We start from the raw sequence: 144,179 nt of genomic DNA on the forward strand, positions 1-144,179 counted from the left end.
ATCGGAACACCGCGGCAACCTCCACCAGTTGGTTCATGTGTGACGTGACTTCCTCCCAAAGTCACGGCATCTTGAATCTCATGCAACGTCACCTTGCCAGATCTGCCATTGTAAGCTCGAGTGACGTCAGCTGGCCAGATCATGTCGACTATCTTGTCACTCATACACACACATACACACGCTTTTTCTTACATGTTTTAACCATACAGAGCTGCTGTTTTATGTGTGTTGTTTGATTAGTAGTATAGTGGTAGTTGGTAGTATAGTGTTTGTTAATTGGTTAATAAATACTGTTATAACTTTAAAGAGAAGCCTTTTTGTCATTATTTTTCATATTTATTGTGATAAGTGGCTGATTATAGTCAGAGCTTGGATTTGAAACGTCACTGTTGGTGGTGCTGATATCCCAGATTAGCTCTCCTAAGTAAATTAATTGTTTATGAGACTACCTTATTGTTTGGTTATTGGTCCCGGTTTCCAGGTGGTGCCCCATATTATTAATTAATATTAATAATTTCTTGATTTTATAATTCATAATTATCTCTGATAATTATTCATTATTACTAATAACCAAACACACTCTTGACAGATCCAACACTGTGTCTGGAGTGGAGAATTGGCAGTAGAACTCTTCACCTATCCACAAAAATCTGTGGAAGATTCAAGATTCAAGATTTAGTTTATTGTCATTTTCTTGTGTATTTGCGAACACAAAAAAACGAAATGCTGTTCCTCCAGCCCACAGTAATGCACCAACAACAGAAAGGATTTACTGTATATCTAAAAATTCCCTTTAAAAAATGATAAAAACATGTAAATCTCAAGAGAAAAACAATAAAAGAACAAGCAGTTAGCAGCACAGTGCATTTAGAGAGAAAAGTACGTCTCAGTTCAATGTAAGCAGCTCTTGCATGTAAAAGAGTGACCAGCACTGATGGGGGAGCTATATAATTCATTTTGCTGTCCACAGAACATTAGGCAACTTGTTGGCACTGCTGGTTTGTTTGAATTAACAGCCCCACTATCACGTCCTGTCACACTGCTTTTGATGTTTGCTCTCCGGCATAGCTCCAGGCAAGGCCATGGTCTCCTTTAAGTCCACTAGATGTAGCAGATCAGGCACACTCAGCTGATTTAGCCCCCAGCCCAGCTATTTCTCATAGCAAAAGTCTGTGTTATGAATGTCCAAAAGGAAATGACAATCATAGACATATTTCCCTTGCATTCCACATGATGACACAGACATAGATGTAGACGTTGACAAAGACACTGCATAGTCGCAACTAGGAGAGGCCTCTGCACCGCCATCACACCAGTTCACGGAGAGAGAGAGAGAATACCACCAACAAGGACCCCTTAATTTCTCCTCTTGTATTCACAAAATAACTCTTGTGTTTCTCCTTTGGAATGCTGGTAACAGTGGCAGTTAGCAGTTGACAGCTAGTAGTCGTTGTGATTTAAAAAATATATCCAAAGGTGGTATTTCCTCTTTTGTTCTTGCTGATTAATGCTGTTACCTCTTCTTTAGTTTTTTCTGAAGATTTTGCAAAATGTCCCACTTTTTAGGTCCAACTTTGAGATGTATTCAGGAGCCCATCTCTGGTGCAGCCACTCTCTCTCATAGAACTGCTCGCTAATCCCGAAGGGTTTCCCTTTTAATCATGGAGCAAGATGCCTTATCATCTCCCATTATTTGACAAAGTCAAACTTGATGATGATGGGTCTGAGTTGAGATTTTGCGTTAGATGAAGTTGCTTCAGTGAAGGTTTTCTTTTTTCTAAGCCTGTGGATCTGGGCAAGGGATATGTCTTCAACATTATCCTTGGGTAGGTCCATCTCTTTATGGAGGAAGTTCTTAAGTTTCTGTTCTGTATATTCATTAGGTGTCTCTGCTATTCAGGTATAGATTAAGTTGTCCCCCATGATCTTATTTGCAGATCTAACAATGAGGCTTTGAGTTTGTTGTAAGTGTTTGTGAGCTCCATTATTTTAACTTCCTTTGTGCTGACAGTTTTCCTCAAACAGCTGATTTCCTCTCTCATCATTTCCAGCATGTCTAATTTGTTGTGTTTATCCAGGCAACTCAGCTTACCTTCAGAAAGTAATATTAGACTGTATTCTGTATCAGAAAGTTCAGGTCTCTGTAGAACCTCTTGGCTAAAGAGTCTTTTCCTTTTTAGTGGCCAAACCTGTTTTGGCATTGAGGTGTTTTCCACAGCCGTGGCCTGAGCAGGTGTGTTGTTTAGTGATTCCATGGTGGTAATAACAGCAATTCCAAAGAAGAGCCAACATATAAATATCTCAGTATGAGTTGATGTGTCTGCCAAGGGCTCCAGATTTTTTTAAGTTAGTTTCATCCAGCCAGATATTGCTTTTTCTTCATAAGAACTCCTCACTTGGCCCTATAGAGAAGATTGTATACTCCCAATGAGGTCTTTTGTGTAAAGTAGTATAGCTTCATTCAAAGTAAAAACATTGTCTGAAAGACCATTAAAGATCTGTTAGTACCTGCTATAGTGCATTTCAAAGAAAAATGGATATGTGTAAAAATGGCAAAAAACTAAATATCTTAGTATCTATATATACAAGGTTAATCTAAATATTCCATGTTTCCACCAAACTATCTGCTCTAAAATGAAAAAGTGAGGGGACAACTAAAATAGATTCAGACACTACCACATACCAGGGCACTTGTTCAACAGGCCATGGCCTGTTCAAGCCACTCCGTTATTGTGTCTGTGTCCATGGTACTACTGGGTATGTCCACAATTTATATCCACTTCCTCAGGTCGTATCCTTGTCTTGTGCAATCTTGTACAGTCTTGGTCCAGAGTCCCAGTTAATCCCTTTCTCCTTGAATATTTTCTTGATCCTGATGTAGAATTGCATTTCTGAACCACTTCTGTTGCATAGTTATGGTCAAGTCAGTTGCTGTCATTCCAAGACAATTTTCTTTCGGCAAGTTTTTTCCTTGACCTTGGTGGTGAGTTGCAGTCCGGTGATCTCCTTGACCTTGGTGGTGAGTTGCAGTCCGGTGTCTGGGCTAGTGCTCCATGGGATTTGTAAACGTGAGACGTGTGACGTCTGGTGGTAGTGAGAGCTTGGTTGTGAGGAGTTTTTAGAGTTTGTTTGTATAAGGACTCAAGACGTTATATGGCTGTTTCTCCAGCCTGCCCCCAACATGTAGCTTTGTATTTTGTATGTGTCCTGTGTGTTTTTTGCTTTGTACTATTTGTTGGTATACTATTATATGTTTTATTTGTAAGGGACTGCAGATGAAAATTAGCTTTAAAGGTGCCGTGTGTAGGATTAAGTGGCATCTATTGGTGAGGTTACAGATTGCAACCAACTGAATACACCTCCCCTTCACCCTCCCCTTCCATGTATGAAGGAGAACCTATGGTGAAGAATGCGAAAAGCCCTCTCTAGAGCCAGTGTTTGGTTTGTCTGTTCTGGGTTACTGTAGAAATATGGCAGTGCAATATGGCGGGCTTCGTGGAAGAGGACCTGCTCCCTATGTAGGTATATTGGGCTCAATTAGAAGTAACAAAAAGCACAATGATTCTTTTTTTTAGGTGATATATGGGAACGAATCATAGCATGCATAAAGATCTTGGCTGCGTCCAAAGAGAGACAGTTTCTAATATGTCTAAAATTTGCTAAGTTGTACTTAATGGTTTTAACTGTTTTTTAAACATGTTTCTGTTAGATTATTTATGAATTGTGGGGAGTTAGCTTTAACTGGCTGTCTGGAGATCAAGTTTATGCAGCCATATTCCTATTTTCAACTTCTACAATGTCAGCACAACCATTTTTACAGACAGAAACATAACTCAAAACTCAAACACAAACAAAAACAAAAACGATAGGGTTCCTCACCTTCTGTGCTTGAAGACATACAATGAAAAGTAAACCAATGATGAAGCAGTAATCAGGTTTCCTGCTGTCTCTGAATATCTTACAAGGATGAATTTCACCCTGCGGCACCTGGATGTTTCCTGCAAGGCTTATGACCATTTCAGCCATTGTCTGGCCCAACTCCGGGACGTGGTGGATGGACAGTGCAGCTTCAAAGTAGAGCAGCTCCCTTCTAACTTCCCACAGTTTCTTCCATATGAACGCATAGAGCAACTGGTAAGGGAAACATTCATCATTATATTCTAATGGAGACAATATTTATTGGTTAACTTTATGTTAACCTTAACTTGTATTCTAATTTTGAAGCCTAACCTCATTTAATTCTAAAACCTGAATCCAGCTCTCTTGCTCTCTCACTCTCTCTTTCTCTCTCTCTCTCTCTCTCTCTCCCCCCATTTTCACAATCTTGTTTGTTCCCTATCTATGCTGAGGGTGAGTTTTGCATTACAGTGCATGGATCATAACATGGTTTATTTCAGCACCACAACATGCAGCCTTACAATCATGTTTCTAAAACTATTAAAAACCATGGAAACTTTATTTAACATTATTCTTTTTTCAGGGGGAAACTTCACATGTTAAGACACCATTATGTATGCTTTCAAAATACCATGTAGTACAGATACCACCCTACGATCATGGTTTAGCATGGTTATATGCTTCTGCATTCCAAAGCTATGAAAAATACACAGGGCTATATATTGTATGTATGTATGTATGTACTGTACGGCATGCTAAGGGGAAGGAGAGGGAGAGATAGGCAGACCTCACTTCTGCTCTGGAATAGTCATCAGTATTGAGGAACTAAAAACCACATGCTTTTAAAATATCACTTGTACTCACTTTATTAACAATGTTTTGGTCCACAGACCTTCATCAGGAACTGTTCATACAGATAAAAGGGCACTGGTGCCATATATAAATTTAAAACATAGCCTGGGAAAAATTACCAATCAGAAGCTGTCAATAGCCCCTCCCAGCATCCATTGAAATTAAGGTGTAAGCAAACCTAGTACCATTTGGAAAAAATACATAGTCTGTTTACAGTTAATAAAAAGGTGCATAAATATATATTTTTCAAAAAGAATGTTCCCATACCCATATTTTGATGGGATGGATAAATATCCTGTAATAAAAAACATGTTTATTATTACTCTATAGTCCTTTCACAGTCACAATTTATGATCCAAAGCACCTGCCCACAAGATTTTTTGGAGTGCAAGAACTTTGTGTGTTACCTGCTTTGGTTACATGAGAAAAGCAAAACTTATTTATCCTGACAGCCTGTCGCTGAGATTTAGTGTGTTACTGTAATTGAGTGTATTACTATTGATTAATATTGTGTTCACTCTACTGCATGGCAGCGGTAGAGGTTGTGAGTGAGTGAGCTCTTGCCAAAGCCTGTCCCACACAAGAGTTTCTTTGTGGCCTTCTTTGAATAAAGTATAGTATTCCATGGTTTGTCTGCAACAAAATGTCGAGTGGACATAATATTCACAGTGAACGTGGGTTGGAAATATGTGAAAATATTTCCAAACTCCTCTAGTTCTAGCTCTAGGGAACTTAAGGAACACCAATATTAAAAGATGTACACACAAAGAGTCAAGACAACTTCTCTCAGTTATATGATAATTTATTTACAATATTTACACATAATGAACACAGAGATAAAATAAATGGTGATGAATAGTCAAATAGAAATATTAACAAAGTGAGCATCATATTTATGTTGGTTTGTTTAGTCAAGACACTCAAAGACTGTTTATTAATAATCAAAGGTTGGAGAGCAAGAGAGTGATCAGTGAATGAACCAACTTAGATTATGAGAGTATATGCGATACTTTAAACTAACCAAATATGTAATGATTAAAATATGGTAAATGGTAAATGGACTGTACTTGTATAGCGCCTTTCTAGTCTTCCAACCACTCAAAGCGCTTTTTACACCTCGAATCACATTCACCCATTCACACACATTCATACGCTGAATGGGTACAGGGGCTACCATGCAAGGTCCCAACCTGCCCATCAGAGGAAGCTAAGCATTCACACACATTCATACACTGATGGCACAGCCATCAGGAGCAATTTTGGGGTTAAGTATCTTGCCCAAGGACACATCGGCATGTGGACTGGAGGAGCCGGGAATCGAACCGCCGATCTTCCGATTAGTGGACGACCTGCTCTACCTCCTGAGCCACAGCCGCCCATATCTATGGCAGTTTAGGGTTGCTACTAGCTGAAGAGGTGAAAATTAATTCTGGTACAAGAACTTGGATAGTTCCTAAGGCACTGTGCAGCTCAGGGTGACAGCAGGATGACTGTGTGGTCTGTAGGCAGCCTCCTGAAGCTGAGGCAGGGGTCGGTCATGCTGGCGGCATGAGGCTTGGTGGTCCATTGGAGCTCTTGGTAGGCTGCAAATAGAATGTTCAGCATTAAGGCAGGCTTTTAATGCGGGTGTCACAAGTTGTTGAAATAGCATTGGCAATCACCGCACATGGAGGGATGAGCTGAAGTTGGACTCACACAGGAGGGAGAGAGAGACTTACGGTCTGCTGGTGTTTATGGTTGTGTCTTGCTACTCTGGATTGCAACGTGTTTCAAGCATGGCACACTTCCACAGGCAGCATCAAGATGACTGATGATCTTGAGTAGAGAGCAGAGTAGCGGCTGATCCAAGCCTTCTCTGTGTTCTTCATGCCATTTAGTGCCTATATTTACATTTATGAGATTATTATACCTCCAGACAACAGTTACATTCCTTTTAGAATTATTAGAGGGTGGACGAGTGGTTATTAGTGGCTATTTTCCCTTTACACAAACATGAGCTTATTTCCTAACATTTTATGTATTAATCATCCCAGATCCCTATCCCATACAGTAGCTTAGCTTAATACTTGCTGAATAGCGTCTTGCCATCGCACTGTATGGGCCTGTTATGTACACAGAATGATGCCACTGACAGTAGCATTTTTAAATCTAGCCATCGTTATAGCACAGCAGATTAATAATTAATCTGTTACAGATGAACAGTTAACTAGCTACGATTTTTGGTTGGAAAAGTCATGCACACATCTTTTTAAATTTTCAATGATGTATACAACAAATACATAAAAGTTCAACTCACTTAAAAGAGTCTCAAACCAGACTACAGCAGCAGCAGCTTTGGCTCCTGGCAGCAATTTCAAAGCATCATTCCCTACCCACGTTGTATTGATTAATGTCCACTGTGACCAAGGTAAAAGCGTTTAGATGGATCACTATTAGCTGATTGGTATACATTCTACTAGAGGCCATGTGATTGGTTGACAATCTTTGTGTTCCCCAACTATCCCAGAATGCATGTTGAAAGAACAGATCTGAATCTCTGAAAAAAGTGAGTGGAATTTCTGTTGAATGTCTGCAAAGCAAGTGTCTAAAATGTTGCCAAAATTGTTACCAAACTAAATGACAGTGATCAAAATAGAAACATTAAAAGTGGCACAAATCCACTTGAATACTGTGTGACAAAGTGTTTCTTGCTTTAAAGGAAAATTACAGTTTATTTCAACCTGATGTAAATCCCACAGATGTGGCCATTGTTGCTCATGTGTCATGCTAATATTGCTCTCTCCAGATCCGTTATAGAGATTCAGGGATGCCCACAAAAAAGACGTCTATCATACAAATAATGAACATAGGGGCGAGCTGCTGAGTAACTTAGTAAATGAAATAAAATAGTTCATTTTCAAAGTTTTCCTCTTCACTCGGCAGGGGAGGAGAGCAGTGACTGCAGGAACACCAGCAGTTTCTCTAAAGTAACATTACTGTATGTTGTCTTTTCTGACAGTCCTGTTGCCTTTCTGCCTCCATTCTTTGCTTTTTTCTATTTCAGTTGATTATCCTTTCCGTGTACACTGGTTCAGCTAAATATGTTTGGCCAAAGTGAAATGACTCACGATTGTCCTCGTAATAATCCACAGGATAATCGGTTATTGCACTTAGTTTTTTTTAATTACCTTACAGTCCAACATGGTGAAAGTCAGTCATGTAATAAACCTTCGTGCACAAATGAATATGTGGGTGGTTCAGTTAGCCAGCGAACTGCCCTGGATATAGATCCCTATGCATTTAGCCACAATGGCTGCTAAGGGCGGCTAGTTTCTGTGTTTAGTTTCATTCAGACTCAGAAACAAACTATTAATTTGTAATAAACGTAAAAATCATGTTTATTTGGAAATAAGCTTGCCCCGATGTTTGTCGTTTTGTGCAATAGACGTCTTTTTGTAATCCCCCAAATCTCTATAACAGAGCTGGCAAGAGCAAAATTAGCATGACACATAGAGCTATAATTGGCCACATTTATGGGAAATACATCAGATTGAAATTTTCCTTTAAGTTGTCTGGGTGGTGACTGACTGACATGTTCTCCCTTCTGGGCTTACCAAAGCTGTATGTATGCAACACTTCCCGTACATACTGAACTGCTGCCCGTATGTTGAAGAGTACAGAGGAGACAGCTTCAAAGCTTCGGGGCTCACCAGATTCATCCATATTCATTCCTGGTTGCCAGTAGAGTTTAATGAGACTCACTGCCACAGTTTGGTTGATAGTTAGACTATGTTTAGTGCCTGTTAATAATAAGTGTTAATAATTGTTTTGTATATTGATTTAAATGTCTACGCATTCTGGTAAGTGAGCAATGCAATCTTGTGGCCTGAAAGGTGCACCTAATCCTCAAAAAACTCAGAAGTTTAATATATTTAGAGGTCCCGAGTATACAAAGGAAACATAAAAACCTGCCGCCAGTAGTTGGGATGTTACTTGGTGCTGTTGGTGATGTTTAACATTTTCTCAATATTATGAGTTCAATATTATTCTGACTGCACTTGTCTATGTTAATTATTAGGAACTGTCAGAGGATTAATTTGCCCACTAGGGTATCAGTAAGGTTTTTTATTAATATACTGTACGTCATTTCTCAAGGAGCTGTGGAAGGTGTCTACTACTCTACTCTCATCTGACCAAGCCCAGTCTGAGTTCTGAGATGTTTTCATCTTGGCCTGGACTCCCATCTTCATCTAGTATCCACCATCTTGGACAGTTATCCTCCCCAAAGAAACAAATCAGTCCTGGAACAGAAGACACATCCAGGCACACTGCTCTTCCAAGTATAAAACTCATTGCCTGATTGTAAGTGTTAATAATGCAGAAGCAATTACTTTCCTTGCCTCTAGATGGTTTACACCGATATGTCTGCATCTGCTGGGGGTGTATATCTATCCCTACTAAGGCCAATTCATAGCGACTGCCTGGGTCGGTAAAATAAATTTCATCATTTGCCCATGTCCGCCAGCACTGTCCACGCAACAAGTTTGTCAATTGTGCATATGCTAAGAAGCAAACTGGAACTTAGCATATACATACAAAACTGTGTTTTATGTGTGTTGCAGTACAATGTAATGCTTGTCGGCAATGCAGTTTCACAACAAATACCACTCATTTTAACCATCCTATTAATGGAGAACAATTAAGATTAATGGCAAGACCACTTGTTCTGCAAAAATGTAGTTATATGCTGAAGTGCCCCTGCGGATTGGCTTATGTGGGAAAGACGAACAGAGCCTTAAAAACTTGTATTTGTAAACACAGCAGTGCAATACGCAACGGTGATATGAAAAGACCTATGGCTAGACATCTTGTGGAAATAAAGCATTTAAACCAACATTGTACTCTTTCTGAATGTAATAAAGCATAATATTTTTAAGGGGAATACAGTATACTGGTGTTGCCTCCATATTAACACTGTAAAGTGTAAATGTTATATGTAGTTGTCTCAAAATCATATCTAATACAATAAACAATGAACATACACTAAACTATGCTAAAAGAAAGAAAATGGTTCTTTGCTCTACAACCCTTTAAAAAAACAAAAAAAACAAACACCATATTCCCATTATATGGTTTGGTTTGGATATCTGGTTAGGATGCCTTCTAGACGCCTCCCTTTGGAGGTGTTCCAGTCACGTCCAACTGGTAGGAGACCCTAGGGCAGACCCAGAACACGCTAGAGGGACTACATATCTCTTTATGGCCTGGGAATGCCTCAGAATCCCCTAGCAGGAGCTGGGGGACTTTGATGGGGAGAAGAATGTCTGGGTTTCCCTACTCAGTCTGCTGCCACTATGACCCGGTCCTGCATAAGTGGGGGAAATTGGGTGGATGGATGGATGGATGTGCCACATTAATATTTACAAAACATGTTGCAATATTTGTCATGGCACACAGATATTCAAATTCTATATTTATGTTAAGTATAGTACATTTTCAAGTATGTGCAGTACAAGTTGACATGTTTCATATTAACATAAAAATCATGTAGCCAATCTGTTAACTTCAAATGTTAACATTTATAATTGCCTATAAATGTTAAATTTATAGGCAATTAGAATTAATACAATGTGAAAATAGTCTACATGAGCAAATATCACATCTTTCTCACAACAAATTACCACAGGAGTTGCGAGGGGGAAACAAAACACTTATGCCTATACTGTAGTTTTGAAGAAACCTAGAATAATGAACACAGAAAAAGTCTGTGTGGTTTTCATGCCACTGATGCTGTGCTGTTAAAATACCAAATCTAGAGTTCAAAATACTTAGTTTTACATGACACTGAAATCAAAAATTGACTGTTTAGCTAACAGATACAGCAGGTAATGATGTGAAATCACACCATGCAACATACAGTAAAGATGAATATCTGCATCATAATATATTAATACTCAAAAAATGCCTTTTTTACTTACAAAACTAAGGCAAAACAAAATGGACATCCAAAGAGAAGCGTGTCTGTCTGGCTGTGCTGCTTTGTTCCATGGTGAGTGGTGGAGATTACCAATTAACACTCCTGGTGTCACCATCAGGGGTTAAAATGAGCCGGCATTCCCGGCACTTTCGATTAATAAATAAATAAATCTGGCATTTTCATACATAATAATGCCAAGTGAAATCATATTTCGTGTGCGGCAGCCTGAAGTTCCTTCCAGCTGATGCCAACGAGATACTCTCAACAAATCAGAAAGTGATGTCACCCCATGGCCCCGCCCCCACATTAAAGACTCATCCTTTTTCTGTTCTCATCACTTCCTTGTAGTAGGTGCAGGTATGCAGATGTCCATAAACTCACATTTGTGGTGAGCGAGCCCAAACAAAGTTGCTTTTTTCTGAAGTGGTAGGTAATTTTAAATACAACGTTTCAAATAGAGCTCAACAAATATCATAAATCACACAAACTCTTTTATGTGCAACTTGGCTGTTCGTCTTGCTAGCTACCGGTACGGTATGGTAGCTGAAACCCCCTGCTAAGGGGTTGCTTGACATCTCAAGCAGCACTGGCCAGGGAGATAGCCGGGGCACACCTATCGCCCTAACTGGCAGTGTTGGCGATGACTGTCAGGAATCCCCTGCAAGGGCCCTCCTCCCCTGCCCTGTCTGCGCTTACTGTCAGTGCAGGTGGGGGGATGAATTAAGCTCTGCCACACTGGTCCTCCTGCTAGTATGAGGAGCAGAAAGTGCCCTCAAACTGGGATGAGAATTTCCCAACTGGAAAGTACATTATTAACATTCATGTGTGATAATGATAAAATTTAAAGCTTGCATAAGTCATTCATTTTTCTTTAATCAAACAGTGGATATGTACATGATGTGTTGTTGAAGTTATCTGGTTAAATCCAATGCGGCACAATCCAGAGTAGCAGCAGCAGCACAGCCCAGAGCCACAGCAAGAAAGGGGGGTGCTTAGAAGGTGGTCAGCTGATCACACAGCCTGTCCACAAAGAAAACAAGTCATTCAGAACTTACAGTACTAATCAATTTGGGAGTTATTTTGAGGCAAGTCATTTTTCTCAGCTGCACTGCTACACTGGATCTTAGGGTTCCCCCACGTGCCAAATCCCACTTTAACCCCTGGTCACTGCCAGGTTATAGGAGTTGGTAATTAAATTTCAGAGTTAAAAATCATCATGTTAACACTGTCGGAGTTTATTTACAAAATTAACACCAGAAATGTAACTTTTCAATTTTCTGTGTAAATAGGGCACAAATAACCTCATTCATTTAGCTAACAGCTACACAGATTTGAAGGCACTGATGCAATATGTGCTTTGAACTTACATCTTTACTGTATAACCATTTTACTAAGTCCACTGTCTGAAAGCAACATTTATCAAATCATATGGTGGCACAGGGCTGTTTCCATCTTCTGACCATTTTAATTCAAAATTTCCTTCATTATACAACTTACAGTGTACAATTTAAAATGAGTGCATTAAAATGAGTAAATCAATTAATATTTATATATTAATGTTTTTCAGTGGAATACTTCTGCATTAAAAATCTATGACGTGCTTGTTTCCTATAATATTCTGTTCAGTGTTGTGTCTGTAAAGTGTAATATTTCCTAGAAAATCCATAGAGGGTGGCATTGTGAATCTGTTGAAGCAGTATGGTCTGCACAGGATTTAGACAGACACTCATTAACCTCAGCATCAACAAAATACTGATTTTTTTTTAACCATCAGCAGCACTTCAGAGGTGTGGTTCACCTGCAAAATGTTAGACATCCACAGCTGTACTAATCAGCTAAGCTTACCCCACAACAATTGAAATGACCAGACTCACCTGCAAAATGTCCCTGAAATAGAGAAAGGGGTCTGGCTGCAGGCCTCCTCTGTGGGGACGCTTGTGGTGCAGGCTTGAGAGCAGGCTCAGGGCACTTCCACTGTCACCACAGGGTTTTTTTGGCCCACATTTTAAACCGTAGAAGACACACAACATGCATGCGATTGTTTTTAGGAGCCATATGTAGCAGTAACAAAGGTGACTGTTGTGACTTGTTTGGTTTAAAGTAATTAAATAAGACATTTCATGTTTATTTTAGTTGTTTAAATAGCAGCTATGTCAAAGAAATGTTAAAAAAAACGTAGTGTTTACAGTTACATTATTAAAGAAAATGGAATTTTTGGGAAACCTGGTAATGGTATTTATTCAGTATTACAATGGACAAGATAGATACTGAAAATACATTGTTTCAAGTTACATACAGAGATGCTTTTATTTTGAAATTTCAAGGAAGTAACCTGCCCTGTGCCCTGATATTTGTGCACAAGGGGTCAGCAATGTCCGTTGTTCACTTTCTTTTCTGTAAAACTGCAGCATATTGGCAAATAAAATGTTCAGTTTGAACAAGACCCGTTCTGGTCAATATTTGAAGCTTTCTCTACAAAACAGTGAAGGGCAAATTTGCATTACCCAAAACATCAAAGAGTCTGAAAGTTTTGCTCCGTACTAATTGTGCTGTTCATACCGAATTATCTAAACAGACTTTCTATCACACCAGCAGTGGCTAACGTTAGCTCATTACAGGCTACTGCATTAATACTGCATTTATACAGTATATTTCAACTAATTTTCTTATTATTTATACTATTCTGCTTTTTAACATATATAGGTCCCATTTATCAGCCTTATTGTTTACACTGTTATATATTGTAGTATGATGCACATACTTTTTTTCTCATAATTTCTTTATGTTTATATATATTTCTCTTCTACAATGTGAGCAACTGTAACATGACCCAATTTCCACTCAGGGATCAATAAAGTATTTCTGATTCTGATACTGAATCAGTCAATTTCACATACACAAAGAAATTTTTCCATATGATATATTAATATAAAGCTCTTTTTGGTAGATTTCTATATATATATTCTATATATAGGCTAAAGTATTTAAAGATTGTAAATACAACCAAAAACAATGTGATAAAATATCAATTGTCAGCTTTTCATATTAAATTCACCTGATCACAGTTAATTAGTGAAAGGAAGGATGTGTGATGATATCGTTCAAAGGAAGAGCTGGCGAAGTTCTTATTTTGAAGATGTTTATTAGACGATGGCCATTGGGTCCATTCCATGTACGTACCACTGTCAATGCATAGCTTATATGGGGTTACACATCTGTATCTTATCATATGAATAACATGTTTTCCATGGGCACTACTTCAGTTGGGAGCCATCCATCAAGTGATTGACAGCTACCTCACAACATATTATGTGTCACAACATACCACATCTGGAACAGTTCCAAACTTGACCAGGGACCCATTGTTTGTATCTCTAAGGCCCCCCCCGAAAGGCTATGCCATATTACCTATGGTGACATGCAAACTCTGGAATGTTTATGTCACATGTCCAACACCCAAAATCAGTAAAGTATATAGGGTCAGATAAAAATCATACTAACAATTAGTCTGTCTCAGACATTGTGAATAAATGGACATCAGTGCATATGTTGTATGTTGGTGTCTGTGAGAGCTGAAGAGAGTAGGCTTCAAGCAATAAGCATTGTTTGTTGAGTCAATGAGCTATAGGCTTTATTTGTTTATGAATTAATAAATAAATATTGCTATATTGACAGAGTTAATCACTATGTGCTACATTGATAGAATAAACAAATACATTCAATATTTAAATAATACTGCTAGGTTGATTTAATTATTGAATCAATATGTATCATTATATTGGCAGTCACTTTACATATGTTGACAGATCGCTATTGCTATAGCGCTACAATTCAAAATTCATTATTGACAAAATCACATTAAACAGTCACATGTATTAGCCATAACAATGGATAGTTCTGTGGACTGGTTCTTTGGGTTTTCATGACAGTGGTGTTGGGCCATAGCTACAAGTTTGGCTATCAGCAATAATGGATGGCAAGATGGCTGCAGTCACCTGTTGACTGAGCACATGACATGCCGACAATTTGGCTTACAAAGGGAACAACCAAAATAAAAGGCCAGACCATGTGGTGTCTTGAACCACATGTGCTGCTTGAACCAAAGTTTGCAAAACTAGGTTTTGAACCTCTTAACGGTCTGGTTCTCTATTCAAGACCAATTGATGTAGGATCAAGGTGCCAGGTTAGGAAGAGGTTAGTTGCATGCAAGGCCTATTTACTGGGTGTAATATGTGTTAAGCATGCTATCATTAACCTAATGCTATCATTAGGTTAATGATAGCATGCTAGGTGTGGCTATGCAATAACCTGACTATGAGCAAAAAGGACATCACAACGATAGTTCAATGAATAACCTTAATCAAATCCACACATGTACAGTACATTTATTAAGTTAAACATTCTTGCTTAGCCGTGCTATGCTTCACTATGTTGCTAGGCTATGCCCAGTTGTTACCAGTCCATGAAGAAAGAGATGCTTTGTGGTGCGCTGCTTCTTAGCTGGTGAATCCGTAGAAAAGACAGGCTGAGAATTGTTTGGCTCCAAAGCTGAAAGGATGCAAGATTTGCTGTGTAGGTCTGGTGCTCCAGTCGTGCGGGTCAGAGGGCCCAGGTCCAGTCCTTTGTGTAGAGTTAGTGGCAAGTTAACTCTGTTTTGTGGCTCCTGTACTTGTTAAACCAGCCAGCAGACTTGTGTGGTAGCTGCTGGCACTAGAAAACTTAGTTTCTGAGTCTTAGGCAGCCTCTCGCATCTTCTGCTGTAAAGAAAGAGTTTTGTGTGTGTCTGCTGTGAGCAGGCCACAGGAGGAGAAAAGCAAGGAGCTGCTCCAGCCACAGCTGGGGGAGAAAAGAGAAAGATAAGAGGGGAATCTCTAGTTTTGATAAACTGAATCCACGGGTGGAGCCTCACACTTTGGGTGCGAACCCCCAGGGCTCAGGTTTCTTGGAGTCTTGAAACATGTGGTAAACTGTGGTCCACATGTAGTCCCAACAGTGGAGATATCATCTTGTGCATTTTGTTTTATCTGGTGTTTTCCTTTCGTGACAATGGAGCTACCCTGAGAGCGGAACATCTGCCGGAAGTGTCCCCACAGAGGTGGCCTGTAGGCAGACTGTCTTAGAAATAGACACAAAACAATGCTCTGCTTGCATCATTCACTGCTGCTTGCTGTCATATCATGAACTAAAACTACTTGTGATCTGAGGGACTGGCAAGTAAGGTACCAAAGGTACCAAACAATGTCCTTAACCTGGGCTTCCCTAAAAGCTGCCCTGTTTCATCACCTCTAATAATGAGCATTTCAACTTCTCGGATAAGTTTGTAAGAGATGACAGAAACAAAGATTCAAGCTTAAATATGTATGATTTATTAAGAAATTTGCAAATATATCAAAAAGCTAAATAATGTAAGACCAGATCTGAAATGTGAAAATATATCTACACCTTAATTTGTTTGAAATCACATAAAAATGATAACAGTGAGTCTAAATGTAGTATCCTGAGACTTCTGGTGTTATCTAGAGGGAGCTCTAGGCTCCAGGTGTGGGTTACCTGACAGGAAGTCCTGGCAGGAAGTCTATATATAGGAAGTGATGCCATGTGATTTTCATTATGTCTGTGATCCATACAATGTGTTAGTAAAAAGCCAAGCAATCTACTTTTTGGTGTCCTGTGTCCTCCTTGACTTTTCCGGGGTCGCAATGTTATATTGGCAACGAGGATAATCTGGAGAAGTGTTTTTGTGTTTTTTGCTCTGCTCTCTGGCCACTGTAGAAGGGATTGATTGCTTGATTGGATGATTGGACTCCAGGTGAACAAAGGCCTTGGGCAAAGGGAGGAAGACACATGCAGGTGAGATGGCAACAATAGGATCCCTGCCACCATTTGATTCAAAAGTGCAAGCTTGGGAGGAATACTGTGAAATAACAGAGCACTTCTTTACTGCAAATGTTATCACTGAAGAAGATATAAAGAAGTCCATTTTGCTCAGTGTGGTGGGAGCACAAACTTACAGTTTGATTAGAAACCTCCTAAGTCCTGCAAAACCTGGAGAGAAGACTTTTGCACAATTGGTAACTTTATTAAAGAACCACTTTAACCCCAAACCAAGTGAAATTGTCCAGAGATTTAAATTTAATTCACGCATGAGAAGACCCACTGAATCTGTGGCTGAATATGTGGCTGAGTTGAGGAAACTGGCACAAGATTGTAATTATGGAGCATCACTTTCAAATGTTACGGGACAGACTGGTATCCAGAGAAGATTATTGTCAGAGACCAACCTCACATTTGAAAGTGCCCTGTCTCTAGCACAAGCAATGGAGTCTGCCAATAAAAATGTGCAGGATTTGCAGGCAAAAGCAGGAGCCATGTCCTTTAATGCAGTGAAGGCTGGTGGATCAGAGAGCATGGGGCAGAAGAGAGAGAGCCAGAGGAGAGCAGAAAAAGACAAAGATTGTTATCACTGTAAGGGTAAACATGCATCTGAGGGCTGTCGGTTCAAAAAGGAAAAATGTCATGCATGTGGAATGACTGGACACATAGCTTGAGTGTGTCGCAATAAGAAAAAGTTAAATGCTGAAAGGAGAACTGACAGAAGACAGTGGAAGATGCTTCACACAGGAGAGAAAAGTGCATTATTGTTCTCCCAGAGTGACAGAAGGGAGTGATGAAGAGGAACAGCCATTCCCATTATACAGTGTCTTGGGCAAAGATGAAGATGAAGACGAAGCGGTACCACCCTACAAGGTATGCATGACTCTAAATGGTGAACCAATGACATTTGAAGTGGGTACAGGACGTGGACTCACCATAATGAATATGAAAACATTCGAAGAAAAAGTGAAAAATGCCCCTCCATTGAAGAAAACTTGCCTGAAGTTGAAAACATATACAAAGCAAAAGATAAAGGTGCTGGGGAAAACGTATGTGAAAGTGAACTACAAACATCAAGAAAAGATAATGCTCATCATAGTAGTTAAAGGCACAGGTCCAAACTTATTGGGAAGATGGTGGCTGAAACATGTTAAACTGGACTGGGCTGAAATGAAGCACCTGGCACACCACCCACAGTCCCTGAACCTGGAGCAAGTGCACACTGCAAACCACTCACAGCCCCTGACCCTGAAGCAAGTGCTACAAAATCATGAAGGAGTATTTAAAGAGGAGCTGGGAACTTTAAAATGTTTTAAAGCTACTATTCATGTACCTGATGCTGCTGCTCCTCGCTCTTATAGACCCAGATCTGTTCCCTGTGCTATGAAGCCTAAAGTTGATGCTGAGATTGACAGATTGTTAAAAGAGAACATCATTACTCCAGTCAAGTATTCTGAACGGGCAGCTCCTGTGGTTCCTTTGCTCCAACCGGATGGTAACTGTAGATTGTGTGGAGATTATAAATTGACTGTAAATAGAGTCTCAGAGTCTACTAATCTATGAATTTGGGACTTTGATAAATAATTAATTTAATAACTGTAAACAAAATCACCATATCAGTAGTTAGTTATGGTTGAAGGATTTGGAGTTCTTTACAGGGCAGGGGTTGGCAAATCTCTTGTGCAACATTAAAACAGACAACAGGTATATCCAAAAGCATTTATTTAACAAAGGGTATAAGCAACACACAATACTAATCTAACTGTGGAAGCCAAGGTAAAAGCTGTTGTTGATGCTCCCACCCCAACTTCAGTGATAGAGCTCAAGGCCTACCTGGCCTTGTTGAATTATTATAACCACTTCCTTCCCAATCTCTCCACATTGCTGGCCCCTTTACATCATCTGCTGAGAAAAGATGTGGTTTAGAGCTGGGGGGAACGTCAAGAGGAATCATTCAGGAGGTCCAAAGACTTATTGAAGTCAGCTGATGTTTTGGTGCATTATTCTTGAGAGAGGGCTTTGCTATTAGCCTGCGATGCCTCACCATACGCTGTGGGGATAGTGTTGTCCCACAGAATGGAAGATGGAACAGAAAAACCCATTGGTTTTGTATCTTGCACCTTGGCACCAGCGGAGAAGAAATACTCACAGCTGGATAAAGAAGATTTGGCTGTGATCTTTGGAATTAAAAGGTTCCACAAATTTCTCTATGGTTGAAACCTTACAATTGTAACTGACCACAAGCCCCTGATCTCCCTGTTCAATGAAACTAAACCTGTTCCTCAGATGGTGTCTCCACGTGTTCAGCGTTGGTCTGTATGGCTCAGAGCTTATGAGTATCAGATTGTATACAGGCCTGGAAGGCAGCATATAAATGCAGATGCCCTCAGTAGGCTTCCCCTGCCAGAAACATTTCCTGCTGAGGAAGAGGAAGCTCTGGTGCTGATGCTGGATGAAATGGATGACGCACCAGTGACCACAGAACAAGTAAGACATTGGACAGCTAAAGAGGTGATATTGTCACATGTGCATGAGTATGTGCTAAAAGGATGGCCTTCTACAGTGAAGCCTGAAATCATGCCTTACTTCACCCGACACTTGGATCTCAGTGTGAGAGATGGATGTGTTCTGTGGGGAGCTCGTGTCATTGTTCCTCAGAAAGGACAGAGAATGCTGTTAAAGTTGCTGCATCAGTCCCACCCAGGGATGTCTAGGATGAAAGGACTGGTCCGGTCATATGTCTGGTGGCCACAGATGGATCAAGATGTAGAGAGGGAAGTAAACCAGTGTGATGCATGTCAACAGAATAGCATGTCTCCCTCTACAGCACCACTACATCCCTGGGAATGGCCAGAGAAGCCCTGGACTCAACTCCATGTAGATTATGCAGATCCATTTTTGGGCAAGCTGTTTCTAGTGATTGTTGATTCTCATTCTAAATGGATGGATGTATATCCGGTGACTACAGCAACCTCTCATGGAACCATTGAAAAGCTCAGACAAAGTGTCAGTGTCCATGGATTGCCACAGATGTTGGTGAGTGATAATGCTACCTGTTTTACAAGTGCTGAGTTTGCTGATTTCATGTAAATAAAGCATGTCACTTCAGCCCCCTTCCATCCTTCATCAAACGGATTGGCTGAAAGAGCAGTTCGGACCTTTAAGGATGGGATGAAGAGGATGCAAGGAGGAAATGAGAACCAGTGTCCAGATTCCTTTTTAGTTACAGAATCACTCCACACTCTACTACAGGCTTGTCCCCGGCTGAAATGCTGATGTCACGGAGAACCAGGTCTGCCTTTGATCTGTTACTCCCAGACGTGAAGTCTAAGGTGGAAAAGAAACGGTGGAAACAAAAAGTTAATCATGACACACACACCAAGCTCAGAAGTTTTTCACCTGGAAATCCAGTATTTACAAAAAACTATGGATATGGTTCCAAATGGATTCCTGGAACAATTGAGAGCTGCACAGGGACCCTATCATGTACAGTCCTCATCAGAAATGGACAGGTTGTGAGGAGACATATTGACCAAATCAGGATGCGAGAGCTAAGTGGTGTTCCTGATATAGATCCGAGTACACCTCAGGCTGTGAACATTCCATCTCCTGTGATGCCAGAACAAGTGCAGTCCCCTGAGGTCCGGGCCCCTGACTCTCCAACCCATGTGGAAGACTCTGAGTGACCCACCTATGTTGGGGGGTGAGTCCCCACATGTATTGCAGGAACAGTTAACACCACCCTTAAGGCACTCTAGTAGAAAGAGGCGCCCTCCTGATTATTATAGGCCTTAATAAAACAGTGAAAAGAAAAAGAATATTTATCAGCTCTGCAGAGAATACCACTGTTAATTCAATTTAGTTGCTAAAAATTATTCTAATTATTCTATAAGTAGTTAGATACAAATTTAGGTGTCTTGCATTTTAAGTCCTTAAAGTTTAAAACAAACCCAAAATGTAAGTTACAATTTAAGAGTTAAATTGAAGTGAGTTCAACTTATAAAGTTAAGTAAAATGTATCTTATGTACAATGTTGATTAAGTTGTCTTATTTTTTCTTGCCGTGAGTGTTGTCTGCAGACCTGAGAAGGGAGGGATGTAGTATCCTGAGACTTCTGGTGTTATCTAGAGGGAGCTCTAGGCTCCAGGTGTGGGTTACCTGACAGGAAGTCCTGGCAGGAAGTCTATATATAGGAGGTGATGGCATGTGATTCTCATTATGTCTGTGATCCATACAATGTGCTAGTAAAAAGCCAAGCAATCTACTTTTTGGTGTCCTGCGTCCTCCTTGACTTTTCCAGGGTCGCAATGTTATACTAAATAGGTTAAAAAACAAACAAACAACAGTAATACATAAAACCTGCCACTACTTCTGGGCTAAAGATAAGGAACAAAAACAGTGCTAAGGAAAAGGCAACTATAGAAAGCATGCATCGCTATGGGAATCCACCAGTGTAAATTCACCTCTTCCCACTACAATGGCCCATGCTCAGGTTCAATGCAATGCTTCACTGCAATGCATGCTTCTTAGGTGTCATGGTATACTCCAAGTTACGGAATTTTCCATCTTTAGTGGTTACAAATTGGATTACATTGGGTCAAGCCTGGGCCTTGAGGTCACACTGTAAAGCTTATGCAGGAAGAAGACATCCTCTCTTCTCCTTGAGACTCCAGCTGTCTGTGATGTTTTTGAGAAAGCAGACGCCTCTTTGATAAAGGGTAAATCAGCATTGCCATGGTCACCAAGGTCGGAGTAGGCTTTCCTAGACAACACAGATAGGTGAATGTGTAGATTCTATTGACACAATCAGACATTCAAACCAGAATGTGCTGACAGTGACCTGAACGACATGGGTAAAATGCAGTTCCTTGTTTAGAAACTAGTGAACCAATTAGACTAATTTTTCATATTGTAGGCTGAACTGCTTAGGTTAAGACTAAGGGTCAAACCCTCAGGGGGCAGAACAGAAAGAGACAGCATCCGAGTTGCAGATGACTTTGGTGTTCACTGTTTCAGTTCTCCTTGATCAAGTGCTTCTATAAACATTTTCAGCTTTAAGACATCAAAGGCTCATGTTCGCTTTCCTCCACTGAGGTGCTGACCATCGCTCAAAATATCCACAACACTCCAGACTCACTCCCCAAACAGCTTTCCAGTAACACTTTACAAAAAGGTACACAACATTTTGAATAGTTACCAGGGAACAAATGAAGAATGAATGAGGAACTAATGCCAGTAAACTATTAGTTAACAGGCAGCTCTTGAGTGACTCCTAATCACATTTCATAGAGTAGCTAATCATTAGTTAATGATTGAGAAATGAGTGAGGAATGAATCAGAAATTACCTGATAATTAATGAATCATTAACAAGCACTTCCCTAATCCTCCTATGTATTAGATACTGATGAGTCACTAGAGTCACATTACCACAGGTAATGATTAGTTCATGAATATCTGTGAATCGATCATACAGACCACTTTCTTCATGAGTCATTCCTGATCAACTCTTAAACAGCTGCTGAGTGAACAAAACTAGAAACGAATCATAATTACTTAACCCTTTCATGCACAGTGGTCACTAAAGCGGACAGCCATTCAAAAGCCGTTTTCTTAGATATGCAAGGGTTTTGATGGTATAGTTGCACATCAGCCACCACAGTGGACTCTAGTGTGTCATCCCATACACTGCCATCCATTGGCCAGCCTTTGTAAGTGCAACACAAATTTCTCAAAACCAAGATGGCCGCTGGCTGGCTGGAAACGCTCAGCAGCTCAGGAATATCTTGCCAATCCTTCTATGGTAGTAGACCTTTGCAGGTAAATAAAATTTTGTAACATCAAGTAACAACTAAGGAGTAATACAATTGTTAAAATTTCCAAGTATTGATTTTATGTTGGGAGAAAATGACGATTAATCATCTGTCCACTAAGTTGGACATAATGCATCGCTGGCTATATTTCAACTACAATTATACTATTACTGTGACTTTGTTGTTCTTGAAAATACTTCATCTGCAGTAACTTTTTTGGCTGTAAATCAATTGATTTATGTTATTAGAATGTTACTTGCAGTTTTAGGGGGCTAGGGATACTGAGGGAGCTGAGGATGCTGAGGGGGCTGAGGATGCTGAGGGGGCTGAGGGGGTTGAGGATCCTGAGGATGCTGAGGGGGATAAGGATGCTGAGGGAGCTGAGGATGCTGAGGGAATGCCCGGCACCTCAAAAGAATGTCTGGATTTAGAGAAATAAATTCAGTAAGACAGAGGGAAAAGGCTGAGGAGTCAGGAACAATGTTCAATGGTTTTGCATTGCTTTGAACATGCAAGAATATGTTAAAATATGTTAAAACATTAGTTTAACGGCTTTGAAAATATATATTATTTTATTGTTTTCAAATAATATACAATTTTATTCATTGGTTTGTTAAATACATATTCCTAAAGTTGAAAACTCAAACGCATGCTGTCCACCTGAGTAGGCATGTGAAAAACTCCTTGAAAAACGCATATTTAAAAAAGTTCATGGTAGGCAGAGGTCGAAAAGTACACCACCTGTAACTTCCTGTTGCCAGTAGGTGGTGCTATGACTATGAGTCAATATTGACACGTAGATGGGTTCAGGTCAGGGCCCTTATGAGGCATAAGAAATTTGGGACAGATTGGATGATCTTTCGAGTGACAACAACTTCCTTCCTTCCGTTTCATGGTGAAACATTGAAATTTGCTGCATCGCCACGTCAAGGGCATTTGATTAAAACTCAAGATTCTGATAACTTTTCATCACAAACATCTTTAGATGACACTGACCAAATTTGAAGTCGGTCAGGTTAAATCTCTAGTAGGAGTTTGTTAAAATACAATGACTGCAACTGGCAAAAGTGTGCAAAAATCGCAAAGTAAATTTAAAATGGCTGACTTCCTGTTGGACTTCGGGTATGGCTCCAAGAGGCTTTTTTGTGCGTCTGGACATCACACATCTGCCTACCAAATTTCTTTCATCTACTGCAAATTTAAAAGTGGGGGTTTTAAATTTGAAATTGTCTAGGGGGCGCCCTTGAGCCATTTTGCCACACGGATGCCGAAGACCCATAAAATGTAAAATTTTTCACCACTTCTGATGCATGTGCAAAATTTCATAAATTTTTAAGCACGTTTAGGCCCTCAAAAATGTGATTCTTTCGGACAAAAAAATTCCTTCAAATACAATAGGGCCTTCGCACCATTCGGTGCCCTAATAAAGCTTTGAAGAAAAAAAATTAAGTGTGAACACTTGTCGGCATTCACACTAATAAATACAGCTTTCAGGAATAAAAATTTGAATGTTTGTCAGCATTCACATTGATAAAGATTTATGTGTGTTTTTTTAAGTGAGCGAGAAAGCCCCTCCTCCTGTAGAGAGGACAGAGCATAGGAGCCAGCCAGCCACGGTCTCTTCGTCGAGGTGTCGGTCTGCGGTTAGTGGATATACACACAGATTCTCACGCCATCGCTTGATCATCGGTAAGTGTTCTCGAGACTTAATCTCATACAATACATGTCTCATGAACAACCGGGTCTGCACCGAGAGTTGTGCCTAGACTAGACCGCGGTGTTGTCGCATCGACAGTGAGTCAGTCTTGTCGGAGAGTGTTTGTGCTTTTGAGCCGTCCAAGTACTGGGATGCTGTCATGTCCACAGCGTCCCCGTCGGGATAACAGTTGACGAAGCATCTACCTAATACATCCTGTTAGTAATAATAATGGATTGGTTCTCATAATTACCAACCTATACTGATTCATAATATCTCGTGTGAGAGCCAGCCAGATCCAGTCGGAACCAGATTTTTTTTCAGAAGACAAGTAGCTAAAAGCCAAACAACACCCGTATAAACAAATTGAAAAATACCTTAATCAATCTTAATCTCAATGAATGCACACACTCTCTCTAATGCCTGAAATGTGTGAGCTAGACGGCGGTTCTCTTCCTTATCTTTCTTGCAAGACCAGAGGAGCAGAGGTCACGTGTAGTCCGTGCCATTGGTCTATACAGATCCAAATATTTTTTACTTTTTTTATTTTTTAGATTACATTCTGCATTGCAGTTACAACTCAACCTTCAGCATGGGGTGAGCAATAACACAGTGATTTAAAAATAGCTGTTTATACTTAAATGGTAAATGACATGGATATTTTATTTTATTTTGTTGTTTTGGTGTCACGGGGTAATTGCATAGAAATTTTCATTACATGTATCATTTACGTAGGCGCAAACATGTCACCTTGTGAAATTCAAAGTTTTGAATTAAAATTTTTGAATGAAAATATGTCACTGATGTGATTAGTGCAGAATGTTGATGCATGTTGACTCCAGAAATTCTTATTACATTTGCTTTCCAGATTGACACATATTGGCTATACCGCTATACTGCTATACTGTAACATGACTACCATATCTGTCTGTGTTCTGCGTTCGGTGTGTTCAGGCTGCATTATTTATTGTTGATTAATGTGTCATTATTTAAAAAAAAATACTATATAACTTTAATAATGACTTAAAGATCAGACAATTGTGAAAAGCAATTTCCTAGAGCCCAAGATAATGTCTCAAAATGACTTGTTTTGTCTGTCTGTCAGAGCGCCCACATTACTCAGACTCTCAGAACAGCTAGATCACAAAACAATCTTCACCTCTATATGGCCCTGTTTACATCTGGCATTAACATGCGTCTTGGGTGATCCAATCACAAGTGGACAGCTCTAAGTACCTCTCTTAACACCTGGCATTATTATTATCATTATTATTATTAGTCTTTATTAAACAAGGACCATGCTTAAAAAACATTAATCTCAAAATGAGAAGAGATGATTTATGCCAGATAAATCATCTTAGGAAATTATTAGCTAATTTCCATCAGCAGTCCCTGGGCAGGTACACAGAACAACTACCAGATTGCACCATGGGGAAAAAACGAAAGTCTGTGCAAGTTTTAAGCTCAGCTGGAAGCATATTCCAATGTTTGATGGCCATAAATGACAAAGCAGATTGTGCAAAACTAGTCTGCCACAGTGGGATGTGTGAGTCTGAGTTTAGAGCAGATCAAGAGGTTCTGCTCATTTGCTCAGAGCTGAGCTGAAAAAAGCTCTTCAGTGGTGGAGGAGCAGCACTGTGAATTATTTTGAATACCAATCGAACTGAAAACAGAATGAGATTTCCAAAACTTGAGAGACTGTATTTGGACAATATGTTACAATGATGGTGATTTAGGGTAAACGTCCCTATTAAGCCCACCAAATCCGCTTTTCAGACATTTTTAATACATAATGCTCCAATTTAAGTGAGAACATTTTCATTAAAATGAAAGTCTAATCTCTCATGTTAAGTGTCAATAATTCATTTATACCAGTTTCTAATGTTTTTATTGTTTAATTTGTCAAAATATGTCAAGAATCTGGCATGGGCTTAATGGGTACCTAATGTACCCTTTAAGCCCATGGGTGTTCCAAATAAGCCCACTTCATGATTTGTTGATAAATAAATATATATATTAAAAAATCTTAAGAATACAAACTTGTTCTGTTCAAATCTGTAATCTCTTAGCTCTCAATAGCTATTTTCATTTTGTCTCCACTTCAATCCTATGGCCTGTAAATGGCATTTGAAATGGGCGTGACCAGCCATTTTGCTGTGTTGTCAACGCAGAAAAAGCTAAACTTACAACATGTCTTCAGTGGAATGTAGCCAAAAAACTATTTACGAACAAAATCAAAACTATAGTTGAAATTATTTTCAAATACTTGTATCTCTATCCTATGGTGTGCTGTTTGAAATTGGCCAAAATTTCTGGTCCAGCCAGCTGGTTGAAAGTGCAAAGATGTTTTTATGAAGATTTCTGAGGACCAACTAACAGTTTGTAGGTTCAATACTAATGTTCTAAGGATGGTAAATGAGTCAATTTCAGGATTTACAATTAAACAATAAATTTAACTGATTTTCAAATGTTAATCACATTTAGGCTAGTAGTTTGAAAACATTGTAAGAAGGCATTTAAAAACCATTCAGTTCATTGTGGAGTAACATTAAAACACGCAGTTCATTGTGAGGAGACATCAGTCATAACATCTTGAAGCTCATTATTTCATCTTAAACTAAAACTTATCTGAAAAGTAAAGATTAGAAAAATATTGCTTATGTTAGGATAGAATATGGGCCTGTCCAAAATGAATTGACCTATTTAATATCAGTGATATTTAAATATGGGTATTAATTACCTGATTTATTGAGCTGATTCATGAGGTGAGGTTAAAATTAGGGAGGAAAATGGTTCAAAAGTCAAAAGGGACAAAATCCCCATTGAAATACAGTCAAGTGGGCCCAATGGGAGCAAGTGGACTTCAAGGGAACGTCAGTAAATTTATGGTTAAAAGACAGACCCTAACTCTAACCCTAACCCTAACGTTAAAAAAAAAAACTATATGAAATAAATCTTTACATGGTGTGCTAAGGTAACATGAAGAGTATTAATTGATCATGCAGAGAAATAATTAGTTATACTCATTTATATCCACCCCAAACAGTGGGATTTAAGGTAATGTCCCCTTTAAGCCCACCAGATAAAAATGTTAATTAAAAAATAAATAAAGATAAACATACACATTTATTATCTATTTAACAGTATAATAATTTAAACTGCATACAAAAATGTAAACTATACAGACTTATCATGCTTTATGTCATTGCAGTGAACCATACTATGCATTGATGCAACATGTGGTCTGTTTGCTAACATGCTAAAACTCATATTTTGATTTCAAAAGAAACAATATTTCTGATTCAAGTAATATTCTAACATATGTCTTATTCAAATCACTAATCTCTTAAATTTTGATAACAGTTGAGTATTTACCAAAAATAGGAGTAGAAATATGCAAAAAACTTTATTTTCTGAGGGTATCAAAATCACCAAAGTTTTTTTGCAACGTCTTTTGGGATCAGCAGGCACATGTCACACATATGCTTCGATAACTCAATATTGACAAATCTGATTGACTTACAATAAAAAATGTCATTCATGTAACAAGCAGATTCATTAGAAGAAACAAACAGCAAAAAATTATGATTGTTTTTTTAAAAATTTGACTCAGACGTTGCAAGTGGGCTTATATGGTATGTGGGCTTAATAGGGACGTTTACCTATGATTTCCTGTCAAAAACTTTTAAGACTTGTTTAAAAAGAATTTCAGTTGGTTTCAGCACAGTCTTACTCGCCTGGGACCAGCAAGATACACAACAATGAAGATGTGAAAAATGATAGCATGCAAAAATGTTTCTGATGCTTCTATTGTTAATGAGTTCCTAATGTGTCTAAATGTAAGCATGTTATATTTCAATTTTTTACTCATCTTTTTAATATGGCTTTCAAAAGTCAAGTTGGAATCCAAAGTCATACCTAAATATTTAACTTCATCAACATTTTTGATTATTTGTCTATTAACACTAAGCTGTGGATAGACAGTTTGTTTTTGTTTATGAGCAAAACAAATCATCACTGTTTTCTGTAATCGAGGTAAGACACAGGTCACTCAGCAATTTAGCAACTTTATGAAGTGTTAATGAGAGCTTAGTGGCCACTTGTTCAGCATCTTTCCTGTGAGTGTAGATGACTGTGTTATCGGCATACATCTGAATATCCACCTCCTCACAAACAGATGGGAGATTATTGATGTATAAAATGAACAACAGTGGCCCAAGAATAGAGCCTTGTGGTACTCCCATTATGCAAAATTTTATTGGTGACAATTCATTATTGATACGAACACATTGTGAATGACCAGACACATAAGACCTTCATTCATTTCAGTGTACCAGCTGAAAGTTTGAATTTGGACAACTTTGATAGAAGTATTGGATAACTCACTTTACCAAATGCTTCATGCAGGTCAAGAAACACTGCTCCTACCACCCCTCCCTTATCTAATTAGGGCCCGAGCACCGACCGGTGCGAAGCCCTATTGGAACTGAAGGAATTATTATTATTATTATTATTATTATTCCTCCGAAACAAACGCATTTTTGAGGGCCTAAACATGCACGAAAACTCATGAAAATTTGCACAGATGTCAGGACTGGCGAAAATTTCGATATTTTATGGGTCTCGAAATAAAGCGGGACAAAATGGCTCGACAGCGCCACCTAGAAAGTCAAGAAAATTGAGCCCCTCGATACAGATTGTCGTAGGAGAACGAAATTCGGTATGCATATGTATCATGACCAAACGCACCAAAAAGTCTCAAGGACACATAGCCTAACTCCAACAGGAAGTCGGCCATTTTGTATCAAAGTTGAAATTTTGCACTGATTTTGTCATTTCCAGCCCGCATACTTTAACGAACTCCTCCTAGAGATTTGACCCCAGGACTTTCAAATTCGGTCCGTATCATCTACAGGCATAGGAGATTAAAAGTTATCAAAACAATTCTCATTAGTCTTTCCTAGGGGGCGTGGCTGGGCGGCGAATTTCGATCCTTCGCCATGAAAAATGAAACGGCTATAACTCCGGCATACATGATCCTAAGAGAGCCAAACCTTTTGTGCTTCATAAGAGTCCCGCCCTGAACGGGTCCATGTGACAATACAGGATATGAGTCATAGCGCCACCTCCTGGCAACAGGAAGTTACATGTTTTACGCTCTGACGCCCTGTGGGCAGCACGGTGATGGAATCCAGCTGAAATTTACTGAGAATAGCCTCAAGACCTTAGAGATCTTATATTATGAAGTTGGTGACCCTTCGTCGAAAGGTGTTGCCATGGCGACGCGGCGAATTTCGATGTGACGCCATGAAATTTCAATGCCTTATAACTTGACTCCACGTGGTCTGATCTTTTCCAAATTTCATATGCTTGTTAAGAGTCCCAATCTGAACACATGTTCAGTCTCATATTTAGCGAAAGTCATAGCGCCACCTACTGGCAACAGGAAGTATCATGCGTCGTACTTTGTCTAATTACTCCTAGGAAATTTGGCTGATGCACCTGAAATTAAGTCAGCTAATAAACAAGACCTTGGTGATGCTACATTTGGCAGCTCATGACCCAAAACTGAATGCTGTTACCATGGCGACACATCCTTCGCCATGAAATATGATACTGTTTTTCAGGGAGAAGGGATTGCTCTACAGTCATGAAACTTGACACACATGTCTAGAGTGATGTCAGCTAAAATCCTATGTGGTCGCTTTGAATGGGCGTGGCAAAATGGCTCAACAGCGCCCCCTTTAAAATTTCAAAATTGCAGCCCCGCCTTCCAGATTAACGTAGAAAGATGAAATTCACAGGGCACATGTATAATGTCAACACGCACAAAAAAGCCTCTTGAAGCCTTATTGTAAGTCGAACAGGAAGTCGGCCATCTTGAAAAAAATGGTACATTTTCGCCTTTTCTTGGCCATTTCGCATACCTTGTATTTTAAAGAACTCCTCCTACAGAATCCATCGTAAGGACTTAAAAATCAGTGTGTGTCATCTAGACTAGTGTATGATCATGATGGTTTGGCCGTGGCGTGGCGTTGAGTTTTGATGTTTCGCCATGACAGAGGAAATTGATATAACTTGAGTGTACACGGTTGGATCTGCCTCAAACTTTACACAACAAGTCACTGACAAAAGCCCTTCGACTGAGCGTCACTTCGACATGCGCTGGGGTGCGAGGGCCCGATCATCGCTGCTTGCAGCTTTAATCTAGACTTGATTACTTCCAAGAAATAGCAACATGCAGTCTTAGTGGAGTAATTACTCCTAAATCTGAACTGCATAGTGTGGAGTAGATCTTTGTTGTTAAGATGTGACACCAGCTGTTCTGCAACTACCTTTTCAACCACTTCTGAAACAACAGGTAGTATGCTAATTGGTCTATAGTTGCTTATAGAAACATATGAAAATGCATATACTGTGTAAGCAAGACATTTATATAATGGAGTTACAACTTTTAAAAGCTAATGGAAATATATTGTTTTTCAATGATTGATTTTTAATATAGGTAATAGGAATGGCTAAATAATTTTTGTTTTTTTAAGAATGACTGTGTCAAGTCCCTAGTGATCAGTTGCCTCATTAGTACATGTAAGTTTAAGTGCTTTTCGATCATCACTTAATTCAACAATCAGATCAGTTACACTGAAATTTCGGCCCAACTCCAAAACAGAATAAATGAAATAACGAATAAAACTGTTTGCCACAGGTAACCTGTCCTGCTGTGGGGTTCCATTTATCATGAGTGCTATATTTTCACATTAAAATATATATCTACATTTTCGCATTAACATGCATCTTGAATAACCACTTCTGATCGGATCTCACTTCCCGACACATTATTTAAATGTCCTGGCACACTATATGCAAATAAATGTGTACATCATAAGGACCAAATTTGTTGTTGTTTTTAACTGGTGGGAGGACTGCGGGTCCATGTACCCTCTGTCCAAAGCTGTGTTCAACTTAATTGACAACAGTATAAACAAATATACAATGCGTTGTGTGCCCCTCATGAAATACACACACACACACACACACACACACACACACACACACACATATATATATATATAGTTTTGTTTTTTTTTTTAATTAAAAATGTGTATATATATAAAACAAATATAGAGTTATATGCAGCAATCTCCCTGCAGCTCCGTCTCCCCATTGAGAGACGCTGTGTGCATTTATGCATGAGGCACAGCAGCATAACTTCATTGATTATTTAAATCTCCCGACAAGCTGACAGGATCAGTTGGGATCTAATGTTAATTAATGTTCTGTGTTCTTGTACACATACAAAAGGTCAGCTGTTACATACATACAGTCCAGGTTCATACAGTGAAATTGTTTGGGGCAGCCATCTTCCTGATAAATCCTGAGCTCATTATGTCAAGCAGCACAGCAAAACTAAACACTTAAGTTATCCACTTGACAGGACAGAGGAAACTATCTTGGGGAGACAGAATTAAACGTTTGGCTTCTGAAATTTACTTTTTAGACAGACGAGCGAAAAACAAGTTAGCCTATTTCTGGTTTTGGTTTCATTTCTATTCCAATTGCCGATTTGAAGAACAAAGCAGGTTAGGGGAACAGGAAAAAATGGGAAGTGGATTTTGTTTTTTTAATTCAGATGCATTTCTTTATCCTGTTATCAAACAAGTTGAACACAGCTTTGGATGGAGGGTTCATTAATTGGAGGCAGTAATACAATTCCTGTGCCTAGTCTGCCAGAAAATAGAGGATGTCAGTTGAGTGGGTGGTCCTTCAATGTGGCCCAGGATACATTGCGTTCACACTGCTAAAAGAATGTGGCCACATGCGGCCCAGACCACCTCCGAATGTGGTCTGAGTGATCAGATCTCAGTGTGTCCTCAATGCGTCTTGGGTGCGTTTGCACCTGTACTTAGAGCTGTCCACTTGTGATTGGATCACCAAAGACGCATTTTAATGCTAGGTATAAACAGGGCCTATGTCACAAAACCTTGTAGCAGACCAAGTAGCCAGGCTGTGGAGTCAACCAACTCTAGTGTTTGATAACACCACACAGCAGCTGTGGTTACACAACAGTCCATTTGTCAATGCAATATCAGGTCACTAGAGGACAGACAGCTGATTTGACCGCCCCAGACCAGTTTTAAGGAAAAAGCATGCATAAAAACTTTATATAGCACATTTCATTTCAGGTAGGATATAATGTAAGTATAATGTTATGTTGGAGCACATCTAGTGTCTAGTACAATCTTGCAAAGTATTCCAGAAGCCACATCAGCCAGAGAGGCCTTTTACCCTAGACATAATTTTATGATGATAGACTGTTTTTATTTTATGCTGGTGATGTGGCTCAGGAAATAGAGGTCAGAGTACAGGATAACATCCAAATATCTGACTTGTGTTAGGTTCTGATGTTGAAAGGATATTATGAAGCCTGGTTGGACTTCATCTGTCAAAAGTGTCTGTGTGTCCCTGTTAAATTGTCATCCAGTGCACCCATCCTTCTGGTTGTTACTGCATGTCTAATATTTATGTTGCTGGAACACAGCTCTCACACTGTTGTTATCTTCGCTCTTTATTAGGGCCCCAGGGCCCAATGATCCCTGGCACTGAGTGTGAGGAACCTATTGTTTTTGTAAATATTATTATTATTATTATTATTATTATTATTATTATTATTATTATTATTATTATTATTATTATTATTAGGGCCTTGGGCACCCCATGGTTTTTGTAGAGATTAATAGGGCCAAAAAGCTTCACCTTTAAATTTGACCTGTATGTACGAAATTTGGTAGGTAGATGTAACATCTCCAAGACTTAAAAAGCCTCTTTGAGTCATACCCTGTGTCCAACAGGAAGTCAGCCATTTTGAATCTAAGTTGCATTTTTTTCGCAAAGTGAAGCCATTGACATTGTATTTTAAAAAAACTCCTCCTAGACATTTAACCTGAGCAGCTTCAAATTTGGTAGGTTACATCTAAACACCTTTTTGATGCTAAATTGCAAAGCTTTTTAGTTTTCATGGAATTTCCTTGGCGTGGCGTGCCGGACAATTTTGCCCAAAACATGCTTGGGGCATTAAACAGGAAGTTGTTGTAACTCAGCTTGACATCATCCAGGCTGCCCCAAATTTCTCATGCTTGATAACACTCCAGGCCTGAACACATCTACATGTCAATATTGAGTCATAGTCACAGCGCCACCTACTGACAACAGGAAGTTGCCCTTATGTGACAAAAGTCATCCGATTTACATGAAAATTACATGATGTAATCTACACATGATATAGTGCTCTATATCATGTGTAGATTACATCATGTAATTTACATGACGTATAATTAGTGGACACAGGAAGTGATAGTTATCTTCTACATGCAATGTCCAATACTCATGAAAATGTATATCCATGTCAGGTGCCCTCTGGTAAATGTATTGCTGTATTGTGTTGCTCTGCAATAACAGCAGTTCGACTGCGGAGTAGTTCGACTGCAGCACACCCTGACATGCACGAAGGGCCTGATCATCACTGCTTGCAGCTTTAATTATTATGAATTTGTTTTTCACTGTGTGAGAAAATGGACCTGTGGCGTGAAAGCTTGGAAAGCTCTCATGGTCAATGAGTGAGACATGTGTGAGACCTGGCAGTTCTGCAAATACAGTAGCACACACCATCATAGCAACATGGTGTTGGTAAAAATAAAAATGCTTTACTTTGTGTGTGTAACCTGGATATTTTAATAGCTTGTGTATTTTATGTGCAGTACAGTATATTTTTCATTGATTGGTGATGTAAAAGCATGTTAAACCATGATCACAGGTCTTTTTCTGTGCTTCACAGTACTTGAAAACACACCTCATGTTGCCAACATGCAGCTGTCTTTTGGCCATTAAGGCTGTAGTGATGCATGTCTCTGGAATGTTACTGAATAAAATGCTGAGTGAGAGTTAAAAATATTGTATGCTATGGGAAAAACAGACATTAGAATTGGCAGTAACTCACTGTGGTATATATAATATACATTTCCCCAATATGCTGCATGCTCTTTTGGTTGTTCCCTGAAAATTTAAATTCTGCAGTGAAGTGTACTGTATAATCTCAGTGCATCGAGACGTGACATCACATCCCAAGCCACGGTGCAGTAGTCAGTTTACCTGTGCAAAGCTGTGTGTAAGCTGACCACCCTCTACTGACATTATGCTGTAACATGTTATGTGGTGCTCAACAATTGCATCATACCATATAACCGTAGCAAAAGTGTAGCATTCTTGTGGCAGGGTGGGAGACGTTATAGTGTTACCACTGTAAAATACATGTGTTGTTTGCAGCGTGTATGCCCTACAGCTTGGTTAGCATAAAAGTGATTGATTCAAAGCAAAGTATATAACTCTACATTGTATTGTGTTGATGCAAGTGTAAATCGTTTCTCTGATGACTGTAATCTTGCAATCTTTCTGAACTTCAAACCTTCAAGTTTAGAAAGGTTTGGTTAAAGTAAATAGCATTTTGAACTTGGTGCTCAGTAAGGATTGACATAATTGCATTAATAAAACATTTAGCTACATTTGATTACAAATACAATTGACGAGTTCTTTTGGATTTATTACTCAACTGGACTTCCTGGATCCTGTCTCTCTGTGTCACTGGTACCTTATAATAACATGCACCCACCACTGATGCTGCCTCTTGCATTTTCAACCAGGGCTGTTTTCATTCTGAATGGCACTTAAACTGTAGAGCTTCAACAGAAGTGCTTGTCACATGGTCAATATCAGTATCGGAAACCCCCTCTCCCCACACCTTTCTGACATCGGAACTGCACCCAACAGTTTGTCTGAAAGCGTCAGTCCAACATTCACGCCCACTTTGTGCAGTGATTGGCCAGGTGTGTGTTGGAGGGAGAAAATAAACAGTGAGCAGCAACTCTCTCATTTTCTCTTTTTTCATTCTTTGCACAAAACCTCCCCATCGTCACTCTACATCAGGTGAATGTAAAAAAAATCAATGCACAACAACTCCAGATAATGTAAATCACATTCTAGCATCAGTGGTGCTGTGATAATCAATGTGTAAGATCCTGTCCCTAAGTATGAATTAATTCAAGGCATCAATGTTTAGCACAACTGAAACCTCCAACACAGCATCAGAAATCCACTTCGATTTCAGACTCCAAACTCAAGGATTCTATTAGGCATTGTTGCTGTTGTACTCAATTTGTGTTCAGATTCCAGTTTATCCCAGTTCAAACTTGCTGTGTGCTTTCAGCCTCCAGCCTCCATCACTTTATTATACACCCCCCTCACAAAACCCACCATACCCCTCCTAGGCATATGAAGATGCAGTCTTGTGTAACTCTCTCTAAACCAGTTTCATCCAGTTCATGAGGTGTTGCCAAGAAACCGGCTGTGTGTTTATGTGCGTGCATGCGTGTGTGTGTGTGTGTGTGTGTGTGTGTGTGTGTGTGTGTGTGTGTGTGTGTGTGTGTGTGTGTGTGTGTGTGTGTGTGTGTGTGTGTGTGTGTGTGTGTGTGTGTGCGTGCGTGCGTGTGTGTGTATGTGATGGGCCAGGGTTTCCTTGGCTATGTGAAAGCAGATAACTGGAATTTTCCTGTTTCTGCTGCCAGTATTACATAAGAACTTGGGAAATGAGAGGGGGGAGAGAGACGACAGCCATGACTTTGTCTGTCAACAAAATGCATACATTAAAGAAAAAATCTATTGGTTATAAATTTTAGGCAGACAAATATTTACTATTAAAGGAAACATGTAAGCATGGGCAGCACTATTACGGGCTAAGCCTCCCCAAAATGGTCATGAAAATATTGTGCTGAAGCCTTTTGTAAATGATTCATTCATTCCAGCACACAGTGCACAGTCTGCATTTATCTATAATGACTGAGTGATTATACAGGGCCATTCACTGTGTTTACCTTCATTAGTATTCATTCATCATTCACCTCTGCACACATCAGACTGGTCAGTTATAACTTGATTGTCTGTCTGTTATGTGGGAGATGTTGGATTACAGGAGCTCATTATTCCTGTGCATTATAATCTCCTTTCCAACTTTTTTTTTTCAGTGGTTTATATTTTATTCTTGAAATGCATGAGGGTGTTAACACTGCTATGTCACATTTTGCGATATGATGTAACAGTTTGGTCTACAACATGAAATACAGAAAAATAAAAGACTGAAAAAGTATTGGATTAATCTGACCATATAAATGGCCTCCTCAAATGTGGAGGCATCTCGGTCCCAAATTTATTCTGCAGCAACAACCCCAAACATCCAGCAAGAGTCATAAAGAACTATCTTCAGCAACAAGAAGAACAAGGAGTCCTCCCTTTACTTTTAGTGCCTAAAACCTTTTCACAGTATATACCACACACATACCAGATGAACATACATGTGTGTGTGTTACGGCTTTGTGTTGTCAGCTCCATACGCTGTTATGTTTTCATTGTTGTGGTGCAGTCTGTCGTACTTTATATTCTCACCTCCCATAGCCCATGGTTCTTTGAACATAACATGCATGTATGTGCACGTGTGACTGAAGACACATTTTTTGTTCTCCAGGCTCTGTACTTAAACACATTCAATTGTAAATAAAATAATGGATACTAGATTAAATCCCAGCTTTAATTTCAGTAGGTTTATGTCAATATAGAAATAACTGTGCTGAGCTTTCAGGGACACCGTATCAGCCCATTAGTTTTCTCTTGTCCACTTCATAGATGAGTAACATTAATCCCCAGTCCTCTCTCTCTGTCTCTCTCTCTCTCTCTCTCTCTCTCTGTCTCTCTCTCTCTCTCTCTCTCTCTCTCTCTGTCTCTCTGTCTCTCTGTCTCTCTCTCTCACTAGGTGACTTGATCAGTCAGACCCTGAGGGCAGTTGCTGCCTCTCTCTCACACTTCTTCCTGTCTGTTGACAGTTTTGTCATGGCGTCCTCCTTGATCAGTCGTCAACTTGCGCTCTCCCTGCAGAAAAACTTGCGCCTCAGTGCTCCAGGTAAACCCAACACTCCACAATTAAAATCATATCCTTTTAAATCCAGTCAATATGTGAAATGTTGCCTTGTTATATATATCTTTTTCTAGATTGACCTAGAAGTACAGTGTGCATCTAGTTCCTTTGTTAATTGTTAAAGGATTTTGGTCCTCATTGCAATTGTCTATTTTGCTGCTTCAGCTATTTTACAACTTTTACTACAACTTTTACTACAAGTGCTTTTTTAGAAAAGGTTTTTCATTCCCCCTTTGTGTTCTCCTTTCAGTTGTTGAATTGGTCTTAGATTTTGAAAAAAATCAAACTCAATTTCCAAGGGAACTTGAGTATTTGTCATTTTTGATCATTTTGCACTCAAATATCACCACTAAATTTGTAATTACATTACTTCTGATGTGCTCAGGGATAGACATGATATAACCATGTTTCAGAGGAGATAGACCAGCACTATCTAATCAGTGTAAATGTTTGACTGACCTCAAGCAGGACTTGGTTATAAAAACATGTGTACATGCTTCTCACAGGCTGGTGACTGAGTGATGTCTCAAAGGTGCTCGATTCTGTCAATCATCAATGGGCTAATCTATTTGGATCAGATTTATTCTAGTTTAACCATGTAGTAGACACTGTTAACCAGAATGACGAACAGTTAGTTTAACATCAGTGAACATCTCTCAGTAATCAAAAGGGCCAACCTATACTGGATTTTTGGGGCCAATGCCAATACTGATATTAGGGAGTAAAAAAATTTCAATAATTGCTGATAATCTTATATATACAGAATATATACATAAATGCACATTTTTTGCAATGATCCCTTAAATGTGGTTATCAAACACTTGTGACAAAGATATGTAATGGTGGCATGATATTTTGCAGTTTAACAATAAACTTCATTCTATAAAATGACATCAGTGCACTGAAACCGTAAACTTCACTGGGAATTTAATATTTATAAATAACTAAAATATATAATAAATATATAAATAAAAAAACAGCACAAAAACATAGGTATGTATATATTAACTCCGAATTAAGAAAAATAATCAAATATACATAAAATGTTGCCTATATAACTTAAAAATTTAAAAATATATATATTGGCACATATCGGACAACATATACGCCAATATCCTATCTATCAGTGATAGGCCATTACCGGCTGACAGATATATTAGTCAGGCTTTAGTTATCAACAGCATGAAGGAGCAAAAGCAACTCAGTCCCTGTATTCAATCAACAATCTCAGAGTAGGAAATCAGTCCTGAGACTGTTGAAGTCAGTCCAGTTAAATGATATCCATAAGAGCTGCTATAATTTTTCCCAGGCCAAATTCTGCTGCTTGACATACAGTCTGAAAATCAAATATAATCAGTGTTTTCCCTATAATAGTACAGGCTGCCAGGACAATTTTTTTTTTTTTTAATGCCAAAAATTACGCCAAATATCCATTAATTCAGAAATCAATAGCGTTTGGGAGCCTCTGAGTAGCACTGTTTCGAAACGTGAGTCAGTGTCTGTGTCGTTGTCTGGGAAACTGCAGGTAGTGTAACTCCTTTAATGGGGCAATGCGTAAGCGAGTGAGTGGTTAAGCGAGAGAGTGAGCGTCAAAAGTGACTGTGAATGCGAGTGGAGCAGAGGACAAGTTTAGCAGTAAGTTGTCAATATGACAGTAAATGTACAGTACAGATAACAGTGTGCAGTTAATAAATGCTGCAGCTTCACAAGACCAAGAAAAGTCATGTCTGTTGTTTCCCCAACTGCTGTAAAAGTGAAGGGGGTTAGCTCTGAAGTTAGCAACAATGGGTTAGCCTAACCTGACCACGCTAAACAGAGAATTGTGCCTGTCCCGTCCCGCCCACCCCCCCGGCCAAACCACTCAACCTAGGGGAAACACTGACAACAAATTTTACCATATTTGAGAAATGCATACAGTGAATACAGTACTCCTAGACTAGTGTGACACCACAGATACACCTAATGTCATAACATTTTGAAATTTACCACTGTCTATTATTCCAAAACTGCAACTATCATAAAACAGAAGTATATCATTATAATTTTGACTTTGTGGCTGAGAGTTTGGTAAGAAAAGCAACTTCCAGGAGTCGTCTTTCTCCTGCTAAAAGTCAGTGTAGGAAGCTTTTTAAGAACTCTCAATCCCACTCTCAGGTAGTGCTTTTTGTCCTAGCTGAACTTCTAAGAGTGATTTCTTTGAGGGATTTTGAGATGCATAATAAATACAAGGCTTCAGCTTTCTGGACAATTGTAAAAATAAATAAATGAAAATAATAAAGCAGGGAGCCAGAAGAAGTTGATTGAGTTGAAGAGCCAGAATTCCAGTCAAACTTGAATATGACAAAACCGAAATAGCCTTGAAATTAAAAGGTGGTTTATATAGTCCATGACTTTGACTTATCGGAACGGTCTTAACTGCTAAATTAGTGAGCCTCCCTAAACATGGTTGTTAGTCAAGACCTTAATAGAGTTTCCTAAACAGTTTTGGCCATAGGAGGATACCAGTGACTGCTGCTAGTTTTTTGGAGTCATGTAGAACCAGTAACAGTAAATTCATATCTTCCACCTGGGCCCACCCACATGCAGTTGCTTAATGCACCTTCAATCAAGTCATAAAACCTCAAAGAGGAAGATAGCGAAGTTTGCTATCATGTGTTGTCACAAATGTCAGCAGTTAAGTTAGGTTTGATATGTAGTAGTCTCACAACTGCAAAGATCAAACTCTAAGGCCCTGTTTACACCTGGTATTAACATCCGTCTCGGGTGATCCGATCACAAGTGGACAGCTTTAAGTACATCTGTTTACACCTGGCATTAACATGCGTCTCCACATGCATCTTGAGTGACCACTTGTGATCAGATCTCACTTCCCCGCTCTATGTAAATAAACACAGGCACCATGTGCACTGTCCCAGAACCGAAATCCCTGCACTTTCAAGGAAATGTTTTGCCACAGTTTCTCCTCACACATTGCACCTCTGACTTTGCAGACCTTCTGACTGAAAACAGCCCTGTGTTAAAACAATGCAAGAATTGGTGCAGGCACTTTATTAGTCTGATGTCTTAGTAAAGACACTGACTAATATCCCTATTATGATCAGGTTTGTGGTTATGTAGTTGCACATGTGACATGTGAACATCAATGTTCTTGTGAGTGTGGGTATGTAATCACTCTCACTGTGTTCCCACTGTATGTGTTTGTGTATGGATTATTTAGCTATGTTGTCTCCACCAGGGTGCAGATATGTCAGCAAGGCAGCACCAAAGACTCAGGTGGAGTTTGACTATGATGGGCCCTCCATGAAAACTGAAGTCCCTGGGCCACGATCACAGGTAACGCGCACACACACACACACACACACACACACACACACACACACACACACAAATCAATACACTTTATCAGTACCTCAGGTATTACCAAGTATCACTGATTTTTTTTTTTTATCTGTAGGAGCTGACAAAACAACTGGGAGACATCCAGGTGAGCTGAGGTGTGCGTGTGTGTTTGTGTGTGTGTGTTTGCGTGTTTGCTTTGTAGGGTGCAGGTGAAGATGTGTCTAGTTAAGCACTGAGACTATGAAAATGGCTCCGTCAGTGGAAATAAAACCAATTTTTGTGGTATCATTAGGGCCCAAGCACGAAAGTACCAGGGGCCCAACAGTCCGTAAATGTATTGCTGCATTGATGTTTCTCTTCAATCCAATACAATCCACTTTATTTATATAGCACGATTTTAACAAACACAAGGTTTCCAAAGTGCTGCACAGCAAGATAAAAAAACACAATAAATAGCACAACAGAACACAACAAAACGATGAAGGACACAATAGGATAAAAGCAATAAAATAAGATAAAATAAAATAAAATAAGATAAAAACAAATCAAATCAAATAAGATAAAATCACATAAAATAGGATAAAAACAAATAAAATAAAATAAATAAAGTGCACTGCTCACACAAGGTGCAAACACGCTACATGGTGTCAAAAGCCAGAGAGAAGAGGTGAGTTTTAAGAAGAGAAATGAGACAGTGAGGAGGCCTGTCTAATGTGCAGCGGCAATCCATTCCACAGTTTTGGAGCTGCAACAGCAAAATGCTCGTTCACCTCTGAGCTTAAGCCTAGCTTTAGGCACTGTCAGGAGCAGCTGGTCAGCTGACCTGAGAGAGCGGCTGGGAGTGTAGGGGTGCAGCAGCTCAGAGAGGTAAGGTGGGGCTAGGCCATTCAAGGCTTTAAAAGCAAATAAAATAATTTTAAAATGAATCCTTAAATGGATGGGCAGCCAGTGGAGTGAAGCTAAAATAGTATAGTATTGTCTATAGACAACAGGAAATGAAGTCTCAATGACACCTAGATCATCAAATGTTTAAACAATTTCCAATATGTCATCTCCAGCGCCACATACTGCACACCAGAAATAATATTTTTACCCATTCACACAGTGTCAGATAATCCTGAAAATTTAGAGCTGTGTCAAAAGACCTCCAAAACTGATACCATGGCTGCCACTCCCTCCGACGTGCGCAAGGTACGAGGGCCCGTTCATTGCTGCTTGCAGCTTTAATAATCAACCCTTCTTCTAAGGTCCTCAGAAATCTCCTTTGTTTAAGCCATGTCACACTTCCACAAACTTGTGTTGTGAAGCTCAGACTTTGATATTGAGGACCCAGATTTCTCTTCTTTAAATAAGGCAGGACCTCCCAGACTCACAATTGGTTCTCAACCTATTGATTGTAACACCCGACTCTAATTTCCCCTTCAAATGACATTTTAGGTCATATATATGCAGAAATAGAGCAAATTCTAAAGGGTTGACAAATTTCCAAGCAGCACTGTATTTTTTCAAATTGCCCAACAGGAAGTCAGCCATTTTCAATTTTGTGCGTCAATTTTCATTTTACGAACACAGTTGAGGCCTTTAGGATGCGTCATTCCATTTCATGGAATGCCCTTTGCATGGCGTGCCAGTGGATTTTGCCATGTTTGGGGCATTAAACAGGAAGTTGTTGGAACTCCACTTGACATTGTCCAATCTGCCCCAAATGTCTCATGTTTGATGAGAGGCCAGGCCTGAACACATCTACATGTTAATATTAAGTCATAGTCATAGCGCACCCTACTGACAACAGGAAGTGGGCCTTACGTGACAAACGTCATCTGATTTACATGAAAATTACATGTTGTGGTCTAACCATGATATATAGCAACATGACATATAATTAGTGGGTGTTCTCTAGCGCCACATAGTGGGCACAGGAAATGATGGTTATCTCTGACATGCAATATCCAATATTCATGAAAATGTATATCCATGTCTGATGGCCTCCAGTAAACGTATTGCTGTATCACGTTGCCCTGCAATAACAGCAGTTCGACTGTGGCGTAGTTTGACTACAGCACACCCCGATGTGCGCAAAGGCGCAAGGGCCCGATCATTGGTGCTTGCAGCTTTAATTGTTATTATTCTAGTACGCCATTGCATTTTTGAGGGGCTTAGGATGCTCGAAAACTCACGAAAATTGGCACACACATCAGAACTAGCAAAAATTGCAGGTTCTGTAGTGATTGGGTTCAGGCATGGCCAGTGGGCTCTATAGCACCCCCAAATGCAAGGCCATTTTAGAACAAAGGTTCTTTGATGTGCATGAAATTCGGTGGGCTCATTGCTTTCATCGTTCTTGACATGATACATACATTTTGAATTTTTTCACCCAACAGGAAGACAGCCATTTTGGATTTTGTGTGTCAATTTTCATTTTAATTATTTATTCATTAGTTAATTATTTAATTATTATTGTGGTCTGAATCTGCAGTGGTGTATGTTTGTGTGTGTATTTTAACATGCAAATGTTAATCCTGATTCACAAACGTTCTTGAAATACGAGTATTGAAGTGACGTCGCCATCTAGCAACAAGTGCCATATTGAAGGGCTGAAGCAAAGCACTAGGTACATAAATAAAACTGATACATGTACTTTCTTTATCCTTTCTGTTGCACTGCTGTGGGCTGGGAGGAACAGCGTTTCGTTTTTTTTCTGTGTATGCCTGACTCAGCCCCCTGACCACCTGTCTCACCTGAGGTTTAAAAAGATACTTAATTCTACTTTATCTCATGCTGTACATTGTCACATCAAAATGTGCAAATGTGACACAGCAGTGTTTGGAAAGGATGTACAGGGTAATTCTATAATTTGATGTCTTCTGCATAACAAGCAAAATATCGAGTTATATGTGATCAGTCTGTGTGTAGAGGTGTGTGTGTGTGGTTATTTGCAGCAGCCCGGTGTCATCTGCATGTGATTTAATGAAGGAAAACACAGTGCTGTGTATAATGGCAATATGCTCTGACACTGTACCTCTCAAATCAGAGGCTGCAGATTTATCAAAATATCTGTCCTGCTGCCTTCAGATGCTGTAGGGATTTAATGAACTGAAGGAGAAGCCTCTCATACAGTATTACATACCTGTGGGCATCAGATACTGTAAGAATCGCTTATAATCAGATAAATGCAGACTGATTTGTCAACATTAAGTGTTATTTCTGATTCTGATGTAAAAGCCTCTACTGGTTAGAGAATGTTTGATTAAAATATATATTTTAACATTTTAAGCATTATTCCATTGCTGCTGCAAATTTGCTGCAAGTGCTGAGTTTGCTCTTCTTGATAAAATCACCAGATAGTAAAGTGAAGCAGTGGAGTGTTCTTGTGCCAGAAACAGACATGGTTCTGAGACATCTGTTTTCATTGCAACATGTAAGACCCAGTATCCGACGAAATACCAACAGCTTGCTTTGTGCTGCTTCATTTGAATGAACCTCCCACCTGTTTGCACCTCTCCTCTCACCTGTGCACCAAAACAGAGGGGCAAAGAGAATTCCAAGGTCAGGAAAATACCAAACTGTAAGCGTACTGCTTGAACTGGTCATTACTTTCCCACAAAAACTGGGCCCAATTGTTTTTAGGACTACACTGGTTACAGATGAGTTCACTTTTGACTAAGAATAAATTCATTACATTTATTTCAGCTTCAGAAATAAGCCAGCCGGACTTCCGGTCATTAGGCGAATGGTGTAGTCTTACTTAAAAAAGAAATAAGCCAGTCAGTAGGTGTGAGAGGGTGAGAGACTGGGCCATACCCTCTACTTAATAGCATACCTTTTAATACAAAGAGAAAACATTTCTCGTAGTTAGAAATTTGGGATGCGCTCTTACCAAAATAACCTTTGTTAGTCATTGCATAGAAATTATTATTGTCAAGCTAAATGATTTACAAAAAGCTTCAGCACAATATTTTCACATTTTTAGGTAAAACAGCTCATACTGCTAGTGTGTTTATGGCTGTTGAAGAATGATGAGTGTGACTTGTGCGACTAGTGGACAACTTTGGATGGAAAATGCATCACGTGATGGAAAGGAGAGAGGCTCCTGGAGGAGCTTAGAGCGAGGAACCACAGGTGTACCCTATGCAGAGGCTTTTTACACCCCTTTAATAGGAATATCTTGGTTAGCTGACCTGACAGAACAGTAGAAGGAGCAGTTAGGCTGTTATAAAAACAGCTTTACTGTAACATCAATAATATTGGATGCTTGTACTGTAGATAAGCTGTACTAACTACCTATGAAAACAAGAATGATAGCACCAACAGCAGCTCTAGGATCGTTCTTATTTAATAATAAAGTAAATATATTACTAGTGTGTAGAATCAGAATTATGTATGCTATTTTTCTTATTTTCTTTTCTGAAGGCATCGAGGCTCATCCAGGAAAATATAAGCCACTGTATTAAACCTCAGTCGCAGTTATTATTATTATTATTATTATTATTATTATTATTATTATTATTATTATTACTTCTATAATATCTGAAAAAGACATCAGACTCACTGTACCCATGGCCTTTCACAAACTAATGTGGTTAGAGATTTCATTTAGAACATTTATAGCTTTTTTATTGCTCTTGTCTAATCTGTTCTTTCAGTAATAAACATAAGCCTCTTTTTGATCAAAAGATTCCAAGAACTATGGAACCATATCTGCAAGCAATGTTTTATATCTTTCGTTCTCTCTCTCTTTTTGTTCTCTCTACCACTGCTCTCTCTCTCATATTCACTCGCTTGCTCATGCTCTCTGCTTGTTCACGCTCTCTCTTTTTTATAACAAGTCAGGAAGCTGACAACAAAGCATAACTTTATTTTTATGTTAATATACAAAAAAATGTCCACTATTCAGCCTAATATCAGTACTAGAATACGGTACACAAGCAGCACACAAACTGAAGCGGCTGCGAATCTCTGTTTGACCAATCAGCAATGATCATCCCAGTAAACCCCATCCCTAAAGTTCCTGAACATTTGGAAAGTTCCACTCCAGGAGAAAGCAGCAATGAAGCACCAGATTTTTTCATTTTAAACTGTTACTGTTACTTAATTATTCCCACATGTGAGATGCTGTGCTTCATGAGTTGTCTCCTCAGAATTCTCACACCTCACATGTTTTTCTTGCATCTCTCTCTCACATCCCTCTCATTGGGAGGAGCTACGATGTGAGGAAGCGAGGTGAGTGAGTGAAGCAAGGAAACACTTTAGCCAAATGGAAAGCACCTATGGCAAGAAATTATGACTTTATGATTGCCGACAAAGTGACCATCTCAAAACACAACAAGACTAGGTCAAAACCTAGTATATGACTGGACCGTGTATGGTCAATGTGTGAAATGGTGGCGAATTTGTTACAGGGATAGTCAGTGGTAGTGTCTTTGATGTGAATTCCTGGATATTAAATATTCATCTGCAATTTTCGGTATTTTCTGTGGTCCCAGTAATATTTGCTGGTAATGTGTACTGAAGTAGCATATCACATGACATGGTTAAGCATCATTTGAGACAAAAAAAGGTTATGAATGCAGATGCAAAAACAATGCTTTCCACTCATATCTTGATTGAATGAATCTTAAATTGATGAATCTTAATTCTAGTTATAACTATTCTAATTATCTGTTAACTCCCCCTATTTTTTCGTCTGTTTCACTCTGTGGATGTCTCTCGTTTGTCACTCTGTACTGAGTGTTTTGTCAGACTGATTGTTATTTGGGGTGCTTCAACTGTGTGCTCTCTCATGCCTATGTGGAAATATCTAGGAAAATATCCACGAGTGTAAATAGTTACTATAAAGTCAGGGTTTAGCAGGTTTGGAATCTCTGACAAACATTGGTTATATTCTTGATTTATCAAATTCTTGATGAAGATGATTAATCATCAGTTAATCATTTACATCTGTACTACTAATCTCTTATCAGATGCTGTAGGCAGCAATTGCACCCAGCAGTTGTTGATCAAAAAAAAAAACTTAAGAACTGTAACTACTCTTAAAGACTGAGGACCAGATTTACTAATAAAAATTTAAGTCATGGACACACGTGACGACTGTTGAGCTGATCATAAATTAATTTCAGCATGGCAACTGGGAAAGTTGGAGCAGGTCTGTTCCATTCTGGGTCAGTCGGTGTTGACAGCTGGAAGATCACATTGTTCCGTGTGTGTAAAGAGACTAATCTTACATCCTGAGATCCAGTTGCTGCCAGCTGTTGTTATAAAGATTTTTTTGATATTTGCGACTGACATCTGCAACCAATGACATTACTAGTGTCAAAGCAAGGGAGACAACGGAGAGAAAAGCTGATTGAGCTGTAAATAGACTGAGTGTCTACAAATCAAAGATCTGCACTTTCTTTCTTTTTTTTCTTTCTTTCTTAGCCATTTCAGCACAAACTGCACTGCATTCAACAATGGATGTATTAGTAAAAGTCGTAAGGTTTGTGCTCCTTCCTGACTGACTATCAAAGACTACGCACATCGGTGCCAGTTGGTGGAGACAATCTTTATGTGTAGTCTGTCTAGTCTTGTACATTTAAGCTAGTCTTTAGGTGTGTCCCTAGCTTAAATTGCCCAGATGTGCGCAGTATGTATTCAGTGCCTGATTTACTAAGACAGCTGCTCATTATGCCTGATCCTTGTACTGCCCTCCAAGATGCACACAGCAAGTGAAAGAGACCTCATTGGCACAGTTTAGGTATGAGGTTTCTATGAGATCACCAATCTCTGAAAAAGTAAGTGATCTGTAGTGATATCATAGTGATTTCAACAACATACTACTTATTAATTATCAAGATTGAAGATTCATTTATTATCTTTTTACAACACAAGATTGTATAACGAAATGTAGTATGACGAAGAGGCGACATTGCCATTTGATAGCTCAAGAGAGCCCACATTTATTCCAGCTAACCCAAGGTTGAGGTGTCCCCAGTAAAACAACAAAACAAGGCAGCTAACCCTCTGAGTCTGTGAACTTGTATTTCTCATTAACTAGCTCTTCATAAACATGTCCTGCATCTCTTCTCTCTAGCCTCAGTTGAACTGGTGCCTAATGTAGCAACTTAAACACACAACCCCTTTTTCCCTCCCTGGAACTAGTTCTCAGCCAATTACCCACTACGGTGGACACCTCCCTCAATAAAAACACTGCAAAACAACACACATAAACAGTAACTTATACCCAGCGATACAGTATTTTATTTTGAAGTAAACTGAAGATTTGAGTGTAGACAGATTAAGCCTTATTCGGCATTCAGCTAAGATTATGAAGCCAGCCGAAGTCTAAATTCTTCATTCAAACTGAAATATTGATTGGAGGCAGGTAGTGACGTTTGAAACTGGATCTCTACCTGCTTTCTTAGAGCAGTACTGCAAACTGGGAGTTAAGCCGGCCTAAAGACTCTTTGAGAGCAGCCTGCCTGAAATGGCTTGATTCCTCTTCACCAGAGTTCAATACCGCTGCACCCATGAAGACGCGCCCACAATCCACAGCTTTATCTGGGCTCTTTAACTGTCAAACACGCTGGTGACTTAACCACCAAAACAACACTGGACCAGATATCTCTGCAGCAACAAAACTTGTCAACAGTAAGGCATAACATGGCTTTGTGATTAAGGGTGGATGTCGAATAATATTATTATGTAAATTAAAAAGATAATTTTTTTAGAGAAGTTGAATTAGCTTTCCTTTAGCATTCCCCGTTGGAATACGTTAGCCTCGAGTCACACACTTCGAGCCACTCTTGCTGAACAATTTTCTTTATTCTTATTATCATCTATAGGCCTTATTATTCTTTTTATTTATTATTTTATGCTTTAACATGTATCATCAAGACATTTGGGCATTCATAAATGTCGTCATTTATCCTTAAAGTGGTTGGCTAAGCAAACAATGTCTCTGGGTAACCAATTCACCAAAATTTTGGCCTTGAGATTATTTGTGTGTCACATGGCAGGTGCATTAATTATTTGTGTGTTTGCTGCCACGTTAGTACAGCGGATTGAATTCCACTCTATGTTGGTTGTAATGCAGAACATATCTCTCCCCAGAATGTTGGTGCAATCAACTTCTTCTGTAACTATGAAGAGAGCAGGGGGAACTACCTGGTGGATGTGGATGGCAACCGCATGCTGGACATCTACACTCAGATCTCCTCCATTCCAATTGGTTAGTAGCAATGATCCAAACACAGATACCTGTATTGTAAGAGTTGCCAATATGGATTAAATCCATGGTCTCATGCTATGCTATATATTATAATATCACTCAACCTTACTGGATTGATCAGTTCTTTATTTTACCTATCCCTTACAGGGACTGTTCGTACATTTTCTTTATATATTTACTTGGCACATTATTATTCAATTTGATTATCAAATCTATCACAGGTTTAATTCTTTAACAGTTATAAATAGGAATGTCCAAACTGATCCTAAGGATTGGTATTCCCGATTTGGGGATATTTTAAAATAATGGAACAACAGATGTCACTGGTGGCAGGTCATATCAGCTGTCACTAATTAACTTAGCTGTCGCTAAGTAACTAGGTCACAGGCCAAAATTAAACTTTTCTTTTGCTGTTGTCTGGTTTGTTTGCTCTCTGTGGCCAGTGTCTGTAATCAGCCAAAGATAGTTTGTGACAGAAGAAACCCCAGTCTCTAACATGACTGTCCCATCACAAGTGGATTGATTGTTTATGTAGTCCCAATAACTCCAATCATGTAATATCAATAATTTAAACTGATCAGCAAAATATTTTGAACCAGTACATACAGTATTAGGATTAAGTAGCTTGAGAGAATAAGCCGGCATGCTAAATTTAGGCTATACCCGTTATTTTCAATTGCTAGATACATATGTAATCACATTTTTATAACTAATATAATTATTCTTACTATGTATATTTAGCATCTTTAGCACAAAAATGTATATTATCTCATTTTCAGGTTGTAGCTTGAGTTTGCACTGGGCAGCTGTGTCTTGGATAAAGTATTGGTATGGACACAATATCTGCAGATTTTCATCATCATTCTCAATCATCAGTTGGATGAGACTTCTTAAAGAATGGCTGTGACAGGGTAACAAGCGTGTCAAGCATTTCACAGTCTTATCAGGTCTTCAACCAGATCATGGCAGAAGGTCTGACTGTTGGTTGTGTAGATTGGTTTTGCAACCGACTGCTTACTTATTCAGCAATGCCTTGGAGAAAGATAAACTATAGCTGGGTTCTTGAATGTTTTGGTTTTGGAATTAATTAGTGCCGTCAAAATTAACATGTTAATTTTTGTGATTAATTTAAAATATTAAACATGTTTAAAAAATGAATGCAATTAATGCAGATGCGTTTTGTTTACTTCCTGTGGCGGCTGACAATGTGACATGTGATGAAGTTTGCTGCCTGGTACCACCAAACCGAAAGATGGACAATGACAAGGATGGAGTTTTAGGCAGAAAGTTTCACTTTAATAAGTTGCCTGATGGATCCTTAGAGAAACAAAAGTAATCTGTACAGTTTGTGTGTCACAGTTTTGTTATTTATGTAATCTAACAATGTCCTAGCCTCCAGGTGACATTATCTGTGACAGTAGCCGCATTGCAACAGCAGTAAGGAAAAACTCCCCTTTATTGGGAAGAAACCTCAAGCAGAACCCGGCTCTGGGTAGGCGGCCATCTGCGAGAGAGAGAAGAGGGGTGGGGGGTGGGGGGGCGGGCACAGAGAAGCAGAACAGCAACAACAACAACAATAGATACATGACTAGCAGCAACAGCAACAGCCGGAGAAGGACAGAAGTAGGACGGCAACACATCAGCATGGTCCATGGAGTTTCCTGCGGATGAGAAAGCACAAAGAACTGGGGGAAGAAGTCAAGTTAGTAATAAGCATTAATGGTAAAAGAATACATACAGATGGAGAAGAGGAGAGAGGAGCTCAGTGCATCAATGGAAGTCCCCCAGTAGTAAGGGCTGGTCCAAGGCGAGTCTGGTTGGCCCTAACTATAAGCTTTATCAAAAAGGAAAGTTTTAAGCCTACTCTTAAATGTAGAGAATGTGTCTGCCCCCCGGACCGAATCTGGAAGATGGTTCCACAGGGGAGGAGCCTGATAGCTGAAAGCTCTGCCTCCCATTCTACTTTTGGCGACTGTAGGAACCACCAGTAAGCCTGCTTTTGGGAGCGCAGTGCCCTAGTGGGGAAATAGGTTACTATGAGCTCTTTAAGATATAATGGCGCCTGACCGTTAAGGGCTTTGTATGTGAGGAGAAGGATTTTAAATTCTATTCTTGATTTTACTGGAAGCCAATGCAGCGAAGCTAAGATGGGGGAAATATGATCACTTTTTCTAGTTTTAGTCAGCACACGTGCAGCTGCATTCTGGACCAGCTGGAGAGTCTTTAGAGACTTGTTAGGGCGCCTGATAATAATGAGTTGCAATAATCCAGCCTAGAAGTAACAAATGCATAGACTATTTTTCCTGTATCTTGTTGAGACAGGATGTGCCTGATTTTTGCAATATTATGTTAGTTAAAAAAGGCAGGCCTTGAAATTAGTTTTATGTGGGAGTTAAAGGACATATCAAAACAAAAAAAAGAAGAACTCCCAGATTCCTTGTGGTGGAGCTGGAGGCCAGGGTAATGCCATCTAGATTAGCTAAATCATGAGATAATGTGTTTCTAGGGTGTTTAAGTCCAAGCATAATAACTTCAGTTTTGTCTGAGTTCAGTAGCAGAAAATTGCAGGTCATCCAGGTCTTTATAGTATTATTCTTGATTTGAATAAATATAAGTAATCATAAACTTGTGCCATCCATGTGCCCCTGACATATATGTTTAAGAATATCTCATGACTTGCCATGACATATTGTGATTATTCCACTGCTAAGGGGCATTGTTTGGCCCCATTCTGTGTAGAATAACTTATGAACGTGGGTACTTCTCATTGACAATATAACATCTTTTTTTAGTTAAGCAAATACAGTACAATAACACATAATTGCACAGACATAATACAAAGGTGAATTGGTGTGAGGACATAAGTTGAAGGAGTGAGCAAAAGAAAAAGAAGAAGAGAGAAGAAAGAGCAAGAGGGATGGGAGAGAGGTAAGCAATGGAGATAAAGAGATGTAAAGTTGGGGTATGTGTGTTTGTGCTTTTCTGTATGTGGAGCGACAGTCTGAGTGTGTGTGCTCCAGCGTTGTAGTCAAGTCACTAAATCTCGAGTCCGAGTGGAGTCTCAAGTCCCCGGTGTTTGAGTCTGAGTTGCCAAAGAAGAGTCAGAGTCAAATCTGAGTCGAGTCCTCTTTACCTGAGTCCGAGTCTGAGTCATCAAGGTTGAGTCTGAGTTGAGTTCCAAGATGGCCTCCGGTGCTCCACTCTGGCATGCTTAAAGAGCTGACATACAAATAAAAAAGGTCTACATTAAACAAAAATGACAGCTGTTACCATTTCATATAAATATTCATTTTGATTTGATTTATTGATTGGGACAGTGTGAAGTTTTTAAATATTAAAGATGCACTGCACTGGCGTTAGCTCAAAGCTAATTTGCATCCACAGTCCCCCACAATCAAAACATACAACAGCAGAACAACAAACAGTACAAAGCAAAAAACACACAGAACACACCATACAAAATACAAAATGTAAAGCTACGCACAACAGCACATCACATACACCCACAATGTAAATTAGAAATTAATAATGTTAACTTGTCAAATTAAAAGCAAGACTACCTGCGCTAATGAGAAGACCATAAATGGAGTTTGGACTCAGTGGTCACACAGCTGATTGGTCTTTAGTAGATTTTTTAATTTGGCCTTGAATGTAATGATTGAACTACAGTTCTTTATGCACTGATTGCAATTTTCTTGGCTGATTCTGACTTCTGTTTTTTTTAATTAAATAATATATTTTTTAAATTTTGGACTTAAAGGTATTACAAAATGTGAGCTTTGTGTCTTCTTCACTCACAAGAACTTCCACACCAACGACATGTGTGTTTATAGCTGTACTGTCTGTGCCCTGTGTGCGTGACGTGCATTTTGTGTGTGTGTGTCTGTGTGTGTGTGTGTCTGTACTGTCTATGCGCTGTGTGTGCGACGTGCATGTTGTGTGTGTGTGTGGCTGTGGCTGTCACGCTGTGTCTGTGACTTTCATGTTGTGTCTGCGTGTGTGGCTGTGGCTGTCTGTGTACTGAGTGTGCAATATGCATGTTTTGTGTGTGTGTGGGTACACTGTGCCGCAGCTGCCACTGTGTGCGTGATGTGAGCCACAGTGCGACTATGTGTGGAAAATTTGACTGGCAAAAATCTGGATATATGAGACAGATCTGCCAGTCACCGATGGCCAATCAGCTGAAAACCAGCCATTTTAGATCAGTGACATTCAATCGGTGTATCTCTAATTAATATAGGCAATATCTTATGCCAAATTAATTGCCAGTGAGTTTACGGTGAGTTTTCATGAAGTCTTTAATCTTTGTCTCCTGGTTGTCGGGTGCAGTTTCAGGAATGCCTCAAAAGATGAGCGCATGCTTCAAGTTTCTAGGTCAAAGATTGTTTCTTTCATTACTTTGTTTTCTCTGGTGACGGTTTCCATTTGTTCGGTTAAATTTTTTATATTTCCATATTTCCCCACTCCTATTCTGTCCTCCCTCAGGCTACAACCACCCTGCTCTCCTCAAACTAATGGCCAATCCCAATAATCTGGTAGGTCCTCTTCAAGACAAGAGTATGTAACGGTATTGTATCTTATTGAATGATATATTATACACTAGTCCAGTCTTCACAAACTTCAGTTAGATGTGTATGATGTTTTGCAATTGTGATGTGAATGGACTGTCTTATTGTGATTCTACCTGTGTAACCTGTTCTTGGGTCTTTTTTGCAAAAGAAATCTTGATTTCAATGAGATTTCCTGAATAGACAAAGCTCAACTACAATAGTGGACTCAGTTTGGGCTGTGGGTGTATGAAGATAAACATGGTTCTGACATAACATCATGTTTCTTAATTAAAATGCTACTGTTAACACTTCTTCTACTACTGTTGTAGTAGTGAAGCAGTGTTTATTCCTTGAAAGAATAAGCAAAGAGAGGATTTGACCCAAAATATTAACAAATAACCAACTGTGGTGTAAATGGAATAATCCACTCTAACACGTGGTTAATTCAAAAATAATGCATGACATGGAGGCTTAGAACTTGGAAATAGATTATTAGGATCTTCCTTAGAACATGCATTGTCTTTGATAACTGCACAGCCCTCATTGATTATCCCATACACAGTATAGTGGTGTAATAGAATAGAGTAGAATACAGGTATTTCAGGAGTCACTCATCTAGTACAGTGTTAACACAAATAAAAACATTGTTACAATATAAAAAACATTTGGCCTTGTACATTTTTAGGAGCTTTATTTGTACTTTATTTGGAAATTCTAACTGATGTAATGCATACACAGCAAAGTTTCAGTTGTGCTTCGTTTACCAAAACAGTAAATTGTGTGTGTATTCATTCATTTTTTGTGTTTTCTGTCTTTTTCTGTCTCTTTCTGTCTTTTAGAGTACATTTGTGAACCGACCTGCCCTGGGAATCTTGCCACCTGAGAACTTTCCAGACAAACTCACTGAAAGTCTTCTTTCAGTTAGTTACTTATACGCATTATCACGCACACAAACACATTCACATAAAATTTACCAGTCAGAATTCAAAATACTGCTGTGAAAATGGTGTTATTATTGTTGCTTTTATTTGCACTGAAATTGCATATCATTTTATATGCATCTTATGTAGATGAACAGTAGCACTACAACCTGTCTTTCCTCTTGGTCCCCCTTCCTACCTGTATCATTCCTCCTGTCAGGTGGCTCCCAGTGGACTGACTCGTGTTCAGACGATGGCCTGTGGCTCTTGCTCCAACGAGAATGCTTACAAAGCCATGTTTATCTGGTATAGGGTGAGTGAGTACACATACAGACTATGGTAACTGTTACCTGGTTAACATGGTCTAAACGAATGTGGTAGAAGAGGATAGTTAAAAAACACAGTTAACAGCATAAAGAAGTCAGTAATCTATTAAATGGCACTTCCTGAAGGACAGTGACTTGTGAGAGATTTTAAAAAGGAGTGGTCAACTTCAGTGTAGCAAAGTACAAGATGTCCTGACTTTAAGTCCCTAGGTGAAGCTCTAAAAATGATGGATCCCACCGTTACCATAATGCAACTTGATAGTACTGATAAAAAATGTAATCTTCAAGCTCAAAATGAGATAACCCCACACAAAATAAATAAATAAGGGAACACTCAACTGAAACTTTTAGTTTCTTGTCTTTCATTTTGATGCCACCACACCAGAAGCTTGTGTGTATTTTCCTTCATGCAGGCCTAATCCCTGTAACATGTCTTTGTTTTGTAAATATGTTGTTGTCTGTTCTCAAAACAAATATTTGATGAAATAAGAATGAAATATGATCTCAATAACCAAACGTAAATTTAGCTTTATCTCTGTGTGTTTGGTTTTGCTGTAGAACAAAGAGCGAGGCCACACAACAGCATCTGAAGAAGACCTCAGCTCCTGCATGATAAACCAGGTGGGTGAAAAAAAATCCTCACTCCTTACCATAACATTTTGGTATTTCCAGCTATTGGCATCTTTTTCTATGTTTCTTTGTTTCTCTTTCTCTGTCTTTCCATCTTAGGGCCCAGGTTGCCCAGACCTCAGTATTTTATCTTTCATGGGAGCATTCCATGGAAGAACTTTGGGTAAGTTAAATACTTCAATAACTCAACTCAACCGCTGTTCTCCAGCAGTGCTACCTTACTGCTGCCTCTCCCATGCCTGATTGCAACTATCAAGTGAGCAAAGCAGCTCTCTCCATAAAAGTCCTGTCATGATTGAATAGACCCAGTATGGAGCATTTTCATGATATGAGACTTCTGTTTGAAAGCCCAAAAGCTATCACTTGAACAGATAGATGAAGCAAGATACCTTGTGTGAAAGGGGATTATGGCATTGTAAGAACTTTGCAGCAACTTCTACATTTCAGTAGTTTCTAGGAAACTTCTCTCACTGCAACAGTTGCCTCATGTCTCTCTGCAGGTCTCTGTCTAGTATCATCTTGTGTTGCTGCTGACACTGTAACATCACCTGTAGACTATAATATTCTTTCCTCTAATATCTCTTTAGAAAGATGTTTTTTAAGCATCCAACTTCATATCATATCATTCCCTCTTTGTTACTGTCACAGCGCAGAGCTGCTCTGATGACACATTGTTGGCAGCTGGATTAATGTTTTCTAATTGTTTTGGGTCTCCTACTACTGACTGACGGTACTAAATTTTTTAATGTTTTTGTCTGCTGATTTCTGAAAGCAGGACTTGAATATGCAGTGTTTTTACTCTTAACTTTTACACTTAACTTTTTTGGGAATTAAACTCGCCCACAAATGGAGTGGAACATTGAACCCTATATGGCAATTTTAAGGACAGGATTATGCTTATTGTGATCCCATCTCATGAATGCACACCTCCTCATGAACAGGTGACATTCATCAGGCTGAAACAAGTGATTTACGACAAGTTCAGGCAGTTAAGAGAGTTTGTTGAATCCGACTTGGAACACTCATATGGGTAAACCTCATAGAAGAAAGTAAGAGAGTTTTAGGATAAAAAAAATATTAAAATATTTTTGCATGAGGCCCATTCTTGGCTATATTGTCCTGACCCTGTGCACAAATTATTCTTCTAATTTTGATGACCAAAGACATTCCCTTGAAAAGCATGTGACAGTTTTCTAATAGTTGGGAAGAGGTCCACACTGACTGTTCCCCAAAGAAAACAGTTCTTTCCCTAATGACCCAGGCTCAGTGTCACAAAGATGATAACAGATGGTCTTTGGTAATGCCAAAGATTAGGTGAATAGACAGAATGAAACAGATGATCATGAGTGGATTCATTGGATAGAACAACAGGTTGAAGAGTTGTAGCTTTACAGTCAATTTACAGTCAAAAAGCTACTGCTGGGGGATAAACATACATACAACATACACATACATACATTTATACTCATACATACATAGATATCTGAAACACTGCACAGTGAGCAACCATTACAATTCAAAGATTTCAAAGAATTATTATGGTGACACTGTAGATTCATATCTAACACAGTCGCTTTGCTTTGTTAAGGTTGCTTGGCAACGACACACTCCAAAGCAATCCATAAGCTCGATGTGCCCTCATTTGATTGGCCGATCGCCCCGTTCCCCAGGCTGCAGTACCCACTAGAAGAGTTTACCAGAGAGAATGCACAGGAAGAGGCTCGCTGTTTGGAGGAGGTAGGCTGTGTGTGTGGAGAGGAGACGTGTATGTATACACTCATGAAGTACAGCTCACATTATACATACAACTCATTATTTTTCATATAACTCATGTTTTCACCCCCCTCTTGCAATTGCCCCCCCCAAAAAACAGAAGTAAAAAAAGAAACAACAAAAGTAAAATCTGGAAAAAATAGTACACCATGAGTAACATTAGTACATACAGTATTTCATCCATTCCTAGTAATCTAGCTATTGTTATTTAAACTATAGCCAAGAGATGTGCAGTATTTTCAGATAATTACACAGCTGTGATAAATACTTAAAGAAAAACAGATTCAAACTAATTGCAGCCTCTAGAAACCTCGACATCTGACCAGTTCCTTTCTTCAGGGTCTAGGTATCATCAGATAATCTGTAATTCGTTTGTACTTCAAAATGAAAAAATGGTAAATCCATTATTTGTTTCAAAACAAAAAATGGAAAACCGTTTTTGGTGTCAGAATCAAATAACAAAAAAAAAAAAACAATCAAAAACGACCCGTTTTTGGTTTTTGCCAATTTGCTTTATCGTTATTCCTTTTTAGATTGAACAATGAATAGGTCTGCGGACATTCAGCCAATTCGTTGTTGAGTTTGAAACCAAAAACGGAAGTCACGTAGTTTTTTCTTTTTTCATTATAAACCAAAAACAAAATCACGTGATCTATTTCCTTTTTTTCCCCAAACGATAAACAAGAAAACCAATTTCAAAAGACTGTGCAATTTTGGTTTTTGCTAATTCCTTTTTTCATTTCTAAGTAGGGCAGTGGACAGACAGGAAGGGGGGTTGTCATATGTGAGGCCATATGAAAAACTCACAGACAGAGACTCATCAGCCAGACATTTCTCCATTCTCTGTTAAAGAGCGTCTGAGATTGACACTAAAATGAGAATTGCTGGTCCACCTTAAAAGTCAGTCCACCTTAAGTGAGCCTGGTCAAGTTAAACTAACGCGTTGTCGCTAACTTCGGGGCTAACCCCCTTCGATAGATGAGTATCGTCTTTGTCTTGAAGAGCTGCAGCATTTATTAACTGACACACAGCCTGTACTGTACAATTACTGCCAGATTGACAATTTACTGCTAAACCTTTCCTCTGCTCCACTCGCGTTCACGTCATGCTTCTGCCGCTTGCCCTCTGCACTTGCGCAACTAAACAAGCACATTTACACACAGACGTGCTGCCTCATTCCTCAAGGAGCTATGCTACTCTTGTACCTTTCACATAGATGTCCTTTGAAGAACGAAGAGAGTGAGGAAGACTAAAAAAATCCACAATAACGTAGGGCGTTATTGTGCTCGGACAGTGTGAGTGAAAATCATTAGTAGCCCGTTGATATTAATGGACGTCTGAAATTTTAGCAGCGGCACTCATAATCTTGCAATGGCAGTGCACCGCTGCTGAATGAATATAGGGGAAACACTGATTTCACATACAGATGTCACTCATTTCAATGTCGCGTCAACAGTGATGTATGGAGATAGATTTGTTTCATATTGATTTGTGTGAACAGATCGACAATCTGTGTATAAATGTGTAGTCTGTAAATATAAACACCTTCCACAAATACAAAAAAAGATTTGTAAACTCACAAAAGTATTTTGCAAATATAAAACGGATCTGCAAATACACAAACAAATTCCACAAATAAAAAAAATATCTGTGTATTAAATTGATTTGCAAATAAATGAAAAGCATTTGTGAATATCTTCCTAACATTTACAACTTTCCAACAGGCATTTGTGAACTCAGTTTTTATTTGGTTTATAAGGTCTTTGATAGAATGACTGTCAGTGTTGATAGTTGTTTTGGTTAAGAAATGTCATTGTAGTTTTATTGTTCATTGTTAATATGTAGATTCCACTAAACTAACATTAGCTACTGAACCGGCATCTGTTGCCATGGCAACAGTAAACATTGACGTTGCGGGCTGGGGGAGTGAAAGTAGGGTGCAGGATACATTTTAACTATGAACGTAGACTGTGTGTGTTTAACAGCTGACCTATTGGATGTGTAGAAGAACACAGAACATTAATTAACATTAGATCCTGACTGATGCTGTCGGTGTGTCAGAGATTTAAATAATCACTGAAGTTATGCTACCGTACCTCCTGCATAAATGCGCACAGCATCTCTAAATAGGATTTAGGATTTAGAATAGAATTATATGCGTGGAGATCACTGCATATAACTATATTTGTTATATATATATATATATATATATAAATATATATGTATGTATGTTCAGACGCGGTGCTAGAGCAAATACATAGGACGGGCATTTGATTTTCCTGAGGGGGCACACAATGCATTGTATATTTCTTTATCCTGTTGTCCAACAAACTGAAAACCGAAAATGAACGAATGTGTCTTTGCAAACGGTAATGATGTACGTGTTTATTTGCATATAGAGCGGGGACCTGAGATCCGATCACAAGTGCTCACTCAAGACACATGTGGAGACGCATGTTAATATGTAAACAGGGCCATAGACTGTGTGGGTTAGATCAGAAGTAGGTACACTTACATTTTGCATTTGTATTCATTCTGTTTTATGAATAGCTGTGTTCAACATCAATGTTTACTGTTGCCATGGCAACGGATGCCGGTTCAGTAGCTAATGTTAGTTTAGCGGAATCTACATATTAACAATGAACAATAAAACTACAATATGACATTTCTAAACCAAAACAACTATCAACACCAACAACCATTCTGTCAATGACCTTAACCAGGATGCTGTCACTTGTCATATCTTACTACAGCTAACATAGCCTCACTGAAACGATGTAATCAAACTAAACATGGTGCGGTTCAGCACAGACATTACAACTACATTAGTAAGAGTACACTACTAATAAGATGTGAAGTGCTTTGTGACTTTTACCCACCTGAAAGAATAAATGAAAAATATAAAGGATGAGGTGGCTGATAACTGCCAACTGAAGAAGCAGCCAATCCACCGCTTTAGAGAACTGAACGTTGCCCACAAGTATCCTCATGCCTTTCATACTCAAACAGAAATGTATACGAAAGTGTGAGCTAGATAATATACATAGAACAAATAAACACACACTAATACTCACTGTATGACACTAACATGAAACAATGAATGCACGTTACTTATCGCTGATTATTAAAAAAAACAATTATTATTATTAATTATTTATGTTGTTGTCACTCTTCTCACCTTCATATATTTCATACACTTAATTTCTTTGTCCATAGCACAACTCATTTTTCCTTTGTACAGTCAATATTTAATTTAAACTTTTATATCCCATTTCAAAACTATTAGTATGCCATTCTGTAAACAGATTTAAAAATTTCAATTTAATTTTAATTCTATTTTATTTCATTATTATTATTATTATTATTGTTATTATTATTTATTTATTTATTTATTTATTTTAATTAATTTTTTTATCTTTGTTCAGTGAATGATGTTTAGTTTGTCAGTTATTATTGTGATTCTTGCAGGCTTTCTATCATTGCTATGGTGGTTGCTATCAATGGTTTATTCTAATCTATAGCCATTGTTGCTCCAGTACCGATCAGCTCACAAAAACCCGAAAACTGCATCCTTACACTGTATTCTATCAAGAAAAGTATACCACTGTGATGGTTGATTTTCCATTTTGGGTTGTGCAGGGAATTATATACAAATTTGGAAAATGGTTCATAAATGGTGCATAAATCGGCAAGAACCCATATCCATGAGAACATGATTTCAGTTGGAGGTGCGGGGGGTGCTGACTATTAAACACCCCCTCCTCAAAATATGTTTGAGTTTATTTAATACCTGCAGAGATGCGACCGCAGCAAAAACAATAAGTGCATCTCCCCATTGAGAGACACTGTGTGCATTTATGCATGAGACACCACAGCCTAACTTCATTAATTATCTGGATCTAATGTTAATTAATGTTCTGTGTTCTTCTACACATCCGAAAGTTCATACACACAGTCCAGGTTCATACAGTGAAATTGTTTGGAGTAAAGCAGCCATCCTCCTGATAAATCCAGAGCTCCATCAGAGCTGTCTAAATAAAACACTTCAGAAGCTAAAAGTTTAAATCCATGTTTCATAATATAAGGTCTAAACTGTGTTGACGGATGGTTGGTTTAAATATCATAATATAAATGTCCTTTATGAAATTAAGTGTTTAATGTGTTAGTATACTGCACAGGTCCAACAGAAAATATAACAGTGCTGCTAATTCTCAAACAGCTTCTCGGGGTTTGTCTGTTCCCCAGCTGCTTCTGCTTGCTAAGCATGAGAGACAGACAGATGCTGCATCTCAACTGCTCATGTGTGCCACCTGGTGGTGTGCACTGCAGCTACACCTGGATAACTTAATTCACCCCCATCACTGTCAACGGGGCATTGAAATGAGTGACATCTGTATGTGAAATGGTTAACAACAATTTGGTAATGCGTGGGGACCGCTGCTTGTCACTTCAGGTAACGCTGTTTGGGAAGGATGACACAGGGTATTTCCACATGTGTAATTAATTAGGCTATTAATTCACACTACGCAACTAAGTGATACATATCATGTCTAAATGAAAACAACAAAATAATGTCTTTATATGTAGGCATATTTGTTTATTTTATTAGAGCCTGTGCTTGCATAATTTTCTGTTTTTTTGTTTGGAAACAAAAAATGAATAGATCATGTGATTTCATTTTTTGTTTTTGGTTTATAATGAAAAAAGGAATAAGCCATGTGACTTCCATTTTTGGTTTCAAACACAACGACTGAATGTCCGCAGACCTGTTCATTCTTCAATCCAAAAAGGAATAACAATAAAACGAACTGGCAAAAACGGTTTTCCGTTTTTGGTTTTGAATCAAATAACAGATTTACCGTTTTTTGGTTTTTGAATTAGAAATGGATTTCGGATCATCTGATGATACCCAGACCATCCGCAGACCTGTTCATTCTTCAATCCAAAAAGGAATAAAGATAAAAGGAATTGGCAAAAACCAAAACCGGGCTGTGTTTGATGGGTTTTTTGTTATTTGATTCTAATACAGTAAATCTGTTATTTGTTTCAAAACCAAGAACAGATTTCTGCTCTAGGTTTTTAAACAAATTTTTAATAAATTTTTGTTTTTTTTAAATTACAAATGAATTACAGATTATCTGATGATACCCAGACCCCTCGGCCTGTGAAGATACAACCATACAAATTCTAAAACTAGTAATATGTAGGAGTGATGTCAGGGTAGCCCATTTTATTTTTCAAACTGACATTTGAAGGCTTCATCCTACTTTGTCTACATCTGAACATTTTGACTTAACAAGTCAACAAAGTGTGTTAGTTGTGTGGATTTTATCTGGACATTTGTTAAATAAAGACAGGAACAGGAGCAGCAATTTTGTGTCACAATATTTTGAGTTGTTTCATTTATATCTCAAATAATTAACTTTTGTATATTCGTTTTATGATTCAAATACTCCAGTTACCAAAGTTGTGCTGGGAAAATAGCCCATTTCTTTGAGGGTAAACATACATTTGTGTTTTATAATCTTTTAATAATTCATATATTATTTGACAAGAGCACGGCCAAAAACAAGGCACTCTTGTGTTTTGTGTTATTTTTCAGCAACCACATGATTCATTGTGGATTGTTCCATACACAAAGCTGCCAACTTGAACACAGCACCAGGGTTTTTTGTCTTTTTACTCCAGTTTTAATGGCCTCTGCAGTATTGTTGCAGTTCAGTAGAATTGGTCTTCATATAGGTCACATAACACTGCCAACAAGACTCTAAGACAGTATTCAAATCCAATTCTCACAGGCATCTCCATCTTTCAGAGTGTGTATGCAGGCATTTATTTTAATTATCAATTAATCTACCTGTTTCAAATGTATCAATAAAGGAGTATCAATAAATGTATTCCAAGTATTACGTTTATCAGGCCAACAGTTACAAATCCTAAAGTACACAGTTTACAATAATATGCAGAGATTTTACTTTAGAAGGTACTTGTCGTGATAAATGGTAAATGGTAAATGGACTGTACTTGTATAGTGCCTTTCTAGTCTTCCGACCACTCAAAGCGCTTTTTACACTACGGATCACATTCACCCATTCACACACATTCATACGCTGAATGGGTACAGGGGCTACCATGCAAGGTCCCAACCTGCCCATCAGAGGAAGCTAAGCATTCACACACATTCATACACTGATGGCACAGCCATCAGGAGCAATTTGGGGTTAAGTGTCTTGCCCAAGGACACATCGGCATGTGGACTGGAGGAGCCGGGAATCGAACCGCCGATCTTCCGATTAGTAGACGACCCGCTCTACCTCCTGAGCCACAGCCCCCCCAAATGTAATTTTAATGTTCCACATTTATTTTCAACATTTCAACAGAACATTTCAATTTGATCACACATGAGGGATTGCCAGTATGCATTATGCACATCACATTTTCATGTATTAAGATATTTGAGTGTTGGTAAATGGTATATCTTGTATAATAAACAAATGAGATTAATAAAATTCTGTGTGTGTGTGTGTGTGTGTGTGTGTGTGTGTGTGTGTGTGTGTGTATGTATGTATGTGTATTTCAAGGTGGAGGATCTGATAGTGAAGTGGAGGCAGAAGGGAAAGCCTGTGGCAGGAATTGTGATTGAACCCATCCAGGCTGAAGGCGGAGATAACCACGCCTCCCCAGACTTCTTTAGAAGCCTTCGCAACATTGCACGCAAGGTAACAGTTATCACTATGGCAGCAGATCCTTCAAAAGGCCTGAGCATGTTACACTCATCTTGAGTTGCATCAACTTGGAAGGTATACCCATTTATCTAGCCCTAGTCACTACTGTGGTAATATGACATGTATCAAGCATCCCCATTTTTTAAATTCTTAAAATTTTTAAAACGACATGTTCAGGTGATACACTCACCTTAAAATTCAGAACGTTGCCCACCAGAACACACCTCACTATTTTTACTCTGTGGGGCCATTTCTAAACAAGTTACGTTTTCAGGGTCTTCAGGGACTTCAGGGACAAAGGAACACCAGTCACCCAGTGCAGCGGCGTAACTCACTGACATATTTTTAATTTTTTTTGGACAACAACAGAGGTCTACAGCACAGAGGAATAAGATATATCAGGCTTTGGATGGACACAATACTTGTTAATAGTTGTTCATTGTTGGTTTGGCCAGCCAAATCCTTTAATTGTTTTTTGTTAGCTACTTAAAAATTATTTTAAAAAACATTTTTTCAAAACAAATATTCATTATTTCTGTAAATTTAATTGTAATAATGATAAAGAATTTAAAATGGTTATAATTTGGTGAGGGATGAATAATGACTTAAGTCTCAAAACAACATTTTGGACTTGTTGGCCTTGACTTACTTGTGACTTGCAAAACATTGGGCCTCATGCAACTTGTAACAAACAGATTCATTCTTAAGAGGCACGTATGAGTGATTTAAGAACATTTGTGGCATTCATCAATTTTCTCTTTAAGCATTAACAGAATTTTAAAGTGGTCCAGACCTGTTTTATGAGTCCTGAAAAAATCTCTCTGCCTTTCTTCACAAGAGGAAAATACTTGTTTGAGTTCATCTGAATGAATTTGGAGTTTAAATATGATATCAAATCAACTCAGATAAAATATATAACTAAAACAAACATATTATCATCATCAATGATGTCAATATACTGAAAGGTTTTTTAGATTTTTATGATTTTTATATTCTGGCGCAGCAAACTTCTCTCACTGTGACAGCTGCTTCGTGTCTCTCTGCAGCTCTCTGTCTAATTTCATCTTGTGTTGCTGCTGACAGTGTAACATCACCTACTGTAGGCTATAATATTCTCTCCTCTAATATCTCTGTGACTATCTCATCCCTTGACCGCCTCCCACACTTTGTCTTAGTAAGATGTTTTTTAAGCATCCAACCTCATATCAAAGCATTCCCTCTTTATTTCTGTCACAGTACAGTGCTGCTTTGATGACACACTGTTGTATTAATATTTTCTAATTACTACTACTGACAATGCTAAACTTATTGGGCCCTATCTCACGCCCGGCACAGAGCAGTGCTAAGCGCAGTGCAAGTCTCTTAGCTATTTTAAGACTGACGCAATTGTCATTTTCTCGTCCAGCGCCCACATTGTTAAAATAGCAATGTCACTTGCGCCCATCAGAGCACCCATGGGCGTGTTGGTCTAAAAGTAAGGTGTGGTCAGGCGCATTGTTGGCGCATTGCTATCTTGAAGCAGCAGAGAGCGATTGCGCTATTGACCAACAAAAAGCTGGTCTAAAGTCAATGGCGCAATGTTTCACTGTTATTTTAAGCGTGCCAAGTGGGTGGAGCAGTAGAGTTTGCTTTGAGTTTATTAGACAGACAGGATTAATGTGTAGGATTTAATCTCTGGTCCACACTCCAGAGCAGAAGGTGGTGGTAATGCATAATACACTGATTGCCAACCACTGTTATAAACCAAAAAGAAGAAGTTTTATTTTTTTTCTCCAAACATATGGGTACATCCTGTCAGCCAAGGTGTTTCCTATCTGTGTAGCGAACATAGCAGCTCCTCCAGGGACTGTTTCTCCCTGATGATCCGGTGCTTCCTCCGCAGGAAGAACACCACAAAGCATAAAGTGGGAAGAAGCAGCTGGTCTGACAGGCAGCTGAGTGAAGTGGAGCCTGTGAAGGAAGCACTGGGACCGTCAGGGTGAAACAGTCCATGGAGGGAAGCACAGTCAGGCGGCGGAGGAGAAGGCAACAAATCGGCCATAATCTGCAGAAATGTTCATTTTGGGCCGATGCCAATATTTCATTTTAGAGCTTTTATCGGTCGATACCAATGACATGCCAATAATATCATGCATCCCTACTGATTTTTGTCAATAAAGAGAGAGGAGAGATTTGATAACAGATTTGTTATTTCCGGAGTGAATCAATCGGAGTTGCACTGGTGCACCCAAATAATTTTCATAACATTCAAATAACATTCGTACACATATACAAGTGAAATGCTCATACTGTACAGCCCTGAGAGTAATAACTGGATCCAGATGATGAAAATTCCGGAGGAGTGGCTGCACTGGGAGTTAGCTCCTGATTACATCTCAAATTTGGACCTAAAAAAAGTGGAACATTTTGCAAAATAACCTTCAGTAATCTTGAGAAAGGACTCTAAGAAGAAGTAATAGCATTGATCAGCAAGAACAAAGAGAAAATATAATCTTTGGATATATTTTTCAAATCAAAACAACTAGCTAGCTGTCAACTGCTAACTGCTACCTGCTGTTGCCAATATTCCAAAGGAGATACAGCACTAAAGAAGCTAATAGAAGAGTTAATTTATGAAAACAAGAAGGAAACTTATAGGATCCTTGCCAGTAATGTAACCCACGCATGCTGGAGCCTCTCTATGCACCTTGGACTCTAGAAGACACCAACCTATCCAATCACTTCTCTGTCAGCTCTGCTAAATTTGTGCACTTCTGTGAACTTTTTATGAATAATATTAGACATTTTTGGACAATGATAACATATGACTACGAATCACTCATCCGGACATGGAAATGGTCAGCTCACCCTCCTGCCGACTCTGCTACCTGGCCAGTAGAGGTTTTCAAATGTAAACATCAGAGTAAACATTGAAGAAAAGGTGGAGAGGATAAACACTAGCAGCGATCCCAACCACATGGACAAGCAAGACCACTTCTACATCCATCTCAACATCGAAGGAAACAACAGTAAACATGGAGGGATTAAACACCGGCTGCGGTCCTGGCCACATTGGTCTTCTGGGGATCCAAACCACCCGGATGGCGGCCTTTTCGCCCAGCTGTGGTCAAGAGGAGGTTTTAAGTGCACTGGGCCAGTGCTGAGGGGCTTAAGAGGAGCTTCTACCCTTGAGCCACTGGAATCCTGGATCCACTGTTGCCTAGGACTGTCCTGCAAGGCCGTTTATCGTACCACAGAGCATGCCTGTCAAAACCCGTTTTTCATCAGGAAAAAGACCTGAGGTCTCATTTATAACTGTTGCGTACGCACAAAACGGGGCCTGAAAGAGGCGTACACCACCTCCCACACAAAAGTTGTGATCTATAAACTATAAACTTGACTGGACAATGTACACACCTGTACGTAAACTCTGACTCATGCATACGAACATTTTGGAGACAGGGGAAATCGACGACACAGATGGTGAGGTGGTGAATTGAAGATTGTAGGCTATAATAATCCTCTCACACATTTGATTTCACTTAATATCAAAGATTAATTATAGGTCCACATTATCATGAACATTCAAACCAGCAGTGTTATCTGTGTTGGGCCTTGGCTACAAGTTTGGCTATCAGCAATAATTAATGATAGTTATTAATTATTAAAATCAATAAAATTATTAATAAGAATTAATAATAACAGGGCACCACCCTGGAGTCAGGGAAAAAGATAGCCAATTCAATCTCAAAGTGTACTACTCAGTTTTGAACTTTGTTTAACAATTAACTTAATAACTATAAACAAAATTACCATATCAATAACTAGTTAAGGTTGAAGGATTTTGGAGTTCTTTGCTGAGCAGAGGTTGGCAAAACTCATTCTTGTGCAACATTAAAACAGACAACAGGCATATCCAAAAGCATTTATTTAACAAGAAGGTAAAAGAGCAAAACACTCAATATTGATCTAGCTAGGTGTACTTATATACAAGTGTGTGCGTGTATGTGTGTGGAAGACAATGGCAAGATGGCTGAAGTCACCTGGTGACTGAGCACATGGCATGCAGACAATATGGCCGTGTGGTGACCATGTGGTGTCTTGAACCACATATGCTGCTTGAACCAAAGTTTGCAAAACTGGGTTTTAAGCCTCTTAACTGTGTGGTTCTCTATTCAAGGCCAATTGGTGTAGGCTAAAGATGCCGGGTTAGGAAGAGGTTAGTTGCATGCAAGGTCTAGTTACTGGATGTAACATGTGTGAAGCATGCTAACATTAACCTAGCAGTGTGGCTATGCTATTACCTGACTATGAACAACAAGGACATCGCAACAATAGTTCAATGAATAACCAATCAAATCCACACATGTACAGTACATTTATTAAGTTAAACATTCTTGCTTAGCCGTGCTATGCTTCACTATATGTTGCTAGACTATGCCCAGTTGTTACCAGTCCATGAAGAAAGAGATGCTTTGTGGTGTTCTGCTTCTAAGCTGGTGAATCCATGGAAGAGACAGGCTGAGAGGGGTTCGGCTCCAAAGCTGAAAGATGTAGGCGTTGCTGGGGAGACAGCACTCCAGTCGTGCAATTTAGAGGGCCCAGGTCACTCCTTTGTGTAGAGTTAGCGGTAAGCTAACTCTGTTTCGTAGCTCCTGTACTTGTTAAATCAGCCAGCAGACTTGTGTGGTAGCTGCTGGAACTAGATAACTTCAGTTGCTGAGTCTTAGGCAGGCTCTCGCGTCTTCTGCCGTAAATAAAAAGAGTTCTGTGTGTGTCTGCTATGTGCAGGCCACACAAGAGAGCAGAGAGCTGCTCCAGCAGCAACCGTGAGGAGAAAAAGCAGAGAGCTGCTGCTCCTGCAGCAGTTGTGAGGGGAAAGAGAGGGAGAAGAGGGTGTTCTCTGGTTTTGTTAACCTGGATCCATGAGTGGAGTTACACACTTTAGGTGCAAACAACCCAGGACTCAGGTTTCTTGGAGTCTTGAAACATGTGGTCCACTAGTGAGTCCCAACATGTCTCAATGAATAACTTTTTGCTACTGGACTATGGAGACCTTGATAGGTCCAGTGTCTCTCTCACAAAATCTGCTGATGACACCACTGTGTGTCGAAACCCTGTAGTGAGGAGGCAGAGGTTATTCAAAACCTTCCAAACTGTAAATCATGCAAAAGTGAAGTGAATCATGAAAAGCTGAAACCGAGGGGGCTATTAAGTGGACATTTTAGCATCAGAAGCATTACTGCAAAGAGCAATCAGCTAACTCATCTTCTGTCTGACTGAAATTTGGACTTTCTCTCTCTGACTGAAAAATGGTTGAAACAAACAACTCCTGCGAGTGTGTTTACAGTGCCCAGATACCAATGTGTTATGTGAGAGACAACATCAAATGTCAACATGTCAATGCGGGTAACACATTAGAATATGTTGGAATAAAAAATAATCTTGTCCCAACAAATCTTTAAACATCATAGGTGTCTATAGGCCACCTTCTGCAGGTGACACTTTGTATGATCAACTCACAGAAGTCTTGAAAGAGTGCAATCTCAACAAAGAATTATTATGGGTGATTTTAATGTGAACTGGGAGGATAAATCCAAGAGGAAAAAACTAAAAATGATCACAGAGAAATTCCAACTAGAACAACTATTAAAAGGCCCAACTAGGATTGCAAAATGCTTCTGTACACAAATTGATCTGATATTTACTAACAAACCAGAAAGAATAATTAAAAGTTATAATTTAATCACTGGCTTATCACATCATAACCTAACCCTATGTGTGAGAAAACTGACTAAAAATAGATTTAGGACCACAGCAACTAAGCCAATGATCCCTCAGTGCATACCCAGAGCTAAGCGAGAAGAATTTGTCAGTGAAAAGAACAGCTTGAACTGGGATGATGTACTGTCCTCTGATGATCTGGACTATGGCTGTGATACTTTTACTCACAGAATCAACTCTGCGAGGGAAGGATTTAATGTGACGATGCAGATAATATCTAAAAAAAAAAAAAAAAAACAATTACCATGGTTTAATGAAAATTTGTGGAAACTAATGAAATCTAGAGATGCTGCACTAAGTAAGGCAATTAAAACTAGAGGAGACACTGACATGCTGATTTATAAAGATTTAAGGAACAAAGTTATCCAAGAGCCAAGAGAAGCAGTAAAATCTTGTTTTTATCTCAATATATTGAATGAGGCAAGTTAACAGTAAATTGATCTGGGAAAACACCAATAATCTCATAAGGAGGGAGCCAATTTTTTTAGATTTTAAACTCAAAGTACAGGGAAGGTTAATTGCAGATCATCTTGCTGTTGCTTCTGTCTTTAATAATATTTTTCTTGAGTCTGTATATGAGCTAAGAAAAAAAATATGAAAAGGAAACTGGATATTGTTCCTGTACATGCTACAGGCTAGGTTTTTGAGCTTCTAAAGACTAATGAGTTACAAGTAAACAAAATCATCAGCTCCTTAAAAAGCTCCAAAAGTAGAGATGCTTCCCAATTTGACACCATATTTGTTAAATCACACAAAGATATTTTAAATACAGCTCCTTTCCTGATGACTGGAAGTGTGCCATTGTCACGCCTATTTTTAAATCTGGAGACTCCCTTGAAGCCAGTAACTACGGACCAATAAGTATACTGCCAGTACTCTGAGAGGTTTCTGAGAAAGTTGTCAACAACTGACAACATTTCTTAATACAAGCAATTTTGGTCCACATTGTATGCATCTTGGCTTTAGAGCAGATCATTTCATTGAAACTGCTACCTTGCACTTAATAGAGAAAAGTAAATCAAGACTTGATAAAGGAGGTGTAGTTGGTACTGTATTTTTAGATCTGCATAAAGCATTTGACACAGTCAATCATGATGTTTAATATCGAAACTCGCTAAATATAACTTCTCATTTAGAGCACTGGCATGTGTGTCTTCATATTTATCTAATAGGATACAATGTGTAAAAGTTTGTGACGCACTGTCCAGTAACATGAAGTGCACAATAGGTGTTCCACAAGGTTCAGTGTTAGGTCCCCTATTATTTAGCCTATATATTAATGATCTCCCTCAACAGTGTCATGATGTAGAACTGCAAATGTATGCAGATGACGCTGTTGTGTACATGCAAAAACAGCTGAGTTAGCAGCTGCTAAGCTAACAATTTCGTTGGAAAGCATCACATATTGGCTTCATCTATCATCTCTGAGTCTAAATGTAAACAAGACATAAGGTATGTTTTTCTCTAAAACCATTGTACACCTTCCTAATGCTGACGCATTTGGGCAGTCAGCATTCTCTATAAAAGCCACAACTCAGTGGAATGCCCTACCTGACGATATGAAGAGCTGTAGTTCCATCAGTACATTTAAAACCAAGTCCTAATGATGTTTAAGCTTCTTATGACTTTGTTAAATTATGTTTTAGCACTGTAGTAAATGAGTAATCACCAAGCCTACAAAACATAAAATTTACAATTTATATTTAGAACCCAACCGATGCAATCTCCTGCCTCCTGAGCCTACCCAGCCAGGCTAGCACTAGTCAGTAACAATACACAGCAAAATCACCAATGTTAAATTAACTCTGAATGTGTTAAATTTAACGCTAGAAAATTGTCTATGTGTCCACTCTATTAAGTGTTAAATTAACACTTTGAGAGTGTTAACTTTTTAACACTCACGCAGAGTTATAACACTGTAAGGAGTTGAAAATTAACACAGGCTAACACTGAGTAGGGTTGATAGAACTCTACACTAGTGTCAGTGTTAGGAAATCAGCACCACCAGACTTCACTCGACTCACAATATAGTAAGACTGACGGGTGTAACACAATTAACTCTGAGGGTATAGACTGTTGTGGACAACCGATGCCCCCTTCAGCCACAGTACTCACAACTACCTACCCCACATGCCTTCCATACTATCAATTATAAAAATATACAAGACAACAACTTGCACAAAATTATTGTGTATTAAAAGACAGGTACACTACAAACATAATTCATGAACTGAAAACAGCTCAGCGTGGAGTCATAAAAAATTACAGTACGGGTAGATGATATACATTTGGTTATCAGTGTCATACGAAAATTGCCTATCATAAGGTTTGTAGTACACCAGGTCATCTACACAAATCAGTGTGAAGACATCTGTTTTCTCCTCAATACTAAATGTATTTAAGTGATCATCAAACTACATTGTTAGAAGGTAAGCATTGTCATCTCTAACAATTATACTGACAATCCTGTTGAACAAAGGCATCTCATTTTCAGCCCCAGAACATACATACATCATACAAATGTTGAGGCCAAAGCAGGATTTTGTTCTGAATGAAAGTGTTCTGAATGTAGGTCTTTCAAGTGTAGAGGCAAATCAGGATGATCTTTACTAAAAACTAATTACCCTCTCTTATCAGTTAAATGAAATTGCCAATAATTTACACTAAATGATTCAACAAGTCAAAAAGGCCATGTAAAGCTAAGTTGTCACCAGTAACCTGAATAACTTAACCCTTCACAGGTGTGGCTGAAAAGGGCACCTGCATTCCTTCAGTCTCTAAAATCTTTAGATCATCAACAAGTGGCTTTAGAATAGGATCAACACAAATTTCTTTAAGTCATCTGAGTGAAAATTGACTGGCTATAAGATTAATGTTCATCAACACAGAATTAAGCTTTGGTGGCAAATTTCTCAAAATAAAATAAATACAGCCAAGTTTGTGCACTCACTTTTTTGAGCCTAATGGATTAGCAGTTTCAAAAGCATCATAGAGGCATCTCCCTGTAGAGCATATTCTTGGGATCCACGTTTACTGGCTGTGTAACAGGAGCTCCAAGTTCAAACTCAAAATTCCTGATGAGATCTGCATCAGCACAGTCTCCATGTGCTCGAGATAAGTCCCGCTTGTAACCAGAGTATTTGCAAAAAACAAATAAACATCCAGGTTCTCCACAGTTCACACGCAAAGACCTTTCTGGGTACAAATTATGCAGAAACTTCAAATGTCTAAATAACACTGAACAAATTGTGTGGTGTACCTTGCAAATTTAACGTGAACATATTTCCAGTCAACCATGTGTGATCTTCAAACTGCACTGTGAAGAACTGTTGCTCTGATTTCCTTGAACTGAGGACTCTCCTTCACACTGCTACATCAATGCCATACACAGTGGTCTGGATGAATATGTAGAAATTGCACAATGCCTCAGCATAGGGCACAGCAAAAGCAAAATGTACCTTGAAGAGCTTGTCAAAGTCTGGGTCATACAGGAAATGACCTTTTGGTCCAGGACAATGTAGAAATTCTGGATGCTGTTCTTTCTTTCTCTGACACACAGGAGAAAGGGCTGAGCAGGGCCAGTTTCCTTGAGAAAGGTCTCCATGCTTCTCCCACCTGAGAGAGGGAAAGAGAGGGAATGATTCACATGGAATAAAATTTGGAATTTATTCCGGCACTGCTGCCCAGAATTAAGAGAAATTATTCCAATGTTTGACTCTAAGTGCACAATTATTTTTGTGTTCATGTGAACAATTAATTTTAATGAAGACAAAGCTGCTTCTGTGTTCAAATACCAAGCCTGTCTGGACAAAAAAAATAAAAGTAAATCTGGATCACGTCGGTCCCCCTTGCCATCTCAAAATTGGTGCCAGCCCTTGAAAACCCCATATTGGTTGACGTCTGAAGTGAGATATACTCTAATACAATTCTAAAAACATAACTTCATGAACTTCATCAGGCAGTCGGCAGCATCCGATGCACTAATCTCTGAAGACTTCTTGCCCTTGGATGTTGAAGGTAACAGGTGAAGAAGCAAAAGGATGGCAGCCACCTCACAGTCTAGAGAATGAGAATTAACACCATAGTGATTACTTTCACTTAAAGGACCATACCAGTGTTATTTCATGTTTTAGCTCATTTATTACAAATCACGTATACTTAAGTGCTGGCCATTTTCCAAATCACACTGAATTTTTCGATTGATGATTGATTGATCATTTTTCCTACCTTCAAGGCAGTCACTGGTTTCCATTCATTTCAGTAAGGTATGAAAATCAAGACTTGAAACTTGCTTGAGATAGGCAACCTGTCACAGTATTTAGTTGTAACATTAGTAACATTTTATCCTTTTTTGGGTCAAACTTGCTTTATGCAAGTTGCAAGTCTCTGGAACTTGATTTTCATACCATACTGCGGAATGAATTGAAACCAATGGCTGTCTGTAAGGTAGCCAATCTATCTATCTCTCAGTCTAAAAACACACAGTGTGATTTGGACAATGGTAAACAGTAATGTTAGGTATATGATTTGTAGTAAAGGGGCCACAAGTATGTTCACCATCTTTCTTCTTGAACCATCAGAAAGGCAGTTTGTTTTCTCATATTCTTTGAATATTTGGTCACCACCTGGCTATGAGTACAAGGCTGCTTTGATGGTCTGAAACAACAATTGCATGACATTTATACAGAGCACCTTCAGGGTAGATAACAGAAACATTCAGGCTGACATGCCTACTGTACCTGCACCTGAAGTACTAAAGTAACCATTGTGACAACAACGTAATGTTTTAGATTACCTTGTTAGATACACGTGATGGTGACCACTCTGATAAAGATGACCCTCTGAAAAAGACTCCTCGACACTGTTGTCTAAGAACATACACACAGCCTTGTGTTGCAAAATTCAATTTACAAGATTAATAACAGCTACATTTGATATAAATTATTTAATTGAACAATTCATTTTCAGAGAAATACAAGGCTGCAGTTTCTTACCATTTCACTCTTCAGTGAAGGCCAGGAAAGACAGCTCAGATGTCTTCAGAAGTTCATTAAATATATCTGAATCCATTTCCACTCCTGCAGAATCCTTCAGGATCAAGGAAGTAAAACCCGGCAAATTGAATTTTGCCAACACTAAAACAGAAAAGAAGGGAAAAATTTCACATTAAACATACACCGACCCCTGAAGGCATGAATAAATCTATGACACTGAAATTACCTCCTTGTAAAAAATGTCTAAAATGTGTTGCATTTAAAACTTGCATCAGCACACATGGATTAATCAACAACAGAACGGACACAGATAAAACAATTTAACACTCTGAATGTGAGAATTTTTGAAACAACCAACACGTTCAGGAGCTGACTCATGAAGTGTTAGTTTTAATAAATTAAGTGTCAAAACAACACTGAACTCTATTGGTTTCAACAAAGACTAAAAAATTAACACTGGCACTTTTGCTGTGTAGAATCAGTAACAGAGCTTATCTTTTTAAGCATTTTAAGCATTTTTAAGCATTCTGCAAATCATTTTGTTCAATAAAAAGTTATTGAAGAAGGAAAATTATGCTCTCAAAGCCAACAATCTGAAAGGAATGGGGAATTCAAATTTAGGTACAAATTATTCATGTGTAAACAACCTGAACCATCAAATAACCCATCAAATAACAAAACTATGTGATCAGTACTTTTTGATGCCATATGGGGAGAAATCTTGACTTATTATGAATTGTGATATCAGCATTTTTGTATGGCCATGTATGGCATTTTTTTCTGTTCCACAAAAAAATAATGGTCTTTTGTGGAACAGTTTTTTCTCAGACAGAGGAGTTTCAGTGAGAGTGAATGCTAAGCTAATAAGCTTTGATAGCTCCCTCCACTTTGGACTCTCTGAATTTTTGTGATTTCCTTTTACTTTTATCCTGTTATGATGTGGGAAGTCTATGTATGGATGACCCTGCTAGTCAAAGTTCCAGAACTTGAGGTGACCATACCTATAAGATGCTCTCTACAAGTCAAAAGCCCAGGATTCAGCCTGCTCTGAACGCTTTGTTTGCAATGTTGCCTCTACTTCCTTCCCATGATGACATCAGATTGTTCGTGCCTGCCCACAAATGGTTGTCTATTACATGGCCTTTGTTGCTAAGGTTGTTTTTGAAGGTTTTTCCACGGGTTGTTCACACTGTCCCCTTGTATATTTCGAATGTGATTCTGGCTCAAACATCCCTCCATCCATGGTTTATCCGGGACCAGGTTACGGTGGCATCAGACTGAGTAAGGAAACCCAGACATCCTTCACCCCGGTAACGTCCTCCAGCTCCTCCTGGGGGATACCAAGAAGTTTCCATTTCAAGTATAGATCGAGAAAGAGAAGTGATATACATTTTTGCACAGAACAAGGACCGTAGATTTTCCCTCGTCACTTACACTGAAATCAATTTAGGAAGGGATCTTTTAATGGCCAGTATAAAGGAAGGATTATAGCAAGCAAAAAGTCTTTCAGTGTTCTTGTTGGCACCTGAATATTCTGTCTGTTAACTTTTTACCTCCCCAGCATGGCTGTGCTTTCCATGTGGATGAAGTCCAGACCGGTGGAGGGTCCACAGGAAAGTTTTGGGCCCATGAACACTGGGGAATGGATGACCCTGCTGACATTGTCTCCTTCAGCAAGAAGCTTCTGACTGGCGGCTACTACCACAAGCAAGAATTACAGGCTGATAAGGTTTGTCATTTTAAAAAATATTTACTGTAGTAAAATTAAGACCACATATTGATATTTTTTATTTAACTTTTATTTAACCAGGAGAGTCCTAATGAGATTAAGAATCTCTTTCAAAGGAGACCTTGCCAAGAAATTGAAATTTTGTTTCATGTGGGAGTTAAAGGACATATCCCGATCAAAGATAACTTCCAGATTCCTTACATTGGATCTGGAGGCCATCCAAAGTGGCTATGTCATTAGATAATGTGTTTCTAAGGTGTTGTGGGCCAAGCACAATAACTTCAGTTTGAGTTTAGTAGCAGAAAATTGCAGGTCATCCAGGTCTTTATGTCCGTAAGGCATGCTTGGAGTTTAGTTAACTGAATTCATCTGGCTTCATTGTTAAATATAATTGAGTATCGTCTGCATAACAATGAAAACTTATGGAGTGTTTCCAAGTAATATTACTTGAAAGGAAGGATGTGTGATGATATCGTTCAAAGGAAGAGCTGGCGAAGTTCTTATTTTGAAGACGTTTATTAGACGATGGCCATGGGGTCCATTCCATGTACAAAGATGGTCTGGGCACCGTACCACTGTCAGTGCATAACTTATATAGGGTTACACATCTGTATCTTATCACATGCATACCATAGGTTCTCCATGGGCACTAATTCAGTTGGGAGCCATCCATCAAGTGATTGACAGCTACCTCACAACATATTATGTGTCACAAGATACCACATCTGAAACAGCTCCAAGCTTGACCATGGACCCATTATTTATATCTAAAAGGTCCCCCAGAAGGGCTATACCATATTTCATCAGGTGGCATGCAGACCATGGAATGTTTATGTCACATGTCCAACACCCAAAATCAATAACGTACATAGGGTCAGATAAAAGTCATACTAACATTACTTAAAGGAAGCATATATAAGGTGAATAGTGTTGGTCCAAATGCAGAACCTTGTGGACTTTTGCATGCATGGAGGATTCATTGTTAGCGTGTACAAACTGAAATCGATCTGATAAATAGGATTTGACGTTACAAACAAAACACAAAAAAAGACAAATATGAAAATAAAATCAATCATCAATCAAAAAAATCTATCAAAATACCCAGGAATTTATGAATTAACAACCTCATTTCACTTCCCTCAAGAGCAACCACCAAAGGGATATTTTGTGGTCAATAGTGGCCCTAGAGTTGGTACACTACAAAGTTTGGTCTTATTTGCAGTAAGAATGAGTTTCAGCTTAGGTAGGGTATTTTGGACAACAATAAAAGCATTTTGCAAGTAGTCAATGGCCTGTACAAGAGTTGTCGCACAGCAGTATATAACAGTGTCATCAGCATAAAAATGAAAATTAGCATTGACGTGTTTTGACCCATATTATTTATATAAATAGTGAATAAAAGTGGACCTAACACAGAGCACTTTGGTACACCCTTTTCAACAGATACAATATCAGAACATAGACTGTCATATCTAATGCACTGAGACTGATTACTTAGGTAGTTTGAGAACCAAGCGACTGCTTGCTCCGAGTCCTGAGTTAAGAAGTCTAAGTTTTAAAATATTATGGTCGACTGTGTTGAAAGCTTTGAACAGATCAATAAAGTTGCTTCTTGTCAAGTGCAACAGAAATGTCGTTTACTACCTTCAGTGCAGCTGTGATGGTGCTGTTTTTTTCTAAAACCTGATTTACATGTTGATAAAATATCATGTTGTATCAATATCATGTTGAAACTCCTTAAGTTGATCACTCAAGAGCCTCAAGAATTCTAGCCAGTACTGATAATTTTAGATATTAGCCTATAGTTATTTAAAATAGTCCTCCTTTAAATAAAAGGGAGGACATAAGCAGATTCCTGTATCCTTGGAGTTTCCTTATTTTCCACTGTAAGTTTAAAAAGATATGCAAGAGACTTTGCTGTAAAACCAGCTGCCAAATTCAAAAAGGAAGGATCAATAAAACCAGGTCCTGAGGGTTTTCTAGGATCTAAAGCTAGATCCTAGAAAACCCCTCCAAAGCACTAAGGCTTTGTGAACTTCCTGCACAGAGAAAGGTATGAAATTAAAAGACTGACCAGTATACACTGGAACATCAGTACAGGATTTCACAGATGCAGAACAAGCAGAGTCAAACAGAGAGCCAGTAGATATAAATTGCCAGTTAAACAATTCAATACCTCCATTTTGTCATGAACAGTAACCAAATCTTTCATAACAAAGCAAGGTACAGAAAGGGATTTTATGGTTTTCCAAAACCTCCTAGGGTCATTTAGATTTTCAGTGGTAATAGACAAATAATATTCTGATTTGGCTTTCTTGATCAAAGAGGAGCATTTGTTTCTTAGTTGTCTAAAAATAAGCCAGTTGGTGGTAGAACCTGTTGTCCTTGCCTTAGCCCCAGCCAAGTTACACTCATGAATAGTATCTGCTAGCTCAGAAGAAAACCAGAGATTATCACACTCCTTTACTGTAACTTCTGAAAGGGGCATGTGTATTTACGATCTGCATATAAACCTCATAAAAAATGCCCAGGCTGTCTCCACGTCAGGGATCAACTCTATTCTACTCCAATTAAAATGAGACAAGTCATGATAAAACCACTGTTCATTAAAATGCCATGGATCCCACCAGGCGCATCTGTGTCACGTTCTGGCTCAGATGTGGTTTTGTCCCATCCTCCATACAGCGTCATACCCCACCGGCAGCGTTTCAGAAGTTGAGCATTTTGACTGCAGTCAAGCCAGCTGCTTTTTAAATTCAGTTGCGCTGCTACCACAGTAATCACGTCAGCTTAGTTAAAGCTGAACGAGCGCCTTAAGGCTACCGTCATTACTGCAGATTTTGTTGACTTGCTCAGATTTTGTTGATTTGGTCATTTTCCTTAATTTTTGTGCTTCTACTCTGGGAAAATAGGCTACGTGGTTAAATGGTTTCTTCATTTGTCTATTTTAATTGTTTATTGTTGATATACAATCAGAAGTCTGCAAGTGTTTTATGGTGTAAATTGACCGGATACTCTATACTGTTTCTGTGTCTGACTTCCTGCCTAGCTCAATCTGTTCTGTGCAGCTTGATGTGGCTTTGACATGGCCTCTGTCAAAAATATATTGGGCATGTATGTTTAGCAGAGCAGAGAGCCGCTTCTTAAACTTCTGAAACCGTCTGGTGGGATCACAAGCATTGACTACAATGTTTTGAGTTACTTTTTCCATTTGACTGCGGTAGACACTTTTATAGGTTTAAAAATTTTTTAAAAATCACATTGAATCAAATGTAAACATTTACTACTGAATGTCAACCCTGAGTAAGATTTATTTTCCTTTAGTCCACTCAGTCAATAGGAAACCAAGGAAGCCCTGAGACAAAGGGCTCAATGAATACTCAATGAATACTTCATGCAAAAATAAAAATGATTGCAAAGATAAACTGTAAGTGCAAAACTTAAAATAATAACTTAAATTCATACTTCAAATAAAAAAATCAATCAAACAATAGCTGCCTGCTACATTTTGCTGCAAAGTGCAATTAAGAACTTATATTTAGCTGTAAAGTGCTGTAACTAGTGGTTGACTTAAAATGTGAACTAAATTTCCCTGGAGTATGGACTAAAATAAACAACAAACACTGTTAGCCAGAGGTCTCCATCTGAAACACTTCTTTCTCCTCCTGTTCTTTCAGACGATATGTCAGGAACACACAGTAATACAAGATAGGTGCATTATACAGTGGAAACCACTTATAGTGATCACTTCTGTCCAGGTCAAAATGATCACTATAAGCGGATGATTATTATAACAGATTTTGTTTCTTTTTCTATTAGGGTTAGGGTTATTAGGGTCAGGCTATTTCCTGAATTTTATTGACTGTTTCAAAATACAGAACAGCTGTTTAAATGCTGGTTGTTTCGCTGCTGCATCTCATTGGCTCGTTTTTGGCAGTTTGTCATAAGCTTCAAGGAGACTACATTTTTCATTGAAAGAAAACAACTTTCTTTTTCCTGTCATGATTTCAATGCGCAAGCAGCTCCAGCCTCAGGTAAACAGCTGGAAGGCTGAGAAAGTTGAACCAGAATCAGCTTTTGGAGAAACGCAACCTGTAACGCTTCACAACCCTGCCATGAGGGAAGACAAAAACATTACCAGGAAGAGGGGAGGACATTTATCTCCATTTGATAACGTTAAAAGTAAAGTTAGGCTTTGCTGACGGCTTCCTGACTCTTTTCAATAAAGACGAGAGAGATAGAGAAAGAGAGAGAGAGAAGCAGTGGACGAGCGAGCTAGAGAGTGGATGGGGAGAGCGAATGGTGGTAGTGAGAATTATTACTTATTAGTAATTTACTGATTGTTTCATGGCAGTTACAAATAAATATGCCCACAACAACACCCCCCACCTCCACATAAACCTGCGGAGGTGCGCTGCAATGCCTGATAATGGCATTTGTCTTGTCAAGCTTGTTCTTCCCTTCGAGAGAATAAAATCCAAAATATGTCCAAATGATTGCCTTCATTGCTGATGGGGCAGGTTGTATTTGTTCAACCATTGCTCACTGTCTCTCCATGACACACACTTCACTTCCTTCTTGCCCCCCAAATTGGGTCAGGGTGGAAACCAGTGAGGCGTCATTACGCCAACTATGGGGTTTAGTGAGCTAACTCATGTCAGGAAAAAATGGAAAACAGTGTTGTGGCAAGACTAAAAAATGTGAATCGCTTCTTGGAATTTCCTAATCGATTCTGAATCGGCAGAGATAGAATCATGATTCTTATGTGAATCGATTTTTTTGCGCACCCCTACCAGACAGAGGTTTAAATCCGAATGAGATTCTCTCATTGAATGCAAAGTATTATTTAAAAACCAGAAGGCTTTGAAGGCAGGGTAAGTCTCTGGGTAAATACCATGATAAGGCAGCTCACCTTCAAAATCCCTAAAGTCTAATGCACTCTTATAACCACGGCGGTGCACTTAAGTCATGAGTGCTCTGCTCACACTGCTCACATAAGCTATGCTGTTGCTTGCTGCTATGGCTGCCACTGCTGTTCATATAGCATTTCAAAAGCCCTACCTCCACCCCAGCATCCATCTGTAGGCTGTAGGTCAGAGCCAAGACACCAAACACTAATGCTGTACATATTCTACATTTAAATAATAATCTACTCCATGTGAGTTAGTTGACTGAGCTAATTTTATGGCAGTTAGACCAGTTGTTATTTTGCTCCAGACCACAGATCAAAGTCTTTCCATCCAATACTTGAACTTTGGTGACAGCCAATGTTGGTGTTTTATGGTAAACTGCTAAAAAATGCCCAAAAATGTGTTACTATAGTGTACCACATTTACATCATGGATGTATTTAGAACCTAAGGTTTTCACAGTGCTTCACACGCAGACAAACATATACTGAAATGTCTTCAATACTTGTTAAAAGATGTTTATAAGATCCTTTCCATTTTTTGTTTACAGGTCTGTTTGCTTGTGTATCTGTTGTCTTTTTTCAGCCATACCGTATCTTTAACACATGGATGGGTGACCCATCAAAGAACCTGTTCCTGGCTGAGGTTCTTAATGTGATACGCAGAGAAAACCTTCTGGAGGAGGTGACTCGTTCTGGGAAAGCCTTGCTAAACGGCCTTTATGAGCTGCAGGTAAAGTGTGTGTGTAGGTGTGCATATGTAAAGTAGAAGTTTGTATTATTTGGTCCAAACTTGCATACATTTTTCTTCATTTTTGTGTACAATTTGTTTGTTTCAGACTTCCAAAATTTAAGTGACCTACTTCACCTAATCAGGAATAAATTAACAGCATGAGTAACAAAATATGTATGGCCTTTATGTGTTTTTAACATATTTTTATAAAATGCACACCTTGCACAGGAGGTGTTTTGGCTGATTTTATTATGCTAGGCTTCCAGCTTTTACGGCCTCAAAGAAAAGGCCACTACTGGCCTTCTGATGTCTGCGTCAGTCTTCTAAAACCCATAGACTGTGTTTGTAGGTTATAAACCCTTAGAGATTTTGCCATATGTTGTAAATCAATGATCAGTTTTGATTTATGTCTATATTGGATTTATACTGATGATATTGGATCAGTGTGATAGAATACTTAATTTGCCAGGTATTTAATTCACTGAATTAACCAATAACATTCCTGTCTGGTTATCTGTTTATCATAAACCGTTTATAAATTGATTTATCAGAAAATGTACAATCAGGATGTGTATATATTGATATTGCAATATAAATACAATGATAGAGGATTTATTCATATCTACCACTTCTATTGTAGCTGTAGTTTGATTGATTGTAGTTTGATCGATGTTTTCAACTTGCTTGTTGTGCATGTGACCAACATTTGTGTGAATATGACCTGCTTGCTTCTGGTCCCCAGGCTCAATACCCCAACATATTGAGCCGAGCCCGAGGACAGGGAACCTTCTGTGCCATTGATATCTGTGATGATGCAACACGCAACAGCATCCTTCTTAAGGCCAGAGACAAAGGTATGAAGTAGCTCACCATTTTTTCTCTTTTTTGGAGTATTATGGTAACATTGAAAGAAAAAAAACAGAGATGTCATGAATAAATTGGTAATATTTTGAGAAAAATTTGGTAATGTCATAAGAATAAAGTTGTACTTTAATAAGAAAAAGTCATAATGTTATGAGAATAAAGTTGTAGTATTTCAAGAACAGACATAATGATAATATGAGATTTTAATACTCTGTCTTCGTAGACCTGTCAGCTTTTATGTGTCAACAGTGAATGAGTGATGTTGATTAAGTTACAGGTTTCACAAACCTTATTTTATTATCAGAATAAATGAAACGAGTTACATGATGTATGAGTCAATAAGCGAACATGCTTTGAAGCAGCAGCTGTGGTACAATGGAGACCTGGTTTTCTCCAGACAGCTGAGGAAGAGCACAATCATGGCATCAGAAAGTAATTAAAGCTCAGCGGGCTTTATGTAAATGAAATTGCAGCCAGAATCCACCTGACATATAGACTGCTGTGAATTATGTTATTGCTCTATGCTCTGTTGATGCTAGTATCTCATTCAGACCGACACAATAACATAACATCTGACAGACACCTAACCCCATTTGGGGTTTTCGCTCTCTTTGTTCGCTGGATGAGGAAAAGTTTAGGGAAGTGGCTGCTCTTTATCAGAGGTGAGGTGGGAAAGTTACACTAAGAAGATGTAGGCTATATTTGACAAACTAACCACTCATCCTTTAAATCTACTATTTTATTCTTTTATATAACTATTCTGCATTAAAATGTCTAAAAATAACTAGACCTATGTTATATATTTTGTTGAGTTGTGTACTTACGTTATCCCAAATGTTTCCAACAATTTTCGAACCCAGAGAAATCAGTAATTTTAACCAAGGTAACCAAGGTCCGTTTCATTTGGTCACCTGTCAATGGCGTCACACCCCTCTATCAAGAGTATACGCACACAAGATGGTTGCGTCGGCGTTGTGTTTGTCCATTAAAATGGCCTCTACCAAAGAGTATACACATACAAGATAATACATCGGCGGCATTGCGGTTGTTTGTCACAATGGCGTCTACCAAAGAGTATATGCATACAAGATAATACCTCAGTGTTGTGGTTGCCTGCCAACCAACTGACATGAATTGACTTTTATTCAGTTTTAAGCCACATTTTTATGATAAACTGTATAGCTCTTGGTTGTTCTTAACTGTATCTTTTAATTGGATGAAGGATTTTAGTCATTGGACGTCTGGATCTTAAGTTATCAGGCAAACAAGCTGGGCAAATGTTAGCAGCAGCTCGAAGACAACAACTCCCATGATCCTTTACACCGTCATCACACTCTCTTTTGTTATTGTTTTGATTGAGAAACCCCTAGCGGCAGAAATTAAATATTGTGCGTTTAAGCTTCTTGTGGAAAACTGAAACAAACTGTTTGAAAACACTACTGTTTTCCCCAGACCACCAGTTTAAGGTCCTGTTCATTAATGTGTTGCAAATTTATCTTTGTTTGGTTTTTGAAAAGATTTATTTTTTTAATTACAGCTTTGGTTTCTTTAAAATCGTTTTGTTCAGTCATGGAGTGACAGGACAAATCAGCGGGGTTTTAATTGCTGAAAGTATGGAAACCTTATCACTGTACTCTCAAAAATGTTAAAGAATATTTGTTAAATATTGTTCAATAATTAAATAATTAATTTTAATCATGTAAAGAATCATCAACACAGTTATCAGGACTTGATCAGCTCTCCAAGGTGCTGATCCTTGAAGCTAGAAGCTGTGCAGATTTATTTCCTTCGTTAGTTTAATAATTGTTTTCACCTCATGTATTTCCTCATATGTCCTCATGCCATCATGTACTGATGCAGCAGGAAAGTCAATCTGTGTCTGATCCGTTGTTGTCTTCCTGTTTAAATACCTACATGTATTGCCACAATTTGGTCAAATAATTAAACAATTTAATCCATCATTACTGCAATTAGTTAATTCTGATAAATATTATGACTAAGCATTATTACATGTATTTTTAAAAATATATTAATATACACAATAATAATCTTTCACATTATAATCCTTTTATTTGTTACCTTTTGCATGTTTGTGTGCTGCTGTGTCAATCCTGTGTGTGTAACAAGCAGAGTGTATGTTGTGCACCCGCCTGTGTAGGTGCATATTACTGTCCTGATAATGCGCCCTTAAAATAACAGTTACATTGCGCCATTGACTTTAGACCAGGTTTTTGATGGCCAACAGCGCAATCGTTCTCTGCTGCCTCAAGATAGCAATGCGCCAACAGTGCGCTTGACCGCACCTTACTTTTAGACCAACACATCCATGGGCGCACTGATGGCGCAAGTGCCATTGCTATTGTAACAACGTGGGCACCGGGCGTAAGATAGGGCCCCTTATGTTGTTTTTTCCTTTCATTTATCACCTTGTATGGACAGCATGTTTGTGTGTGGCTTAAACTTAACTTAACATTAGTCAACAATTAGGTTATTCATCAACATTCTAACACTTGTAACAGTGATCAAACATTAACATGAACAATGTCTCTAGTCTCTAGAGAATCAGAAAATAATACTTACTCCATACATATGTAGCCTATTTAAACTTTTGGTGGTAAATTGAGCCATTTACTCAACTTGCCCCAACATTACTGGCACATTTTACCCTACAACCTCCATTTTGACAAAACTGTTTCACGCAATGGCTCAGATTCACAATCATGCTGAGTTTATGACCTTGTTTTTTGCAGTTTAAACTGACTTATACTAACACATAATGTCCAAAACTTATATATTTTTATTAAGATACAAGACTGATAATTTTAGTAACATGATGAAATCACTTGGCATGACAAAAATATTTTGTTTGCTCTGTTTTGCTTACCACCATCTACATGTGCTTGAGTCCAAGATGGATCGAGTAATGTGAACTGTACTTCCTTAATTTGTGGTCACATGATTACTTTTGTTTATGGTTACCTAGATACATGGGGTGGCTCATCTTACCTACTGGCTCAACTTAGCCTGTTCTCCCCTACCTTCAAACAGGTGTTTTTTCCCCACCAGGTTCTGTGCAAAACCATCCACCACCTTCCAGTACAATCTAGAGTTCTGACCAGATACCAAGATGCTAATAGCTACTTATGTACTCTGAGCTTACAGGAAGTCTTCCTCCTTATGATTCATTTTTCTCTTATTACATTTGCGCCTCATGCAGTTCATGACAAAAACAACTCCTCATTCTGTTTTTTTTCTACCCCTCATATCAGCACAAGTCTCTTGATGATATTGCTGGGAAACCCCTCTATAAAAACATTAACCATAACTTTACCTTCTGACAAACCAATTTGGCAGCATTAAATATGGAATTATGTCTTATGTTACATGTTATGTAACACTACTGGTATCTGGATACAGCCTATTTCACTGTTAATATTTATATCTGTACATTGTCTGTAAATTTGTGATTGGCGCTGTGTACAATGAATCAAAATCAATTTGTTCATATGAAGATGGATGACAGATTGTTATTGAACTGTGTGAATATATAGTGACTGTTTGTCATTGACAGGTGTCCTCCTGGGAGGGTGTGGGGATCGATCCATCCGTTTCCGTCCATCACTGGTGTTCAAGGAGTACCATGTTCACATGTTTCTCAACATCTTTAATGATGTGTTGGCCCAGCACAAATAAATTCTGACCCACAGGGAACCTGACTGACAATACATGAGTTAATCCAGAATGGAGGGATTGAAACTCCTTACAGTACATGTCATGTTAAGCACAACCCACACAATAACTAACACAGACCTGTATAACTTCTGTTTCAAGATCCAGGGCCAGTTGAGTTTATAACAGTGAATATTTGCCAGTCTTCATCTCCTTAGCCAGAAGTTATGATAATTATGTCCTCTTACCTTTCCTGTCATAAAGTTGTAAAATTACCCAGAAAATCATTCAAATTTAAAGGAATGTTCATATTTCTGTAAAGTAAATATGTTGAAATGACAAATTCCAGAATCTTCCTCATCTGGATTCATGTTCTCCTGTATAGACTGACTAGACTAGCAGTACTATGTATGAAGGCATCATGTCAGTAAATCTAGCACCATCTTTTCCTTACCCTTTCCTGCCAATACTATTGTTCCTCACCAACCTCTTAAAGGAAACAGTCCAACATTTTGGAAAACAGGCTTGTTCGGTCATCTAACCCAAATTCTGTAGCAGTTTGCCATTAAAGCATGAGTGAAACGGGAGCTGTTTCCCAGTCTGACATCGTGTTTATTTTAGCACCAATTTATAATTCTGAGGAGTTCTTTAGTTTAACCAATCAGTATTGGGTGATGAATCCATCTCACCAATGTAATTTTCAGTCAGCACAGAAGTTGCGGTAGCAGTTGCTTGGAGCAGTTAACGTTTTTCATGTTCATTGAATTTTTATGTCAACTTAAAACAAACTTTGCAGCTGCGCAAAGCATATCCACTCTTGTCTTCATTTTTGCAGCAATTTTTCTGTTGCCATTTTTCTGTTTCTGGTACAGGAAGATGATGTCCCCATTCTTAATTTGGCCTACAGAGTTCTGAATGGCTTGGATTTTTTTCCATCATCAGGGAAAGAGCCGGCAAATTGCACAAGACCAGATTTTTTGCTGAGACATCTGAGATTCTGACGTCTAGAAGCAGGCTAAAAATCTTGGTCTGTTCCCTTTAACAGGTAGCACAGCATTAGACACATGTTAATAAGAGAAGATCCCAACTCCTAATAAGCCTCAGTTAATGGCTAAGAACAAAGTCTTACATACAGCTTCTTTCAGTGATCATTTGCAAGTATCAGTCCCACCACCTGACTCACAGTCACTGAAGTAATTATAGTTAGCCAGAACATTTGTTTTAAGAAGGCAGACAGTTATGTTAGATACGGAATTCTTTGTCAATGATGACTCTATGAAGGAATACACAATAAAGCTATGATGCCAGCCTGCATGTCATTTAATGGTGTCTGTTAGAAATATCCTTGTTATGATTCTGCCTGTGGTGTTGCTATTAGTAGGAATGACTCTTCAGCTTGAAATGTTGTAGCCCAGAAAAATGTGAATCTTAAATGGACCATAAAAATGTCAGATTATTTAGTGCCTGCATGTTACTTAAATGTGCAAATATATTTTTTTGCTACTTTTTCAACTGATGGCAGCCATTTGTAACCTTAAATTTTAAACACATTCATGTTGCTCTTGAACAAGAGCTTCAAATTAGTCACAGCTTTTATTTCTGAAAACTCATTTACTTTTAGTTTTCTGGTTTTCCAGTTTTTCATTTGTGACAATAGAGAAGTAGTGTCAGTAAATGGCACATAGGGTGAAACTGATCATTTTCAGTTTGCATCAGGCTGTTTCTGAGATGTTGACTGCTGTTTGTCAGATAGACTACAGCACCTCTATTGTTTTCCACTATTGCATCTTACTCTCTTCCATGGACTTGTGCTTATACTTCAAGCAGCTACTTGCAACTATCCTCCTTGTTTAGTTAGTTAATTATAGTAGTTTATAAGCTGTCACTCCATCCAAATGTAGCTCACCAGTTCTTCTGCATTAAATTAGCTAAAGTAAATTATGTGTAATCCCATAATAATCTAATGCATTTTTACATGAGCTTTGAAGATGACGATATTTTTATTTGTATTCAGATATTGCTGCAAGCTGTGCTAGTAGACAGTAGTTTATAGAAGTGCTAAATCATAAGCAACTGGATTTGCATTAGATTTTTTAAACCGTTTCACTCTCATCCATAAGGTTTCTTCAGTCCTGACTGATTAGTGGGGCATTCAACCTCTGTAGATTGTTCACACAGATGTGATAAACCATGAAAATCTTAACAAACATAGTCAGTTTTAATAAATAACAAGTAGTCCATCTTGCTTATTACCAAACTGTAGCTAAGATGCTGAATTTGAACTGTAAGCACAGGTTCATTGACCAGGGTGGTCTATAACCACATTCGATCATGGGTCATACAGAGATGTACCACATAAAGTCTACAACAACTTAACAGTATACATATTATAAATACTTGTCAAATTGCCATTTCTAGGAGTAATTTTACTTTGTAGATTTTGCTCAAGCTGATGTGCTGCTGTTCTTCAGAATTTCAGCGGTGTCTGTGAATGTGTCATGGCGCTTTTGAGCAAGTGTAAGGGATGTGTAACAGTTCATTAAAAACGTTACATTAATTTCTTTCTCATTATCAACTTACTACAATCTAATATGAAAATATGAATATATTTACATCTTTTTACTCTGATGTTTCAGAAATGATATCCAGTAAGCCTAACATTAAGTATGTCTTACACATAGTTCACAGGGTCAGTCGTTCTCACTATGAATTACACTTAGTCCTAAACATGCATTTTAATGAAGATCTCCTCTGAGGAAAGTAGGGCTGGGTTGTAGGGTGTTGAGGCTGAGCAATACGATGATGATGATGACAACAGTGCCTGTCTCCGTTGTCAGTCACTATTATAGAGAGCTGAGTATCTGTGGTGACCTTTAAAAATTTTGACATTAACTGTTAGCACTTGTGATCTGATTTAGATGATTATTGATGTAATTATTTTAAATGGCTCTAACTGTTGTCTTTAAAACATTCTGTCCATGTGCTGTGATGAATAAATGGAGTTTTGAGTAACTTAGTAGAGATTTTATTTTTTGAGCTCATTCTTGACCTTGGTAACAATAGTTTGCCAAAAAAAAATCTTATTCCACTTATCTAGCTATACAATTACATACAATAGATTGCATACTTTCTACATGATCCCTGAGGGGCAGCTGCTCAGGAGGTAGACCAGGTTGTCCACTAATCGGAAGATCAGCGGTTCGATTCCTGGCTCCTCCAGTCCACATGTTGAAGTGTCCTTGGGCAAGATACTGAACCCCAAACAGTGCTCTCCACCACCATCATCAAAACACCAAACAAGGGAATATCTTTTGGAAGAATGGTGTTCCATCCCTCCAGTAGAATTCCAGAGATTTGTAGAATCAATGCCAATGGCCATTGAAACAGTTCTGGCAGCACATGCTGGCCCAACGTCTTGCTAAGGCACTATGTCGGTTTTTCCTTTAATTTCTCACCTGTCTGTATATATACCATAGTATAGCCTACTTCCATGAAATGAAAGGTGTTGCTGCCCTCCACCTTATGCGCTCTATTGTGGAATAACAGTACGATTTTAACAGAAAATCTACATTTATGACATCATGGCTGGAAAAAGGAATCCTATTTGTAAGTGTCCTTTTGAATTCTGACATAGATTTTATGTCCTTTAATGATTTTAAGATAAAATATGCTTCTGATTCTATACTCAGGAAATGCTTAAATATAATATATAGCAATTCCAATCGTCTTATTAACCCTCATTCGTAATGTAGTTCTCTCCCACAAATCTGGATCCTCAGTAATCCTCCTTAAAGTAAACGGAGTAGGCCTGAATGACAGAAAAATAAATTAAGGAGTTTGCTGCTTGATTTTAAAACACCAAATATATGGTGATTCTTTAGAGCTCTTACTAGTAGATGGGAGGTAAAGCAAAGCTTTTGGTTTGACAGACACAGAACTTTGAAGCTAGACAGCATTCTAAATTTCTACACTATCCGACTCATAAACAAATAAAGTCAATTTAATTCATTACTTTTTTACCCATGAGTAAATGAATACCATATCAATAGTTGCAAATGAAAGATTTTCAAAGACCGAGCCTCTTATCAAACCTGTGAAATTTGGGAAATAAATGACCATGTCAAGTCGAGTTACAACAGTTTGTTTTGCAATGGCAAAACATCGAAATTCGCTGTGTTGCTACAGCAACAGGTGGATCTGTTCATCCTGCTAGGCACAGGTCATAAAAATACAGCACCTGTAACTTCCTATTGCCAGTAGGTGACACTGTGAGTATGACTTAATATTGACACACAGGCCCTTTTTACACCTGGTATCAACATCCGTCTTGGGTGATCTGATCACAAGTGGACAGCTCTAAATACAGGTGTGTTTATTTGCATATAGAGCAGGGAAGTGAGATCTGATCACAAGTGGTCACTCAGGATGCATGTGGAGACACATGTTAATACTAGATGTAAACAGGGCCATAGATGTGTTCAAGTGAGGAAATGGAACAGGGCAAACCCCCTCCCCTCCAAGACAGACTCTCACCTTTAGCATGTCCCAGTCCAGGGAAACAGATCAGGGTGAACCCCCCTTCTTTCAAAGACAGACTCACCTTGAGCATGTCCCAGTCCATGGAAATGGATCAGGGCAAACTCCCTCCCTTCCAAGACAGATTCTCACTTTGAGCACGTCTCAGTCCAGGGAAATGGATCAGGGCGAACCTCCCTCCTCTCAAAGACAGACTCTTACTTTGACGTGTCCCAGTCCTGGGCAAACCCCCGTCTTTTCCAAGACAGATTTTTTACATTTCTGAAGAATGGCTTGCCAGAGGTAAGTAGAGATCTATTCTTATTAGGGCCCGAGCACTGACAGTGCGAAGGCCCTATTGTAACTCAAGGAATTTTTCTCTATTATTTTTCTTCCGAAACAAATGCATTTTTGAGGGCCTAAACGTGCATGAAAAGTTGTTAAACTTTGCACAGACATCAGAAGTGGTTAAAAATTTTATATTTTATGGGTCTCGCAAAAAGGCGGGGCAAAATGGCTCGACAGCGCCCCTTAGAAAATTAGGAAAATTGAGCCCCTCGATACAGATTGTCGTAGAAGAATGAAATTCGGTATTCTTATGTATGATGACCAGACGCACCAAAAAGTCTCTTGGAGACATACCCTAAGTACAACAGGAAGTCGGCCATTTTGGATCAAAGTTGTGATTTTGACGCTGATTTTGCCATTTCCAGCCCTCATACTTTAATAAACTCCTCCTAGAGATTTGACCTCAGCAATTTCAAATTCAGTCAGTATCATCTACGGACCATGGAGATGAAAAGTTATCAAAATGGTGAGTTTTCGACATTGCCAAGGGGGCGTGGCTGGGTGGCGAATTTCGATCCTTCGCCATGAAAATTGAAACGGTCATAATTTACTCAGAATAGCCTCAAGACCTTGGAGTTTGTATAGTCTGAAGTTGGTGACTTTTTGTTGAAAGGTGTTGCCATGACAACGCTGCGAACTTCGATGTCTCGCTATGAAATTTCAAAGCCTTATAACTTCACTCTGTATGGTCTGATCTTTTCCAAATTTCATATGCTTGTTAAGAGTCCCGGTCTGAACACATGTAAAGGCCCATATTTAGTGACAGTCATAGCGCCACCTACTGGCAATAGGAAGTTTTAAGCGCCACTCTTTTGCTAACTACTCCTAGCAGGTTGGTCAGAAACACATAAAATTTGGTCAGCCATGGTGTAAGACCTTGATGATGATAACTCCTGAGGCTTCTGAGTTTTCATCGAAAGCCGTTGCCATGGCAACATATTGTTCGCCACAAAGCTGTTTTTAAGGGGCTAGACATGCTTGAAAAGTCACAAAACATTGCACAGACATTACAGGTCTTAACATCTGTAATATCGTATAGATGGCTGGTATGAGTGTGGCAGAATGGCTCTACAGCACCCCCCTATAATATTTCAACAAAGAAGCCCCCACACCACGTTAAACCTACATGTATGAAAATCGGTACACACATGTATCATGCCAGGGCGCACAAAAAAGTCTCTTGGACCCATAGCTGAAACCCAACAGGAAGTTGGCCATTTTGAATTTAGTTGGCCATTTTGGCGATTTCGCATGTGTTATATTTTAACAAACTCCTCCTACAGAACTCATCATAATGACTTCAAAATCAGCGTGTGTCATCTAGACTAGTTTGTGATCAAAAGTTATTAAAAGATTTAGTTATCGTTGAAGCGTGTGGCTGTGGCGTGGCATTGAGTTTTGATTTTTCGCCATTACATGGGAAATTGCTATAACTTTAGTGTAAATGCTCCAATCTGCCCCAAACTTTCCATGTTTGATAAGAGTCCCAGCCTGAACACGTCTACATGACAATATTCAATCAGTAATGCAACATGGCTCCATAGCACCCCCTATAAAATTTCAAGGAAGCAGCCCAAGCAGCAGGCAAAATAGTGGACAAAGGAAGCCATGTTTATCTCCTTCTTGCACTGTCTGAAAACAGCCCGGGTCTGAACACATCTACATGCGAGTGACAGAAGCCCTTCAACTGCGCCACTTGGCAACGTACGCAAGGGTGCGAGGGCCCGATCATCGCTGCTTGCAGCTTTAATTCTGATTTGTTTTCCCAAGAATTGACAATTACCTTTTTGTGGGAGGAAACCCATGTGAACACAGATGGAACATGCAAACTGAGCACAGAGGCACCGGTCTGGCTCTAAGCTATTCTTGAATTTAAGGACATAGTCACCCACCCTGACACAGCTCTACAATGAGTCCAGTGGAGCCAAATCAAAACGTCAAAATTTGAGACTTCTTTCAAATACAAAAATAGACATAGTGCCTCAAACACACCATGAACATGAATCCCTTTTTTCTATGACTTTTCCATCATGTTGGTACATTACTGCGCACCCCCATTGTGTGGGGGTGCGCAGTAATGTGAGTTGGCTGGAAGTATCCAGGAAGTAGCTCTGCAATCCGATGACCACTGTAATATGCATTCTGGGTAAAAACCTCTAACTTTGGCCGTTTTAAACTTCAAAATGTGCACATTTCATATCTTAATTAAAATGGACTTGATAAAACACTCAGTTAACGTGGCACCAATAGATGATAAAACTATCAGACTGGTAGTGGTGTGAGTAAAATAAGACCTGGACAAGTCATTGTCATGTCCCTCAATGTGAATAAGACCCAACTTATAAAAATGAACTTTTTTGTTTGTTTTACAAATTTTTCCTTTAACTACACAGAAATATATGATATGGCTTGCCCTTGTCTTGGAGAGATGTTAGAGAGATTTTATATTTTTCCCAAATTTATGTACTGTGTTTGTAGCTGCTTTTTTCTTTCTGAGTAATTTTTACATTCCCTTTTCCAACAACTGCTAATGATAGGAAACTTGCTTACATTGCTTACATTTTTTAGATCAAGCATTGGAACAAGCTTTACAGGGGAGAACAGGCACCCAACAGAGAGACAAGTCCAGTAAGTATCAACTGTAAGTATGAACTGAATCCACAAGAGTCATACCCAATTTATGCAATTCTAAGACTGTTTAAGGAACCCAGTATGCAGAAACATTCAAATACACAATTTTTAGAATAGGTGAAAATAACATGCAAAAACTGCATGGTTTTTGCCGAAAACCATGCCATTCTACATGGAATTAGAATAAAGTGGACATGTCTGTAAAGGGGAGACTCCCTTTGAAAATTGCCATGCCAGTTTTGGGTTTTTTTTTTCTTCGCCAAAATTTCACTGTAAAAAAAAAAAAAAAAAAAGCAGCAGCTTCCAAACAAAAAACGTAAAATTAAAGTAAAATATCCTAATTCAAATAAAGCAGCCATGCCAGCTTTTCCCTCACCAAAATTTAGCCTAACTTTGGAGCGTTATTTAGCCCCCTTCCTGAATGACATACCTAGAATGACATGGTTGGTACCAATGGATGCCTTAGGTCGTCTAGTTTCATATGATACCAGAATCTTCTAGCTCATCAGAATCATCTAGTTTTAAAACTGAGCCTGCTATAGCCAGAAAGCTAACATTATGCTAGCATTCAAAGCCAATAATGTTCTGTACAGTGGACAAACAGTAAATATAATTTGACAGTATGTTTAACAACAAGACTAGCTAACCATCCAACCATGTCATTGTCCCCAAATCAGTATCAAGATTTTCATGAACAAATAAAGGCCTTGTGTACTGTCGGCTGCAGCATGAAGTAGCGAGTTGAGTAGTGAATGGGATGTGAGATGATCGCTTATGTGATACAAAGTATTTGTAAGTTCAGAGGGCAGTGTACTTCTTGCAGCTTGTGTGTTACAGAGGATCAGGCACTAAAGGACTACACTCCGTTGTAAATAACTGTCCTGGTGTTAACTCCTTGTGCCATTTCTCCCTTTTCAATTTCTCTTTCTTCAGCTGCATCCCAGTCATCAAAGATGTCATATTCTCCAAATACGTTGAAAGAAATGTTGAAATCACTTGTTGTAATTAGATGTTAGCTTGTTAACATGTTGCAATAAGTTGTGAACGGAAGCTTTGACTGCTTCACTGTTGCCATAGTTACTCATACTTTTTAGCCGGCGCATTCATTTAGAATGGTGAACAGACAATTCACTGGAACTAGTTATTAGGTGTTCTTTATCAGGAATTTATGGACACCCTGCAGCCAATCAGAATCAAGTATTCATCCAGATCATGGTATAAGATTTCTTGTAAGACATATCCCCCACTGGCAATAGAAAAAATAACTTTTACTTTTGTCTTCCTTCCTCTAAGTTGGCACACTGAAAGGGGAATAGAACCTTTTCAAAGACATATCATCATCATCATCATCATCATCATCATCATCATCACCATTATCATCAAACCTTTATTTAATTCTCTGGGGAACATTGAGGGAAAGACCCTCAGACATGTCATAACAGGGTAAAGACAGCTGCAGTTAATAAAATTATTAGATGATTGGTTTGATTTTGGTGTACCAATTGGCGAATTTGTACACCAAAATAGCTACCTGTGTTTACCTTGCTATGATACATCTGAGAAAGGTTTCCATTGTTGTGAATCTACGTCTGCCTTCTTTTGGTGATTCACATTTTCTGATGGGAGTGCTAAGACATACATTAGGTGCATGTTTGAATTGGTTAACATTTAAAAACTAGCACTCTCAAAGCTGAAAGTACTCTTCACAAGTTCACAGCATTGCCAGAACGTCTCATAATGGCAAATGTCGGTACACACAATTTAAATAAAGTTTGTTTAAGCTGGTTTAAAGGAATGGTAAAAAATGAAATCCTATTTTCAAGGACTTTTCAGTGAATCTTAGTGTGTCGTTTTTTCTCTTTTTTTACACTAAGGATCCAGCTGATTACTGGCAGTTTGGAGGAGGATTGTGCTTTATCCGCTCACTTCTGGAACAAATTCATTTACCTTTTGTGGTATGTTTTGATTTTACTTATCAATACACTGTTGTTAGGATTCTGAATTAAAAGGCAGTGTAATGTTTGTCCACATGTGTTATTAGAACTATATGCAGCCCCCAGGGATCAGGAGAATATTGCGGAAAACAATATAAAACTGAATTGGGAAATACAAGCTAAAAAAACAACAGACCACAACCCCTCTATTCAACAGCACAATATGATGCTTTCTCCAGACAAGATAGACACATACTTTTTCAATTCCTCCTGGGGGGCTCTGAAGAACTGTTGTAAATTTACATCTGTAGACATTAAATAAAAGTGTTAGTTAATAGTGGTGTGTACTTTATTTATGATTAAGTTTCCAATTCCATTTTAATTGAAAGTGAAAATCATATAGAAGTATCAATTTATTTTGTATTTCTCCAGTATGTTTTTTCAGTTTAGGATATTTCACAGTAATCTTTAAGCTTATATTTTATGAGAATTTTAAGAAACTTTCCTACTGTTAATCAGTACAGTAGTTTAAATATTAAATGTTGTATTTCATTTAAGGTTTTTACTGTAATTCTACAAAACTTGAATTGTTTAATATTGTATTTGATCATAATAATTTAGGAAAAATCTGTAAAATAACAGTTTTACTAATATTTCTCTGCAGAAATATTGCAGAGATTAGTGATAGCACTAATATTTCTCTGCAGAAATATTAGTGCTATCACTTTATTGAAGGTATTTGGTTGTGTTAATTTAGGAAAAGTCTGTAAAATAACAGTTTTTATCTGCACAACCTTAACTGAAAATTCTGTAAATTTATTGTGTTTGTGCTTTATTTGAATTAGGATATTTTACTTTAATTTTACGGTTTTTGTTTGGCAGCCGCTGCTTCCAGTCATTTGACCGTTTTTTTAACAATTTTTTACAGTGTATATATAACATTATACAGTGGAAACCGCTTACATGGATCAAAAAGCTCGGGGCAGAATCATTCCTGTACAAATGCTGTTTAACTTATTCGCTTATAGTAATCAATAGTCTGCTTACAACCAGTTTCATTTTTCCCCATATTTTCATCCCAATATTCCCACATATATTTCCCCATATTTTCCCATCTGTTCATTTTGGGTCTATTCATACATGAGAAAATATGGGGAAAAATGAAATTACAATAATTCTTTTTTTTTTTAACCTTACTCCCATGATACAAATATGATATTGTAATTAGCGACTGCGGCACCATTAACTTCTGTGGACTAACTTCCACACCTGGTGTAGAAGTTAGTCTGTGTGCATGCTAACTTCCACACCAGGTCCTCAAGCTGTAAAGACTGATAATTACACCTTGAGGTGGACGGGCAGTCCATGCCTTTACTTGAAGAGTTTACCAACTTTTATGTAAACAGTGTCATGGCTCTTGTCAATCAGATGTAATTGTCTTTTTAAACCCAGGAGAGAGGAGAGGAGAGGAGAGGAGGAAGATGGAGGAGACTGACAGGGCTGGAGGAGCAAGTCTGATGGATCAAGAAGAAAGCGAGTGGGAGTTGTTTGAGCTTTCAGTTAAAAATAATACTCAAATTTATGACATAGGCCTATTACTCATAGGCATAAACTAGCCTAAAATGATTTTATGACATTTTTAGTTTTAGAGGTTCACACATCAAACATGAGTCTGTGTATGAATAACAAACTTAGGACCTGCAACATATCTAAGAGAGAGGAGATAGCATTCCTTGACTTCAATACCTTTGCTTAATCTGTGCCTGTTGTAAGTGGATGGAAAGCATTTAAGTCATATTACATCCGTGCCTATTACAAACTGTAAAGAGACAGATCTATTGTGTTGATTTTGAATTTTTAGAGTAGTAATAGATGTATTACTACTCTAAAAATTCATGACAAACATATATTTAGGGGCCATTAAAAAAAAGATTCCTGCCCCCAATCCCCCCAGTAAAGGCTTAGCCCCCCTATTCGTGAATCCCTAGTGATGCCCCTGGCTGTTATCCTTGTAAAACACTATTTTTTTGAGGCAGAATAACTGTGAAACGGCCAGAAACGAGAGAAAAGGCAACTATTATGTGTATGATGAAACTCAGATCTGATGAAAATCAACTAATTTCTGTATCATGACAGTGGAAAGGCTTTTTGTGCAAGAATGCTGCAAAACAGCGATTTTTGAGGCCGAATGAGTATGAAACGGACAGGAATGAGAGCACAAGTTACTATTCTGTATATGTTGGAACTGCACATGAATTAGTGATTCTGGATGATTCTGGTGATCTGATGAGAAAGCACCGATTTCTGCAACATGACATGCTGTTATCCTCGCAAAACACTCTTTTTCGAGGCAAAATAACCAGGAAACGACCAGGAATGAGACTACTATTCTGTTTTGGAGGAAACTGCTGGTTTTGGATGACTCTGGCTGAGATATGATGAACAACCACTAAATACTGAAACAGCAAGAAGTGAGAGATAAACTACTATTCTGTTTTGGATGAAACTGCTCATAAAATTTGTGATTTTGTATGATTCTGGCTCTTGTCCCATGAGAAACCACTGATTTCTGACATGGGAAGTGCCTTTTCTGCTGTTATCTTTGCAAAACACCGTTTTAAAGGCAGAATAAATGGGAAACGGCCAGAAATGAGAATTACAGCCATTATTCTGATTAGGATGAAACTGCTCAGAGAATTACTAATTTTGGATGATTCTGGCTGAGATATAATGAAAAACCACTAGATATTGAATCATGACAGTGTCCTTTTAATACTAGGATAATGTAAAGTTTTTGAGTTCAGAATAACTGCGAAACGAGAGAAAAAGCAAGTATTGTGTGTGATGAAAGTGGTCAGTGATTTTGGATCATTTTCACTCAGATGTGATAAAAATCCATTCATTTTTCTGTCATGGCAGTGGAATGGCTTTTTATGCATGATGGCTGGGAAACAGCGATTTTCGAGGCAGAGTGACCGTGAAACGGCCAGAAATGACACAATGAGGTATTATTCTGTGTGTGATGAAACTGGTCAGAGAATGTCTGATTTTGGATGATTCTGGCTCAGATCTGATGAAACACTGCAAATTTCTGTATAAGAGTGGAAGGGCTTTTCATGCTAGCGTGCGGCAAAACTCTCCTTTCTGAGGCAGGATGAGACCAGAAGTGAGAGAACAAGCTACTATTCTGTTTTGGATGAAACTGCACATGAAATTAGTCATTTTTGGATGATTCTGGCTGAGAATTGTGCAAAAACACTTATTTCTTCAGCATGACATGGGAAAGTGCCTTTTCTGCTGTTATCCTGGCAAAACACTCTTTTTTGATGCAGAATAAGTGGAAAGCAACCAAAAGACAGATTATGAACTATTATTCTGTGTAAGGTGAAAGTGCTCATGAAAGTAGTGATTTTGGATGATTCTGGTTCAGATCTGATGAAAAACCACTAATTTCTGCTCAATGACATGGGAAGTATCTTTTCTGCTGTTATCCTGGCAAAACACTCTTCTTTGATGTAGAATGAGTGATTTTGGATGATTTTGGTTCAGATCTGATGAAAAACCACTAATTTCTGCTCAGTGACATGGGAAGTACCTTTTCTGCTGTTATCCTGGCAAAACACTCTTCTTTGATGCAAAATGAGTAATTTTGGATGATTCTGGATTGGATCTGATGAAAAATCACTCATTTCTGCATCATGACATGGGAAGTGCCTTTTCTGCTGTTATCCTGGCAAAACACTCTTCTTTGATGCAGAATAAATGGACGAAAGCCAAAAGACAGATTATGAACTACTAACTGTGTAAGGTGAACGTGCTCCTGAAATTGTCTTTATTAAAAAGACAATTAATTCTGATTGACAAGAGCCGTGACACTGTTTACATAAAAGTTGGTAAACCACTAATTTCTGCACCATGACATGGGAAGTGCCTTTTCTGCTGTTATCCTGACAAAACAATCTTTTTTGATGCAGAATGAGTGATTTTGGATGATTCTGGTTCATATATAATGAAAAACCACTAATTTCCGCTCAGTGACATGGGAAGTACCTTTTCTGCTGTTATCCTGACAAAACACTCTTCTTTGATGCAAAATGAGTGATTTTGGATGATTCTGGCTCACATATGATGGAAAACCACTCATTTCTGCACCATGACATGGGAAGTGCCTTTTCTGCTGTTGTCCTGACAAAACACTCTTCTTTGATGCAAAATGAGTGATTTTGGATGATTCTGGATTAGATCTGATGAAAAACCACTCATTCCTGCAGAATGACATGGGAATGACCTTTTCTGCTATTATCCTGGCAAAACAATCTTTTTTGATGCAGAATAAATGGACAACAGCCAAAAGAAAGATTATGAATTACTATTCTGTGTAAGGTGAACGTGCTCACGAAAGTAGTGATTTTGGATGACTCTGGTTCAGATCTGATGAAAAACCACTAATTTCTGCTCAGTGACATGGGAAGTAGCTTTTCTGCTGTTATCCTGGCAAAACACTCTTCTTTGATGCAGAATGAGTGATTTTGGATGATTCTGGTTCATATATTATGAAAAACCACTCATTTCTGCTCAATGACATGGGAATTACCTTTTTTGCTGTTATCCTGGCAAAACAATCTTTTTTGATGCAGAATAAATGGACAACGGCAAAAACACAGATTATGAACTACTATTCTGTGTAAGGTGAAAGTGCTCATGAAATTGTCTTTATTAAAAAGACAATTACATCTGATTGACAAGAGCCGTGACACTGTTTACATAAAAGTTGGTAAACCACTAATTTCTGGTCAATGACATGGGAAGTGCCTTTTCTGCTGTTATCCTGACAAAACAATCTTTTTTGATGCAGAATGAGTGATTTTGGATGATTCTGGTTCATATATAATGAAAAACCACTAATTTCCGCTCAGTGACATGGGAAGTACCTTTTCTGCTGTTATCCTGACAAAACACTCTTCTTTGATGCAAAATGAGTGATTTTGGATGATTCTGGCTCACATATGATGGAAAACCACTCATTTCTGCACCATGACATGGGAAGTGCCTTTTCTGCTGTTGTCCTGACAAAACACTCTTCTTTGATGCAAAATGAGTGATTTTGGATGATTCTGGATTAGATCTGATGAAAAACCACTCATTCCTGCAGAATGACATGGGAATGACCTTTTCTGCTATTATCCTGGCAAAACAATCTTTTTTGATGCAGAATAAATGGACAACAGCCAAAAGAAAGATTATGAATTACTATTCTGTGTAAGGTGAACGTGCTCACGAAAGTAGTGATTTTGGATGACTCTGGTTCAGATCTGATGAAAAACCACTAATTTCTGCTCAGTGACATGGGAAGTAGCTTTTCTGCTGTTATCCTGGCAAAACACTCTTCTTTGATGCAGAATGAGTGATTTTGGATGATTCTGGTTCATATATTATGAAAAACCACTCATTTCTGCTCAATGACATGGGAATTACCTTTTTTGCTGTTATCCTGGCAAAACAATCTTTTTTGATGCAGAATAAATGGACAACGGCAAAAACACAGATTATGAACTACTATTCTGTGTAAGGTGAAAGTGCTCATGAAATTGTCTTTATTAAAAAGACAATTACATCTGATTGACAAGAGCCGTGACACTGTTTACATAAAAGTTGGTAAACTCTTCAAGTAAAACCACTAATTTCTGGTCAATGACATGGGAAGTAGCTTTTCTGCTGTTATCCTGGCAAAACACTCTTATTTCATGCAAAATGAGTGATTTTGGACGATCTGGCTCACATATGATGAAAAACCACTCATTCCTGCAGAATGACATGGGAATTACCATTTCTGCTATTATCCTGGCAAAACAATCTTTTTTGATGCAGAATAAATGGACAACAGCCAAAAGAGAGATTATGAATTACTATTCTGTGTAAGGTGAACGTGCTCATGAAAGTAGTGATTTTGGATGACTCTGGTTCAGATCTGATGAAAAACCACTAATTTCTGCTCAATGACATGGGAAGTGCCTTTTCTGCTGTTATCCTGGCAAAACACTCTTTTTTGATGCAGAATAAGTGGAAAGCAACCAAAAGACAGATTATGAACTATTATTCTGTGTAAGGTGAAAGTGCTCATGAAAGTAGTGATTTTGGATGATTCTGGTTCAGATCTGATGAAAAACCACTAATTTCTGCTCATTGACATGGGAAGTACCTTTTCTGCTGTTATCCTGGCAAAACACTCTTCTTTGATGCAAAATGAGTAATTTTGGATGATTCTGGTTTAGATCTGATGAAAAATCACTCATTTCTGCATCATGACATGGTAAGTGCCTTTTCTGCTGTTATCCTGGCAAAACACTCTTCTTTGATGCAGAATAAATGGACAACAGCCAAAAGACAGATTATGAACTACTAACTGTGTAAGGTGAACGTGCTCATGAAATTGTCTTTATTAAAAAGACAATTACATCTGATTGACAAGAGCCATGACACTGTTTACATTAAAGTTGGTAAACTCTTCAAGTAAAACCACTAATTTCTGCACAATGACATGGGAATTACCTTTTTTGCTGTTATCCTGGCAAAACAATCTTTTTTGATGCAGAATAAATGGACAACAGCCAAAAGACAGATTATGAACTACTAACTGTGTAAGGTGAACGTGCTCCTGAAATTGTCTTTATTAAAAAGACAATTAATTCTGATTGACAAGAGCCGTGACACTGTTTACATAAAAGTTGGTAAACCACTAATTTCTGCACCATGACATGGGAAGTGCCTTTTCTGCTGTTATCCTGACAAAACAATCTTTTTTGATGCAGAATGAGTGATTTTGGATGATTCTGGTTCATATATAATGAAAAACCACTAATTTCCGCTCAGTGACATGGGAAGTACCTTTTCTGCTGTTATCCTGACAAAACACTCTTCTTTGATGCAAAATGAGTGATTTTGGATGATTCTGGCTCACATATGATGGAAAACCACTCATTTCTGCACCATGACATGGGAAGTGCCTTTTCTGCTGTTGTCCTGACAAAACACTCTTCTTTGATGCAAAATGAGTGATTTTGGATGATTCTGGATTAGATCTGATGAAAAACCACTCATTCCTGCAGAATGACATGGGAATGACCTTTTCTGCTATTATCCTGGCAAAACAATCTTTTTTGATGCAGAATAAATGGACAACAGCCAAAAGAAAGATTATGAATTACTATTCTGTGTAAGGTGAACGTGCTCACGAAAGTAGTGATTTTGGATGACTCTGGTTCAGATCTGATGAAAAACCACTAATTTCTGCTCAGTGACATGGGAAGTAGCTTTTCTGCTGTTATCCTGGCAAAACACTCTTCTTTGATGCAGAATGAGTGATTTTGGATGATTCTGGTTCATATATTATGAAAAACCACTCATTTCTGCTCAATGACATGGGAATTACCTTTTTTGCTGTTATCCTGGCAAAACAATCTTTTTTGATGCAGAATAAATGGACAACGGCAAAAACACAGATTATGAACTACTATTCTGTGTAAGGTGAAAGTGCTCATGAAATTGTCTTTATTAAAAAGACAATTACATCTGATTGACAAGAGCCGTGACACTGTTTACATAAAAGTTGGTAAACTCTTCAAGTAAAACCACTAATTTCTGGTCAATGACATGGGAAGTAGCTTTTCTGCTGTTATCCTGGCAAAACACTCTTATTTCATGCAAAATGAGTGATTTTGGACGATCTGGCTCACATATGATGAAAAACCACTCATTCCTGCAGAATGACATGGGAATTACCATTTCTGCTATTATCCTGGCAAAACAATCTTTTTTGATGCAGAATAAATGGACAACAGCCAAAAGAGAGATTATGAATTACTATTCTGTGTAAGGTGAACGTGCTCATGAAAGTAGTGATTTTGGATGACTCTGGTTCAGATCTGATGAAAAACCACTAATTTCTGCTCAATGACATGGGAAGTGCCTTTTCTGCTGTTATCCTGGCAAAACACTCTTTTTTGATGCAGAATAAGTGGAAAGCAACCAAAAGACAGATTATGAAGTATTATTCTGTGTAAGGTGAAAGTGCTCATGAAAGTAGTGATTTTGGATGATTCTGGTTCAGATCTGATGAAAAACCACTAATTTCTGCTCATTGACATGGGAAGTACCTTTTCTGCTGTTATCCTGGCAAAACACTCTTCTTTGATGCAAAATGAGTAATTTTGGATGATTCTGGTTTAGATCTGATGAAAAATCACTCATTTCTGCATCATGACATGGTAAGTGCCTTTTCTGCTGTTATCCTGGCAAAACACTCTTCTTTGATGCAGAATAAATGGACAACAGCCAAAAGACAGATTATGAACTACTAACTGTGTAAGGTGAACGTGCTCATGAAATTGTCTTTATTAAAAAGACAATTACATCTGATTGACAAGAGCCATGACACTGTTTACATTAAAGTTGGTAAACTCTTCAAGTAAAACCACTAATTTCTGCACAATGACATGGGAATTACCTTTTTTGCTGTTATCCTGGCAAAACAATCTTTTTTGATGCAGAATGAGTGATTTTGGATGATTCTGGTTCATATATAATGAAAAACCACTAATTTCTGCTCAGTGACATGGGAAGTACCTTTTCTGCTGTTATCCTGACAAAACACTCTTCTTTGATGCAAAATGAGTGATTTTGGATGATTCTGGATTAGATCTGATGAAAAACCACTCATTCCTGCAGAATGACATGGGAATTACCTTTGCTGTTATTATCCTGGCAAAACAATCTTTTTTGATGCAGAATAAATGGACAACAGCCAAAAGAAAGATTATGAATTACTATTCTGTGTAAGGTGAACGTGCTCATGAAAGTAGTGATTTTGGATGACTCTGGTTCAGATCTGATGAAAAACCACTAATTTCTGCTCAATGACATGGGAAGTGCCTTTTCTGCTGTTATCCTGGCAAAACAATCTTCTTTCATGCAAAATGAGTGATTTTGGATGATCTGGCTCACATATGATGAAAAACCACTCATTTATGGACCATGACATCATGGTAAGTGCCTTTTCTGCTGTTATCCTGGTAAAACAATCTTTTTTGATGCAGAATAAATGGACAACAGCCAAAAGACAGATTATGAACTACTATTCTGTGTAAGGTGAACGTGCTCATGAAATGAGTGATTTTAGATGATTCTGGTTCATATATTATGAAAAACCACTAATTTCTGCACCATGACATGGGAAGTACCTTTTCTGCTGTTATCCTGGCAAAACACTCTTCTTTGATGCAAAATGAGTGATTTTGGATGATCTGGCTCACATATGATGAAAACCCACTAATTTCTGCCCTATGACATAGGAAGTGACTTTTCTGCTGTTATCCTGGCAAAACACTCTTCTCTGATGCAGAATGAGTGATTTTGGATGATTCTGGTTCATATATTATGAAAAACCACTCATTTCTGCTCAATGACATGGGAATGATCTTTTTTGCTGTTGTCCTGGCAAAACAATCTTTTTGATGCAGAATAAATGGACAACAGCCAAAAGAGAGATTATGAACTACTATTCTGTGTAAAGTGAAATTGCTCATGAAATGAGTGATTTTAGATGATTCTGGTTCATATATTATGAAAAACCACTAATTTCTGCACAATGACATGGGAATTACCTTTTTTGCTGTTATCCTGGCAAAACAATCTTCTTTCATGCAAAATGAGTGATTTTGGATGATCTGGCTCACATATGATGAAAAACCACTCATTTATGGACCATGACATCATGGGAAGTGCCTTTTCTGCTGTTATCCTGGCAAAACAATCTTTTTTGATGCAGAATAAATGGACAACAGCCAAAAGACAGATTATGAACTACTAACTGTGTAAGGTGAACGTGCTCATGAAATTGTCTTTATTAAAAAGACAATTACATCTGATTGACAAGAGCCGTGACACTGTTTACATAAAAGTTGGTAAACTCTTCAAGTAAAACCACTAATTTCTGCACCATGACGTGGGAATTACCTTTTCTGCTGTTATCCTGGCAAAACACTCTTCTTTCATGCAAAATGAGTGATTTTGGATGATCTGGCTCACATGTGATGAAAACCCACTAATTTCTGCACCATGACATGGGAAGTGCCTTTTCTGCTGTTATCCTGACAAAACACTCTTCTTTGATGCAAAATGAGTGATTTTGGATGATTCTGTTTTAGATCTGATGAAAAACCACTCATTCCTGCACAATGACAGGGAATTACCTTTTCTCCTGTTATCCTGGCAAAACAATCTTTTTTGATGCAGAATGAGTGATTTTGGATGATTCTGGTTCATATATTATGAAAAACCACTAATTTCCGCTCAGTGACATGGGAAGTACCTTTTCTGCTGTTATCCTGACAAAACACTCTTCTTTGATGCAAAATGAGTGATTTTGGATGATTCTGGCTTAGATCTGATGAAAAACCACTCATTCCTGCAGAATGACATGGGAATTACCTTTTCTGTTATTATCCTGGCAAAACAATCTTTTTTGGTGCAGAATAAATGGACAACAGCCAAAAGAAAGATTATGAATTATTATTCTGTGTAACGTGAACGTGCTCATGAAAGTAGTGATTTTGGATGACTCTGGTTCAGATCTGATGAAAAACCACTAATTTCTGCTCAATGACATGGGAAGTGCCTTTTCTGCTGTTATCCTGACAAAACACTCTTCTTTGATGCAAAATGAGTGATTTTGGATGATTCTGGATTAGATCTGATGAAAAACCAATCATTCCTGCAGAATGACATGGGAATTACCTTTTCTGCTATTATCCTGGCAAAACAATCTTTTTTGATGCAGAATAAATGGACAACAGCCAAAAGAAAGATTATGAATTACTATTCTGTGTAAGGTGAACGTGCTCATGAAAGTAGTGATTTTGGATGACTCTGGTTCAGATCTGATGAAAAACCACTAATTTCTGCTCAGTGACATGGGAAGTAGCTTTTCTGCTGTTATCCTGGCAAAACACTCTTCTTTGATGCAGAATGAGTGATTTTGGATGATTCTGGTTCATATATTATGAAAAACCACTCATTTCTGCTCAATGACATGGGAATTACCTTTTTTGCTGTTATCCTGGCAAAACAATCTTTTTTGATGCAGAATAAATGGACAACGGCAAAAACACAGATTATGAACTACTATTCTGTGTAAGGTGAAAGTGCTCATGAAATTGTCTTTATTAAAAAGACAATTACATCTGATTGACAAGAGCCGTGACACTGTTTACATAAAAGTTGGTAAACTCTTCAAGTAAAACCACTAATTTCTGCACCATGACGTGGGAATTACCTTTTCTGCTGTTATCCTGGCAAAACACTCTTCTTTCATGCAAAATGAGTGATTTTGGATGATCTGGCTCACATGTGATGAAAACCCACTAATTTCTGCACCATGACATGGGAAGTGCCTTTTCTGCTGTTATCCTGACAAAACACTCTTCTTTGATGCAAAATGAGTGATTTTGGATGATTCTGGTTTAGATCTGATGAAAAACCACTCATTCCTGCACAATGACAGGGAATTACCTTTTCTCCTGTTATCCTGGCAAAACAATCTTTTTTGATGCAGAATGAGTGATTTTGGATGATTCTGGTTCATATATTATGAAAAACCACTAATTTCCGCTCAGTGACATGGGAAGTACCTTTTCTGCTGTTATCCTGACAAAACACTCTTCTTTGATGCAAAATGAGTGATTTTGGATGATTCTGGCTTAGATCTGATGAAAAACCACTCATTCCTGCAGAATGACATGGGAATTACCTTTTCTGTTATTATCCTGGCAAAACAATCTTTTTTGGTGCAGAATAAATGGACAACAGCCAAAAGAAAGATTATGAATTATTATTCTGTGTAACGTGAACGTGCTCATGAAAGTAGTGATTTTGGATGACTCTGGTTCAGATCTGATGAAAAACCACTAATTTCTGCTCAATGACATGGGAAGTGCCTTTTCTGCTGTTATCCTGACAAAACACTCTTCTTTGATGCAAAATGAGTGATTTTGGATGATTCTGGATTAGATCTGATGAAAAACCAATCATTCCTGCAGAATGACATGGGAATTACCTTTTCTGCTATTATCCTGGCAAAACAATCTTTTTTGATGCAGAATAAATGGACAACAGCCAAAAGAAAGATTATGAATTACTATTCTGTGTAAGGTGAACGTGCTCATGAAAGTAGTGATTTTGGATGACTCTGGTTCAGATCTGATGAAAAACCACTAATTTCTGCTCAGTGACATGGGAAGTAGCTTTTCTGCTGTTATCCTGGCAAAACACTCTTCTTTGATGCAGAATGAGTGATTTTGGATGATTCTGGTTCATATATTATGAAAAACCACTCATTTCTGCTCAATGACATGGGAATTACCTTTTTTGCTGTTATCCTGGCAAAACAATCTTTTTTGATGCAGAATAAATGGACAACGGCAAAAACACAGATTATGAACTACTATTCTGTGTAAGGTGAAAGTGCTCATGAAATTGTCTTTATTAAAAAGACAATTACATCTGATTGACAAGAGCCGTGACACTGTTTACATAAAAGTTGGTAAACTCTTCAAGTAAAACCACTAATTTCTGGTCAATGACATGGGAAGTAGCTTTTCTGCTGTTATCCTGGCAAAACACTCTTATTTCATGCAAAATGAGTGATTTTGGACGATCTGGCTCACATATGATGAAAAACCACTCATTCCTGCAGAATGACATGGGAATTACCATTTCTGCTATTATCCTGGCAAAACAATCTTTTTTGATGCAGAATAAATGGACAACAGCCAAAAGAGAGATTATGAATTACTATTCTGTGTAAGGTGAACGTGCTCATGAAAGTAGTGATTTTGGATGACTCTGGTTCAGATCTGATGAAAAACCACTAATTTCTGCTCAATGACATGGGAAGTGCCTTTTCTGCTGTTATCCTGGCAAAACACTCTTTTTTGATGCAGAATAAGTGGAAAGCAACCAAAAGACAGATTATGAACTATTATTCTGTGTAAGGTGAAAGTGCTCATGAAAGTAGTGATTTTGGATGATTCTGGTTCAGATCTGATGAAAAACCACTAATTTCTGCTCATTGACATGGGAAGTACCTTTTCTGCTGTTATCCTGGCAAAACACTCTTCTTTGATGCAAAATGAGTAATTTTGGATGATTCTGGTTTAGATCTGATGAAAAATCACTCATTTCTGCATCATGACATGGTAAGTGCCTTTTCTGCTGTTATCCTGGCAAAATACTCTTCTTTGATGCAGAATAAATGGACAAAAGCCAAAAGACAGATTATGAACTACTAACTGTGTAAGGTGAACGTGCTCATGAAATTGTCTTTATTAAAAAGACAATTACATCTGATTGACAAGAGCCATGACACTGTTTACATTAAAGTTGGTAAACTCTTCAAGTAAAACCACTAATTTCTGCACAATGACATGGGAATTACCTTTTTTGCTTTTATCCTGGCAAAACAATCTTTTTTGATGCAGAATGAGTGATTTTGGATGATTCTGGTTCATATAGAATGAAAAACCACTAATTTCTGCTCAGTGACATGGGAAGTACCTTTTCTGCTGTTATCCTGACAAAACACTCTTCTTTGATGCAAAATGAGTGATTTTGGATGATTCTGGATTAGATCTGATGAAAAACCACTCATTCCTGCAGAATGACATGGGAATTACCTTTGCTGTTATTATCCTGGCAAAACAATCTTTTTTGATGCAGAATAAATGGACAACAGCCAAAAGAAAGATTATGAATTACTATTCTGTGTAAGGTGAACGTGCTCATGAAAGTAGTGATTTTGGATGACTCTGGTTCAGATCTGATGAAAAACCACTAATTTCTGCTCAATGACATGGGAAGTGCCTTTTCTGCTGTTATCCTGGCAAAACAATCTTCTTTAATGCAAAATGAGTGATTTTGGATGATCTGGCTCACATATGATGAAAAACCACTTATTTATGGACCATGACATCATGGTAAGTGCCTTTTCTGCTGTTATCCTGGTAAAACAATCTTTTTTGATGCAGAATAAATGGACAACAGCCAAAAGACAGATTATGAACTACTATTCTGTGTAAGGTGAACGTGCTCATGAAATGAGTGATTTTAGATGATTCTGGTTCATATATTATGAAAAACCACTAATTTCTGCACCATGACATGGGAAGTACCTTTTCTGCTGTTATCCTGGCAAAACACTCTTCTTTGATGCAAAATGAGTGATTTTGGATGATCTGGCTCACATATGATGAAAACCCACTAATTTCTGCCCCATGACATAGGAAGTGACTTTTCTGCTGTTATCCTGGCAAAACACTCTTCTCTGATGCAGAATGAGTGATTTTGGATGATTCTGGTTCATATATTATGAAAAACCACTCATTTCTGCTCAATGACATGGGAATGACCTTTTTTGCTGTTGTCCTGGCAAAACAATCTTTTTGATGCAGAATAAATGGACAACAGCCAAAAGAGAGATTATGAACTACTATTCTGTGTAAAGTGAAATTGCTCATGAAATGAGTGATTTTAGATGATTCTGGTTCATATATTATGAAAAACCACTAATTTCTGCACAATGACATGGGAATTACCTTTTTTGCTGTTATCCTGGCAAAACAATCTTCTTTCATGCAAAATGAGTGATTTTGGATGATCTGGCTCACATATGATGAAAAACCACTCATTTATGGACCATGACATCATGGGAAGTGCCTTTTCTGCTGTTATCCTGGCAAAACAATCTTTTTTGATGCAGAATAAATGGACAACAGCCAAAAGACAGATTATGAACTACAAACTGTGTAAGGTGAACGTGCTCATGAAATTGTCTTTATTAAAAAGACAATTACATCTGATTGACAAGAGCCGTGACACTGTTTACATAAAAGTTGGTAAACTCTTCAAGTAAAACCACTAATTTCTGCACCATGACGTGGGAATTACCTTTTCTGCTGTTATCCTGGCAAAACACTCTTCTTTCATGCAAAATGAGTGATTTTGGATGATTCTGGTTTAGATCTGATGAAAAACCACTCATTCCTGCACAATGACAGGGAATTACCTTTTCTCCTGTTATCCTGGCAAAACAATCTTTTTTGATGCAGAATGAGTGATTTTGGATGATTCTGGTTCATATATTATGAAAAACCACTAATTTCCGCTCAGTGACATGGGAAGTACCTTTTCTGCTGTTATCCTGACAAAACACTCTTCTTTGATGCAAAATGAGTGATTTTGGATGATTCTGGCTTAGATCTGATGAAAAACCACTCATTCCTGCAGAATGACATGGGAATTACCTTTTCTGTTATTATCCTGGCAAAACAATCTTTTTTGGTGCAGAATAAATGGACAACAGCCAAAAGAAAGATTATGAATTATTATTCTGTGTAAGGTGAACGTGCTCATGAAAGTAGTGATTTTGGATGACTCTGGTTCAGATCTGATGAAAAACCACTAATTTCTGCTCAATGACATGGGAAGTGCCTTTTCTGCTGTTATCCTGGTAAAACACTCTTCTTTGATGCAAAATGAGTGATTTTGGATGATCTGGCTCACATATGATGAAAAACCACTCATTTCTGCATCATGACATGGGAAGTGCCTTTTCTGCTGTTATCCTGACAAAACACTCTTCTTTGATGCAAAATGAGTGATTTTGGATGATTCTGGATTAGATCTGATGAAAAACCACTCATTCCTGCAGAATGACATGGGAATTACCATTTCTGCTATTATCCTGGCAAAACAATCTTTTTTGATGCAGAATAAATGGACAACAGCCAAAAGAGAGATTATGAATTACTATTCTGTGTAAGGTGAACGTGCTCATGAAAGTAGTGATTTTGGATGACTCTGGTTCAGATCTGATGAAAAACCACTAATTTCTGCTCAATGACATGGGAAGTGCCTTTTCTGCTGTTATCCTGGCAAAACACTCTTTTTTGATGCAGAATAAGTGGAAAGCAACCAAAAGACAGATTATGAAATATTATTCTGTGTAAGGTGAAAGTGCTCATGAAAGTAGTGATTTTGGATGATTCTGGTTCAGATCTGATGAAAAACCACTAATTTCTGCTCATTGACATGGGAAGTACCTTTTCTGCTGTTATCCTGGCAAAACACTCTTCTTTGATGCAAAATGAGTAATTTTGGATGATTCTGGTTTAGATCTGATGAAAAATCACTCATTTCTGCATCATGACATGGTAAGTGCCTTTTCTGCTGTTATCCTGGCAAAACACTCTTCTTTGATGCAGAATAAATGGACAAAAGCCAAAAGACAGATTATGAACTACTAACTGTGTAAGGTGAACGTGCTCATGAAATTGTCTTTATTAAAAAGACAATTACATCTGATTGACAAGAGCCATGACACTGTTTACATTAAAGTTGGTAAACTCTTCAAGTAAAACCACTAATTTCTGCACAATGACATGGGAATTACCTTTTTTGCTGTTATCCTGGCAAAACAATCTTTTTTGATGCAGAATGAGTGATTTTGGATGATTCTGGTTCATATATAATGAAAAACCACTAATTTCTGCTCAGTGACATGGGAAGTACCTTTTCTGCTGTTATCCTGACAAAACACTCTTCTTTGATGCAAAATGAGTGATTTTGGATGATTCTGGATTAGATCTGATGAAAAACCACTCATTCCTGCAGAATGACATGGGAATTACCTTTGCTGTTATTATCCTGGAAAAACAATCTTTTTTGATGCAGAATAAATGGACAACAGCCAAAAGAAAGATTATGAATTACTATTCTGTGTAAGGTGAACGTGCTCATGAAAGTAGTGATTTTGGATGACTCTGGTTCAGATCTGATGAAAAACCACTAATTTCTGCTCAATGACATGGGAAGTGCCTTTTCTGCTGTTATCCTGGCAAAACAATCTTCTTTCATGCAAAATGAGTGATTTTGGATGATCTGGCTCACATATGATGAAAAACCACTTATTTATGGACCATGACATCATGGTAAGTGCCTTTTCTGCTGTTATCCTGGTAAAACAATCTTTTTTGATGCAGAATAAATGGACAACAGCCAAAAGACAGATTATGAACTACTATTCTGTGTAAGGTGAACGTGCTCATGAAATGAGTGATTTTAGATGATTCTGGTTCATATATTATGAAAAACCACTAATTTCTGCACCATGACATGGGAAGTACCTTTTCTGCTGTTATCCTGGCAAAACACTCTTCTTTGATGCAAAATGAGTGATTTTGGATGATCTGGCTCACATATGATGAAAACCCACTAATTTCTGCCCCATGACATAGGAAGTGACTTTTCTGCTGTTATCCTGGCAAAACACTCTTCTCTGATGCAGAATGAGTGATTTTGGATGATTCTGGTTCATATATTATGAAAAACCACTCATTTCTGCTCAATGACATGGGAATGACCTTTTTTGCTGTTGTCCTGGCAAAACAATCTTTTTGATGCAGAATAAATGGACAACAGCCAAAAGAGAGATTATGAACTACTATTCTGTGTAAAGTGAAATTGCTCATGAAATGAGTGATTTTAGATGATTCTGGTTCATATATTATGAAAAACCACTCATTTCTGCACAATGACATGGGAATGACCTTTTTTGCTGTTGTCCTGGCAAAACAATCTTTTTGATGCAGAATAAATGGACAACAGCCAAAAGAGAGATTATGAACTACTATTCTGTGTAAAGTGAAATTGCTCATGAAATGAGTGATTTTAGATGATTCTGGTTCATATATTATGAAAAACCACTAATTTCTGCACAATGACATGGGAATTACCTTTTTTGCTGTTATCCTGGCAAAACACTCTTCTTTGATGCAAAATGAGTGATTTTGGATGATCTGGCTCACATATGATGAAAACCCACTAATTTCTGCACCATGACATAGGAAGTGACTTTTCTGCTGTTATCCTGGCAAAACACTCTTCTCTGATGCAGAATGAGTGATTTTGGATGATTCTGGTTCATATATTATGAAAAACCACTCATTTCTGCTCAATGACATGGGAATGACCTTTTTTGCTTTTGTCCTGGCAAAACAATCTTTTTGATGCAGAATAAATGGACAACAGCCAAAAGAGAGATTATGAACTACTATTCTGTGTAAAGTGAAATTGCTCATGAAATGAGTGATTTTAGATGATTCTGGTTCATATATTATGAAAAACCACTAATTTCTGCACAATGACATGGGAATTACCTTTTTTGCTGTTATCCTGGCAAAACAATCTTCTTTCATGCAAAATGAGTGATTTTGGATGATCTGGCTCACATATGATGAAAAACCACTCATTTATGGACCATGACATCATGGGAAGTGCCTTTTCTGCTGTTATCCTGGCAAAACAATCTTTTTTGATGCAGAATAAATGGACAACAGCCAAAAGACAGATTATGAACTACTAACTGTGTAAGGTGAACGTGCTCATGAAATTGTCTTTATTAAAAAGACAATTACATCTGATTGACAAGAGCCGTGACACTGTTTACATAAAAGTTGGTAAACTCTTCAAGTAAAACCACTAATTTCTGCACCATGACGTGGGAATTACCTTTTCTGCTGTTATCCTGGCAAAACACTCTTCTTTCATGCAAAATGAGTGATTTTGGATGATCTGGCTCACATGTGATGAAAACCCACTAATTTCTGCACCATGACATGGGAAGTGCCTTTTCTGCTGTTATCCTGACAAAACACTCTTCTTTGATGCAAAATGAGTGATTTTGGATGATTCTGGTTTAGATCTGATGAAAAACCACTCATTCCTGCACAATGACAGGGAATTACCTTTTCTCCTGTTATCCTGGCAAAACAATCTTTTTTGATGCAGAATGAGTGATTTTGGATGATTCTGGTTCATATATTATGAAAAACCACTAATTTCCGCTCAGTGACATGGGAAGTACCTTTTCTGCTGTTATCCTGACAAAACACTCTTCTTTGATGCAAAATGAGTGATTTTGGATGATTCTGGCTTAGATCTGATGAAAAACCACTCATTCCTGCAGAATGACATGGGAATTACCTTTTCTGTTATTATCCTGGCAAAACAATCTTTTTTGGTGCAGAATAAATGGACAACAGCCAAAAGAAAGATTATGAATTATTATTCTGTGTAAGGTGAACGTGCTCATGAAAGTAGTGATTTTGGATGACTCTGGTTCAGATCTGATGAAAAACCACTAATTTCTGCTCAATGACATGGGAAGTGCCTTTTCTGCTGTTATCCTGGTAAAACACTCTTCTTTGATGCAAAATGAGTGATTTTGGATGATCTGGCTCACATATGATGAAAAACCACTCATTTCTGCATCATGACATGGGAAGTGCCTTTTCTGCTGTTATCCTGACAAAACACTCTTCTTTGATGCAAAATGAGTGATTTTGGATGATTCTGGATTAGATCTGATGAAAAACCACTCATTCCTGCAGAATGACATGGGAATTACCTTTTCTGTTATTGTCCTGGCAAAACAATCTTTTTTGATGCAGAATAAATGGACAACGGCAAAAACACAGATTATGAACTACTATTCTGTGTAAGGTGAAAGTGCTCATGAAATTGTCTTTATTAAAAAGACAATTACATCTGATTGACAAGAGCCGTGACACTGTTTACATAAAAGTTGGTAAACTCTTCAAGTAAAACCACTAATTTCTGGTCAATGACATGGGAAGTAGCTTTTCTGCTGTTATCCTGGCAAAACACTCTTATTTCATGCAAAATGAGTGATTTTGGACGATCTGGCTCACATATGATGAAAAACCACTCATTCCTGCAGAATGACATGGGAATTACCATTTCTGCTATTATCCTGGCAAAACAATCTTTTTTGATGCAGAATAAATGGACAACAGCCAAAAGAGAGATTATGAATTACTATTCTGTGTAAGGTGAACGTGCTCATGAAAGTAGTGATTTTGGATGACTCTGGTTCAGATCTGATGAAAAACCACTAATTTCTGCTCAATGACATGGGAAGTGCCTTTTCTGCTGTTATCCTGGTAAAACACTCTTCTTTGATGCAAAATGAGTGATTTTGGATGATCTGGCTCACATATGATGAAAAACCACTCATTTCTGCATCATGACATGGGAAGTGCCTTTTCTGCTGTTATCCTGACAAAACACTCTTCTTTGATGCAAAATGAGTGATTTTGGATGATTCTGGATTAGATCTGATGAAAAACCACTCATTCCTGCAGAATGACATGGGAATTACCTTTTCTGCTATTATCCTGGCAAAACAATCTTTTTTGATGCAGAATAAATGGACAACAGCCAAAAGAAAGATTATGAATTACTATTCTGTGTAAGGTGAACGTGCTCATGAAAGTAGTGATTTTGGATGACTCTGGTTCAGATCTGATGAAAAACCACTAATTTCTGCTCAGTGACATGGGAAGTAGCTTTTCTGCTGTTATCCTGGCAAAACACTCTTCTTTGATGCAGAATGAGTGATTTTGGATGATTCTGGTTCATATATTATGAAAAACCACTCATTTCTGCTCAATGACATGGGAATTACCTTTTTTGCTGTTATCCTGGCAAAACAATCTTTTTTGATGCAGAATAAATGGACAATGGCAAAAACACAGATTATGAACTACTATTCTGTGTAAGGTGAAAGTGCTCATGAAATTGTCTTTATTAAAAAGACAATTACATCTGATTGACAAGAGCCGTGACACTGTTTACATAAAAGTTGGTAAACTCTTCAAGTAAAACCACTAATTTCTGGTCAATGACATGGGAAGTAGCTTTTCTGCTGTTATCCTGGCAAAACACTCTTATTTCATGCAAAATGAGTGATTTTGGACGATCTGGCTCACATATGATGAAAAACCACTCATTCCTGCAGAATGACATGGGAATTACCATTTCTGCTATTATCCTGGCAAAACAATCTTTTTTGATGCAGAATAAATGGACAACAGCCAAAAGAGAGATTATGAATTACTATTCTGTGTAAGGTGAACGTGCTCATGAAAGTAGTGATTTTGGATGACTCTGGTTCAGATCTGATGAAAAACCACTAATTTCTGCTCAATGACATGGGAAGTGCCTTTTCTGCTGTTATCCTGGCAAAACACTCTTTTTTGATGCAGAATAAGTGGAAAGCAACCAAAAGACAGATTATGAAGTATTATTCTGTGTAAGGTGAAAGTGCTCATGAAAGTAGTGATTTTGGATGATTCTGGTTCAGATCTGATGAAAAACCACTAATTTCTGCTCATTGACATGGGAAGTACCTTTTCTGCTGTTATCCTGGCAAAACACTCTTCTTTGATGCAAAATGAGTAATTTTGGATGATTCTGGTTTAGATCTGATGAAAAATCACTCATTTCTGCATAATGACATGGTAAGTGCCTTTTCTGCTGTTATCCTGGCAAAACACTCTTCTTTGATGCAGAATAAATGGACAAAAGCCAAAAGACAGATTATGAACTACTAACTGTGTAAGGTGAACGTGCTCATGAAATTGTCTTTATTAAAAAGACAATTACATCTGATTGACAAGAGCCATGACACTGTTTACATTAAAGTTGGTAAACTCTTCAAGTAAAACCACTAATTTCTGCACAATGACATGGGAATTACCTTTTTTGCTGTTATCCTGGCAAAACAATCTTTTTTGATGCAGAATGAGTGATTTTGGATGATTCTGGTTCATATATAATGAAAAACCACTAATTTCTGCTCATTGACATGGGAAGTACCTTTTCTGCTGTTATCCTGACAAAACACTCTTCTTTGATGCAAAATGAGTGATTTTGGATGATTCTGGATTAGATCTGATGAAAAACCACTCATTCCTGCAGAATGACATGGGAATTACCTTTGCTGTTATTATCCTGGCAAAACAATCTTTTTTGATGCAGAATAAATGGACAACAGCCAAAAGAAAGATTATGAATTACTATTCTGTGTAAGGTGAACGTGCTCATGAAAGTAGTGATTTTGGATGACTCTGGTTCAGATCTGATGAAAAACCACTAATTTCTGCTCAATGACATGGGAAGTGCCTTTTCTGCTGTTATCCTGGCAAAACAATCTTCTTTCATGCAAAATGAGTGATTTTGGATGATCTGGCTCACATATGATGAAAAACCACTTATTTATGGACCATGACATCATGGTAAGTGCCTTTTCTGCTGTTATCCTGGTAAAACAATCTTTTTTGATGCAGAATAAATGGACAACAGCCAAAAGACAGATTATGAACTACTATTCTGTGTAAGGTGAACGTGCTCATGAAATGAGTGATTTTAGATGATTCTGGTTCATATATTATGAAAAACCACTAATTTCTGCACCATGACATGGGAAGTACCTTTTCTGCTGTTATCCTGGCAAAACACTCTTCTTTGATGCAAAATGAGTGATTTTGGATGATCTGGCTCACATATGATGAAAACCCACTAATTTCTGCCCCATGACATAGGAAGTGACTTTTCTGCTGTTATCCTGGTAAAACACTCTTCTCTGATGCAGAATGAGTGATTTTGGATGATTCTGGTTCATATATTATGAAAAACCACTCATTTCTGCTCAATGACATGGGAATGACCTTTTTTGCTGTTGTCCTAGCAAAACAATCTTTTTGATGCAGAATAAATGGACAACATCCAAAAGAGAGATTATGAACTACTATTCTGTGTAAAGTGAAATTGCTCATGAAATGAGTGATTTTAGATGATTCTGGTTCATATATTATGAAAAACCACTAATTTCTGCACAATGACATGGGAATTACCTTTTTTGCTGTTATCCTGGCAAAACAATCTTCTTTCATGCAAAATGAGTGATTTTGGATGATCTGGCTCACATATGATGAAAAACCACTCATTTATGGACCATGACATCATGGGAAGTGCCTTTTCTGCTGTTATCCTGGCAAAACAATCTTTTTTGATGCAGAATAAATGGACAACAGCCAAAAGACAGATTATGAACTACTAACTGTGTAAGGTAAACGTGCTCATGAAATTGTCTTTATTAAAAAGACAATTACATCTGATTGACAAGAGCCGTGACACTGTTTACATAAAAGTTGGTAAACTCTTCAAGTAAAACCACTAATTTCTGCACCATGACATGGGAATTACCTTTTCTGCTGTTATCCTGGCAAAACACTCTTCTTTCATGCAAAATGAGTGATTTTGGATGATCTGGCTCACATGTGATGAAAACCCACTAATTTCTGCACCATGACATGGGAAGTGCCTTTTCTGCTGTTATCCTGACAAAGCACTCTTCTTTGATGCAAAATGAGTGATTTTGGATGATTCTGGTTTAGATCTGATGAAAAACCACTCATTCCTGCACAATGACAGGGAATTACCTTTTCTCCTGTTATCCTGGCAAAACAATCTTTTTTGATGCAGAATGAGTGATTTTGGATGATTCTGGTTCATATATTATGAAAAACCACTAATTTCCGCTCAGTGACATGGGAAGTACCTTTTCTGCTGTTATCCTGACAAAACACTCTTCTTTGATGCAAAATGAGTGATTTTGGATGATTCTGGCTTAGATCTGATGAAAAACCACTCATTCCTGCAGAATGACATGGGAAGTGCCTTTTCTGTTATTATCCTGGCAAAACAATCTTTTTTGGTGCAGAATAAATGGACAACAGCCAAAAGAAAGATTATGAATTATTATTCTGTGTAACGTGAACGTGCTCATGAAAGTAGTGATTTTGGATGATCTGGCTCACATATGATGAAAAACCACTCATTTCTGCATCATGACATGGGAAGTGCCTTTTCTGCTGTTATCCTGGCAAAACAATCTTTTTTGATGCAGAATAAATGGACAACGGCAAAAACACAGATTATGAACTACTATTCTGTGTAAGGTGAAAGTGCTCATGAAATTGTCTTTATTAAAAAGACAATTACATCTGATTGACAAGAGCCGTGACACTGTTTACATAAAAGTTGGTAAACTCTTCAAGTAAAACCACTAATTTCTGGTCAATGACATGGGAAGTAGCTTTTCTGCTGTTATCCTGGCAAAACACTCTTATTTCATGCAAAATGAGTGATTTTGGACGATCTGGCTCACATATGATGAAAAACCACTCATTCCTGCAGAATGACATGGGAATTACCATTTCTGCTATTATCCTGGCAAAACAATCTTTTTTGATGCAGAATAAATGGACAACAGCCAGAAGAGAGATTATGAATTACTATTCTGTGTAAGGTGAACGTGCTCATGAAAGTAGTGATTTTGGATGACTCTGGTTCAGATCTGATGAAAAACCACTAATTTCTGCTCAATGACATGGGAAGTGCCTTTTCTGCTGTTATCCTGGTAAAACACTCTTCTTTGATGCAAAATGAGTGATTTTGGATGATCTGGCTCACATATGATGAAAAACCACTAATTTCTGCATCATGACATGGGAAGTGCCTTTTCTGCTGTTATCCTGACAAAACACTCTTCTTTGATGCAAAATGAGTGATTTTGGATGATTCTGGATTAGATCTGATGAAAAACCACTCATTCCTGCAGAATGACATGGGAATTACCTTTTCTGCTATTATCCTGGCAAAACAATCTTTTTTGATGCAGAATAAATGGACAACAGCCAAAAGAAAGATTATGAATTACTATTCTGTGTAAGGTGAACGTGCTCATGAAAGTAGTGATTTTGGATGACTCTGGTTCAGATCTGATGAAAAACCACTAATTTCTGCTCAGTGACATGGGAAGTGCCTTTTCTGCTGTTATCCTGGCAAAACACTCTTCTTTGATGCAGAATGAGTGATTTTGGATGATTCTGGTTCATATATTATGAAAAACCACTCATTTCTGCTCAATGACATGGGAATTACCTTTTTTGCTGTTATCCTGGCAAAACAATCTTTTTTGATGCAGAATAAATGGACAACGGCAAAAACACAGATTATGAACTACTATTCTGTGTAAGGTGAAAGTGCTCATGAAATTGTCTTTATTAAAAAGACAATTACATCTGATTGACAAGAGCCGTGACACTGTTTACATAAAAGTTGGTAAACTCTTCAAGTAAAACCACTAATTTCTGGTCAATGACATGGGAAGAAGCTTTTCTGCTGTTATCCTGGCAAAACACTCTTATTTCATGCAAAATGAGTGATTTTGGACGATCTGGCTCACATATGATGAAAAACCACTCATTCCTGCAGAATGACATGGGAATTACCATTTCTGCTATTATCCTGGCAAAACAATCTTTTTTGATGCAGAATAAATGGACAACAGCCAAAAGAGAGATTATGAATTACTATTCTGTGTAAGGTGAACGTGCTCATGAAAGTAGTGATTTTGGATGACTCTGGTTCAGATCTGATGAAAAACCACTAATTTCTGCTCAATGACATGGGAAGTGCCTTTTCTGCTGTTATCCTGGCAAAACACTCTTTTTTGATGCAGAATAAGTGGAAAGCAACCAAAAGACAGATTATGAACTATTATTCTGTGTAAGGTGAAAGTGCTCATGAAAGTAATGATTTTGGATGATTCTGGTTCAGATCTGATGAAAAACCACTAATTTCTGCTCATTGACATGGGAAGTACCTTTTCTGCTGTTATCCTGGCAAAACACTCTTCTTTGATGCAAAATGAGTAATTTTGGATGATTCTGGTTTAGATCTGATGAAAAATCACTCATTTCTGCTCAATGACATGGTAAGTGCCTTTTCTGCTGTTATCCTGGCAAAACACTCTTCTTTGATGCAGAATAAATGGACAAAAGCCAAAAGACAGATTATGAACTACTAACTGTGTAAGGTGAACGTGCTCATGAAATTGTCTTTATTAAAAAGACAATTACATCTGATTGACAAGAGCCATGACACTGTTTACATTAAAGTTGGTAAACTCTTCAAGTAAAACCACTAATTTCTGCACAATGACATGGGAATTACCTTTTTTGCTGTTATCCTGGCAAAACAATCTTTTTTGATGCAGAATGAGTGATTTTGGATGATTCTGGTTCATATATAATGAAAAACCACTAATTTCTGCTCAGTGACATGGGAAGTACCTTTTCTGCTGTTATCCTGACAAAACACTCTTCTTTGATGCAAAATGAGTGATTTTGGATGATTCTGGATTAGATCTGATGAAAAACCACTCATTCCTGCAGAATGACATGGGAATTACCTTTGCTGTTATTATCCTGGCAAAACAATCTTTTTTGATGCAGAATAAATGGACAACAGCCAAAAGAAAGATTATGAATTACTATTCTGTGTAAGGTGAACGTGCTCATGAAAGTAGTGATTTTGGATGACTCTGGTTCAGATCTGATGAAAAACCACTAATTTCTGCTCAATGACATGGGAAGTGCCTTTTCTGCTGTTATCCTGGCAAAACAATCTTCTTTCATGCAAAATGAGTGATTTTGGATGATCTGGCTCACATATGATGAAAAACCACTTATTTATGGACCATGACATCATGGTAAGTGCCTTTTCTGCTGTTATCCTGGTAAAACAATCTTTTTTGATGCAGAATAAATGGACAACAGCCAAAAGACAGATTATGAACTACTATTTTGTGTAAGGTGAACGTGCTCATGAAATGAGTGATTTTAGATGATTCTGGTTCATATATTATGAAAAACCACTAATTTCTGCACCATGACATGGGAAGTACCTTTTCTGCTGTTATCCTGGCAAAACACTCTTCTTTGATGCAAAATGAGTGATTTTGGATGATCTGGCTCACATATGATGAAAACCCACTAATTTCTGCCCCATGACATAGGAAGTGACTTTTCTGCTGTTATCCTGGCAAAACACTCTTCTCTGATGCAGAATGAGTGATTTTGGATGATTCTGGTTCATATATTATGAAAAACCACTCATTTCTGCTCAATGACATGGGAATGACCTTTTTTGCTGTTGTCCTAGCAAAACAATCTTTTTGATGCAGAATAAATGGACAACATCCAAAAGAGAGATTATGAACTACTATTCTGTGTAAAGTGAAATTGCTCATGAAATGAGTGATTTTAGATGATTCTGGTTCATATATTATGAAAAACCACTAATTTCTGCACAATGACATGGGAATTACCTTTTTTGCTGTTATCCTGGCAAAACAATCTTCTTTCATGCAAAATGAGTGATTTTGGATGATCTGGCTCACATATGATGAAAAACCACTCATTTATGGACCATGACATCATGGGAAGTGCCTTTTCTGCTGTTATCCTGGCAAAACAATCTTTTTTGATGCAGAATAAATGGACAACAGCCAAAAGACAGATTATGAACTACTAACTGTGTAAGGTAAACGTGCTCATGAAATTGTCTTTATTAAAAAGACAATTACATCTGATTGACAAGAGCCGTGACACTGTTTACATAAAAGTTGGTAAACTCTTCAAGTAAAACCATTAATTTCTGCACCATGACATGGGAATTACCTTTTCTGCTGTTATCCTGGCAAAACACTCTTCTTTCATGCAAAATGAGTGATTTTGGATGATCTGGCTCACATGTGATGAAAACCCACTAATTTCTGCACCATGACATGGGAAGTGCCTTTTCTGCTGTTATCCTGACAAAACACTCTTCTTTGATGCAAAATGAGTGATTTTGGATGATTCTGGTTTAGATCTGATGAAAAACCACTCATTCCTGCACAATGACAGGGAATTACCTTTTCTCCTGTTATCCTGGCAAAACAATCTTTTTTGATGCAGAATGAGTGATTTTGGATGATTCTGGATTATATATTATGAAAAACCACTAATTTCCGCTCAGTGACATGGGAAGTACCTTTTCTGCTGTTATCCTGACAAAACACTCTTCTTTGATGCAAAATGAGTGATTTTGGATGATTCTGGCTTAGATCTGATGAAAAACCACTCATTCCTGCAGAATGACATGGGAATTACCTTTTCTGTGATTATCCTGGCAAAACAATCTTTTTTGGTGCAGAATAAATGGACAACAGCCAAAAGAAAGATTATGAATTATTATTCTGTGTAACGTGAACGTGCTCATGAAAGTAGTGATTTTGGATGACTCTGGTTCAGATCTGATGAAAAACCACTAATTTCTGCTCAATGACATGGGAAGTGCCTTTTCTGCTGTTATCCTGGTAAAACACTCTTCTTTGATGCAAAATGAGTGATTTTGGATGATCTGGCTCACATATGATGAAAAACCACTCATTCCTGCAGAATGACATGGGAATTACCATTTCTGCTATTATCCTGGCAAAACAATCTTTTTTGATGCAGAATGAGTGATTTTGGATGATTCTGGTTCATATATAATGAAAAACCACTAATTTCTGCTCAGTGACATGGGAAGTACCTTTTCTGCTGTTATCCTGACAAAACACTCTTCTTTGATGCAAAATGAGTGATTTTGGATGATTCTGGATTAGATCTGATGAAAAACCACTCATTCCTGCAGAATGACATGGGAATTACCTTTGCTGTTATTATCCTGGCAAAACAATCTTTTTTGATGCAGAATAAATGGACAACAGCCAAAAGAAAGATTATGAATTACTATTCTGTGTAAGGTGAACGTGCTCATGAAAGTAGTGATTTTGGATGACTCTGGTTCAGATCTGATGAAAAACCACTAATTTCTGCTCAATGACATGGGAAGTGCCTTTTCTGCTGTTATCCTGGCAAAACAATCTTCTTTCATGCAAAATGAGTGATTTTGGATGATCTGGCTCACATATGATGAAAAACCACTCATTTATGGACCATGACATCATGGTAAGTGCCTTTTCTCCTGTTATCCTGGTAAAACAATCTTTTTTGATGCAGAATAAATGGACAACAGCCAAAAGACAGATTATGAACTACTATTCTGTGTAAGGTGAACGTGCTCATGAAATGAGTGATTTTAGATGATTCTGGTTCATATATTATGAAAAACCACTAATTTCTGCACCATGACATGGGAAGTACCTTTTCTGCTGTTATCCTGGCAAAACACTCTTCTTTGATGCAAAATGAGTGATTTTGGATGATCTGGCTCACATATGATGAAAACCCACTAATTTCTGCCCCATGACATAGGAAGTGACTTTTCTGCTGTTATCCTGGCAAAACACTCTTCTCTGATGCAGAATGAGTGATTTTGGATGATTCTGGTTCATATATTATGAAAAACCACTCATTTCTGCTCAATGACATGGGAATGACCTTTTTTGCTGTTGTCCTGGCAAAACAATCTTTTTGATGCAGAATAAATGGACAACAGCCAAAAGAGAGATTATGAACTACTATTCTGTGTAAAGTGAAATTGCTCATGAAATGAGTGATTTTAGATGATTCTGGTTCATATATTATGAAAAACCACTAATTTCTGCACAATGACATGGGAATTACCTTTTTTGCTGTTATCCTGGCAAAACAATCTTCTTTCATGCAAAATGAGTGATTTTGGATGATCTGGCTCACATATGATGAAAAACCACTCATTTATGGACCATGACATCATGGGAAGTGCCTTTTCTGCTGTTATCCTGGCAAAACAATCTTTTTTGATGCAGAATAAATGGACAACAGCCAAAAGACAGATTATGAACTACTAACTGTGTAAGGTGAACGTGCTCATGAAATTGTCTTTATTAAAAAGACAATTACATCTGATTGACAAGAGCCGTGACACTGTTTACATAAAAGTTGGTAAACTCTTCAAGTAAAACCACTAATTTCTGCACCATGACATGGGAATTACCTTTTCTGCTGTTATCCTGGCAAAACACTCTTCTTTCATGCAAAATGAGTGATTTTGGATGATCTGGCTCACATGTGATGAAAACCCACTAATTTCTACACCATGACATGGGAAGTGCCTTTTCTGCTGTTATCCTGACAAAACACTCTTCTTTGATGCAAAATGAGTGATTTTGGATGATTCTGGTTTAGATCTGATGAAAAACCACTCATTCCTGCACAATGACAGGGAATTACCTTTTCTCCTGTTATCCTGGCAAAACAATCTTTTTTGATGCAGAATGAGTGATTTTGGATGATTCTGGTTCATATATAATGAAAAACCACTAATTTCTGCTCAGTGACATGGGAAGTACCTTTTCTGCTGTTATCCTGACAAAACACTCTTCTTTGATGCAAAATGAGTGATTTTGGATGATTCTGGATTAGATCTGATGAAAAACCACTCATTCCTGCAGAATGACATGGGAATTACCTTTGCTGTTATTATCCTGGCAAAACAATCTTTTTTGATGCAGAATAAATGGACAACAGCCAAAAGAAAGATTATGAATTACTATTCTGTGTAAGGTGAACGTGCTCATGAAAGTAGTGATTTTGGATGACTCTGGTTCAGATCTGATGAAAAACCACTAATTTCTGCTCAATGACATGGGAAGTGCCTTTTCTGCTGTTATCCTGGCAAAACAATCTTCTTTCATGCAAAATGAGTGATTTTGGATGATCTGGCTCACATATGATGAAAAACCACTCATTTATGGACCATGACATCATGGTAAGTGCCTTTTCTGCTGTTATCCTGGTAAAACAATCTTTTTTGATGCAGAATAAATGGACAACAGCCAAAAGACAGATTATGAACTACTATTCTGTGTAAGGTGAACGTGCTCATGAAATGAGTGATTTTAGATGATTCTGGTTCATATATTATGAAAAACCACTAATTTCTGCACCATGACATGGGAAGTACCTTTTCTGCTGTTATCCTGGCAAAACACTCTTCTTTGATGCAAAATGAGTGATTTTGGATGATCTGGCTCACATATGATGAAAACCCACTAATTTCTGCCCCATGACATAGGAAGTGACTTTTCTGCTGTTATCCTGGCAAAACACTCTTCTCTGATGCAGAATGAGTGATTTTGGATGATTCTGGTTCATATATTATGAAAAACCACTCATTTCTGCTCAATGACATGGGAATGACCTTTTTTGCTGTTGTCCTGGCAAAACAATCTTTTTGATGCAGAATAAATGGACAACAGCCAAAAGAGAGATTATGAACTACTATTCTGTGTAAAGTGAAATTGCTCATGAAATGAGTGATTTTAGATGATTCTGGTTCATATATTATGAAAAACCACTAATTTCTGCACAATGACATGGGAATTACCTTTTTTGCTGTTATCCTGGCAAAACAATCTTCTTTCATGCAAAATGAGTGATTTTGGATGATCTGGCTCACATATGATGAAAAACCACTCATTTATGGACCATGACATCATGGGAAGTGCCTTTTCTGCTGTTATCCTGGCAAAACAATCTTTTTTGATGCAGAATAAATGGACAACAGCCAAAAGACAGATTATGAACTACTAACTGTGTAAGGTGAACGTGCTCATGAAATTGTCTTTATTAAAAAGACAATTACATCTGATTGACAAGAGCCGTGACACTGTTTACATAAAAGTTGGTAAACTCTTCAAGTAAAACCACTAATTTCTGCACCATGACATGGGAATTACCTTTTCTGCTGTTATCCTGGCAAAACACTCTTCTTTCATGCAAAATGAGTGATTTTGGATGATCTGGCTCACATGTGATGAAAACCCACTAATTTCTACACCATGACATGGGAAGTGCCTTTTCTGCTGTTATCCTGACAAAACACTCTTCTTTGATGCAAAATGAGTGATTTTGGATGATTCTGGTTTAGATCTGATGAAAAACCACTCATTCCTGCACAATGACAGGGAATTACCTTTTCTCCTGTTATCCTGGCAAAACAATCTTTTTTGATGCAGAATGAGTGATTTTGGATGATTCTGGTTCATATATAATGAAAAACCACTAATTTCTGCTCAGTGACATGGGAAGTACCTTTTCTGCTGTTATCCTGACAAAACACTCTTCTTTGATGCAAAATGAGTGATTTTGGATGATTCTGGATTAGATCTGATGAAAAACCACTCATTCCTGCAGAATGACATGGGAATTACCTTTGCTGTTATTATCCTGGCAAAACAATCTTTTTTGATGCAGAATAAATGGACAACAGCCAAAAGAAAGATTATGAATTACTATTCTGTGTAAGGTGAACGTGCTCATGAAAGTAGTGATTTTGGATGACTCTGGTTCAGATCTGATGAAAAACCACTAATTTCTGCTCAATGACATGGGAAGTGCCTTTTCTGCTGTTATCCTGGCAAAACAATCTTCTTTCATGCAAAATGAGTGATTTTGGATGATCTGGCTCACATATGATGAAAAACCACTCATTTATGGACCATGACATCATGGTAAGTGCCTTTTCTGCTGTTATCCTGGTAAAACAATCTTTTTTGATGCAGAATAAATGGACAACAGCCAAAAGACAGATTATGAACTACTATTCTGTGTAAGGTGAACGTGCTCATGAAATGAGTGATTTTAGATGATTCTGGTTCATATATTATGAAAAACCACTAATTTCTGCACCATGACATGGGAAGTACCTTTTCTGCTGTTATCCTGGCAAAACACTCTTCTTTGATGCAAAATGAGTGATTTTGGATGATCTGGCTCACATATGATGAAAACCCACTAATTTCTGCCCCATGACATAGGAAGTGACTTTTCTGCTGTTATCCTGGCAAAACACTCTTCTCTGATGCAGAATGAGTGATTTTGGATGATTCTGGTTCATATATTATGAAAAACCACTCATTTCTGCTCAATGACATGGGAATGACCTTTTTTGCTGTTGTCCTGGCAAAACAATCTTTTTGATGCAGAATAAATGGACAACAGCCAAAAGAGAGATTATGAACTACTATTCTGTGTAAAGTGAAATTGCTCATGAAATGAGTGATTTTAGATGATTCTGGTTCATATATTATGAAAAACCACTAATTTCTGCACAATGACATGGGAATTACCTTTTTGCTGTTATCCTGGCAAAACAATCTTCTTTCATGCAAAATGAGTGATTTTGGATGATCTGGCTCACATATGATGAAAAACCACTCATTTATGGACCATGACATCATGGGAAGTGCCTTTTCTGCTGTTATCCTGGCAAAACAATCTTTTTTGATGCAGAATAAATGGACAACAGCCAAAAGACAGATTATGAACTACTAACTGTGTAAGGTGAACGTGCTCATGAAATTGTCTTTATTAAAAAGACAATTACATCTGATTGACAAGAGCCGTGACACTGTTTACATAAAAGTTGGTAAACTCTTCAAGTAAAACCACTAATTTCTGCACCATGACATGGGAATTACCTTTTCTGCTGTTATCCTGGCAAAACACTCTTCTTTCATGCAAAATGAGTGATTTTGGATGATTCTGGTTTAGATCTGATGAAAAACCACTCATTCCTGCACAATGACAGGGAATTACCTTTTCTCCTGTTATCCTGGCAAAACAATCTTTTTTGATGCAGAATGAGTGATTTTGGATGATTCTGGTTCATATATTATGAAAAACCACTAATTTCCGCTCAGTGACATGGGAAGTACCTTTTCTGCTGTTATCCTGACAAAACACTCTTCTTTGATGCAAAATGAGTGATTTTGGATGATTCTGGATTAGATCTGATGAAAAACCACTCATTCCTGCAGAATGACATGGGAATTACCTTTTCTGTTATTATCCTGGCAAAACAATCTTTTTTGGTGCAGAATAAATGGACAACAGCCAAAAGAAAGATTATGAATTATTATTCTGTGTAACGTGAACGTGCTCATGAAAGTAGTGATTTTGGATGACTCTGGTTCAGATCTGATGAAAAACCACTAATTTCTGCTCAATGACATGGGAAGTGCCTTTTCTGCTGTTATCCTGGTAAAACACTCTTCTTTGATGCAAAATGAGTGATTTTGGATGATCTGGCTCACATATGATGAAAAACCACTCATTTCTGCATCATGACATGGGAAGTGCCTTTTCTGCTGTTATCCTGGCAAAACACTCTTTTTTGATGCAGAATAAGTGGAAAGCAACCAAAAGACAGATTATGAACTACTAACTGTGTAAGGTGAACGTGCTCATGAAATTGTCTTTATTAAAAAGACAATTACATCTGATTGACAAGAGCCGTGACACTGTTTACATAAAAGTTGGTAAACTCTTCAAGTAAAACCACTAATTTCTGCACCATGATATGGGAATTACCTTTTCTGCTGTTATCCTGGCAAAACACTCTTCTTTCATGCAAAATGAGTGATTTTGGATGATTCTGGTTCAGATCTGATGAAAAACCACTAATTTCTGCTCAGTGACATGGGAAGTAGCTTTTCTGCTGTTATCCTGGCAAAACACTCTTCTTTGATGCAGAATGAGTGATTTTGGATGATTCTGGTTCATATATTATGAAAAACCACTCATTTCTGCTCAATGACATGGGAATTACCTTTTTTGCTGTTATCCTGGCAAAACAATCTTTTTTGATGCAGAATAAATGGACAACGGCAAAAACACAGATTATGAACTACTATTCTGTGTAAGGTGAAAGTGCTCATGAAATTGTCTTTATTAAAAAGACAATTACATCTGATTGACAAGAGCCGTGACACTGTTTACATAAAAGTTGGTAAACTCTTCAAGTAAAACCACTAATTTCTGGTCAATGACATGGGAAGTAGCTTTTCTGCTGTTATCCTGGCAAAACACTCTTATTTCATGCAAAATGAGTGATTTTGGACGATCTGGCTCACATATGATGAAAAACCACTCATTCCTGCAGAATGACATGGGAATTATCATTTCTGCTATTATCCTGGCAAAACAATCTTTTTTGATGCAGAATAAATGGACAACAGCCAAAAGAGAGATTATGAATTACTATTCTGTGTAAGGTGAACGTGCTCATGAAAGTAGTGATTTTGGATGACTCTGGTTCAGATCTGATGAAAAACCACTAATTTCTGCTCAATGACATGGGAAGTGCCTTTTCTGCTGTTATCCTGGCAAAACACTCTTTTTTGATGCAGAATAAGTGGAAAGCAACCAAAAGACAGATTATGAACTATTATTCTGTGTAAGGTGAAAGTGCTCATGAAAGTAGTGATTTTGGATGATTCTGGTTCAGATCTGATGAAAAACCACTAATTTCTGCTCATTGACATGGGAAGTACCTTTTCTGCTGTTATCCTGGCAAAACAGTCTTCTTTGATGCAAAATGAGTAATTTTGGATGATTCTGGTTTAGATCTGATGAAAAATCACTCATTTCTGCATCATGACATGGGAATTACCTTTGCTGTTATTTTCCTGGAAAAACAATCTTTTTTGATGCAGAATAAATGGACAACAGCCAAAAGAAAGATTATGAATTACTATTCTGTGTAAGGTGAACGTGCTCATGAAAGTAGTGATTTTGGATGACTCTGGTTCAGATCTGATGAAAAACCACTAATTTCTGCTCAATGACATGGGAAGTGCCTTTTCTGCTGTTATCCTGGCAAAACAATCTTCTTTCATGCAAAATGAGTGATTTTGGATGATCTGGCTCACAAATGATGAAAAACCACTCATTTATGGACCATGACATCATGGTAAGTGCCTTTTCTGCTGTTATCCTGGTAAAACAATCTTTTTTGATGCAGAATAAATGGACAACAGCCAAAAGACAGATTATGAACTACTATTCTGTGTAAGGTGAACGTGCTCATGAAATGAGTGATTTTAGATGATTCTGGTTCATATATTATGAAAAACCACTAATTTCTGCACCATGACATGGGAATTACCTTTTCTGCTGTTATCCTGGCAAAACACTCTTCTTTGATGCAAAATGAGTGATTTTGGATGATCTGGCTCACATATGATGAAAACCCACTAATTTCTGCCCCATGACATAGGAAGTGACTTTTCTGCTGTTATCCTGGCAAAACACTCTTCTCTGATGCAGAATAAGTGATTTTGGATGATTCTGGTTCATATATTATGAAAAACCACTCATTTCTGCTCAATGACATGGGAATGACCTTTTTTGCTGTTGTCCTGGCAAAACAATCTTTTTGATGCAGAATAAATGGACAACAGCCAAAAGAGAGATTATGAACTACTATTCTGTGTAAAGTGAAATTGCTCATGAAATGAGTGATTTTAGATGATTCTGGTTCATATATTATGAAAAACCACTAATTTCTGCACAATGACATGGGAATTACCTTTTTTGCTGTTATCCTGGCAAAACAATCTTCTTTCATGCAAAATGAGTGATTTTGGATGATCTGGCTCACATATGATGAAAAACCACTCATTTATGGACCATGACATCATGGGAAGTGCCTTTTCTGCTGTTATCCTGGCAAAACAATCTTTTTTGATGCAGAATAAATGGACAACAGCCAAAAGACAGATTATGAACTACTAACTGTGTAAGGTGAACGTGCTCATGAAATTGTCTTTATTAAAAAGACAATTACATCTGATTGACAAGAGCCGTGACACTGTTTACATAAAAGTTGGTAAACTCTTCAAGTAAAACCACTAATTTCTGCACCATGACATGGGAATTACCTTTTCTGCTGTTATCCTGGCAAAACACTCTTCTTTCATGCAAAATGAGTGATTTTGGATGATTCTGGTTTAGATCTGATGAAAAACCACTCATTCCTGCACAATGACAGGGAATTACCTTTTCTCCTGTTATCCTGGCAAAACAATCTTTTTTCATGCGAATGAGTGATTTTGGATGATTCTGGTTCATATATTATGAAAAACCACTAATTTCCGCTCAGTGACGTGGGAAGTACCTTTTCTGCTGTTATCCTGACAAAACACTCTTCTTTGATGCAAAATGAGTGATTTTTGGATGATTCTGGCTTAGATCTGATGAAAAACCACTCATTCCTGCAGAATGACATGGGAATTACCTTTTCTGTTATTATCCTGGCAAAACAATCTTTTTTGGTGCAGAATAAATGGACAACAGCCAAAAGAAAGATTATGAATTATTATTCTGTGTAACGTGAACGTGCTCATGAAAGTAGTGATTTTGGATGACTCTGGTTCAGATCTGATGAAAAACCACTAATTTCTGCTCAATGACATGGGAAGTGCCTTTTCTGCTGTTATCCTGGTAAAACACTCTTCTTTGATGCAAAATGAGTGATTTTGGATGATCTGGCTCACATATGATGAAAAACCACTCATTTCTGCATCATGACATGGGAAGTGCCTTTTCTGCTGTTATCCTGGCAAAACACTCTTTTTTGATGCAGAATAAGTGGAAAGCAACCAAAAGACAGATTATGAACTATTATTCTGTGTAAGGTGAAAGTGCTCATGAAAGTAGTGATTTTGGATGATTCTGGTTCAGATCTGATGAAAAACCACTAATTTCTGCTCAGTGACATGGGAAGTACCTTTTCTGCTGTTATTCTGGCAAAACACTCTTCTTTGATGCAAAATGAGTAATTTTGAATGATTCTGGTTTAGATCTGATGAAAAATCACTCATTTCTGCATCATGACATGGGAAGTGCCTTTTCTGCTGTTATCCTGGCAAAACACTCTTTTTTGATGCAGAATAAGTGGAAAGCAACCAAAAGACAGATTATGAACTACTAACTGTGTAAGGTGAACGTGCTCATGAAATTGTCTTTATTAAAAAGACAATTACATCTGATTGACAAGAGCCGTGACACTGTTTACATAAAAGTTGGTAAACTCTTCAAGTAAAACCACTAATTTCTGCACCATGATATGGGAATTACCTTTTCTGCTGTTATCCTGGCAAAACACTCTTCTTTCATGCAAAATGAGTGATTTTGGATGATTCTGGTTCAGATCTGATGAAAAACCACTAATTTCTGCTCAGTGACATGGGAAGTAGCTTTTCTGCTGTTATCCTGGCAAAACACTCTTCTTTGATGCAGAATGAGTGATTTTGGATGATTCTGGTTCATATATTATGAAAAACCACTCATTTCCGCTCAATGACATGGGAATTACCTTTTTTGCTGTTATCCTGGCAAAACAATCTTTTTTGATGCAGAATAAATGGACAACGGCAAAAACACAGATTATGAACTACTATTCTGTGTAAGGTGAAAGTGCTCATGAAATTGTCTTTATTAAAAAGACAATTACATCTGATTGACAAGAGCCGTGACACTGTTTACATAAAAGTTGGTAAACTCTTCAAGTAAAACCACTAATTTCTGGTCAATGACATGGGAAGTAGCTTTTCTGCTGTTATCCTGGCAAAACACTCTTATTTCATGCAAAATGAGTGATTTTGGACGATCTGGCTCACATATGATGAAAAACCACTCATTCCTGCAGAATGACATGGGAATTACCTTTGCTGTTATTATCCTGGCAAAACAATCTTTTTTGATGCAGAATAAATGGACAACAGCCAAAAGAAAGATTATGAATTACTATTCTGTGTAAGGTGAACGTGCTCATGAAAGTAGTGATTTTGGATGACTCTGGTTCAGATCTGATGAAAAACCACTAATTTCTGCTCAATGACATGGGAAGTGCCTTTTCTGCTGTTATCCTGGCAAAACAATCTTCTTTCATGCAAAATGAGTGATTTTGGATGATCTGGCTCACATATGATGAAAAACCACTCATTTATGGACCATGACATCATGGTAAGTGCCTTTTCTGCTGTTATCCTGGTAAAACAATCTTTTTTGATGCAGAATAAATGGACAACAGCCAAAAGACAGATTATGAACTACTATTCTGTGTAAGGTGAACGTGCTCATGAAATGAGTGATTTTAGATGATTCTGGTTCATATATTATGAAAAACCACTAATTTCTGCACCATGACATGGGAAGTACCTTTTCTGCTGTTATCCTGGCAAAACACTCTTCTTTGATGCAAAATGAGTGATTTTGGATGATCTGGCTCACATATGATGAAAACCCACTAATTTCTGCCCCATGACATAGGAAGTGACTTTTCTGCTGTTATCCTGGCAAAACACTCTTCTCTGATGCAGAATGAGTGATTTTGGATGATTCTGGTTCATATATTATGAAAAACCACTCATTTCTGCTCAATGACATGGGAATGACCTTTTTTGCTGTTGTCCTGGCAAAACAATCTTTTTGATGCAGAATAAATGGACAACAGCCAAAAGAGAGATTATGAACTACTATTCTGTGTAAAGTGAAATTGCTCATGAAATGAGTGATTTTAGATGATTCTGGTTCATATATTATGAAAAACCACTAATTTCTGCACAATGACATGGGAATTACCTTTTTTGCTGTTATCCTGGCAAAACAATCTTCTTTCATGCACAATGAGTGATTTTGGATGATCTGGCTCACATATGATGAAAAACCACTCATTTATGGACCATGACATCATGGGAAGTGCCTTTTCTGCTGTTATCCTGGCAAAACAATCTTTTTTGATGCAGAATAAATGGACAACAGCCAAAAGACAGATTATGAACTACTAACTGTGTAAGGTGAACGTGCTCATGAAATTGTCTTTATTAAAAAGACAATTACATCTGATTGACAAGAGCCGTGACACTGTTTACATAAAAGTTGGTAAACTCTTCAAGTAAAACCACTAATTTCTGCACCATGACATGGGAATTACCTTTTCTGCTGTTATCCTGGCAAAACACTCTTCTTTCATGAAAAATGAGTGATTTTGGATGATTCTGGTTTAGATCTGATGAAAAACCACTCATTCCTGCACAATGACAGGGAATTACCTTTTCTCCTGTTATCCTGGCAAAACAATCTTTTTTGATGCAGAATGAGTGATTTTGGATGATTCTGGTTCATATATTATGAAAAACCACTAATTTCCGCTCAGTGACGTGGGAAGTACCTTTTCTGCTGTTATCCTGACAAAACACTCTTCTTTGATGCAAAATGAGTGATTTTGGATGATTCTGGCTTAGATCTGATGAAAAACCACTCATTCCTGCAGAATGACATGGGAATTACCTTTTCTGTTATTATCCTGGCAAAACAATCTTTTTTGGTGCAGAATAAATGGACAACAGCCAAAAGAAAGATTATGAATTATTATTCTGTGTAACGTGAACGTGCTCATGAAAGTAGTGATTTTGGATGACTCTGGTTCAGATCTGATGAAAAACCACTAATTTCTGCTCAATGACATGGGAAGTGCCTTTTCTGCTGTTATCCTGGTAAAACACTCTTCTTTGATGCAAAATGAGTGATTTTGGATGATCTGGCTCACATATGATGAAAAACCACTCATTTCTGCATCATGACATGGGAAGTGCCTTTTCTGCTGTTATCCTGGCAAAACACTCTTTTTTGATGCAGAATAAGTGGAAAGCAACCAAAAGACAGATTATGAACTACTATTCTGTGTAAGGTGAAAGTGCTCATGAAAGTAGTGATTTTGGATGATTCTGGTTCAGATCTGATGAAAAACCACTAATTTCTGCTCAGTGACATGGGAAGTACCTTTTCTGCTGTTATTCTGGCAAAACACTCTTCTTTGATGCAAAATGAGTAATTTTGAATGATTCTGGTTTAGATCTGATGAAAAATCACTCATTTCTGCATCATGACATGGGAAGTGCCTTTTCTGCTGTTATCCTGGCAAAACACTCTTTTTTGATGCAGAATAAGTGGAAAGCAACCAAAAGACAGATTATGAACTACTAACTGTGTAAGGTGAACGTGCTCATGAAATTGTCTTTATTAAAAAGACAATTACATCTGATTGACAAGAGCCGTGACACTGTTTACATAAAAGTTGGTAAACTCTTCAAGTAAAACCACTAATTTCTGCACCATGATATGGGAATTACCTTTTCTGCTGTTATCCTGGCAAAACACTCTTCTTTCATGCAAAATGAGTGATTTTGGATGATTCTGGTTCAGATCTGATGAAAAACCACTAATTTCTGCTCAGTGACATGGGAAGTAGCTTTTCTGCTGTTATCCTGGCAAAACACTCTTCTTTGATGCAGAATGAGTGATTTTGGATGATTCTGGTTCATATATTATGAAAAACCACTCATTTCTGCTCAATGACATGGGAATTACCTTTTTTGCTGTTATCCTGGCAAAACAATCTTTTTTGATGCAGAATAAATGGACAACGGCAAAAACACAGATTATGAACTACTATTCTGTGTAAGGTGAAAGTGCTCATGAAATTGTCTTTATTAAAAAGACAATTACATCTGATTGACAAGAGCCGTGACACTGTTTACATAAAAGTTGGTAAACTCTTCAAGTAAAACCACTAATTTCTGGTCAATGACATGGGAAGTAGCTTTTCTGCTGTTATCCTGGCAAAACACTCTTATTTCATGCAAAATGAGTGATTTTGGACGATCTGGCTCACATATGATGAAAAACCACTCATTCCTGCAGAATGACATGGGAATTACCTTTGCTGTTATTATCCTGGCAAAACAATCTTTTTTGATGCAGAATAAATGGACAACAGCCAAAAGAAAGATTATGAATTACTATTCTGTGTAAGGTGAACGTGCTCATGAAAGTAGTGATTTTGGATGACTCTGGTTCAGATCTGATGAAAAACCACTAATTTCTGCTCAATGACATGGGAAGTGCCTTTTCTGCTGTTATCCTGGCAAAACAATCTTCTTTCATGCAAAATGAGTGATTTTGGATGATCTGGCTCACATATGATGAAAAACCACTCATTTATGGACCATGACATCATGGTAAGTGCCTTTTCTGCTGTTATCCTGGTAAAACAATCTTTTTTGATGCAGAATAAATGGACAACAGCCAAAAGACAGATTATGAACTACTATTCTGTGTAAGGTGAACGTGCTCATGAAATGAGTGATTTTAGATGATTCTGGTTCATATATTATGAAAAACCACTAATTTCTGCACCATGACATGGGAAGTACCTTTTCTGCTGTTATCCTGGCAAAACACTCTTCTTTGATGCAAAATGAGTGATTTTGGATGATCTGGCTCACATATGATGAAAACCCACTAATTTCTGCCCCATGACATAGGAAGTGACTTTTCTGCTGTTATCCTGGCAAAACACTCTTCTCTGATGCAGAATGAGTGATTTTGGATGATTCTGGTTCATATATTATGAAAAACCACTCATTTCTGCTCAATGACATGGGAATGACCTTTTTTGCTGTTGTCCTGGCAAAACAATCTTTTTGATGCAGAATAAATGGACAACAGCCAAAAGAGAGATTATGAACTACTATTCTGTGTAAAGTGAAATTGCTCATGAAATGAGTGATTTTAGATGATTCTGGTTCATATATTATGAAAAACCACTAATTTCTGCACAATGACATGGGAATTACCTTTTTTGCTGTTATCCTGGCAAAACAATCTTCTTTCATGCACAATGAGTGATTTTGGATGATCTGGCTCACATATGATGAAAAACCACTCATTTATGGACCATGACATCATGGGAAGTGCCTTTTCTGCTGTTATCCTGGCAAAACAATCTTTTTTGATGCAGAATAAATGGACAACAGCCAAAAGACAGATTATGAACTACTAACTGTGTAAGGTGAACGTGCTCATGAAATTGTCTTTATTAAAAAGACAATTACATCTGATTGACAAGAGCCGTGACACTGTTTACATAAAAGTTGGTAAACTCTTCAAGTAAAACCACTAATTTCTGCACCATGACATGGGAATTACCTTTTCTGCTGTTATCCTGGCAAAACACTCTTCTTTCATGAAAAATGAGTGATTTTGGATGATCTGGCTCACATGTGATGAAAACCCACTAATTTCTGCACCATGACATGGGAAATGCCTTTTCTGCTGTTATCCTGACAAAACACTCTTCTTTGATGCAAAATGAGTGATTTTGGATGATTCTGGTTTAGATCTGATGAAAAACCACTCATTCCTGCACAATGACAGGGAATTACCTTTTCTCCTGTTATCCTGGCAAAACAATCTTTTTTGATGCAGAATGAGTGATTTTGGATGATTCTGGTTCATATATTATGAAAAACCACTAATTTCCGCTCAGTGACATGGGAAGTACCTTTTCTGCTGTTATCCTGACAAAACACTCTTCTTTGATGCAAAATGAGTGATTTTGGATGATTCTGGCTTAGATCTGATGAAAAACCACTCATTCCTGCAGAATGACATGGGAATTACCTTTTCTGTTATTATCCTGGCAAAACAATCTTTTTTGGTGCAGAATAAATGGACAACAGCCATAAGAAAGATTATGAATTATTATTCTGTGTAACGTGAACGTGCTCATGAAAGTAGTGATTTTGGATGACTCTGGTTCAGATCTGATGAAAAACCACTAATTTCTGCTCAATGACATGGGAAGTGCCTTTTCTGCTGTTATCCTGGTAAAACACTCTTCTTTGATGCAAAATGAGTGATTTTGGATGATCTGGCTCACATATGATGAAAAACCACTCATTTCTGCATCATGACATGGGAAGTGCCTTTTCTGCTGTTATCCTGGCAAAACACTCTTTTTTGATGCAGAATAAGTGGAAAGCAACCAAAAGACAGATTATGAACTATTATTCTGTGTAAGGTGAAAGTGCTCATGAAAGTAGTGATTTTGGATGATTCTGGTTCAGATCTGATGAAAAACCACTAATTTCTGCTCAGTGACATGGGAAGTACCTTTTCTGCTGTTATTCTGGCAAAACACTCTTCTTTGATGCAAAATGAGTAATTTTGGATGATTCTGGTTTAGATCTGATGAAAAATCACTCATTTCTGCATCATGACATGGGAAGTGCCTTTTCTGCTGTTATCCTGGCAAAACACTCTTTTTTGATGCAGAATAAGTGGAAAGCAACCAAAAGACATATTATGAACTACTAACTGTGTAAGGTGAACGTGCTCATGAAATTGTCTTTATTAAAAAGACAATTACATCTGATTGACAAGAGCCGTGACACTGTTTACATAAAAGTTGGTAAACTCTTCAAGTAAAACCACTAATTTCTGCACCATGATATGGGAATTACCTTTTCTGCTGTTATCCTGGCAAAACACTCTTCTTTCATGCAAAATGAGTGATTTTGGATGATTCTGGTTCAGATCTGATGAAAAACCACTAATTTCTGCTCATTGACATGGGAAGTACCTTTTCTGCTGTTATCCTGGCAAAACACTCTTCTTTCATGCAAAATGAGTGATTTTGGATGATTCTGGTTCAGATCTGATGAAAAACCACTAATTTCTGCTCATTGACATGGGAAGTACCTTTTCTGCTGTTATCCTGGCAAAACACTCTTCTTTGATGCAAAATGAGTAATTTTGGATGATTCTGGTTTAGATCTGATGAAAAATCACTCATTTCTTCATCAGTGCCTTTTCTGCTGTTATCCTGTCAAAACACTCTTCTTTGATGCAGAATAAATGGACAACAGCCAAAAGACAGATTATGAACTACTAACTGTGTAAGGTGAACGTGCTCATGAAATTGTCTTTATTAAAAAGACAATTACATCTGATTGACAAGAGCCATGACACTGTTTACATTAAAGTTGGTAAACTCTTCAAGTAAAACCACTAATTTCTGCACAATGACATGGGAATTACCTTTTTTGCTTTTATCCTGGCAAAACAATCTTTTTTGATGCAGAATGAGTGATTTTGGATGATTCTGGTTCATATATAATGAAAAACCACTAATTTCTGCTCAGTGACATGGGAAGTACCTTTTCTGCTGTTATCCTGACAAAACACTCTTCTTTGATGCAAAATGAGTGATTTTGGATGATTCTGGATTAGATCTGATGAAAAACCACTCATTCCTGCAGAATGACATGGGAATTACCTTTGCTGTTATTATCCTGGCAAAACAATCTTTTTTGATGCAGAATAAATGGACAACAGCCAAAAGAAAGATTATGAATTACTATTCTGTGTAAGGTGAACGTGCTCATGAAAGTAGTGATTTTGGATGACTCTGGTTCAGATCTGATGAAAAACCACTAATTTCTGCTCAATGACATGGGAAGTGCCTTTTCTGCTGTTATCCTGGCAAAACAATCTTCTTTCATGCAAAATGAGTGATTTTGGATGATCTGGCTCACATATGATGAAAAACCACTCATTTATGGACCATGACATCATGGTAAGTGCCTTTTCTGCTGTTATCCTGGTAAAACAATCTTTTTTGATGCAGAATAAATGGACAACAGCCAAAAGACAGATTATGAACTACTATTCTGTGTAAGGTGAACGTGCTCATGAAATGAGTGATTTTAGATGATTCTGGTTCATATATTATGAAAAACCACTAATTTCTGCACAATGACATGGGAAGTACCTTTTCTGCTGTTATCCTGACAAAACACTCTTCTTTGATGCAAAATGAGTGATTTTGGATGATTCTGGCTTAGATCTGATGAAAAACCACTCATTTCTGCACCATGACATGGGAAGTGCCTTTTCTGTTATTATCCTGGCAAAACAATCTTTTTTGGTGCAGAATAAATGGACAACAGCCAAAAGAAAGATTATGAATTATTATTCTGTGTAACGTGAACGTGCTCATGAAAGTAGTGATTTTGGATGACTCTGGTTCAGATCTGATGAAAAACCACTAATTTCTGCTCAATGACATGGGAAGTGCCTTTTCTGCTGTTATCCTGGTAAAACAATCTTTTTGATGCAGAATAAATGGACAACAGCCAAAAGACAGATTATGAACTACAAACTGTGTAAGGTGAACGTGCTCATGAAATTGTCTTTATTAAAAAGACAATTACATCTGATTGACAAGAGCCGTGACACTGTTTACATAAAAGTTGGTAAACTCTTCAATTAAAACCACTAATTTCTGCACCATGACATGGGAAGTGCCTTTTCTGCTGTTATCCTGACAAAACATTCTTCTTTGATGCAAAATGAGTGATTTTGGATGATTTTGGATTAGATCTGATGAAAAACCACTCATTCCTGCACAATGACAGGGAATTACCTTTTCTCCTGTTATCCTGGCAAAACAATCTTTTTTGATGCAGAATGAGTGATTTTGGATGATTCTGGTTCATATATTATGAAATACCACTAATTTCTGCACAATGACATGGGAATTACTTTTTTTGCTGTTATCCTGGCAAAACAATCTTTTTTGATGCAGAATGAGTGATTTTGGATGATTCTGGTTCATATATAATGAAAAACCACTAATTTCTGCACAATGACATGGGAATTACCTTTTTTGCTGTTATCCTGGCAAAACACTCTTCTTTGATGCAGAATAAATGGACAACAGCCAACAGACAGATTATGAACTACTATTCTGTGTAAAGTGAAAGTGCTCATGAAATGAGTGATTTTAGATGATTCTGGTTCATATATTATGAAAAACCACTAATTTCTGCACAATGACATGGGAATTACCTTTTTTGCTGTTATCATCGTAAAACACTGCTTTTGGAGGCTAAGTAAGTGGGAAAAGGCCAGAAATGACAGTTCCAGATACTATTCTGCGTTGGGGCACAGTCCCACCTGCTGTCACCGGAACGAACTATGCAAACAAACGATGTTTCATCAATTTTCAAAATTTTATCTTTTGTAATTTATTATCTATGAATATAGCATATTCATAAATTGCAATATATGATTTGCGTCAGGATTTTAGTTCATTTTTAATTGTTCCCTGCCTTGCTGCTTCAGGCTCCGGGTACCATCGGATCATTCGTAATTCATCTATAATTTGAGAACCAAAAAACGGTAAATCTGTTATTTGTTTCAAAACAAAAAACGGAAAACCCTTTTTGGTGTCAGAATCAAATAGCGAGAAGCCGATCAAACCCGGCCCGTTTTTGGTATTTGCCTGTTCTTTTTTATTGGTTTCCTTCTTGGATTGAATATCGAACAGGTCTGCGGACATCAAGCCAATTCCTTTTTTCATGTTAAACCAAAAACGAAAAACTAAATCCTATGATCTATTCCTATTTTGTTTCCCAACGAAAATCCAGAAAACCAAATTCAAAAGACCATGCAATTTTGCTTTTTGCAAATTCCTTTTTTTCATTTCTCATTTGGGACACATAATGGCGCAGTGGAAAGACAGGAAGCGGACGTGAAGTGTAAAAATGTCAAAATAAAATCCAGGTTAGGATAGAATGGCCATTCTATTAAAGATGTAACACCCAACATCATGCAAGCACAGGACCTAATAAAATAAATAAATAGGCCTACATATGCTATGCATATGAAATACTTGTGTAGTGTGAATTAATAGCTTAATTAATTAGGCTATTAATAATAATGTGTGGAAATAGCCTGTGTCGTCCTTCCCAAACAGTCACAGAAGTGACTAGCAGAAGTGCCCACGTGTTACCAAACTGTTGTTGCCATTTCACATACAGGTGTCACTCATTTCAATGCCACGTCCACAGTGAAAGGGGTGACATAATTTATCCAGGAGTAGCTGCAGTGCGCAATAATAAGCACCAGGTGGCACATGTGAGCAGTTGAGATGCAGCGTCTGTCTGTCTTTCACCATGCTCAGCAAGCAGACGCGACGGAGGAACAGAGAAACCCCGTGAAATTGTTCGAGAATTAGCTACACTGTTATATTTTCTGCCGGACCTGTACAGTATACTAACACGTTACACAGTCTTAATTTCATAAAGGACATTTATATTATGATATATAAACCAACTGTCCGTCAACACAGTTTAGACCTCAATATATGAAACATGGAAATATGTCTCTGTCACTCAACATTGACTCACAAGATATTATCCTTGTTTTTATATCTTTATTTTAATTTTACCAGTCCGGTGGGCGGACCGAAGAGGATACATATGAGTATTTTCCTCACTGTCGATTTTAATATCTTTCACATTTCTCTACACAAAACATGAAGGTCTCCTTGATATGGTTATGGAAATCCGTTTTATTTATTTCACCTTCGATTCTGAGAAATCAAGTATTTTGCCAGTTTTGTACGGTAGCGGAAGCGGCTACATTAGCCTATCCATGATCCTCAGTGACCGTTGCTATGGTGAAGACGCCAGCGACAGCCTTAACATACAGACAGTATAACATTATGTAGTACTGCAGATAATTATTCATGATCGGGATCAACGTACTGTACTGTACATTGAATTGTAAGGAAAATAATGTGTGTATGTACAGTATATTCAATCAGCCATAAACTGTGCAGTAAACAGAATTTGAAGCTCTGCGATTGGTTGACCGGAACACCCGCCGGTCGGAAGTGTTTTCTTCACTGTGACCATGTTAAGGTTTTCTCTTAATGATATCCTCAACATTTCTCAACACAAAAACACCAGTGTGTCATTAGTAACTCAACAATACAAAAGGTTTATCTTAAGTCTATCAGTCATAATTATTCCTCCTTCGATTCGGAGAAATAAAGTTTTGTCAGGTTTTCATAGTGGAAGGCTAGGCAAGAGCATGGTGTTGTGGGAGGATGTGGCGCGTTTGACTACTGTTTTGGGCTGTCTGCCGTCAGTGGGCTTCATTCCATTTCCATTGCCGCCGTCCACCGCAACCTGCATCCAAACGCCACTATTATTTTTATTATTATGATAAAGATTATTATTATTATCA

General features: G+C 37.9%; 2 protein-coding genes and 1 long non-coding RNA gene across 7 annotated transcripts in view; all 3 read left to right on the forward strand.

The window, feature by feature from the left end:
• The window catches only part of mettl22 (methyltransferase 22, Kin17 lysine), a 51,737-nt gene extending 42,067 nt beyond the window's left edge, over positions 1-9,670 (forward strand). The window contains exons 11-12 of one of the 3 annotated variants that reach the window (XM_067571406.1): positions 3,966-4,134; positions 8,887-9,670. In XM_067571406.1, the coding sequence (XP_067427507.1) occupies positions 3,966-4,134; positions 8,887-8,943 (226 nt within the window). In that variant the 3' untranslated portion in view covers positions 8,944-9,670. The other 2 variants (XM_067571405.1, XR_010924316.1) reach the window with 2 other exon arrangements.
• A 6,566-nt stretch (positions 9,671-16,236) lies between these two features.
• LOC137168369 (uncharacterized) lies at positions 16,237-20,843 on the forward strand. Of its 2 annotated transcripts, XR_010924269.1 has the most exons (3): positions 16,237-16,555; positions 20,201-20,286; positions 20,647-20,843. It is a non-coding gene; the product is annotated as an uncharacterized lncRNA (long non-coding RNA). The 2 variants fall into 2 exon arrangements; XR_010924268.1 differs by lacking the exon at positions 16,237-16,555 and having other exon boundaries at positions 19,102-20,286.
• A 3,094-nt stretch (positions 20,844-23,937) lies between these two features.
• On the forward strand, positions 23,938-89,246 carry abat (4-aminobutyrate aminotransferase). 2 transcript variants are annotated; one of them, XM_067571103.1, is made up of 16 exons: positions 23,938-24,079; positions 36,940-37,086; positions 40,337-40,434; positions 40,556-40,585; positions 48,529-48,646; positions 53,132-53,181; positions 54,036-54,116; positions 54,337-54,429; positions 55,001-55,063; positions 55,172-55,235; positions 56,661-56,809; positions 63,427-63,564; positions 75,889-76,056; positions 81,551-81,697; positions 82,440-82,551; positions 86,133-89,246. In XM_067571103.1, the coding sequence occupies exons 2-16, from the start codon at positions 37,017-37,019 to the stop codon at positions 86,252-86,254; spliced, it is 1,503 nt and encodes a 500-aa protein (XP_067427204.1). In that variant the 5' UTR covers positions 23,938-24,079; positions 36,940-37,016; the 3' UTR covers positions 86,255-89,246. The 2 variants fall into 2 exon arrangements, 1 of the variants encoding a protein (XP_067427204.1); XR_010924285.1 differs by lacking the exon at positions 86,133-89,246 and having other exon boundaries at positions 81,516-81,697.
• Positions 89,247-144,179: the final 54,933 nt, after the last annotated feature.

Source organism: Thunnus thynnus, chromosome 17 (genome assembly GCF_963924715.1).
Source record: "Thunnus thynnus chromosome 17, fThuThy2.1, whole genome shotgun sequence".
Classification (NCBI taxonomy): domain Eukaryota; kingdom Metazoa; phylum Chordata; class Actinopteri; order Scombriformes; family Scombridae; genus Thunnus; species Thunnus thynnus.

Bases quoted from the DNA above. Each gene is read 5' to 3' on its own strand.
- abat (XM_067571103.1), top strand. From the start codon at position 37,017: ATGGCGTCCTCCTTGATCAGTCGTCAACTTGCGCTCTCCCTGCAGAAA. The intron at 40,586-48,528 runs GTGAGCTGAGGT...ATCTCTCCCCAG, and splicing joins AACAACTGGGAGACATCCAG to AATGTTGGTGCAATCAACTT. The intron at 54,430-55,000 runs GTGAGTGAGTAC...GTTTTGCTGTAG, and splicing joins CCATGTTTATCTGGTATAGG to AACAAAGAGCGAGGCCACAC.